Raw genomic sequence first — 144,179 nt, forward strand, 5'->3', positions numbered from 1 at the left:
TCTGTCTCTCCTCTCCTGCAATACATATATAACATAGTAACATAGTAGATGATGGCAGATAAAGACCCGAATGGTCCATCCAGTCTGCCCAACCTGATTCAATTGAAATTTTTTAAATTTTTTCTTCTTAGCTATTTCTGGGCAAGAATCCAAAGCTCTACCCGGTACTGTGCTTGGTTTCTACTGCTGAAATCTCCATTAAAACCTACTCTAGCCCATCCACACCCTCCCAGCCATTGAAGCCCTCCCCAGCCCATCCTCCACCAAATGGCCATATACACACATGTGCAAGTCTGTCCAGTACTGGCCTTAGTTCAATTTTTAATATTATTTTCTGATTCTAGATCCGACTTTTGGTGTAGACCAAAGATGTACAAGGCAACCATTTTCATTCTGTCTAGTTTTCCATATAAGAACATAAGAAATGCCATCTCCGGATCAGACCTTCGGTCCATCAAGTCCGGCGATCCGCACACGCGGAGGCCCTGGCAGGTGTACACCTGTCGTAATTTATAGTCCACCATATCCTTACATGCCTCTCTTAAGGAGATATGCATCTAGTTTGCTCTTGAAGCCTAGGACGGTCGATTCCGCAATAATCTCATCTGGGAGGGCATTCCTTTGTAGTACTTTTCATTTCATTTAGTTTAGATTTTTAAAATTTTCATTTATAGGGCGAACATAGTAATTTGTTCATACAAACAAAATAATCATGAAAAGTTGAAAAACATAAAAGGGATTGACCAACAAATGTGCAAAGATCCAGGCTGAGTTTCACCTGATTTATATAAAATCCAGAATTTTCTGCACTTTGTTATGTTATAACATTTTATTGAAGGAATCAAGTAAATATACAATAATATAATACAAAGAGATATTCATTACAAGTAGATTCACAATTGTGATATTTCCATACATATTTCTATCATTCCTTCAAAATAAATTTCCATATGACCTATTCCACCCCCCTACACCCCCGTTCCCTTCCCCCTTTCCCCTCATCCCCCCATTCTTTTTATATCCAATTTATAACATTGTATTGAAGGAATTAAGCAAATATACAATAATAGACAAAAGAATTCCATTACCAATATTTCACAATTCAGATATTTCCATACATATTACTATCATCCCTCCCAAAAAATATTTCCATTTGACCTATTCCATCCTACCCATCTACGAACCTCCTAAACCTCGAATAAAAGAAAACGATGGAGTTGGTTCCTCCAATGCCAAAAACTAGGAGGATCTCTCTGTAACCAATATTGCAAAATACATTTATAACCAATCATACATGCCTTTTGAAATAAAATGCATCTCTCTTGTCCATATATCCCACAAGCAGCAGCTTTACCAAATAACACCCCCCTTGGGGATTCCACTAATGAACTATCCCATAAAGAAACCAAATATAATAGGATGGCAGACCAGAATGACTTAATAAGAGGACATTGCCATAAAGCATGAGATAGCATATTAAGAGCTTTATTACATTTAATACAATTAAAAGAATTTACTAAACCTCCATGAAAGGCTTGCACTTGTGAAAAATATGCCCTATGTAAAATTCTATAGGTACATTTCCTCCAAACATAGCCCGTAATAATTTTAGGTAACCGATGAATAGTTTGACCAAAATCAGGAAGCGATATTTGGATCCCTAACTCATCACTCCAATTTTGCAAAATCCTATCATATGTTTGATTTGGAATTAAACTCCACTACCACTTATGCAACAAAGATAGAAAAATTGGAGCATTCGTATGTTGATTAATAAAATTGAGAAGCTTTTCACGAACTCCATAAGAAAGATCTGAACTTTGTTAAGTAGGTTGCCTCAGAAAAGATCTGTACTTGCTACTCGTCACCACAAGAGGTTGCTGTTTCATTAGACCTGGAAAAGGCAAGGAGTGTAGGGAGTGTAGACTCATCGCTTTTGTGAGAATTGGGAAGAAAAAAGCTTTTGCAAGGGAGAAAAAACTGGAAAGATGTAAAAAAAGACATGAGTACAATTATTGTAATCAATAAAATGGTATACGATGAAAAGATCATGCAACAGAGAAAGAATCAGATGAGGTCATTAAATTTGCTGATGACACCAAACTCTGCAACAGGGTCAAAACCATGGAGGATTGTGAGGACCTGCAAAGGGACCTGACGAGACTGGAGGAGTGGGCAAAAAAGTGGCAAATGAGTTTCAACATAGAGAAATGCAAGGTCATGCACGTAGGAAAAAAGAACCCAATGTTCAGCTACAAAATGGGGGGAATATTGCTAGGGGTGAGCAACCTTGAAAGAGACCTGGGGGTGATGGTGGACACAACTTTGAAACCATCAGCGCAGTGTGCGACAGCCTCAAAGAGAGCAAACAGAATGCTGGGCATCATCAAAAAGGGTATCACTACCAGGACAAAGGAAGTTATCATGCTGCTGTATCGTACAATGGTGCACCCGCACCTGGAGTACTGTGTCCAGTACTGGTCGCCGTACCTCAAGAAAGACATGGCAGTACTCAAAGGAGTCCAGAGAAGAGCGACTAAGCTGATAAGAGGTATGGAAAACTTTACATACGCCGACAGGTTGAAAATGCTGGGGCTGTTCTCCCTGGAGAAGAGGAGACTTAGAGGAGACATGATAGAAACCTTCAAGATCCTGAAGGGCATAGAGAAAGTGGATAAGGACAGATTCTTCGAACTGCGAGGGACCACGAGCACCAGGGGTCATTCAGAGAAATTGAAAGGGGACAGGTTTAGAACCAATGCTAGGAAGTTCTTTTTTACCCAGAGGGTGGTGGACGCATGGAATGCTCTTCCGGAGGTTGTAGTAGGCGAGAGCACAGTAAAGGGGTTTAAGGAAGGTTTGGATAGGTACCTAAAGGATAAAGGGATTGAGGGATACAGATAGCAGCAGAGGTAGGTTATAGAAGTAGAGGTAGATTATAAAGGTCAAAAATTCACTTCACAGGTCAAGGACCTGGTGGGCCGCCGCGGGAGCGGACCGCTGGGCGAGATGGACCTCCGGTCTGACCCAGTGGAGGCAACTTCTTATGTTCTTATGTTCTTATGAATTTGAAGAGCTTAGTTCTAAAACCTGTGTGGAAATCTATTTTCTGGATAAATGAATGTTTTTATTTTCAAACTTAAGAACTTTTCTCCACTTAATATCATATACCTTTTGAATGAATGCCTTTTAGTGCAAATTTCACACATACTTCCGACAAAGTGCTATGGGGGCAATTCTATAAGTGGGAGCCTCCATTTGGATGCCCCAATGCCCTGTGGTGAGAGCCTAGATTCTGTTATAGAACACTAATTTAACCCAGTATCTGTGTGCCTAGGGTTACCAGATTTGTCCATCTGATAAAAGAGGACGCGTGGTCCCACCCCGTTCCACCTCCCAAACCCAGCCCCACACAAACCTCATCTCTTTGGGCCAGGTCTGGAGTAGAGAGTTGCACGGGGACAGAAATCCCACCCATCCTCACCCGTCCCCGCCAGGATCCTCTCCATCCCCACCCGTCCCCGCCAGGATCCTCTCCTTCCCCACCCGTCCCCGCCAGGATCCTCTCCATCCCCACCCGTCCCCATCAGGATCCTCTCCTTCCCCACTTATCCCCGTCAGGATCTTCTCCGTCCCCACCCATCCCCACAAGGAATTATCTCCAACCCCGCCCGTCCCCATAAAAAGCAGCAATTACTTCTGACAGGATTATCAATTCCACAGTTTCTTTTGTGTTTGCGCTGCTGTTTTCCTTGTGGAATCTCTTTGGTGGAACCCTTTTTTTGTTTTCTGTTCAGGTAATTAACTTATAAACCCCCTCTTTTACTAAGGCTGACGTGTCCATTATATTATATGGATGAACCCTGCTTCCAAAGCCTTCCATCCCCGTGGGAGTCCCGTTGGTTAGAGAGAGGTCCCCGTGGGAGTCCCGTGGGCCAGAGGAGGGTCCCAGTGGGAGTCCCGTGGGTTAGGGGGGGATTCCCGTGGGACCCCTGTGGGAACCGCGGGATTCCTGCGATTCCCGTTCCCGTGCAGACCTCTAGTCTGGAGCAGGGTTACCATATGGCTCCAGAGCAGCGCTCAACTAGCTTTCCCTTACCCCTCTGTGTTATCCTTAACTGTTTTCTTTTCTAAAATATTGTATTTCACCCTCTACCCTCTTGTTTTCCATTTGTCTGTGGGTCTTATCTGTGTTTTGGTTCTTGTTGATTATTTTAATTTTGATCCCCTCAATTTAATTGTACTGTATATCGCCTAGAACGTTAATAGGCGAGGAATCAAATTTTTAATAAACCCTGAACCTTGAGAAAAAGGAGGATAGATTGAGACATTTGGTATCAATGGAAGTATCATCCGAATGTCTAAATCCGTCCTCCTTTTTCTGGAGCCATACGGTAACCCTAGTCTGGAGTGCATAAGCAAGTGCACAGCCATGATGCGATGATGTGTGTGATATCTCTGCGTCACATCCGCGCATGCACAGATTCACTACAGATTTGACCCCGATCTCACCAGCTTTTCAAAACCCGGACAAAGTGCTGGGTTTTGAAAAGCCGTCCGGATGCCTGGACAATGTCCAGGGAAATCCGGATGTCCGGTAACCCTAAGTGTGCCTTATGTTTACACCCTTATGGTTACACCAGCCATAGATATGTAAATACAGTAGAGACGTGCATAGGGTTTTCATATGGCTCCAGAAAAAGGAGAACAGATTAACACATCCGGGTTTTACTTTTATTGCTTCAAAGGAAGTAAAACCCAGATGTCTCAATCCGTCCTCCTTTTTCTGGAGCCATATAGTAACCCTAGACATGCATAACTTCTCGTAATAATCTGTAAGTTATGATATAAATGAAAGAAGCGCCTTTGTCTCACCCATACTCCAGCTGTGTGTATCTCCCTTGCATTTATACACTATACCCTGCTGGCATTTTTATGTACGTGCTAATGTTCTGTACATGGGGAGGGACATTTTAAAAAAAAACATTTTTATTGAAGGAACAAAGTGAAACAATTATATAATACATATAGATATTCATTACAAATAGTTTCACCAATTATGAAAATTCAAATCCATATATTCCATTAAATACTATCATTCCTCCAAATATTTTATAAGACAAATCCTTTTCCCTCCCTTTCACCCTTCCCCCTTCCCAATGCCCCCTCCCTTCCAGGATGGAAGGTGACTAAGACAGTCCAAACCAGTACGTTACAAATGAACATCCATCACACATGTAGTTTAGAACAGGATACAGCCTGTTCTAAAATAAATGTGAGATGGATGTCCATGTGCTGGAAACATCCAGCATGAACATCAAAATGAGGAACATAGATGGGTGTGTGGCAGCAGAAGAACATCAATATTGTAAATTGGCCATTTATAAGGAAGAATAGCCTAATAGTTAGAGGAGCCAGCTGAGAGCCAGAGCAGAGATACAGAGGTTGCTGGTTGAATTTCTACTACTGCTTTTTTGTTTCTTCTTCGTTTTTAAAATTTTTTTATAACATTTTATTGAAGGAATCAAATAAATATACAATAATATAATACAAAAAGATATTCATTACAATTAGATTCACAATTATAATTTTTCCATACATATTTCTATCATACCTCCAAAATATATTTCCATATGACCTATTTCATTCCTCTATACACTCCCCCCCTGTTCCCTTCTCCTTCCCTTCCCCCCATTCTTTTTATTTCCAATTATAACATTGTAATAAAGGAATTAAGCAAATATACAATTCAAGTATTTCCATACATATTACTGTCATCCCCCTTATTCCCTCCCCTCCCCCAGAATGGAAGGTGACACAAATTACCAGGTGTTGGAATGCAATGAATATTTCCAAAGCTTCAATGTAAAACATTAAGAATCATACTTCGTTCTCTAGAGGAAAGATTTTGAATATAGGGGTCCCAAATTCTCAAAAAGAGATGAATTTGTCTAGGAAATATACGAACCTCCCAAACCTCAAATAAAATTAAACTATGGAGTTGGTTCCTTCAATGCCAAAAACTAGGAGGATCTTTCTGTAATCAATATTGCAAAATGAATTTATTACCAATCATACATGCCTTTTGAAATAAAATGCATCTCCCTTGTCCATATACCCCACAAGCAGCAGCTTTACCAACTAACACCCCTTTTGGGGGAATAAAGTAAAAATACATTTATATAATACATATTCCTTTCAAATGATTTCACATATTTTAAAATTCTAATCCATATCCGCTATAATAAAACCCTTAGTGCGCAAGCGCACTTCAATCTCCAAGCTCCGTGATTCCGTGCCATGCATGCGCAGTGCCTGCCTCAGCTGATTTACTGCCCCGATTTTCGACGCCGGCTGAATTTCTGCCTTCTGATTACGCTGCTGCTGCCAGGACACCTCTTCTTCTCACCCCTGGGCCAGCAGCGGCAGCAGCCACGATTTCATCAAGCAGCTGTGGGGCATTTGCTAGGCAGGCCCACTTCGACAATGCAAGGTGGACCGGCCTAGCAAAAGGCCTGAGGCTGCCCAGCCTAGCGGATGCTGGACAGGGAGCAGGGAAGGGGTGCTGCTAGACAGGGGGAGGTAAAAGTAAGGGAGAAGGGCTACTGCTGAACAGGGGGAGCAGGGAAGGGGTGCTGCTGGACAGGGGGGAGAGACAGAAAGAAAGAAAGACAGACAGACAGACAGGGGGCCAAGGAGAGAAACAGAAAGAAAGACAGACAGGCAGGGAGCAGGGAGAGAGACAGAAAGACAGACAGACAGGCAGACAGGGGACCAGGGAGAGAGACAGAAAGATAGGCAGACAGAAAGAAAGAAAGAGAAAGAAAGAAAGAAAGAAAGAAATGCCTAAGTCTACACATCTATTCTAGCACCTGTTAATGTAACGGGCTAAAAAACTAGTCTATATAATAAAACCCTAGCAGCACAGGCACACTCCTAACTGCGTGCTTCCATGATCTGTAGGTCTGTGGCCACAGGAGTGCGCATGCGTGAGTCCCCAGCCTTCTTCCCAGCACCTACCTACACTGCCGACGGGACTGGCCACCAGCGCTGGACTCTGCACAATATTTGGCTCCTCTCATCAGCCGCACCAGCGTCGGAGAAGGCTTCCGACGCTGGCAGGGATTGAGAGGAGTGTGGCGACACCTCGCGGGGCGGGAAGGGAAGCGCCAAAAAACCACTCCAGTCGCTACGTTCTTCGCGGTTCCAACTCCAGCAGCGTGTGGAGCACTCTACACACGCTGCTTCGGGGCCTTCTATTGCCCTGATTTGCTCTGCCGCGTCTCTGATGATGTCATCAGGGACGTGCCAGAGTAAATACTAGTATTCTATAAAATACTATCATTCCTTCAAACATTTTATATAACAAACCATAGTCCCCCATTATCACCCTTCCATCCCTTCCCCCTCCCTCCTTCCTTCCCATTCCCCTCTCCCTCCCTGGATTGAAGGTGACATCTTTTTTAAAATTTAGTTTTAAGTTCTTCAGGGATGGAAAACTACCTACTGTGACTTCTTTTATTTCCATTCAGGTCTAAATATGGACGTTCACTTTTTTAGACTGGAGTTGGAACATCCATATTTTGGGACCTCCCTAGTCTCACCCAAAACATGCCCAGACCATTCCCCCATGGGAAATTGTTTAGTTTTCTAGGTTCAAACATTTTTATTGAAGGAATAAAGTAAAAATAAATTCTTATAATACATAAAGATATTCCTTACAAATGATTTCACATATTTTAATCCATATAATCTATAAAATACTATCATAAAATACTATCATTCCTCCAAACATTTTATATGACAAACCATAGTCCCCCATTATCACCCCCTTCCCTTATTCCCCTCCCTCCTTTCCTTTCCCCCCTCCCTTCTTCCCATTCCCCCTTCCCTCCCAGGATGAAAAGTGACAAAAACAGCCAGATTTTGGAATACAATGAAGGCAATCATAGCTTCAGTGTAATTCATTAAGAATTAAACTTCTTGCTCTAGGTGAAAGTTTTTGAATATATGGGTCCCAAGTTTTCAAAAAGAAACAAGTTCGTCTAGGAAATTGGCGAACATCCCAAACCTCAAATAATGCAGATAAAACTATGGTTCATTAGATCACAGATCATAAACCTTACCAACTTTGGCTCCTACTCTCTTTAGCATGCAGTTTCCCCCCAGTTGATTCATTCTGCTATTTGACTCACATTTAGGGTTACCATATGGTTCCAGAAAAAGGAGGTTGGATTGAGACATCTGGGTTTTACCTCCATTGAAAGCAATGGAAGTAAAACTTGAATGTCTCAATCTGTCCTCCTTTTTCTGGAGCCATATGGTAACCCTACTCACATTTAACCTTTTCTTTGCATCTCAACACTTCTAAAATATGTTTTTTTTTCCTTTGCTCTACATCAGCTACCTTCATTTTGTCTGTTCTTGGATACAGAAGCTCTGACTCCTTTCCTGTCTTGTTGTATCTTTGAAATGCTTCCGGATAAATTTTGACATGTTATTGCAATTTGAAAGTCGTTTTTGTCACATCACTGTCTGTATACAGTCTCTTCCGCTGTAAACCGCTCTGAACTACTTGTGGCATTGCGGTACACAAAAATAAAGTTGGTATTATTATTACAAAGGGTAAAACAAGGATCCCACAGACCTTGCGGATCTCTACTGCACGACCTTAAAAAGAAAGCAGCCGTGACATGGGGTCCTGCAGACATCATAGTAATATAGTAGATGACGGCAGATAAAGACCCGAATGGTCCATCCAGTCTGCCCAACCTGATTCAATTTACATTTTTTTTTTTTTCTTCTTAGCTATTTCTGGGCAAGAATCCAAAGCTTTACCCGGTACTGTGCTTGGGTTCCAACTGCCAAAATCTCTGTTAAGACTTACTCCAGCCCATCTACACCCTCCCAGCCATTGAAGTCCTCTCCTGCTCATCCTCCACCAAACGGCCATACACAGACACAGACCGTGCAAGTCTGCCCAGTAACTGGCCTAGTTCAATATTTAATATTATTTTCTGATTCTAAATCCTCTGTGTTCATCCCACGCTTCTTTGAACTCAGTCACAGTTTTACTTTCCACCACCTCTCTCGGGAGCGCATTCCAGGCATCCACTACCCTCTCCGTAAAGTAGAATTTCCTAACATTGCCCCTGAATCTACCACCCCTCAACCTCAAATTATGTCCTCTGGTTTTACCATTTTCCTTTCTCAGGAAAAGATTTTGTTCTACGTTAATACCCTTCAAGTATTTGAACGTCTGAATCATATCTCCCCTGTCTCTCCTTTCCTCTAGTCTAGGGTATACATATTCAGGGCTTCCAGTCTCTCCTCATACGTCTTCTGGCGCAAGCCTCCTATCATTTTCGTCACCCTCCGGATCTTGCTCACTGTACGGATTCGCATTTTAATTCCTGCCAACCTTACAGATCCCTCTGGAGGGGGTAAGGTGATGATCCGTGGGGGGGGGGGGGTGGGGGGGTAAAGGGATCCGTGAGGTCCGCGGGAGTTAAAACGAGGATCCCTGCAGACCCCATGCCACAGCCACTTTCTTTTTAAGGTCATGCAGTAGAGATCTGCAAGGTCCGTGGGGTCCACGGGATTCTTGTTTTACCCAGTTCCTAAAGAAGCAGAACAGTTTAATCACGGCACTGAGTTGGGTAAATAAGAGGCCAGTTGACATGGCACTAGTTCAGCCCAAAATACAGTCAATGAACCTAGTGCTACCCTGTTTGTTCTCTCTATATTTACATTTACCACCTTTCTAGAACATTTTATATAACACCCTGGACAATTAACTGCTGCTTTCTGCCACATAATAAAACCTGAGTGTTTTTCCCTTCTCCTCTCCAAACCAACTGATTTTATTTCAAGATATAATATCTTATAAGGCATTTTATTAAAAGTTAGAATGAGAACATCGCATGGCAGGCAGTAAAATTATCTTCTTTAACAAGATAGCAAGACATTTGACATTCCTTTACCTGGCGTGAGTGACTTTTCCAGCTTCCTCGTAGTTTTTTTTTTTTTTTAATGCTGTCTCATCCTGCTCAATTTTATTGTCACCAAAAAGAGATTTTTACATGTACGCTGTGATGTGCCTGCGTATTTGACTAGTGTTACCTGCGTAAGACATGGCTGTCCATGATCGCTCAATGTCAGCCTTATTATTGAAACCCCTTCTAATATAAATCTTTATTAATTTTCAAATGCTAACAGTGCCATACAATGAATTTAATAATAATAATAATAACTTTATTTTTGTATACTTCATTATCATGGAAGTTCTATGCGGTTAACAGATGAAGAGACTGTACATTACAGCGAAGTTACACATTTTTTTTTTTGGGCATAGCTACATTTACATTTTCGGCGACGCTACATTTACGGTGAAGTTATTTTTCAGGTCGGTTACAATTGCAGAGAAGTTACATTTGCTGTAAGTTGCATATATATAGCGGAGTTCATACAGTAGTGTTACATATGGCGGTGATATATACTACGGAGTTCGATAAAGCAGAGCAGAGGCATTTAGTAAGGGAGGTAACGAAGAAGGGGTGATTAGTTGGATAGGGTGATCCATTTTATTAAGCCATTTGGTGGCTGATAGGATTGGAGGAGTCGAGAATCTGAGGTAAGTCAAGGTCCGAGGAATTTAAACATAAACACTACACAGAACGCACTTTAAATACACAAATAATTAAAAAAACAATCATTTTCTCCCCCCCTCCTCCCCATAATTAATAGAAGAAGTACATATTTAATTTCAATAACATAGATAATTAAGTATAGCAAACAATAATACATTCCCCTCCCCCACCCACCCACCCTGGATGTGTAAGGAAGTCAAATAAAAGGAAAGGTACATGACAGTTATAAATGCAGTCAATGGGCTCCACACCATATCCCAAATATTCCCAAACATTGAAACCCCTTCTAATTTCTTTTCGATGTCTGAAGGAGAAGTAAAATTTCAAAGTATTATTATCTTCCATACCCTTTAATTAGCATATTGAGTGCCCCCACGGGGATGTGTTTCAAAACATTTCTCAATCAAGACTTTGGTTATAAGATGTCTTGTAGATAATTCAGTAGAGACAGGATATACTCAAATCAGAATTTTGTATTAAAAGACTTACTTGTTAATATTCACATGACAGAGTAAGGGCTTTAAACGCTAGCTGTGGCATTTATGTGTAAATATTTTTATTAAATTTTTTACAATAAAAAACAGCAAATATATGAGCAGCATAACAGTACCAACACTACCCCCCCTCCCCCCCCACCCCAAATCCCCAATACACAAATGCAAAGCAAAGCAAAACAACCGTCTTCCAGAGAAATAAATATCATGGGTTTAGCAAATTACTTCGAGCTCTGTGTAGTACCACTGACTATACATCGGCAATCTGCAGAAGCGGCAATGCTTGGCAAAAGTATTCAGTAGTGATCAGAGCTAGCTATAAAGATATTTTTTTATTTTATATTCTGCATATCCTACAATTCTATGTGGATTACAAATTATTCAGCTACTCAAGCATTTTCCCCTAACTGTCCCTGTGGGCTCCCACTCTATCTAATGTACCTGGGGCAATGGGGATGAAGTGATTTGCCCAGGATCACAAGGAGCAGTGCAGGATTTGAACCCACAACCTCAGTGTGCCAAGGCTGTAGCTCTAACCATTGCACCACACACTCCTATTATTTATTTATCTGAATATTTAGCCCGTCCTCCCAGAGAAGCCCAGACGGGTTACAATTTACATACCTATAAGGATTAGCAGTTCCAAGTTTACATATTTAGAAGGGTTAACAGTTTGATGGGGTGTTGGGGGGTAAATATAATGCAGGAGAGGCTCTGCGATTTCTTTCATTATTAGCAAATTTTTGTGAATACAGTATCCTGGTTGAGAGTTTCTCATGGGCAACATTGTTTTGGGAACTATTTACGTTAGCAGGCAGGTTCTGGCGGTTCCCGCAGTGAATGCAGTACGGTTCACAGGATAGGATATATGGATAGGACAGTAGTGATAATCAGCTACTGTCTGGACTTCTATACATTTACGTTAGAACAGCAACTTTATCCACATAGCTATCCAGATAGAAGTTGAATATTCATTGACTATCCATAGAGAGAGGCACGATGCCCACACTCTACCTCTGCTTTGCACTTATCCGAACAGTGGCTGCTAATATCTGGACAAGTGCTTTTCCAAATCTGCCCCTAGCACTGAAACCATCCTTCCAATAACCTCATACCACCACCCTATCAATATTCTCTAGCACTTCCCTGCTGTGTTCTTTCCACACCCCCTGCAATCATTCTGCTCCCTCCATTAATAAGTTTCTCTCTACTTATTCAATTCTCCTGTCACTCATAGCACTCCATTTAATCACCCTGCCCTGCTGCCACTCATTCTATCCACTAAATCACTCTGCTCCCACTGCCACTCAAAACAGCTCAGCCAATGATCAGTGCCACTGCACTCATTCCATTCACTCTGCTCTCCCCCCCCCCCCCCCCCTGCCACCCGTAACACCTCATCCAATGATTTTGCCCTGTGGGCACTCATAAATCTCAAGCATTTACTTACTCTATTCCCAGTGCTAGTCATAGCCTCCCCTTACACTCTCTGACTCATTCAATCACTCTACCACTCTTAAGGACCCCATCCACACTCACCAACACACAGACAACCCACATACTCCAGCAGTGAAACGCATGCCTAGGGTATGCACTTTTATTGTATCATTATCTACTATACTTCTGTCATTGCTATGCAAATATTGATTTCATTTCTTCTAGTTACACTTTTATCTTGGCTTTTCCATTCCAGAGAATCGCCCAGTGTTTGCAATTGAGCGTGGCAGGAGAGTGTGCTAAAGCTGTACAGTGTAGTTACTTACCTGTAACGTAGGTTCTCCGTGGACAGCAGGATAGTCAGCCACAGCATTTACTTGTAGAATGAAGAGCCCTGAAAGTTCCAGTGCAGACCACTGAAACTTTCCTGGCTGTCAGGAAATATGAAGATCAATAGGGGATCTGTAACCTAAGTAGTTTGCAAATGCATTTCTGTGCAGAAATGAGGGGGCTGATATTCAACGCAATTTAAACAGCTAGAAGATGCTTCTGGTCATTTATATCGCTTGTCTTGGGTTAATCATGGCTATTCAATGGCACTTAATTACTACTTTCCCCGAGCAGCAGTGGTAGTAAACTTAAACACAGTCATCGTGGTACTTTTAGGCACCTTCCGTGACTGCCAGTCCACCCTCCTCTGATGTCATTTCCTTCTTCTGAAGTAGAGCTGGCAGCCTTGGGAAGGTGCACGAAGATCCCACGATATCTGCCTTTAAGTTTACTACTGTTGTTGCTGCTGGTTTTGGGATGGCAGCAAAAGCAGTGGGGAGATGAGGGGGCAGGATACTGGGTGGAACTGGGGTAGAGGGAAGGGAGCAGGATGCTGTGTAGAAGGGTGGTGGAAGAAGAGGGAAGTCAGGTGGTGGGAGAGAGAGAAATGGGGGCAGGTAGTTAACAAATCCCAATAAATAAGTGTTCCATGAGGACAAAATATAAATGGTAGAAACAAGTGGAGAAAGGGAGAGAAGCTACATCATGACTCTGCATGGAAGACCTTGCTGGAGAAAAAAAAAATACCAGAAGGAACAATGGAACCAAAAGGAGGAAATTGACAAGAAAATGTGATGCTTGCCAGAAAGAATGGATCTGGGCTCTTCAGAACAAAGGCAAGGGGAACTAGATGAAGCCCGGTTATGTTACAACACCTGCTTTGAATTTAACATGGGAGGACACCACACTCAAGTTTGATGGCTTAGAATTCCAAAGGGAGGGTGCAAAAAAACTAAAGGCTGCACCATGTGCGGACTCAAAGTCTTCTCCTGGAAGTGCAGGTGATCACTAGGACTTCACTGACTAGGGCTATCGTTCTCCTGCCTGATATCATAGTTCACTAAGACCAAAAATATGCAATAGTGGAATTCTCGGTTGAGCAAATGCTGGGTGGCAAATGGCAAGTATGAAGCCGTTGCTATGGCCATATCGTTTTGTTTGTTATTATAAGGACTGGATTTTCATTTCACACACACCACTGAATCCATAAGGTATTATTATGTCTTTGAGTATTAATATTGCGTTCCCTTTCCTGTGTTAGTAATTCCACCCAGGTAATTAGGACATAGTAAATAATAAATGCCTGGTGTGTGTATTGCTGTGTAATTATAGACAGCTAAAGGGGTGGAGGCAAAAGACATAACAGGGTGCCATGGCTCACTGTATGATATGAAGTTTAATTTTCAATACATATATTTTAAAGATGCATTAAGGGGGGGGAGTTATCAATGTAAACTACTGTTAGTACGGTTATTTTACTACGGTTATTTTACTACACTCTTTGTGTTAAAATATCACAAAGAGTGCCACAGGAATGAGGGTTGTGAACCTGTGGGGGGTCTTGCAGGTATTGAAGAAGTTGGTACAGGATTTCCTTAGGGATATAAGAAGTTGCTGTGGGATTCCTGTGGGAATATAGTCAAAATCTCTGGTGACTCCAGAATGAGGCTTGAAATGCACTGAGAGAGGCAATTGGAGCACCAGAACGAGGCTTTTAACGTAAGGCGAGAGGCAGATGAAGTGCCAGGACAAGACTTGGAACATTCATTAGTTGAATAATGAATACCATCCCCCCCAAAAACACAGGAGACTGTTGGAGTTGGAAGGAAACAGAGGGCTACAAGCAAGTAAATAATAGCATTGACTCCTGTGGATATGGAGGAGATTGATTTTGGGGATGGAATGGACCTTTAAGGTATGGGTGGTTATGGGTTTGATTCCATTGGGGATCGGTGAAATTTCTGTCCCTGTGCAACTCAAGTGACAAATTTGTACAGACAGCTCTAACCCTATCATGATACTGCTTTTGCTAAGAATTAGAATTATCTTTGCTTAATGTCGGATTTGGTATTCCACTTTTAATAAATATCCCAGAGTGGTTTACAATGCAAACATATAAAAATAATACAATATAGACTGATATATCCTTTTTTGGTCTTCTTGTGGATCAGTGGTAGATTAACTTTTCGTGTTAGGTTTAAAATACTCTGCTTGACCTTTAAGGCTTACCACAGGGGTATTATGCCTTCTTATTTATCTGCTTTGGTGATTCCAAGGGTTCTGAAGGAATTAAAAGAGGAGATAGCAGAACTACTGCAGCAAATTTGCAATCTATCCCTGAAAACAGGCGTGATCCCGGAGGACTGGAAGATAGCCAATGTTACGCCCATCTTTAAAAAGGGATCAAAAGGTGACCCAGGAAATTACAGACCGGTGAGTCTGACCTCGGTACCGGGGAAAATGGCAGAAACACTGATAAAAGAAAAAATTGATGAACATTTTGAAAAAAACGAATTGCTGATGACCAGCCAACACGGGTTCTGCAAGGGAAGATCATGCCTAACTAACTTATTGCACTTCTTCGAAGGAATTAACAAACGGATGGACAACGGAGACCCCATAGACATCATATATCTTGATTTCCAAAAAGCCTTTGACAAGGTGCCCCATGAACGCCTACTCCGGAAACTGAAGAACCATGGGGTGGAAGGAGATGTACATAAATGGATCAGAAGCTGGTTGGCGGGTAGGAGACAGAGGGTGGGAGTGAAGGGCCACTACTCGGACTGGAAAAAGGTCACGAGTGGGGTCCCACAGGGCTCAGTACTAGGGCCGCTGCTATTTAATGTATTCATAAATGATCTAGAAACAGGGACGAAGTGTGAGATAATAAAATTTGCAGATGACACTAAACTATTTAGTAGAGCTCGGACTAAAGAAGACTGTGAAAAACTGCAAAGGGACTTGAACAAACTAGAGGAATGGGCAACGAGATGGCAGATGAAGTTCAATGTCGAGAAATGTAAAGTATTACATGTGGGAAACAGAAACCCGAGGTACAACTATACGATGGGAGGGATGTTTTTAAATGAGAGTACTCAAGAAAGGGACCTGGGGGTGATAGTGGACTTGACAATGAAGCCGTCGGCACAGTGCGCAGCGGCTGCTAAGAAGGCAAATAGAATGCTAGGCATCATCAAAAAGGGTATTACAACCAGAACGAAAGAAGTTATCTTGCCATTGTATCGAGCGATGGTGCGTCCGCATCTGGAGTACTGCGTCCAATATTGGTCGCCGTACCTTAGGAAGGATATGGCGATACTCGAAAGGGTTCAGAGGAGAGCGACACGTCTGATAAAAGGGATGGAAAACCTTTCATACGCTGAGAGATTGGAAAAACTGGGACTTTTTACCCTGGAGAAGAGAAGACTTAGAGGGGATATGATAGAGACTTACAAGATCATGAAGGGCATAGAGAGAGTAGAGAGGGACAGATTCTTCACACTTTCAAAAAATAAAAGAACAAGAGGGCATTCAGAAAAGTTGAAAGGGGACAGATTCAGAATGAATGCTAGGAAGTTCTTCTTTACCCAGCGTGTGGTGGACACCTGGAATGCGCTTCCAGAGGGCGTGATAGGGCAGAGTACGGTACTGGGGTTCAAGAGGGAATTGGACAACTTTCTCCTGGAAAAGGGAATAGAGGGGTATAGATAGAGGATTACTGCACAGGTCCTATACCTGTTGGGCCACCGCGTGAGCGGACTGCTGGGCACGATGGACCTCAGGTCTGACCCAGTAGAGGCATTTCTTATGTTCTTATGTTCTTATGTTCTTATGCCTCTATCCAGTTGTTGCATTCCAATGATAGCCATCGCCTAGTTTTACCTGCGATTAATAAAGCGCATTTTGCCTGTACCTGGAGCTTAGCCTTTTTCTTTCTGACTCCTCAGCTTTGGAATGAATTTGCTCCTATACATTAGGTCTGAATCGTCCTTCAAGACCTTTATGTCAGAGTTGAAGACTTACTGGTTTACTCTGGCCTATGAATTGATAGCTGTGTGATGGTTGCAGTTTTTAGGACCTGATTTGCTTGAGCTGCTCTCGCTTTGTTACCTGTGCGTTTCTTTGCCCTTTTGCTCTTTTTTTGTATGATTGTGATATCTTTGCTATTATTTTTATGGCGTTCTTTTCTACATCTCAAAATTGATTTTACTGTTAACCGCTTTGACCTGTTGTGCATTAAAAGGCGGTATATCAAGTGCCCGATACATGATAACATGAACACCATATTCTTAAAGCTAACTAAATGACAGTCACCCCGAGAGTGTCTGCTTGAAAATCATTGTCTTTAAAACCAGATACTGGCTTGAGTTCCATAGACTGCAGGACAACATACAGAACGTGTTTGCCTGGTTCATTGTACCACCAGTGATTATATACACACAATTTTGGGCAAATGAGGTTCAACATGGATAAGTGCAAGTTGATGCATGTCAATAACAAAAATCATATGCATGAATAAAGGATGTCTGGTGCTATATTCGGAGAGAGCTCCCAGGAAAGAGACTTGGGAGTACTTGTAGACAAGACAATGAAACCGTCCGCGCAAAGTGTGGCGGCGGTGGCAAAAAGGGCAAACAGAATGCTAGGAATGATTAAGATCTGAGAAGGTTATCATGCCGCTGTACTGGGCCATGATATGCCTCCACCTGGAATACTGCATCCAACACTGGTTGCTGTACATGAAAAAGAACATAGTACTACTCGAGAGGGACTGGAGGAGTTGCCGTACAATGAGAGGCTAGAGAAACTGGGCCTCTTCTCCCTTGAAAAGAAGAGACTGAAAGGGGACATAATCGAAACATTCAAGATATTGAAGGGAATAGAGAAAGAGAGATTGTTCACCCTCTCCAAGGTGAAGAGAACGAGAGGGCACTCACTAAAGTTAAAAGGGGATAGATTCCATACAAATATAAGGAAAGTCTTCTTCACCCAGAGAGTGGTAGAAATCTGTTATAGGTGAAAGCACCCTTCAGGGATTCAAGAAAAGGTTAAATAAGTTCCTGCTGGACCAGAACATATGCAGATAAGGCTAGACTCAAATAGGGCACTGGTCTTTGACCTAAGGACTGCGCGGGAGCGGACTGCTGGGCACGATGGACCACTGGTCTGACCCAGCAGCGGCATTTCTTATGTTCTTATGTAATTAAACATACTATCCTATTAGCTCTTGCAGAGGTTGAGCTATCACCAGAGATTAGAAAAGACAGAAACTCTTCTAGAGAACTTGGCACTTGCGTGCGATCCTCAGTCAGCATCTCTGGATTTGGAGGTCAGTCTTCCCACTGAAGCAGATGTACCTCATTACCTAGATGCAAAGCATGTTGCTGAAGAGGTAGGGATTGGAACTTTGCAGTCTGTAACTGAGATGCCGGTTTGATGTTCTCTTTGATTAACATTTTTTAATGTAGACTGCTGGGAACAACATCAGTCACTTGTTGTTTTCTGCTTTGGTCTCTATACTGTCTCCAAATTCTGCTATTTGTCCCCTCTCTATATTTTGATACCTTGTCACAAAATATACACACTTTGGGCTCCTTTTACTAAGCTGCAATAGCGTTTTTAGCGCACGCAGGATTCTAGCATGCGCTAAACCCACGCTACACGGCTAGAACTAATGCCAGCTCAATGCTGGCGTTAAGGTCTGGCGCATGCGGTAATTCAGCGTGCGCTTAGCGCGTGCTTAAACCGCTATCGCAGCTTAGTAAAAGGAGCCCTTTGTCATATGTCTTTGCATTAATGTGGATGCTAGATCTCTAGGAACTTTTCATGTTCTTTCTGTCCTTGTCTTCATCTTTTGCATCTGCAGTTTTGGCCTTTTCTTACCTTTCAAGCTTTTGCAGTGTTTTCTTGTGTCTAAATAACTTTCTGCATGATAGGTGATATGGTACATTTGGAATCTTTTCATCATTTTTCTATACGAACAGTTCTTTTTTGTTGTGCAAAGAGGCAGGGGATAGGCTTTTTCTATGAATTTAGGGGCTCCTTCTACGAAGCTGCGTCAGTGGCTTTATCGTGCACGACTTTCTATCATGCTCTAACCCCCGCGCTAGCTGAACAGCTACCGCCTGCTCAAGAGGAGGCGGTAGCGGCTAGCGCGGCCGGCAGTTTACCGCGCACTATTACTCGCGTTAAACCGCTAACGCGGCTTCGCAAAAGGAGCCCTAGGTCTTTTAGAACTGTAAGGACTTCTTCATCTCCTCGCCTGTTACACAGGATGCCTGTGCCTTCCACACTTCCAGCCTGTGAGCGTTTTACTGGTAAACAAGCCTCATACACTTCTCCCTCCGGATTCGCGGGGGATAGGGGCAGAGCCGGACCGTGAATGGCGAAAAACCGTGAATATCTGGCTCTCACCACCCCCGCCTCCCTCCCACCTTCACGGCCTTACCTGGTGGTCTAGCGGGCTTTCCGAGCAGGAGCGATCCTCCTACGCTCCTGCCCCGTGCAGATCGCCATTAGGAAATGGCTTCTGTGAGTTCCCGTAGTCTCTCGAGACTACGACGGGAACACCCTACAGCTATTTCCTAATGGCGATCTGCACAGGGCAGGAGCGTAGGAAGATCGTTCCTGCCCTGAAAGCCCGCTAGACCACCAGATAAGGCCGGGATGCCGGGGAGAAGACTTAACGATGGGTTGTTTTTTTCTTTTTTCCCTTTTTCCCCCTCCCCCAAAAATCGCGAATATGTGAAATCGCGATTACCGAAACCGCGAATGGGGAGGGGGAAGTGGTAGTCCTCATCTATTCTGACAGAAAAATACCCTATAAAACGGTCACTATAATATACAGATAATCCAAATTGTTCACTCTTACGGCCTCTTTTACAAAGCCGTGCTAGCGGCTGCCGCGCAAAAACAGCCCCGAAGCCCTTTAATTCTCTATGAGCTTCGGGGCCGCTAGCGCGGCTTTGTAAAAGAGGCCATTAGTTGACACTGCTATTTCAGACATTGAAATGATGAACTGGTGCAAAGAACTGTAATGCTAGAACAATCATTGTTATAAACTGAAACAATGCAAGAGATTTTATATAATGTACAAACACCAAAACTTGGTCACCTGGTGTATTATATAAATTAGTTATATAGTACAGTTACATATACAATATTTGATTACATGATCAGTGATTTCATATAAAGATGTACATGAACAACATGGAATTAGATTTAATGAACATAAATAAATATCTTTAGAACTGGTTGTACAATTATAACCAAAAAGACTTATAATCAGCACTATTATTGGCAAAAGCAATCAATCTTTATGAATAAATTGGGGTAAATTAGCACACAAAACCTATAATATTTAATATAATATATATTGTATATGATATTGTATATAATATTGATTTCATCATAGCTGCCAAAGGAAGAAATAAATATAAATAATAAAACCCTGCTTCATATATCCCAAATATAAGCCAAAATGCATAAGCATAATCCATGATTTCATACTTCAAGGTTTTTGACAATAGCTAAGTATTTATTATACTAAGGGCTCCTTTTTCTAAGCCGCGTTAGCGGTTTTAGCGCACGCTAAACCCATGCTATGCGACTAGAACTAACGCTCAATGCTGGCGTTAAGGTGTAGCATGGGCGGCAATTTAGCGCACGCTATTCCACGCGTTAAAGCAAAGGAGCCCTAAGCTGTGACTCCTGCAAATCCACCAGACATTTTTCTTCTACCTAGGTAGGTACCTTTCCAAAATACATACTTGGAATTTGCTCCCTGAGATGGTACTAAAAATGTCAGGCTTCCATAAACTGAGTGCCCTTGATATGGGCCTCAAAGAAAGAGATTGGGTTAGGAACAGTGTTCCCTCTAAGGATTGATGAGGTGTGTGCAAAAAAAAATATGCATGAGCGACAAATTACATACTCCACAAATTTATGAGCAGGCGCAGAGGACGCATTTTTAAACAAATGTAGTTTATCCTTGTACTCCTTATGTAATTTTAATCATCTATGGATATGTTTGTATGTTTATTGTTCAAATGGTTTTATTTATTTCCCAAAATTTATTTTTGTTATACACATTGAAAATATTTGATATTGCGTTTAAATCAAAATCTCAATAAACTTGAAACTTGAAACGAGTGCCCATGAGATTGTGGGAGGGTTAAATACTCAAAACTTAGAAGAATAACAATTTACTTAAAGTTTTTGCTTCGCCAGCTTTCTGGTATCTTTACATAATGCAGTGGTGTACCTAGCATATGTAACACCCGGGGCCCATCATTTTTTGGCACCCCCCCCCCCATCTGTACGAAAAACGTGATTTTTAGTAACAAGCCACACGTCACACATGAGTACCTAGGAAAAGGCAGCATCTTACATATTGCAGTGAACAGTACATCAATACACCCATTGTAAAACTAAACAAGCCAGACCAGCACAGATCAATCCTACACCGTCAATCCTAACAGAAAACCATGTCTTTCGAACACACAGAACACAGAAAACACCTTCGCCTAGTAAGGAATATGTAATCACAAACTAACCCCTCCCTCTTTTACAAAACTGTAGTGTGGATTTTAGCTACGGAGGTAACAGCTCTGATGCTCATAAAATTCTGAGCATCAGAGCTGCTACCACCAAGGCTGGTGCTAAAAACGCTTCACAGTTTTGTAAAAGGGGGGATAAAATAAAAATACATAGACAAAGGTTAAATTGAACCAGCAAGAAGCTGGACTCTGCATACAATGCTTCACAGAAACAGTGACACATGTCTCCTAAAGCAATAAATAAATAGAAATTTTTTTCTACCTTTGTCTTCTGTGGTTTCTCCTTTCCTCATCTTCTTGTAACTCTCTTCCTTCCATCCACTGTCTGCCGTCTCTCTTCCCCTATATGGCATCTTCTCTCCTTCTATGCCCCTTCCAGAAACTGTGTGCCTCCCCCGTCCATCTCTCCTTTCACCCCATTGGTCTGGCATCTCTCTCCTCGCCTTCCCTCTCCCACACCTCTCCTCATAGTCTGGTATCTCCCCTTCCCTGATTCTCTGGCATCTCTCTCCTTTCCTTTTCTTCCATCTTTCGCTCCCCCTCCATGCTCTCACATCTCCCCCTTCCTTTTCCCTTAGACTGGCATACCTTCCTCCTACGCTCCAAGCCCTGGCATCTCCTTTAATTCCCTCCCTCATCTTCCTTCTCCCTCCAGCTGGGTACCGCAACACTCTTCCCTGCAGCTCTGCACTTCCCCACAATTGCCATGCTTCGGTTCCTCTTCTTCCTTCCTTCCTCCCCCCCCCCCCGCGGGACCCTGCGGCACCATCAACTCTTACTCCCTCTAATGTCGGCCCTGCAGCTCCAGACTTCCTCGCACCTTCTCCCCTCCCCCTTTGGATCGCTATTATTTTAAATGTTATAGCCGCGGAGCTGTATCCATCAGTGGAGATGTCTAACCTCGGCCTGCCCCGGAACTCTTACTGCAGCAGCCGCCCGTCTAGGCAGGAACAGGAAGTCACTGTTGCAGTAAGAGTTCCGGGGCAGGCCGAGGTTAGACATCTCCACTGATGGATACAGCTCCGCGGCTATAACATTTAAAATAATAGCGATCCAAAGGGGGAGGGGAGAAGGTGCGAGGAAGTCTGGAGCTGCAGGGCCGACATTAGAGGGAGTAAGAGTTGATGGTGCCGCAGGGTCCCGCGGGGGGGGGGGGGGGAGGAAGGAAGGAAGAAGAGGAACCGAAGCATGGCAATTGTGGGGAAGTGCAATCCCCCCAATGCGTCCCCTTACCTTACCTCCCCTTACCTTTGCGACGCGTGTGTGCGCTGTGAAGAGAAACTTGTGCGCTGCGATGTAATATTTTGTGCGCGAGCGCAGGCCAGCGCAGCTTAGCGGGAACACTGTTAATAATGACAGAGGGTTATGGTAAATGGAGCTCCCTCTGAGGAAAGGGAAGTTACCAGTGGTGTGCCACAAGATTTGATTCTTGGGCCTGTTTTTTTTACCATTTTGGTAAGTGATATTGCTGAGAAACTGTCTGGCAAGGTTTACCTCTTTGGGCTCCTTTTATAAAGCCGCGTTAGCGGTTTAATGTGCGTAACAGCGCGCACTAATTTGCCGTCCGTGCTAGCCGCTACCGCCTCCTCTTGAGCAGGTGGCAGTTTTTCAGCTAGCGCGGGGGTTAGCTTGCAATAAAGCTGCGCGGCTTCGTAAAAAGAGCCCTTTGTGTATGATACCAAAATCTGCAATAGGGTAGACACCCCTGATGGTGTGGATAACATGAAGAAGGATCTAGTGAAACTTGAAGAATGATTTGGAATTTGGCAGCTATGATTTAAGCCTATGAAATGTAGGGTTGTTTATTTGGGCTTGAGAAAACCCAAGGAACTGAAGAGAGTGAAGAACTAAAGAGGAGTGTGACTTGTACTTGATCGTATTTGATGATCTTAAGGTGGCCAAAAAGATTGAAAAGGCAACATCAAAATCCAGAGGGATGTTTGGATGCATAGGGAAAGGATTGGTCAGTAGGAAAAAGGAGGTAATGATGCCTACAGAGCCGGATTAAGGCATATTTATTTTATTTAAAAATGTATATACTGTATATTACTTATACGGTTTTCATAGTAACAAGCATAAAATGTTAAACAAACATACATAATTCAGTTGTTAAAAAACAACACTCTTTAAAAATGGTCAATAACCATCAGAACTCTTCAAATCCAGTTTGACTATAAAATTTCAACTCGAAAAAAAGCCTTCACAAACAGTTGAGTTTTTAACATTTTTTTAAAAATTCATTCTAGTAGCACACAAACGCAGAATTCCTGGCAGGGTATTCCACAGCTTTACACCCGCTACAGATAACATAGACAACTAAGCACGTGCTTCGGGCCCAAAGGTTTAGGAGAACCTTGTCAGATGTGCTCAGGATTTAGGAGGCTAGGATTGACAACTGTCTGAATTTTTTCAGGATTCTAAAAGTTGTAAATTATCTGTCTCAAAACCAGAAGGATTAATTTTATTTTATTCTTATATACCGCTAATAACCGTGAGGATAGCTATATGTGTGGATTTTTTTCAAAGTTTAGCCCACTACAGCTCTCCATGCTCCCCCCCCCCCCTTCCAATGCAGAGGCTCTGTGGTAGGCCCCAGACAATGGGAAGGTTCCTTTACTCATAGGAGAAAGCTGAGCTGCAAGGGCTGTGGGGGAATCAGATCTCTGCATAGGGTCTTTGGAGAGAATCAGTGGGACTACTGAGTGGTCTGGGGGTGGGGGTTGTTGAAAAGGATTAGGACTGAAGAATAGAGCGAAAATATGAAGGGTCCGCTGGCAGCTGAGGAAAAGAACTAGCAGCAAATGTAGGAATTTACATGATGGTAGACAGACCTGTTTGGGGGTGGGGGCATTGCCTTAAGGAGAATCCACAGGACAGCATTAGAAAAAAAATGAACTAGAGAGTACATGGACTTCTTTATGTTTCTGTGTCTCTGGAGAATAAATAAGGCTTCCTTTTGAAAATCTGAGCTGGAATGGTGAGGTTCAATGGTACCTGTGCACATGCTAAGTGGAGGGAAGTTTTCAACTTAAGGAATTTAACCTACCTACCGCCTTGGTTGAATCTCTTCATAAAGGTAGTTAATAAATCCAAATAAATAATGTTAAATGACTTGGGCATATTCCTTGAACACTGACCAAATACTGCCTCCACTCTGCCTATATCCTTTCAGAAGCATTAATTTAAAAACCCCTAAATATTTTATTTTGCTTTTCCATTTCTGAATCTTTTGGAACTTGTAAAAAGTTTGTAAATTTATATTTCATATATTGCTCTTAAATCTCACTCTTTTAAGCAGTCCACTCTTGGAATCTCTGGTTTGTACCAGAAGCAATGGAGAGTGAAAATGACTTGTCCAGCTTCCCTGAATCTCAGCCCACTTCGGCAGAGCTGCCAAGTTACCCAGCTCCAAGAGGGGGACTTTTTGGTCAGACCTCTTGTTGAACTTCTATTCCAATTCAGTGCTCTATTTGCAGTTTCTGATATCACCATCTGAAATTGCCACTTCATGTCCTATAATGTACCAAGATAAGGTTGCAGAAATCAAGGACTGAGTTTCCCTTTTGAACTAGGTATATTGGCTGCTCTCCAGCTCTACCCATTAAGCTTCTCCATACAAAGTATGAGCTTCATAGTCCCCATGCTCACTCACAAACTATTACTGCTATCATACCCACATCTAGGCTCTACATCTTACCCTGCTATTTCTGAAGAGAAGAAATAATGGTGGGAGAAGGAGGTCCCTGGAAGGGAATCCTACAAATATGTTTGCCTAGGCCCAATACAATGTTAATCTGGCCCTGCCTGTAAAATACTCTGGAGAGTCCTCATTTGGGATGTTGTGTACAATTCTGGAGAAAGCATCTTCAAAAGGATATAATCAGGCTGGAATCGGTCCAGAAGAAGGCAACTAAAATGGTCAGTGGTCTTCGTCATAAGGCGTATGGGGATAGACTTAAATATCTCACAATGTATACTTTGGAGGAAAGATGGGAGAGGAGAGATATGATAGAGATGTTTAAATATCTATATGACGCAAATGCACATGAAGGTGTCTCTTTCAGTTGAAATGAAACTCTGGAATGAGGGGCATGGGATGGAGGTAAAAGGGGACAGACTTAGAAGTAACCCCAGAAAATACTTTCTCACAGAAAGGGTGGTGAATTCGTGGAACGGCCTTCTGGTGGAGGTGGTGGAGACAAAAAATATATCTGAATTCAAGAAAGCTTGGGACAAGTACATTGGATGCATAAGGGAGCGGAAGGGATAGTAGATGGCATGGATGGGCAGACTAGATAGGTCATATTTCTCTCTTTCTATAATTTGTAAACTGCTTTGATTGTAACCACAGAAAGGCAATATATTAAATCCTATCAGTGGTGTAGCGAGGGTGAGAGGCGCCCAGGATGGTGGTGCCCCTCCCCCGCCTTCCTCTTTGCCCTTCCCCCACTCCTTCCCTGATCCCGCCTGCCGCGCACATCCCCCTTTCCTTCCCCCGTACCTCTAGTTGAAGTTGTTGCTCAAGGCAGTCAACAACGTGGTCCTTGCGACCCCCGTCAGTTCTCTCTCTGAAGTCACTTCCTATGTGCAGCACCTGGAAGTGACATCAGTGGGAAAGACAACAGGGTTGCAAGAAGCATGTCGTTGACCACTGTGAGCAACAACTTCAACTAGAGGTACGGGGGGAAGGGAAGAGAGGAGCGTGTGCATTGTGAGGGGAGGAGTGCTGGTGCCCCCACCAACACAGCGCCCAGGGTGGACCACCCCCTGGCCCCCCCCTTACTACGCCACTGAATCCTATCCCCTTTCAAAACTGTTTCTATGGATAAAGCAATACTTTGCAAGAATAAATACACTTCCCCCTCCGTATTCACGGTGGTTAGGGGCAGAGCCGGTCTGCTAATATTTAAAAAACACGAATAATATTCGGGCTGGTTCTGCCCCTAACCATCGTTTCCCCTGGCTATTTTAAGCCTTGAAAGCCCCCCCTTAAGCCTTACCTGGTGGTCTAGCGGGTTATCAGGCAGGAGAGATCTTCCCATGCTCCTGCCCCGTGCAGATCGCTCACAGGAAATGGCTTGAGAGACTACTGGAGCTCAAGGCAGCCATTTCCTGTGAGCGATCTGCACTGGGCAGGAGCGTGGGAAGATTGTTCCTGCCCCACAAACCTGCTAGACCACCAGGTAAGGCTTAAGGGGGGGCTTATAGGGCTTTAAATAGCCCAAAAAACGAAAAAGCATTTTTTGTTTTAAAACCATGAATAATCGAATCCATAGATATGGAAACCGTAAATCCGGAGGGGGAAGTGTATATTTGTTTAGAACTGACTATCTGATATGCATGTAAAGATATGCACATACTCCTGTACGCAGGTAAGTTTATCCAGAGCAAATGGAGGTATTTTTCCGAGATGTGGTTGGGGAAAATCACAGTGTACATACCTACTAGAAAATAGACGTGCAGATTAGCCAGCAAATTCATGCATGATCAGGAGAAGATGTAAATGTCACCATACAAACAGATCTGAGAAGGTCATCATGCCCCTGTACCGGACTATGGTGCACCCCAACCTGGAATACTGCGTCCAACACAGTAGTGCCGTACATGAAAAAGGGTCCAGAGAAGAGCGACAAAAATGGTTAAGGGACTGGAGGAGTTACCTTACAATGAGAGGCTAGAGAAGCTGGGCTTCTTCTCCCTTGAAAAGAGAAGACTGAGAGGGGACATGATCGAAACGTTCAAGATATTGAAGGGAATTGACTTAGTAGAGAAAGAGAGATTGTTCACCCTCTCCAAGGTGCAGAGAAGAAGAGGGCACTCTCTAAAGTTAAAAGGGGATAGATTCCGTACAAACATAAGGAAATTCTTCTTCACCCAGAGAGTGGTAGAAATCTGGAATGCTCTTCCAGAGGCTGTTATTGGGGAAAACACCCTTCAGGGATTCAAGAAAAGGTTGGATAAGTTCCTACTGGAACAGAACGTACGCAGATAAGGCTAGACTCAAATAGGGCATTGATCTTTGACCTAAGGGACGCTGCGTGAGCAGACTGCTGGGCACGATGAACCGCTGGTCTTATCCAGCAGCGGCAATTCTTATGTTCTTATGTACAAAAGTCCAGGGGTCATTGTCAAAGCGGAAGTACACGTGTACTTTCTTTTTACAAGTTTGCCAGTGCCTGTATAGAGTATGCACGTATTATTTGTGTGTGCAGTCATAAAATGGTCTTCTGACCCTCTTGTCATAGAGCTATTGAAGCTTCCACTTCTTTCTTGTTTCATAAATGACTACTTACTAAATTGTGAGAGAAATCCAGTCGATCAGTACAACTCAAGAGAAAGCCGTTCATGCATCATTCCTGCTTGGCGTAGTTGTAATTGGAAAGGCTGACATGCTTCATCTTCTGTCAAGAACCTTTCACCTACTTTCTGGCTTACTACAAATACTCTTGGGTGCTTTAAAGTCTCAAATATACTTTGGATTGGCAACCAGAACCGGTCTAACAGCCAGCTGATGCCAAAACATGCTGAGTTGCAGCATGAAGGAAAAAAAAATAAGGTGTGATTTTTTCACCACGTGTGTAATACTCGCTTGGCCCTACTATAACCCAGTTTTTATTATTATTTATCTTTTAAGTTTATTTTTTTTGAAGGTTTTATGTTGTGTAACAATTTTAGCAAAACTTGAAATATATCTCTGAAATCCCCCCTCTCCCACCTTACCATGTGCTCAAATCTTTTTCAATCATTGGCTGAATGAAAAAAAAAAAAAAATAACCTTCCATAGCTTAACCTCTTCCTAAAAATTTATCAAGGAAGTTTTTGAAAAGTTTTAGGGCTGGTTTCAAATAACTTGCATACATTGCTGCCATTGCTGGTGATCTTCATGATTTATGAATGAGAGATGACGGAGAAAGCTCCGGTCTAGCAGAAAGACCTGATGTGGTAGTTTAATTACCATGAAACACTGGCCACCATTGGGAGGACCCGAGCAAACTTTAAAACTCTGACACAGCATTTATGACAAGTCTCCTTTGCAACTATGAAGCATCGGATATAAGGTGTATTGGCTTGGAAAACCTTTGGAATTCAAAAAAAAATTCCTTGATAAATTTGTTGGAAGAGGTTTAATTATGGAAGGAATTTTTAGTCAACGACTGAACAAGATTTGAGCACAGAATAGTGCCAGTGTAAGTTCTGAGGATTTTTCCTTCCATTTTGAATATCTTAGGAAGCACTATTTGAAATTGAAGGTAATTAAATAGATATTGAGTTTTAGTGGCAGTCCTTCACTTCCCTATGATAGTTTTAAAGGATGTTCACAATGAATTGATAGTTACAATAAAGGCAATCCATGCAAATTTATCTCATGCATATTTATTGCAGATATCTTGAACATCAGACTGACTTGACATATCTTGACAGGGTTGAGAACTCCTGGGCTAATTAAAGGCTGAGGGTAACGATATGCAGTGGCGTAGTAAGGGTGCGTGGCGCCCGGGGCAGTAGCACCCCTCCCCCGCCCCCTTCCCTTTCCCCTTCCATTTTTAACTTTCCCGGCATGAGCAGCATGCCCGCATAGGTGTCAGCTCGCCCTTTGATCTAAACTAAACTAAACCTTAAGTTTATATACCACATCCTCTCCATGATTATAGAGCCTCGGCACGGTTTATAAGAGCTTAATGAAGGAAGGTCACTCCCTAGGCGCAGGTCCTGGAAGTAACATCAAAAAGAACATCAATGCCAATGCGGGCATCAACCTTGTGCCGGTGGAACTAAAAAAGATACGAAGGAAGGCAAGGGGCGTGAGTGCGGCAAGGAGAGGGGGAAGGGGGGCGCGGAGGTGATTGGGGTTTCCCTTGACAGCTCTGGAGCCACGATTAGAAGTTAGTCTAGCTTTAGCTGAGCCTACCATATTAATCTCTGAAATCTCCACTGAAAGGCACGCAGGCAGACAGACAAAAGCTAAACTTATGCTCAGTTGTGAGTCTTTGAAAAAGAAATTTCTGTGTTGGGTTAAAAGGGAGGTGAGAGGCATTTGAGAATGCAATCTGTGCCCCTCAGCACTAAGCAAAATCTTTTGTGGGTAAAATGCAAGGAGAAAACAATGCTGTAATGAAGTTGTGGGATGTCTGACTTATAGATAAAATAGCTACTTGTTGTCACTCCTACAGAGGAAGAGCAGGCAGCCAGAACTTGTTCAGACCAGCCCAAGAAAAGACAATTCATAGCTTCTCTTTGACAAGAACAGTTTCATTGGTAAACCAGTCAATGACCTCAAGCGCTGCACCTAGCCCCGCTTGCTTGTGCCCCTGTCCTGGTTATTGATCACTAGCTGGGAAGGGAAAGGAAACATTTTTACCCAGGAGGAAAATCATACAGAAGTACAGAGCTCAAGTCACGTATTTCTTCCGGAGCAGAGCCAGAAGCCGCAGTCATCGTGGGACCGTCCTGCACTTCAGCGCGGCTACTGACTCTGCTCCAGAATAAGTTTAGCAGCCACACTGAGGTGCAGGTCCTGTTAAAGAGTAGGGCGGGAGGTTCCAGACCCAGCGGACTGTGCACCCCCAAAGGGCGTGCACCCGCGTCGGTCTACCTCCCTCACCTCCCCCTTGGTATGCCACTGCCTTTAGGGCTGGGGATTTTGCACCTTTCTTTGGGTTTTACCACCATTTTTTTTTTTCAGGAGTTTCTTTTTTTAAAATATCCTTGTCTAGTAAGTTTTTCTGTCTATCCCTTGGACATAGGATAGATATGGTTTTGGAAAACCTTTATAATCATGCAAAACTGAAATGCCCTGTAGAAGGTTATAATTAAGGGACAATTCTACAAGTTTCAAGTTTATTAATTCTTGATATCCCGCAAATTCTATAACAACTAAGCGGCTTATAATGAAAAGGATACAATAAAAAAAACTAGTATGATTAAAAATAAAACTAGAAGCAATAAAAAGGATAAAAACAGAGGGTCACAAACTGGTTCTGGCTTTTAGAATAGCTCGTATTTGTGAAAGATGTTTGCATTAGTGATAGGCAGCCAGAAAACATTCACTTTGTGTTGTTTCCTGTGTCATTTTTAGGACTTTTCATTTGCCAAATGGCCAGAAAACCCTTAATGAATTTCTGATGTGTGTGCACTATGTGGAAGGAGTGAGCATTCTTTTTCTGAGTTTGCACGAGCATAGTAGTTCCACTGTGGAGAAAGAGTGGATTCTTTGTGAAATAGTGCACCCTGTTTCCACGCAACTAACGAAACATTGAGTCGGTGGGAAAATAGAGGTTGGGTTCCAGCAGTACATGTTGTGCCTCGAAATCACGGAAATATTGAGGAAATAGGGTTAGATTCCTGCATGGGATAGCACTGTAGATGCTGGTAATTCATTTTCTGGACACTTGGAGGCCATATTTGGAAGCGAGCGCCAGACGTGAAGTGAAAATGAAAGGAAAGAAAAGCTGTATTTTTTAGAGCAAGTACGTGAACACATGGGTACACATGGGGAACGTTGGTCATAACAGATGCTACCACCCATATGCGAAATCACGTGAATAATGAGAACAGACTGAGCCCTCTATTGCAAGAAAGGGACCTGGGGGTACTGATAGACAGGACCCTGAAGCAGTCAGCACAATGCACAGCGGCAGCAAAGAAAGCAAACAGGATGTTGGGCATGATAAAGAAGGGAATCACGAGTAGATCGGAGGACATCATAATGCCGCTTTACAGAGCAATGGTCAGACCACACTTGGAATACTGTGTCCAACACTGGTCTCCCTACCTAAAAAAGGATATAACCCTGCTGGAGAGGGTGCAAAGATGAGCCATGAAGCTAGTTAAAGGTATCAAGAACTTGAGCTACAAAGAACGCCTCGGAAAACTGGGATTGTTCACCTTTGAGAAGAGAAGACTGCGAGGGGACATGATAGAGACTTTTAAAATACTAAAAGGATTCGACAAAATAGAGCAAGAAACATCGTTATTCACATTGTCCAATGTGACTCAGACAAGAGGTCATGGACTGAAGCTGAGGGGCACCAGGCCCAGGACAAATATTAGGAAATTCTGCTTCACACAACGAGTGGTGGACGCTTGGAACGCACTCCCGGAGGAGGTCGTGATGGAGACCACCATTCCGGGATTCAAGGGCAAGTTGGATGCACACCTTCTCGCAAATCACATTGAGGGATAAACAAGGTTTCTCAACAGGGAACACCTGGCTTGGCCTCCGCGAGTGCGGGTCGCCGGACTGGATGGACCTAGGGTCTGATCCGGTGAAGCCATTTCTTAAGTTCTTATGTTCTTAATAGAGTGCATCCTAAGTTAGGTGCCAATTTGACACATAACTTCCATGATAGAGCATCAAATGAGGCAAAATGGCAGATACATTATGTGCATAACGATATTTAAGCACTATTCTATAATTTCTGGCTAAGTATGTTGCAAAATCATTTCTGGTTAGATGTGGCTAGGAAGGCTGCTTCTGATATGGGGTTTGCAACAGGGTGTATACCAGTTTGAATAGTTGCTTGGTTGCCTCGTAACACTGACCATTATGTAATTGTTTAGACAGTGGCATACCTTGTATATGTGATACCCTGGGCCCATCATTTTTTGACCCCCCCATCTGTATGAAAAACATGATTGTACAAGAGTGTACCTAGGAAAAGGCAGCATCTTACATACTGCAGTGAGCAGTACAACATCAATGCACCCATTGTAAAACTAAACAAGCCAAACTAATACAGATCAATCCTACACAGTCAATCCTAACAGAAAACCATGTCTTTCGAACACACAGAACACAGAAAACACCTTCGCCTAGTATGGAATATGTAATCACAAACTAACCCCTTCCCCTTTTACAAACTAACCCCTCTCCCTCATATAATTCTGAACATCAGAGCTGTTACCACCATGGCCAGTGCTAAAAAACACTCTACAGTTTTGTAAAAGGGGGGATAAAATAGAAATATGCAGACAAAAGTTAAATTGAACCACCAAGATGCTGGACTCTGCATACAATGCAACACCACAGAAACAGTGATACATCTTCCCTAAAGGAAAAAAATAAGTAAATAGAAATGTTTTTCTATCTTTTCTTCTCTCGTTTCTGCTTTCCTCATCTTCTTATCACTCTTCCTTTCATCCACTGTCTGCCTTCTCTCTGCCCCATCTATATAGCATCTTCTCTCCTTCTATGCCTCTTCCAGAAACTGTATGCCTCCCCTTTCCATCTCTCCCTTCACCCCCATTGGTCTGGCATCCATCTTCTTCCCTTCTCTCCTTCAATGGTTTGGCATCTCTCCTCTTCTTTCCTTCCCTCTCCCACACCCCCATGGTCTAGAATTTCACTCTCTCCTCTCCCTTCCCCCCACTTCCATCAGCATCTGTCCCCTTTCTTTTCCTCCAACCCAATTCCATCCAGTATCCTTCCCCCTTATGTCTCTCTCCCCTTTCCCTGCACACCAATTCCATCAGCATCTGCCCCCTTTCTCTCCTTCCACACCACCCTGACCCCCTTTCTCTCCCTCCACCACCCTACCCCCTTTCTCTCCCTCCACCACCCTTCTATGCTCCTTTCTCTCTCCCTCCAAACCAACAAGGTCCCGCAATGACTGTGTCTGCTGGCTCTGCTCCGGTAGAAGTGGGTGGACCGGCAGACACAGAGAGTTGCGGCAAGGTCCCATGATGATTGCGGCTGCCGGTCCACCCCTCCGATGTCACATACTTCTTCCGGAGCAGAGCCGGCAGCCACAGTCATCGTGGGACCTTCCTGCACTTCAGTGCGGCTGCCGACTCTTCTCCAGAATAAGTTCAGCAGCCACACTGAGGTGCAGGTCCCGTTAAAGAGTAGGGCGGGAGGTTCCGGACCTAGCTGGCTGTGCACCCCCCTAGGGCATGCACCCGGGGCAGTCTGCCTCCCTCCTCACCCCACCCTTGGTACACCACTGCCTTTAGGGCTGGGAATTTTGCATCTTTCTTTGGGCTTTTCCACAATTTTTATTTGCAGGAATATTTTTCTTTACATATCCTTGTCTAGTAAGTTTTTCTGTCTATCCCTTGGCGTTGACTTCTTGGACACACTGTCACTTAGGCCAGAGTTTTCTTGGCATAAATAAGTGTGCCTAAGCCACACCATGCACAAATTTAGCCTGAATCTTCCTCTAACCATGCCTACTTGCTGGTAGGTACTTCAGTGTAGACTGCCTACAGCTAAAATAATTTTTAAATTTTGAGCTTCAATTTTGAGCGCAGATGAAGCCAATTAAATTAAGTTAGGCACCTAGATCGATTAGGCTCGCCAATCTAGGCACCTAATTTTAGGTGTCTTTTATAGAATCACAGCCAATGTGCACATGCTCACTTAAGTGCCAGTTAAGAGGCCATCCATGCACGCCTTCACATGCGCAGTTATAGAATTACCCTTCAGAAGGGTATAGAAAGTACATGGTTACTTGTCCTTATGCAGTTTACTGTGAGTTTTCAAAAAAAGACCTCTTTTTCAAGGCTGCTTTTAATTCCTAACTCTCCTGCCCTTGTAAAGTACCCATATCTGCTTTATCATTTCCCTCTGCAAGAAAGTCCCTAACCCCTATTTATTTTAATTAGATTGTAAGCTTTGTTGAGCAGGGATTGTCTTTTACGTGTTTAATGTACAGCACTGCATATGTACGTCTAGCAGTGCTATAGAAATGACAAACAGTAGTAGTAGTAGTAGTCAAACAAAACTAGGCACATACTTCTGCTTTGAAAATTGCCCCAGGAAATTGCCCTGCTTCCATTTCCACCAGCCCTTTCGCATGCAAAATATTTATAGGTTCATTTACATGTCTATGCATGTATTTTCAAACATCTGTGCAAAAGTGCAGACTCCTCAGTTCCACTCTTGGTACACACATAACCTTGTATATTGTTCAGGCAATTTATAAAAGCCTGTTTCTCTGGGTAAAGTATTGCTTCACTCCTAGAAATTCTTTGCAAATTACCCTCTAAGAATACGTGAGGGAAAGTAAAACAAAACAAATGTCTACAAACAACAAGCAACGAGAGGTTAATAAATGGGAAAGCAATAATGTAGAATCCACCTCTCTGCAGGCTTTAATTGTTTCTTCAGTTGGTTTAAAGATTTCAGTTTATTTTGATCTTACTTTTTTCTGAAAGCTGCTTTTCAACATAGTTCACACAAATCGTCAGACCTGAATGATTTTAAGCACAGACTACAAGTCCTTTGTATGTTTTTAAAAATATGCTCACTAGGGGGCAGTGTATGATTTTAGCAAGGGCTTTTCCACAGCTCCTGCTTAATTCTCAACCAGTCCTCAAGAAAGAATCAGAACCCTAGAGTGTCCGGCAGGAATAACCCACAAACATCCTTTATGTCCACCCTGAGTGTGTTTTATTAAAAATAAAAAATGGTGCTAGTGACTTGTGTAAAGTCCTAAAACAATACCCACAGTGCCAGGTGCATAGTTTTTGTGTGAGAATTTAAAAAATATTTAACAATGATGATAAATCACTTCAAAGAGTCCCCATATATCATGAGCAAAGTCGTATTCAAACACCCATCAAGCTCTGATCATTATCAAAAGGGGAACTTATCTTGATGAAGCCTGCAAAGTTGTGGCTGTTATGCAAATCCGTTAAAGTCCATTAAAGGGAGTGCCTCAGCTGAGCGCCCTACAGAGCCCCGTTTCGTATCCTTCATCAGGGGCACTTCACCATAATAAGAAGTAAGATGCTGCTCCTCTTGAATGCGGCATCAGTTTGACCCCTCTCTTTTGAGTAGGCTAGATCTTTCAGACATTAAAAAGTATTCCATGTGTCTCTACTGCTTGTGCTTATGAGCAGTCAACACCATTGTTTGTTCTGGCTCAGAGCCCCTGTCCCTTCCTACATGCATCGTTGCTGCTTTGTCTTACAGCTCCCCTCTGCCATCATATTGTTTGCCTTTCCGAGAGACCATAGTACCATTGTGCGCTGCCTGGAAGACCTCTGAAACCAGGGACTGCCTGGGACCTTTCCTCTATCTCTGTGACCCCTACCTGCCTAGCATCCCCCAACCACCACCACCACAGCCACTTGTTAGAAGCCTCTTATCCGCCTCCTTTGGAGTCCCCCTTCTTGACTGCTGTTGAAGCTGCTCTCTCTGGGAGTCCATGACACCACCTTGGCCTTCCAGGAAGCAATTCAGCTGGTGGTGCTGAGCGTTATTTCAGCTGTCAGCAGCATTATTCCTGGATATTCATGGGCCATATCTGGGCACTGGCATTGAAAATCAGGGTTTATGCAGCCCCTTATCAGTTAAGGGGTCCTTTTACTAAGGTACATTAATGGAATACAGTGTTAACCCCCTTTTCCTAAGAATCAGAATGTAAAAAGGAGTGATGTGACCAATTTTAGACATGTGGTTTCAATACCCCTTCTAGTTAAAGAGATGGAGGGCATAGTGGTGTATCAGCTAATGGAATTTCTATCTAACCATAATATCTTATAATACATAACTTGCAACTGGACTTTAGACCAAGTTATAGCACAAAGACTGTAATAACTACTCTTATATCAGAGCTCAGGAAGGAGGTTAGTTTTGGCAGAAAGATTATTCTATTGTAGTTTGATATGTCGAGCACTTTTGGGTTTCTGCCATGTGACCTGGATTGGCCGTTGTGGAAACAGGATACCGGACTAGATGGACCGTTGGTCTGACCCAGTATGCTTATTCTTATGTTATGATTTTTTGGGGGATCAGTGGGATGGTACTTAGTTGTTCCAGGGTTTTTTGCAAAGTTGATCATTCTATTTACTCTGGACCTTGGAATGTGATGTTCCTCAGGGCTCACCACTAGGGCTAAAACTGGTGACTGTAGGATTATACTCTTTCATTTATGCGGATGATATGATTGTCATCCCTTTTGATGATAATATTGGTGAAATTTTGACTGAAATAAAAAGAGCTTAGACACATTAGAATCATAGGCTACAACTTTCAAACTGAAACTCAGTAGAGAAATAAACTAAATTTTTGATAATAAACAGCCCTGTAAGGCGTACTACCACCAACCATTTTGTGATTGATAATGTTAATTATAAGCTTGAATCTAGTTTAAAAGTATTAGGGATGTTAATAGATAATTACCTCACATTTGAACAGCAAGTCCAGGTGGTAGTTATGCTATGGAAACTTAGATGGATTGGGGCCTATTTTCAAGCAGATGGATTATGCCTTATAGTTCAATGGCTAGTGATAGCCCACATTGACTACCTTAATATAGTCTTATGTGGGATGCAAAGGAAACTTCTGACAGTTCATAATACTGAAACTCGGTTGATTTTTAGAGTATCTAGATATGAGAGGGTGATCCCGTTGGAATCAATTGGACCTTAACATAGCTTCTGCGTTTTTTCTTAATGTAGTACATGCAGGAAACATTCCTATGCATAATTTTATATGTATTTAAAGTGGGTGTTTCTGGAAGTAGAGCTGGGTGGAACTTCAGTTTATGAATACATTTTACAAAATGTAAAATTATATAACTGACAGGTATGCATGTGTATATTTAAGCCTCCAAAATGAGTTTGAAAAAATGGTTTGATAGACTGCCAAATGATTTGGATTTGATAGACTGCCTTTCTGTGGTGCAGGTACCATCTCTGTCCCTTCTGGTTCCACAATCTAAGTTTTTTACCTGGAGATGCAGTAGGAATTAAACCCTGTTCCCCAGATTTTCAGTCTACTGCTACTCCTCTGCTTCTCCAATGTGAGGGAAGACTGCTGAATGTCAGACATGCAGTTAGCCCATAGACGGGGTACCAGAACAGAAAAGGCCCAAAACAAAGAGGAAGCCTGTCTAACATGAACCTCACAGAGAGAAGATTCAAGTTTGACAGTTCCACAAGGTACTCATATGAAGAAGCAATTTATGAGATTTTGAAAGCTATTGTACATTACTCAAAAATCGCTCCTGTTGGTTCTTCAAGGTATTTTAGCCTCCTCCTGTTTTTCACAGGACCAAGAAGTTTATGGTCCAACTACAACAAGAAGAAAGTGCAGTAGGCAAGGTGATGTAGGAGACAAAATTTATTTTCAAAGTAGAACCCAACGTGACCAGTATTTTGGCAAATGAATACCTACATCAGGGGTCTATGAACATAAACATACATTAAAAATATGAGGGATGTTCAATAATTTATCTACGTATGAAAGAAAGTAGCAAGCATGTTGAAACAAGACTGTGCTTGCTGTGACGTGTCTCAAGATTACTTATGCACAGTTGCAACTCAGTGTGAGTCTTACATTCCAAAAGACAGGATGTCAAGAGAGTTCTTGTGTGAATCAAGTAAGAAACTGCTAGATTTGGAGCACTGTTCAGTGATAACATTTATCATAAAAGAAGGAAAAAAGCCAAAGGAGATCCACAAATACATGACTGCAGTTTATGGTGAGTCTGTCCCATCATCCTACAAAGTAAAATTTTGGAGCAAGCAGTTTAAGTGGGGTAGAGGGGTAGAGTCCATTGAAAATGACCCTCACACTGGATGGCCTGTGGAAGCAAGTTCCACAGAAATGCCCAAGAAAGTTGAGGATTTAATTTTGTCAGACAGACAAATTAAGGTTTCCTGAACAGCTGAAGAAATGGGCATCTCGGCAGGTAAAGTTTTGAGAATAATTCATGAAACATTGGGCATGTCCAAGGTTAGTGCAAGATGGATTCCAAGAATGCTGATACTATGTCAGAAGGCCATGAGGCTCCAGTGCTGTCAGGAGAACTTGGAGATTCTCCATGAAGATCAAGTGAATTCTTTTCATTGTTTGGTGACTGGAGATGAGACTTGGGTCTATCACAGAGATCTGGAGTCCAAAATGGAGTCATTACAGTGGAAGCACAAGTCATCCCCCACCCCCAAAAAGTTTAAGACAGAGAAATCTGCAGGCAAAGTCATGGCAACTATCTTCTGAGATGATGAAGGACTTTTGCTTCATGCCACACAAGACAATCATAACTGGGGAGAGTTACACCAACACAATGATTGCTTTGCGGTAGTTAATCAAGGAAAAAAGATGAGGAAAACTTGCAGCAGGCGTGCTGCTTTTTCACAGCTATGCACTGGTGCACATGTCACGACAATCACAGGCTGCCATCCGAGAATGTGGTTTTCAGCAGCTGAACCGTCCACCCTACAGTCATGACTTGGCTCAGTCAGACGATTTCCTTTTCTGAGTTTTAAAGAAATTTCTTCGTGGACAGTGGTTTTCAAGTGATGAAGAAGTCAAGGAAGCTGTGACATCCTGGTATGAAGATCAAAAAGAAAAATTCTTTTCAAAGAGGTTAAAGTTATTGCAGGAAAAACGGATGAACTGTTTGGAGCTATCAGGGGACTGTATTGAAAAATAAAACAAAATTTTTTTTGAAAACTCTTTTCTGTCCTACTGAGGTAAATAAATTATTGAACGCCCATATAAAGAGTCTGACATTCAGCTGGTGGCGGCAAGAATTTTGCTCACCACCAATGGAGTTATTCCTGGATATTCAAAGCCAGGACCTGTGCGGACTTCGGATTTGAATTTCTGGTTATTTTTAAACTGGTTAAAACAGCCACTTAAGTCGATATTCTAAGAGGCCATGGACTAGCAATGCTTTCCCATTTATGTGCTAAACCTGGCCGCTTAAGGGTTGACTAGGCTGCCCCTCTAGGAATGCTGCCAGACAGAACTTCCTATGTCTTGTTTTTCTACATTCTTCCCTGGGATGGGTTATTTTTTCTTTCAAAAATGGTACTTAGAGATGAATGTTTTTAGCATAAAAATGTCTAGTCCAAAGCCATAATTGAACCAGAAATGCAGACATTTTTTCTGGTTCGATTCACACTGTGAGCTAGATGGGATTTTTTTAGACATTTTCAGCACAACATTTGTGCTAAGTTCAAATTCTATATCACCAATTATGCACATAATTGGTGCTATAGAATATTAATAGTAGGTCCTATTATCTGATTATGCCCACCTCTAATCCCAAGTTAAAAATAAAAAAAAATTATATATATTCTTTAGATGAAAACTCTATAAAATTGTCATAAAGAGAGATTTTTTGACATTCCTGATAAGAATTTGTATAAAATAGAATTTAAGGCAGTAGTAGATCTTTATTGGGTTAAAAATTGGTGGTCAATACGGATGGCGTGTACAAAAATAGGGACCCAGCCTTGAGAAAGCGTTTCATCGCGAAACATGTCGGCAAAAGAAGTCCCTACAATGACCACAAACTAAAGCTAAGTTTACTTTATAATGATTTCTTTAAAAAAATTAAACAATTGGGAATATATATATTTTTTTTCCATGAAAATTTATATGTTATGTTATTTAATATAAGAAGATATTTAAAGAATAATTGATGAAGATATAAAATTGATCCAGGGAAGATTCTGCACATCAAGCTAAACGTTATGATAAAGTTTGAACGTGGAGTGATGCATCTGAGGATCAATATAGCATTCTGTAAGGCTTGATTCGAAGTGTGGATCTGGCCTTGTAACATTTTGTGAATTGAATGCTCTATAGAGATATAGTGCTATTAATTGATTTGTAGTTATTTTTTAGCACTTTAAAATAAATCCTTAGAGTTAAAGTATACAATATAAACTTGACTGTAAACATGGTATTACCCACATTTCTTTACATGGACCTTAACTACTGGCAGTTAAGCATGTAATATAGTATTCTATAACCCATGTGAGTAAGTGCTGGGCCTGTCCTTGACTTACTACAAACTACTACAGCTAATCATTTCCATAGCGCTACTAGACATATGCAGCGCTATACACATTAGGCCTGATTCTATAAATGGTGCCTTAGTTAGGCACTGCTAGGTGCCATAGTCGAGGCTGCCCAGTGATGCCTAACTAAAATTTGCGCCTAACCTAAATTAAATCAATTAGCTTAAATAGCATATTAATTGATCGTGCTATTGAAGTGAATTGAATAATTCATAAAAATTTTTAAAATTTTGGAAGTCCATGCAGCATCTAGCAATGCCTAATTATGCCTGCATGAAAAGTAGGCGTGGTTAGGGGGGGCAGAGGATAGGCATCACCAGGTGTCCGAGTTATGCTCTGGTAAATTACGCCTGGTAAAACCTGGCCTAATGTACTGGCACCTACCGCCAGGATGCCTAGCAATGCCTAAGTATGCCTATGTGCTGCTAGGTGAGATTCTATAAATGGTGCCTAGTTGTTGATAACTGCAATGAGTGGCAGCTACAGTGTAGGCGCTGCTAGATGCTGTTTATAGAATCAGGCCCATTATGTGCAGGTTCTCTGTCCCAAATAGGCTCACAATCTACGACAAGAACATCTACGACAAGAACAATCTACGACAAGAACATCTACACAATCTACGACAAGAACATAAGAATTACCATACTGAGACAGACCGAAGGTCCATTCAAGCCCAGTATCCTGTTTCCAACAGTGGCCAACCCAGGCCCGAAGGACCTAGTAGAATCCCAAGTAGTAAAATAGATTTTAGGAATAAGCAGTGGATTTCCCCATCTCAATAATGGCCTATGCACTTCTCTTTTAGGAAATTATCCAAACCTTTTTTAAACCAATGAATTCCAGAGTTTAATTACACGTATGAAGAAATATTTTCTCCGGTTTGTTTCAAATATACTACTTAGTAGCTTCCTCGTAAGCCCCTAGTCCTAGTATTTTATACTCCACTCAACTCAGTCCTAGTATTTTATACTCCACTCCACTCAGTATTTTATAGACCTCTATCATATCACCCCTGAGCCTTCTCTTCTCCAAGCTGAAGAGCCCTAGCCACTTTAGCCTTTCCTCATAGGGAAGTCATCCAATCCCTTTTATCATTTTTGTCACCCTTCTCTGTACCTTTTCTAATTCTGCTATATCTTTTTTTAAATATTATGACCAGAACTGCACACAGTATTTGAAGTGTGGCCGTACCATACAGCGATACAAGGGCATTTTTTGACTTGCCCATATACCTTCCAAGTCATTTCCCCTTTAGAATTGCATGCTACGAAATTTAGGCATGAGTATTATAGGGCAGATGTATGGGTAACTCCTAACTAGAGCAAATTAAGTGCCAATTAACTCCAATTGAGGTTCACCAATTTATTTATTCAATTTTCTATACCGTTCTCCCATTGGCAGAATTTTCATCTCCATATTTAGGATTGCCAGAATTCCAGAATAAATAAAGAGGACACCTGGTTCCGCCCATTCCTTCCCCAGTCTTGCCCTGTTCCGCCTTGAGCTCCACCTCGTTCCACCCCCAGCCCTGCCCCCCACACAAACCTCCTCAAGCTTGGGACCATATCTGTGCAAGTGGGAACGCCAATGCAATGAAGTTGCGATCAGGCATGCACGTGTATGACATCAATGTGTTGACATTTGTGCATGCGCAGATGCCCTCCAGATGCGGCCCTGAGATCGGGGATTTCCAAAACCAGGACAAATTGCCGGGCACCCGAATAGTCCTCTAAATAGAGGACATGTCTGATTCTTCTGTCTCTTCTCTCACAAGCAGGACTTTTCATAGGGGATAGCACTGAACTTGCTCCAGGCACCACATCCCCTTAAGATCTGTCTTGTCCAAAAAGGAGAGATGTTATAAGAAACCCAATCCAATAGCCTTCCATTTGAATAGCTTCTGGTAAAGCATTGCAGAGAAAGATTCTGCATTGTCAGATAATAGAAGACATTGTTAGAAACAGGATTAAGACACTGAGGGCCAGTGCTCTAAACTTACCTTGCCTTTAACTTTCATCGCTAAAGCGTACAAACATTTTAACTTCCGATGCACATAATGGCTCTGTGCCCAGTAGCAGCCTCTGAAAATAAGATGGAAATGAAGTACAATGACCTTATGAGCACTCCAGGCAATGCCCAGACATTGCCAGGTGATGCACAAAATGAAGCGCCAAACTTTAAAGTTCCGAAATTACCAGCAGGTCTGGAGGCTCCGGTAGCGTTAAACTGTGTGTATTAAAAGTGTATACTAGTAGGTCTGGGGTTGCTGATTGCAACAAAAAAGCATATACATCTTGCTATATGCTAAGGGTGTATTAAAAGTGGTGGCGAGTCAGATACGCGTAAGACAAATGCGTGCAGACATTTGGGCACAGACAATCGCGCTCAGGAAAAATGAACGCTAGACAAATATGCACAACCCAATGACACGCAAGATAAATACGTGGCAAGACAAATGCATGCAACACAACTACACGCACGATAAATAAGCACAGACAATCGCACGTAGGAAAATTGTGCACAACACAACTACACGCACGATAAATCTCAGGCATATGTGTTAAAGGTGCATCTCAGGCGTGTTCGTTAAAATTGGGACTGGGGCTGCTGATTGCAAGATGTAAGTTAAAAAAATACATTTGCATGGTTTGCTTGTAGTTTTCTGCCGCGCCCCCCCCCCCCCCCACATGATGCTTATGACGTGCACCTAACTCCTAACGCCTCTCACACATTTAAGTCTCTTTCTGTGAACTATTCTGCGCATTTTTCAAGCGCTTTCTCCATTACTGATTGGTTGGTATCTACATGGACCTCATTTGCATGCAAAGTTTTTGGAGCATCGCTTGTCATCTAGACACTGGAAAATTTACTGCCACTAGAACGGCTCGCGGGATTTTAACGGCAGCTGTAGAGCATCGGGGCCCGAGGAACAGAGGGGCAGGAATGGACCTGCTCAAGACTTGCTGCTCATCTACCCAGAATGGTGGAGAATAAAGAGAGAAGACAATAAAACTAATTGAATAAGGAGTGAGACTTGAATAATTGACAACTGGGCAGATATCCTTAACAACTGGGCAGATTGGTTTTTATGTACTCACGCTAATATGTTTCTATGTTAGGTTTGTGGAGCTACTGTTCTTCTATGGCTCTTCACACCTCACAGTTCCCCACAGATGAGGAACACCATGCAGCAAAACTGGTTCGGCCAGCAGTTCTGGAAGGTACGGTGACTACAAATAATGAAGAGATTCTATACAGAATGTAAGTTCCATTCTCTATTTTTATATGCAGACAACTAAAGATAACATCTGCAGTTTCTCCTTCACTGCACATTAACATATTGGACATATTTTTTTTGTCTTGTGACCTTAGTTTCACCTAATGAATCTGCAAGATACTGTACGCAATTTTGGGGATCTCAAAATACTAAATATTAGCTGAAGATATGCAAATCAGCCAGTGGAGGGTCACTGGTTGCATGGGTCAAATGAGTCATGGGTCAGCTTGCATGATCCACTGCTTGATCTAATTGCTGTTAATACACATTGGCCTAGATTCTATATATGGCATGTATAAAAATCAGTGCTGAAACAAGAAAACACTGAGCGCTATTCTATAATGGGTTGTGGGTTCAAACCAATGCTGCTCCTTGTGACCCTGGATAAGTCACTTAATCTCCCCATTGCCCCAGGTACATTAGATAGATTGTGAGCCCACAGAGAAAAATGCTTGAGTACCTGAATAAATTCATATAAACCATTCTGAGCTCCCTGGGGAGAACAGTCTAGAAAACTGAATAAATAAATAACTTTAGACATGTCCATTTGCATCAACTGAAGTGTGGTGCAAATCCCCACACCCAAATCAGGTGCAGGTCTCCCTTATTCTATAACTATGTACATGCATAAATCCATGGAATGCCCCTGATGAGCCACTGACCCTCCCATTTCTTTGCGCCCTATTTTTGACTGATGTGTAAAATTTCATGCTTAAATTTACGCATGTAACTTTGAATTAAAATTAATTTGTACCAATAATTGCTCACGAAGAACCTAATTATTGGTGCTAATTGGCTCTTTATTCAACTGAATTGCATTTGCAAATTGGGTGTGTGCCCAGATTTGCGCATGCGGTTTTTAGAATTTTTAAAATAGAATTTGAGGGTTATTAACTAGAATCCATTCCATAAAATGGGACCTATGGTAAAATAACCTCTGATGATGGCTTTAACATGTGCTACTGTCAGAAGAGAAAGATCATTGGAGAAAGACATTATCACCCCGGTTCTATGAAACTGTGCTAGCAGTATCTAGCGCAGAGAGCCGCGCTGAATGTCCTGCGCTGCTCCTGACGCTCATAGAGTTCCTATGAGCGTCAGGAGCAGCACGGGCCATTCAGCGCGGCTCCCCGCTCTAGAAACTGCTAGCGCAGTTTCGTAGAAGAGGGGGTATGTTTGGGAGGGTCAATGGAATGAGGCGAAAGAGGGCGGCCTGCAATCAGATGGTTCAACATGTTGAAAACAACCTGGGGGATGACACTGGAGGACCTCACCGGACTAGCACAAAACCGATCTCTTTTTAGATCTGTAATTCATGAAGCCACTAGGACTCGAACACGAGTCGATGGCACATCACTAGCTACAGTATTAGTGCACAGTACTATATGTGCTGGTGTTGTGGAATATACATCATGTTGAGACTAAGGAGTCTGCTTTTTCAGTTGCTGGCTCCCCTTGCTGGAGTGGAGGAGAGGCCTAGTGGTTAGAGCAGGTGCCTCAGTCCCCTAAGGTTCTGAGTTCAATTCCCACACCAAGCTCCTTGGGTCTCTGGGCAAGTCTCTTAACACTTCATTACCTCAGGTCTAAAAATATGTAAGCTGCTTTGATTGTAACCACACAGAAAAAGTAGTACATCAAGTCCCATCCCCATTTATCCCCTAATATGGAAAGACTTGCCTGGGTATCTAAGAATGTGTGATAATGTATTTCAGTTTACAAAATATGTGAAGACCAGGGTCAGTTCAAGGGATGGTGGTGCCCTGGGCCAACTTTTGCACTGATGCCCCCTCCCTCCTCCTCCTCCTCCTCCTCCTGACATCCTGTAGCTCCTTCTCTCTCTGAAGTCTCCTCCTTCCGCCATTTATTTATATATTTAAAAAAACACTTTTATCCTGCATATCCAATCTATCCGGGTTACAAAAGTACACGGACAGATCAATAAACAAACATAGAACAGCACAATTTCTTTAAAAATTGCTAAAATCGTATTTGAAAGAGCAAAAAAACGAACAGCTCAACTGAACAGATCTCCATTTCCAAAAGCTTTCTGAAAAAAAAAAAAAGAAGCCTTCAATGACTTATGAAAGGATAATAGCACCAGAGTCTGACGAATATTCATAGGTAAAGCATTCCAGCAACACTAAAAATTCTCAAACGTATTTGGCGACAGACTTCAAAGAAGGAGTTCCCAACAAATAGTGCGACTCCGAGGGCGTGTATGTAGACACCAAAGCACTAATTGCCTTTGGCAGAACATCCTGAATAGCTTTCAACGCTAGCACCCGAATCTCGAACTGAATTCTCCCAACAAATACACACAGTGATAAAGGGTGCCAAAGTCTAGAATCCCAGTCTAGCATCTCTCCCGCCCCTCTCCCCTATCTTCAGAGAGAAGATGGGAAAAATGAGATTGGGATTTTGGCTCCTTTTATCACCTGTGCCCTGAGCCAGTGCCTCACAGGTCCATAAATTGAGCTGGCCCTGTTGAACACATTTTTTTTTGCACTCATTTGAGTGAGCCATATTACTTTAACATTTGGCAGTGCTAAAGTTTGAAGTTTTATAACTCAGGAAAGTGTTTTAGTTTTGTTGTTTAAAGGATATATAATTTTTTTATATTGTTGATTTTATGTTTGTTTTATTGTAACTCACCTAGGTATAAGCAGGCTATAAATGTGTAAATAAATAAAATTCTAGCCCTAAATCTGACTGAAAATTTTTTTCTTTTACTTTTACTGCTTCTTATAATTTCTATAGTGCTATAAGAAACACACAATGCTGCACACAAACACATAAGAGAGTCCCTGCTCTACAGAGCTTACAGTCTGCTCAAGACAGACAAACACAACAAAAGAGATTAGCAAGTTTGCCCTCCCCCCCTTTCTTTGTGCAAAGCCACACTAGCAGCTGCCATGTGGCAATGGCCCCAAAGCCCTTGTGGCCTACGCTAAAAAGCTATTTAAAAAGGCCCTTAAAACAACATGGGTATTAAACAGGGAGAAGCCACTGGCAAGAGTTTAAAAACAGCCTCAAAAAGATAGATTTGAATAGGGCTTGAGAGGGAACATGCCATACTGACTCAGAAAGTCAAAAGTATAAAGTCTGGAGATGGTGAAAAAATGCATGCTTTAAGAAGAGAGGTTCCTTAGACCCTGTTTGGTCAACAGAGAAGTGGTGCATATGTAGATGGCATTTTCAGATACAGGCAGTCCCCGGGTTAAGTACAAGGTATGTAACTCAGAACTTGTAGATTTTAAGATTCTTGCTGCTTCCCTCTGCTCCCAGCTGACAAAAGGGCCAACTGTTCCTGCTAGCGTTTCCTCTAAGGTACAGCATGCACAACCACACACTGTTCTTAAAGTGGCCACGCATCATTCCTGAATCTGCTGCAGGAGAAGTGTAGAAGTCTATGCCACTGCTCAGTGAAATCCGATGAAGCTGCAACTGCGTTCTTAAGTATGACTCATACTTAAGTCAGGTGCCTGGAACTCGGAGACTGCCTGTATATACACATAAGCCCTGTTTGCAGTTAGGTGTGTAACTCCTAGTATTCTGTAACCTGCACTGCCAAGCAGTGGCATAGTAAGGGTAGGAGGCGTCCTGGGCGGTGATGCCCCCTCGCCTTCCTCTCCATGCCCTCAACTCCTACCCGCCCCACACTCATGCTCTCCCTCCCCCCATACCTCTAAATCTTCTTCAGCGTGAGTGGCTTTTCTCCAGCATGTTCCTCGCACCTGTATCGGATTTCCCTTTGACGCACTTCCTGGCACCGTGACCCAGAAGTGATTCAGGGGGGAGCCAGGCCGGCGTGAGCAACAGGCAGAAGAAGTTGCTCGCGCTAGCAAAGATCTTTAGAGGTATGGGGTGGGGGGAGGGGTGGCGTGGTGTGGTGGAGCAGAGAGGTGTCGGCGCCCCCACTGACACAGTGCCTAGAACAGTCCATCCCCCACCCCCGCTCCCCCTAACTATGCCACTGCTGCCAACAGTTCGGTGCTAGCTCTTACGGCAACTTTTGACAGGGGTAAGTACTCATGACTGAAATTAGGCATAAAACTGTGGACCTTGCTAGTAGTGGAACTGCCATTATACAAGGGTGAATCAAAAATTAAATTACACGATAACCGGAACAGAGCTAGTGAAATGCAACATATGTACTCATGTGTTGCCTGTTGGATAGTTCATCCACATACAGTGTAGTGCTTAGCCTTTAGTCACGTGGCAGCCACGAGGTCAAAAACATGGACACTCCATTGCAAGATTACACCATCGAAGAATAACACGAAGGGGCCTATTCTGGCACATTTCCAAGCGTAAGAGCAAACAGTGAACAGTGAAAATTTCTGTGCATTGCTGTGGAGTGAACTTAAGCTTGTAATTTGCAGCAAAAGAAGAGGGATTTTGTCCAAAACAGTCTTGCCACACCACGATAACGCACGTCCTCATACAGCAGCAGCGAGAGAAGAGACAGTGCAAACAGCTTGGGTTTGAACGTCTTCCACATCCTCCTTACAGCCCAGATCTGCCGCCTAGCGATTATCAAATCTTCGGTCCACTGAAGGAGATGCTGCAAAGTCGCAAATTCACCTCTAAGCGGTGTTTGCCTGGCTTCGGGAGCAGCCAAAAAACTTCTCTGCAGGCATGCAGAAGCTAGTTGAACGATACAACAAATGTGTCATTTTGCATGGGGACTATGTGGAAAAGTGATATGCTCAAGTTACTTCTATTAAAACCGTTAAATGTAATTTCCCTTACTTTCTGATTTACCCTGGTAGAATTGGTGCTTAGCAGCTATATTTTGCATGCTCTTCCATGAATCTACCCCATACTTTCCAAGCAAAAATCTGCCTTCGCAAAGAGCAGGTGCGTCTGAGCACGAAGCGAAAACTTCAAAGCAAAATTGGGTGCCTAATTTTATTTTAACCTGCAAAACCTGCGGGCTGTTCCTCCCAACAAGGACAGTTTCAGCTGGCTCTAACTTTACTATTTCTTTGTTTTCCTAAGCTAGTCACATATTTTCTGCTTGACATTCAAAACATTTTACAAAATAATTACCCCTAGGTTAAAAAAAAAAAAGACAACTTTTATTGGCGTTCTGCAGATTGTTCAGAGAAACATTTCAGCGACGAGGTGCATCGTAGAAATCTTGAAAATGAAACAAGTTATGCCCTAAAGGCTCCTGGCAGCCAACCTCCCTTTGCTTCTACAGATAAATATATGTTTGGAAGAAACTTTTTAACGACGTAACGAGTGAAAGCTTGGCTCTTACTATGCCGGGCGTGTAATTATGTTGAGGAACAGCCTGCACTTGTGTTTATTATATTACGATTAGGTTCTATGCATTATTTATGTGCAGTTTTATGACCTTTACCGTTTATTTGTGTGTTAATTTTATACTGTACTTCCTATACTGTTTATGGGTGATTCTTTTAAATCAGTGGTGCGGTTGTGCATCACCTGAAAAGAAAAAAAAAGCAAAACTTCATCCGAGCCAGCCACTAAAAAGTGAGTCCAAGGTTATCCAACACCAAATCTTTCTCTGTCGATATAATTCCTTTAGATGCCCTGCAGGACTCCTACAAATCATTTTGCTCTGTTTTCTCTTCCCTCTTGTGACTATAGGGTCCCAAGAACTGCTTATCTGCTATAAGGAGCCAAGCAGGGTGGTTGATTTCCCGGGACTGGGTACTGTAATTACATCCTCATTTCTTTGGTATTTTTCTACCTGCCCAGATGGAGAAATGGGCTGGACTTTCAAGGTATTTCAGCAGAGGGAGGAGTAGCCCTGGACTACTTATAGGGCCAGGGAGCAAAGCTGTCTGCACAAGGCTCAGGGGAGGCTGACCTGTCCTGCCTGAAGATGTCCAAGTGTGGGGAAGACTGCAGCTAACATTGGCTTTCCTGTTGGGACACAGCCACAATCTCTGCGAGCTCTTGCATTCGTAAAAATCAAACGGTGACGTTTCTCTAACCCGGTACAATATTCTCCAAGGTCTGCATCTCGGAAGTCTTCCGTAGAGGGGCGCTCTTAGGATCTGCTTGAGAGCATAAGAAACTTGCACCCATGGGACTCGAGGTAAACTATTCCCTCCTGAACATTAGGAGATTTCCCACTGCCACTCATTCTGTGATTAACAGAATAACAGTAGAGCTTTTTTGGTTGTCTGTTATCAGGTCGGTTGGGTGTTTGGCTACCTTAGCACTTAAAAAAGAGATGCTCAGTGATATCTGATGCTTCAATTCTGTACCTACCTGTCTAGAGGTTATATTATAGTGTTACAGATGAGCCATGACACAAAGTACGGTATCCACTCATGTGATTTTCATGGTGGAAAATATTCTCTATTGAAGACGAAAAACTCTGTGGAGAAAGTGATGTTCAAGATGCAGGCTATATTAAAAATACAGTTTAATAATCCACATAAAAATATATCGAGGACCCAAAACTCAAAATATTTTCCATTGGAAATTTTTTCCAAAGGTACCTGTAATATCTATTAAATACATCAGGTGCAGAATTGCATATAGACTGTTCTTTTTCTAACAGTTTATAGGGCTGTGTTTCTGTCTGGACAAAAATATTGAAGTGTTCATACTTAGGCCTTCTTAGCTGCCTAACAGAGTTTTCTTTTGAAATTTGCTATTGTGCTTTATGTTTTAACAATCGCTACCTTTTTTTTTTATTAACCTAATTCCCTCCTTTTCCCCTTTTATGTGTCTAAAATTGCTTACTATTGATGTTTTCAGTGCTTACAATTTAATTTATGATCCCTTGGCAGACTAAAACATTTTCCATTAATGTTTGATAATTGGCGTCTGCTGGATAGCCATTAACAAGGAAGATTTGTGGAAAACAAGATTAAAGCCATTATGGATCTGCATAGCCTTCTATGTGGTTATGATCCTTCACTTACGAAATGCAATAATTTTGGCCCATTAAAGGCTGTGATGTCCTAAGCAGAGGATTTTAGCCTCCCTTTGCAGAATGGCAACTTGCAACATCATTGTGTTCAGGTACAAAAAGCCCCTTCCCCAAAGAGCTTACAAAATGAAGTAGATGGATACCTGAGGCAACAAAGAGAGAAAGTAATGTGCTTAAGGTCATATGGAGTATCAGCGGGAGAAATAGGATTTGCACCCCTGGTTTTCTTGCTTCTCAGCCCATTGCTTCAGTCATGAAGCCACTAAGTTATGTGAATGACGAATGTTCTTAATAAAAAAAAAAAAAACAAAACCAAAATTCTCCATGCATAGAGACCAGAATGGAGATCACTGGTCAAGACATATGTACTTGAATTTTCCTTTTGCTTTCGTTAGCATTATAACACCAAGAAAGTGTGCTAGGGTCCTCCTCAGTATTTGTTGGGCCAGTGTGTTGGCATGGCAGGGGAAGAAAGATATGTTTCAAGTTTATTATAAATTTGATTAATCGCTTATTCATAATTCTAAGCAATGTGCAAAACAATAAAATTACAAATTTCTGAGGGAAACAAAACAAACGAATACGACTAACCTGACAAAACATATTAAACAAAAGGAAAAGATGGGGAAAGAAATACAAGTCGTTGATAGTAAATAAGACAAGTAAGGGAAAAAAACAATAAGAGGAGTGAGAGCAGCGGGCTTCAAATAAGTTGGGAAATAGGATTCAATTAAGGCTCCTAATCAAGCTTTCTAGCTATCAAATGCATCTTTAAAAAGAAAGCATTTTAACTTGCTCTTGATTCTGTCTAGATTGCGTTCTTCCCTTAAATAAATAGGGAGGAAATTCCATGTTTGGGGGACTGAGAAAAAAGATGAATTGCCGCCTTGTGTTAATGTTTTTGAGTGAGGGGACAATTAATAGTTGTTGGTCGTTTGACCTAAGTAACCTTGTTGAGGTGTAGGGAATCAATAATTTATGAATGAAGGCGGGAGTTTTATAAAGAAGAGATTTGAGAGTTAGCAGACTTCATTTATATGTTATGCGGTGAACAACTGGGAGCCAATGCGCTTTCTTAAGGAGAAATGTCACATGGTCAAATTTCTTAGCTTTCATTATGAGTTTAATTGAGTGGGGGGGAGGGGGGGACTCTGTCCATCGTAGTGATTTAAAATAGTGGGGAAAGGAGGAGGCGGAGGTTCAAAGTATCTAGAGTTGTGGCAGATTGGCAAGTCAGGGCTGGCACCATAGCTCAGGCCCACCCACAAACCATGCACATTCTTATTTGGGGTCAGTTGAGGTCAGGTGTGACATGGAAGCTGTATGTGTCCTCTGCTGAAGAGAACAAGAGCAGTAGCTGTTGTGACAACCCCTGCAGGTCAAATGGAGTGGTGCAAAGTCCTGAGCGATAATATATTCATTTTTGTGTATTTGAATACTTATATTCGTATTTGGGGAGTGAGTGGACTGTTTGTTTCTGCCTTGTAGAAACATTTATATTGGTTTTTCATATGCTTTTTAAATGAATGCTTATTATATTGCTGTCGTATTCCACTTTGCACAATAATTATTGACAGTAAATAAATAAAATTTGTGAAATGTCTGTATGTTTCATTTGTCATTGTGTGATATAAATGTTTCTGAATAAATAAATTCATTTATTTATCAGAAGTCATCAGCACTGTCTCCTGCTTTTCTGTCACCCTGTCCAGCATCTCCCCTTTTTGTTCCCTCTCTCCTAAGCATCTGTCCTTCACTTTATTCCTCAGTATCCTCTCTTCTCTCTGTTCTCTTCTTCACCCCTTATCTCTTCCTCATCCTCTTTCCTTCTTCTCCACTCAACATCTCCCTTCTCCACCCCCCAGTGTGGTGGCTCCAAGCCAGTCTTGTCTCTTCATTCTGCTGGAAGTGTTTTATCCTGGGCCTTTCTGTATACAGGGCCATCTTCATACTGTCTTTATTTATTTAATTTTCTATACCTTTCTCCCAGGAGAGCTCAGAACAGTTTACATGAATTTATTCAGGTACTCAAGCATTTTTCCCTATCTGTCCCGGTGGGCTCACAATCTCTCTAGTGTACCTGGGGGGATTAAGTGACTTGCCCAGGATCACAAGGTGCAGCGTGGGTTTGAACCCACAACCCCAGGGTGCTGAGGCTGTAGCTTTAACTACTGTGCCACACTCTGAAGGCCAGAGAGAACATCCTAGAAGCTGCAGTTTAAGCATCTCTGAGTCAGTCAATTAGTGCGTGTGAACCAAACCTATGTGCAAAATAGCAAAATGTATTTGTGGCAAGACAAAAAGTAAACTTGGAAGGGAAAGAGAAAGAAAGCACATTTAAAAGGGGGTGGGGGAGGGGAGGAGGACCATGACAATATTTTTTAAACTGAAGGCTTCCATCCTTTGGTACAGTGATAATATTGTTGTCTGCACACAGGCATCTTCTCAGTACATTATCCCCTGGATTCTATATTTGGTGCTCAAAATTGTGCATACAAATTTGGGTACATGTCCAATTTAAGTGTGTAACAAGCCAATTAGCGCCAGTAATTGGATACTAACAATTGTCATTGCAGCTCTTTGTAAATATGGGGGGGTCAGATTTTTAGGATAAATTGGTTCTTTGCTTTAAAAAGGTTGCCGACCCCTGTCCTAGACCCTGCTGAAACAGTGTTTCCCATTTCCACTTAATAAACTGCATCCTATGCGCATGCCTTGTTTGTTCCTATTTTGTTTGACATTTTATTGGTACCATAATTTGGTAACAATTTTGAAAATAGACCCTCCTGTTTGTTTGTAGTTTAAGTACACCAACCCTTTATGTCTGTCTGTCCAACTTAGACTGTAAGCTCTTCCAAGAAGGGATCATCTATTAAATGTCAAAATGCACAGCGCTGCAGCACTATAGAAGTGATAAATAGTAATAGTTGTAATACCGTACACGGGACAAGCCTATCTTTTAACTAGATTGCTCCAATGGGTGCCTTGCTGGTTAGAAAGGGTGCATCTGATAGGTTACTGTTTGTGTGACAGCATAAGGCAGCTCATGATGAAACAACTACAGTATTGGAAGTGTTATTTTATGTAACTTTTTTTTTTTTTAACCTGACTTTTCAAAGGAGGATGTAGACATGTTAAACTGCAGCTTCCTGTCTTATCGGTACTGACGAAGAAAAACTATGACAGAGTTATGCAAACATGAATGTCTGCAGTGAGGGACCAAAGCCATTTCACTGCTTAGTTACTGCATTTAGGCCCCCTTTTATGAAGCTGCGTTAGGGGTTTTTATTATCGCGAATCGCTGCGGTAAAAGCCCCGACACTCATAGGAATTCTATAACCGTCTGAGCTTTTACCGCAGTGGTCTGCGATAAAACAAACCCCTAATACATGCTACAGAATCTCTCCTAGTTTCTGACTGTGGTAAAAATGTTTATCGTAGTTATTCTGCTCCGTTGTCGTCCCCCACCCTCAAAGCAGCAACCAGACTGCAATACATGCCCACAGCCTTGGGGTTTTTTTTTTTTACCAAACAAATGCCAATCTCTGCCTTGCTTCTTTACTAGACAAACCCTGACATATACTCTATAGAGATGAATGGGACGCAGGATCCACAGAAGCCGGAGAAAGGAAATGATGACCCAGGCGATTATAAGGACCTCAAAAAGAAATCACCAAAGAAGAAGAAAAAAGGCAAGAAAGTGGATGCTCTTAAACAGGAACTTGAACTGGTGAGTACTGGCTCTGATGGAGGGAGAAATCCACCCTGATCTAGACCAGTGATCCCCAGACCTGAATATGCATGAGAGAAACACATGTAAATCTCTCTCATAAATATTCATTTGTGGATGTCCTGGAAACCTGTTTGCCTGGATATACCCTGGAAAGGTTGGGGGAATCTCCTATGGTCCCATTATATTTCTCCTCAGGTTTGCTAATGTGATAACAAAATTTTGTCTCTAATGATGGTCAGGTGACAGGCTTTAAATGCTATTCCCCAGCCCCCTCTGAGGGCTTCAATCAGTCCAGAAGCAACTATCCCCAGTTCATAGCTCACACCTTGTGCTAGGACCTTAGTTAACAAGATATGGACAAGTCATTCTCTTGACAAAAAGTCCTTTTTCACTCTTTCTCTAGTCGGGGTGTAGTCCCTGATGGCTTTTTCATTCATTCCACTGCAAACTTAAGGACACTCATTTACTTTTCTATAGGCTATACAAAGCATCACTGCAGTAGCTGCCTTTGTCATTCAGGTTTGGTAACTCCATAGCTAGAGGCAAATCTCCATCTATTATACAATGGGCGGGACTAAAAGCCTATCTTTAATTCCATGGCCAGATAAAACTGGTGTAAACTTCTTCCTAGCTGCTGCATCTAGACAAGGTCTAAAGCCAGAATGCCCACTTTGTACAACAATTAAAAAAAAAGAGCACTGACAGCATAAGCAGCAACGGAAGGAAAAGCAAGAAAAAAAACCTTAAAACATATATGGTCAATATTCAAAGTGATTTAACCAGTTGGAAATGGCTCCTGACTGGTTCAGGGCTAACCTCTCATTTTTAGCAGCACTTAACCGGTTAGTGCTACTGAAAATAATTGGCATTTCTGGGTTTAATGCTGGTGGCCGTCAGCAAAACACAGATTGCAACTGACTGAATATCAGGACCACAACTATTAGTGTAAGAATAAAATTTACAAATAAATTAATAGGTATGTTATATGTAATATGTACAATATTTATTTCCAATCTTTGATAATATGCACATAAAAGCATTTGTTCTTTAATCTCAGAAGGCTTACATAATTGTTCATCTTAACTTGTGCAACAATATACATAGGAGCCCTTGTACTAAAACTCAGTAAAATTAGTATTTACCATGGCTTAAAGCAAGAATATACCGCATGGTAGCTGCAAATTTTATTAACACAGAACAAAACTTGCTCATTTATAATCAAGTCAAACCAACAGTCTGAAGCAAGTATGGTGAAACCAGTCAACTGATACCACTGATAAGTAAACCTGGAACTTCAAACACCCCAACACCCCAATTGGTCAGTGCTTAATGGGGTATGAACATCATCATGTGATCCCAGGCATACTCCTAAAGGGATATTTTTATTTTTGCTGGAGATTTTTATACATTCAGATTTAAAACTTTGCAAAGGCACTTAGCTTGTCCCAACGGGAGCTCTGCCGTTTCACTGATACAGCTTCCTCAGAGGTTAGAAACTTTTGCAATCGATTTTTCATTCAGCGTTCTGCATGCCCTTACCTAACTGTCTGCTCATGTTCTCTAAGCTTCCAACATTGTAGGCTCACAGCTGCAAATTTTACACAGCAACCAGTGAAAGTGGAAGCAGGCCAGAATTTTCATATTCTGGTCCCATATAAATGTGCAAATTAGCATATGGTACCTGGTTGTAATTAATGCAGGAGTACTTAGTGCCTCTTATTTAGAACATAAGAATAGCCTTACTGGGTCAGACCAATGGTCCATCAAGCCCAGTAGCCCGTTCTCACGGTGGCCAATCCAGGTCACTAATACCTGACCAAAACCCAAGGTGTAGCAATATTCCATGTTACCGATATAGGGCAAGCAGTGGCTTCCCCCGAGTCTTTCTCCGTATCAGACTATGGACTTTTCCTCCAGGAACTTGTCCAAATCTTTCTTAAAACCAGCTACGCTATTTAGAAGGCAGGAAGTGCTTCTGCATTAGCTGTACGCTAGCCACTTAGGGGGGAATTCATCAATGTGTGCTATTATTAAGATGGGTTATTTTAGCACAGGGCCCCCTTTTATCCAATGAGACCTTGTGCTAAAATAGCACAACTTGTGGTACAATAACCCATCTTATCAGTAGCACACATTGATGAATTCCCCCCTTAGTGTCTACTAAGTGGTGTTAAGTCCTAATGTGAAAACGCTTAGCACAAGATTCATTTAAGTGTGTTGTGGTAGGTAACCACTTAGCATGCACTAGGTAGTGTTGACAGCTTCACAAAGAGGATGTGTAACTATGCGATTTTCAAAGTTAACATAGGCATGGGCTTTTATTTTCAAAATTGCTGCAAAGTCTCTGGCTTAACAGGCTTTCTCTTGGTTTTCAGGAGGACCACAAACTGAGTATAGAAGAAGTGGAAGAAAAGTTCTCCACCAGCATCCTCAAAGTGAGTCAGAGAAAAGGGCTAATTGTGTACTCTGGCAAGTCGAAGTAGTTGGGACGTGCTGCAATGCTGTGGGAGTCAGAACAATTTGTGCAGTGATGTGGGGGAGTTGTGGAAAATTATTTCTGTCCCCTGTCTAATGCTAATGGAAGCTTGTGTACTTCAAACACCTGCTATTGGGAACCTTTGTAGGCATTCATTTACTACACTTTTGGCAGGACTTCCTGGTGAGATCATATACATGTTACAGCACTGGGAATAGTTAAACCTGGTCCATGGAGTCTGTTCTGTTTTCATGGGGACACATTTATTCTGCAAACAAGCAAAATTTTAATTACACCAGATTTTCCCATACTGATTCAGGAAGTGGAAAATGCAAGATGGAGTTACTTGAAGTGTAAAAGCTCAATTGTTTCTGGAATAATTTGGGTATGCAAGACTCAAAACACTCAACAAAGTACTTTAAAGTATCAGGGGTAGTCAAGTTTGGGTAATGAAAGCTTGTAAATTGTGGAAAAAAGAGTATACTACAATATTGGGCACAAGGGATGTTTCTTCTCACTGGCATTGGTGCAACAGTTTACATGACCTGCTCTTAATGGAGCTTTGAGAGACATGCCTTACTTTTAAGTGCCAGAAGTAGTTCTACTCTGTATGGGGGTCTTACATTCAGTCTTTAGCTCTGAAGGTAAGAAGTCATATACTCAATCAATTAGGTGATTTCCCTTTTCATACTACATAACATGTTACTTCAGGATTGCACCAATTATTAGGCAATTGTCTTGCACCACCTTTCCATCTTGAAATAAAGGGGGAAGAGTTGTGGGGGGAAAGGGAAATTGTGTAGGAAATTAGTGCAGAAGAGCTGATCTTTGTCAGCCTAGGGAGTTAAAAGAGACAGAGGGCCATTTTTGATAGTGCATCTAAGTCCAACTTGATGTTTTCAGCAAGATGTCCAAATCAGAAGCGGAGAAACAGCCATTTTTTAAATTGGCAACACTATAAGACATTTTTTTTTTTTTTGGGGGGGGAGGGGAATCACCTACATAGATGTTATGGCCACCGGGATGTCCAACCTTGGTATGTCCAACTTTGCTATTTTTGATCACAAAAATCTCCAAGTTCAAAATGTCCAAATCCAGACCATTTGGATGTGGGAGGGGCCAGCATTGTAATAGACCAATAGAGCAGCGGGACATCTTAGAGGGCACTACTTTGAACTTCATATAAAGGGTGCCTGAAGTAAATATCATGATAACTCCCTTCTAACGTATGGTGGAGTCCTCCAAAATTCTCACAAAACTTAATATACCCAACTATCTACCACCCCAATAGCCCTTATGGCTTCAGATGGTACCTATATAGCAGTATAGTAGGGTTTTGGTGGCCTCAACACTTTCCACCATAAATGTACTGGTTAGAGTGGCTTATGGATCTGGGTCCTCCTCTCTATGATTCACTAGCCCACTCACCAGGCCACTTAAGACTGTGTGATGTTCTACTAGGATTTCCCACACCAGTTGATGATGTTCTAGAGACAGATATATACCATTTCATTCAGTTTTAGGGGTGATGACAGGGGTTAGTGACTAGTGGGGGACTTTGGGGAGTCCTTACATAATCCCTCCAGTGGTCATCTGATCAGTTTGGGTGCCCTTTTGGCACTTAGATGCTTTTTAAACAGGTCTAGCTCAAAATGTCTAAGTTCCATCCAGGACATCTTGGGAAAGTTTCAATTATTACCTCAAGATGTCCAACTCTAAGCACACCCATAACACACCTTCTACACATCCTCTTTAGTTTTGAATGCACAGCAGCTAGGACGCCTCACAAAACATTCCGAAAAACGGTTTCAAAAATCTGAACTTGGCCTTTTAGGTGAGAAAAACATCCAAGTGTCAATTTATGCTATTTTTGGGATGTTTTATGTTATGAAAGTGCTCCTAATAGCTTCTTAGTAATACTGAAGTTTGTACAGCAATTATTTTATTCGAGCAATTGTCTAACTTGTTGATGATCTTGAAGTCCATGGGGGTTGGAATTTGGAGGGGAGGAGGTAGAAGAAGAGGTTGATTAAAATGGAACTGGTAATGAGGTGCAATCTTCATTGACCTTGTTGATATGTTTCCATTGGCCTTGTTGTTATTGCCATAATTGTTGTACTGGATGTACTGTGATCACCGATAAAAATGTTTGAAACTAAAAATAAATAACACTTATTAATGAGGACAGAAAATGATATGGAACCAACCCAGCAATGGCAGTCAAAACAAAGGATCACGCACACCCCTGCAACCCCAAACCCACACCTACAATTACATTTCAAGCAACTAACTCTTTAGTCAGAGCTGACTGGTTTGTAACCAAACATAATTTAAATATTGTTCTTTTAAAATCATAGTTCATTGAAGAAAGCTCAGATAAACACTGAAAGCTTAGAATTAAAGCAAGGAACTAACATGCATAGATCATTCATTTTTACATGCCATGATGTCACAATTCAGCATATTATACAGAATTCTACCTTCTATCAAAATATTCTTTTTTTAGTACTGCACACAGATGCCTCTGGGATATAAACGCTTACATGTTGCCACTTAAGTATATTGCATGAAGTTTATATAATCTTCTTGTCTTTATTCCTCCTGACACTTAATCCCTCTTTTACGAATGCATAGTGCGGGTTTTGGCAGCAGCAGTAACTGCTCCGACGCTGATAGCAATCCTATAAGCATCGGAGCAGTCACCGCTGTTGCCGGTGCTAAAACCCACGCTCTGCGTTCGTAAAAGAGGGGGTTAGTCATTTTGGCATGCAAGTAATTCTCTCAATGTTCATAAAGTGAAAACTGTCCATCCTCTTTTCCCAAGCATCCAAGATAATCTCAAAACTTCCATGTGGTAAATCTGTAATCCTTTCATTTTGCATTAAATAAAAACAAACAGCCTTTCAGTTCATGTTGGACTTGAGCATTTGAGTCACACAAATATGAAATGCTGTCTTAAAACCTGTATTGTGTTCCTTTACACAGGGTCTCACCAGTGCAAGAGCCGCAGAGATTTTGGCTCGAGATGGTCCCAACGCTCTTACACCTCCTAAAGGCACACCTGAAATTATCAAGTTCCTCAAGCAGATGGTGGGGGGCTTCTCCATCCTCCTGTGGGCTGGTGCTATCCTCTGCTGGATCGCATACGGGATTCAGTATGCTCAGGACCACACGGTCGCAAGGGATAACGTAAGCATCACATCACATCACATCAAATTACAAATGGAACAGCCATTAAGCCATTGGTCAGTGGGTCCTGTGAACTATTTGTAGGAATCAAGACTGAATTCAGTAAATGGTGTCCAAATTTTGGCGCCCTCCCAAAAAAAATGCAAGCTGAGTGCTCAGAGTTGGATGCTGTTTATATAATAGTGTATAGCCCCAGAATCCCCCCGCCCAACTTTGGCAATGAGGATTTACCCCAATCGAAACCTGATGGAACTCCTCATCCTCCTGACCTGCCGGTATCCCTCCCATGGCCACACCCACTTTTCAGCTGTCTGCTAAAAAATTTGCACTTGTACTTAGCAAGATGTGCACATCAATCCAAATTGTTGCCTATTAATGCTAATTCTTAGCATCCAATTATCGGTGCCCAAATTTGCATGCACTAATGGGAATGGACCAAATATGCATGTGCATTTTTGGGAGCCATTTATAGAATGCAATATGTAAACTTCTTTGATTTTGCCACAGAAAAGTGGTATATAAAATAATCTAATAATAGAAAACATAGGCCTGATACAATGACATATGAGGGTAGGAGGCACCTGGGGCGGTGCCCCCCCCCCCCGCTCCAAATGCCACACTTGCACCCTCATTTCCTCCTGTAGCTCTTTAAATCTTCACCAGCACAAGCAGCTACTCTGGCCTGCCGTCACGCCGGTGTTGGCTTTCCCTCTGATGTCACTTCCTACACCACTAGTGACACACCCATGCTATGCCCATATTTTCCCTCTGTCAATCTCGATGTAATATGCTGTCCTTTTATCTATGCCTTATGTAATAAGTTGTACCCTCACTTCATGCATTCTGTAATTCGCTGATTGTCCAGCCTTCTTCGATGTGAACCACCTAGAAGTCTTTCGACTGTGGCGGTATAGAAGAATAAAGTTATTATTATTATTATTTTAATAAGATGCACTAATAGATTTAGTGCAAAATAATGAATTTTGTGTACGTTAAAGAGCCGTTGCAGTCCATAGGTCTCAGTTAGGGCAATGGAGTTTAACCTGGGGGGCCGCCGCGGGAGCGGACTGCTGGGCGCGATGGACCACTGGTCTGACCCAGCAGCGGCAATTCTTATGTTCTTGTGTTCTTATGAGCTGTGTGGCATGTAGCATATGGTAAATCCATTAGCGCACCTTCGTGAAAGGACCCCCTAAGCAATTTAAGTGCATTGTTTATAGAATAGCACCTATCACTTAAGCATGTAATGGCCAATTATTGACACCATTGGCACTTAAATTTAGGCACCGGCTTATAGAATTTCCTTTTAGATGTGTATATTTAATTATCTCCTTCTTTTACTAAGGTGCGCTAACTAGTGCGTGCTAATTGAATTAGTGCATGCTAACTGCTAACGCATCCATAGACTAACATGCACGCGTTAGCGTTTAGCGTGCGCTAATTCGATTAACGCACGCTAATCAGTTAGTGCACCTTAGTAAAAGAGGGCCTATGTGTTGCTTTGTACTCTGCTTAGGTTTGTATAGATGTATTAGAAATAAATAAAATGAAATACACTTCTCCCTCGATATTTGCAGGGGATACATTCAAAGATGACCCATGAATACAAAACAAAACCCCGCAAATAACTTTTTCCTATCATATGCGTGGGTTTGGGTATAGCCCCTGCAGATACCACGAAATCTCTCTGCACGCTTTTTTCCAATACTGCCGTTTGGCCCATCACGCTGAAGGAAGTGCTAAAAATTTCTCTCTGTACACTTTCCTTCGAAGCTGCCATTTGTTCGATCATGCTGACCCCCCCCCCCCCCCCTCCCACTGAACTTTCTTGGCACTCCAGGATGATGTCATTTGGGGGTGAAACCATGAAGACAAAACCCACAAATAACCAAAGTTGCAAGGAAGAAATGTATACACCTACATTGCTTTATAGAGTAGGCTCCTAATCTGTGCCTGAGTCAAGGCAACCTGTTACAGAATTACCCCCATAATACATCATGTTTGCATAATCAAAATACATAACTAAATATAAATATTCAGTATTAATGCTTTTTTTCCCCTTGTCCTTTTCCAGTCCCACAGACTTTTCTTGGTTTCTTCTCCTGAACTAAGGAGGCTTTTCTGAATTGCATTACTACTTTTGCTTTTGCTGCCTAGGTTAGAAGTGCATTCCAGGCTGTCGCCTACTTTGAATTGCAATGTAGGAATGTGCATTCATTTGAAAGGACAAAGGAAATGTCAACATTTTCCCATGCCTTTAGAAAATCCACCACAAATTTTGGCTGTTATCCCTATGTCGTAACTAGTGTGCACTCTTTGGAAAGACTGTTCACCATTTGTGAAGAGGGTTCACTATTGGGGAATAGTATGTGCTTTGGTCCTGATTTTATAAAAGGCACCTACAGTTAGGTGTCTAGATCGGCGCACCTAACTTAACCTCCCCCTTTTGCAAAGCTGCACCAGTGGCTGCCGCATGCAACGGCACTGAAACCCATTGACTCCCAATGGGCTTCAGTGTGATTACTGAGGGCTGCAGCGGTAATCAGCTTTGTTGAAGGGGCCTTAATTTTTTTCAATTGGCTTAATCAGCACTGATAATTGACAGTGTCAAAAATGATTAAAAAAAACATTAGCCAGTAGGCACATACCAGTGCCTAAACAGCAAGTAGGCATGGTTAGGGGCTGTTAAGTATGAACATAAGAACATATGAATAGCCTTACTGGGTCAGACCAATGGTCCATCAAGCCCATAGCCCGTTTTCAAGGTGGCCAATCCAGGTCACTAGCACCTGGCCAAGCCCAAAGAGTAGCAACATTCCATGCTACCGATCCAAGGCAAGCAGTGGCACCCTGTAAATGTTGACATAAATGGGTGACATATTCATGGGCAGTAGCAGCACTAGAAAGATTTACATCATTAGTTCTATACAACAAATGAATCGGTAATGTCACTTCTCTACCTGTCATCATTTTAAAAGGCATCACCCCCATAGACCAGTGAGGTGTGGCACGAATAGCCATCAGTACCAAAGGTAACTTCATGTCCCAATCCTTACCAGAGGTAGACACGTACTTCTTCAGGATTGTGATGATGGTACGATTCGCTCTTTCCACTTGTCCCAATGATTGTGGGTGGTAAGCTATGTGCAACTTACTTTTCACTCCGAGCATCTTCCACATGTGTCGCATCACATGACACCTAGGAGTTAGACACCATTTATAGAATCAGTGTATGTTAATTATGATATCGAATCCCAGAATGACAGAAAAGTACCAAAATGAAACTGACTGGAAATGATATGAGAAACCAAACAATGGGACTATTTTGGCTGCACATTCCTGTTGTAATGGGTTGTTGAATGAACAAAATATTTTCTTATTTCAGTTGTACCTCGGTGTGGTTCTGGCAGTGGTCGTCATCCTCACTGGCTGCTTTGCTTATTTCCAAGAAGCCAAAAGTACAAACATCATGGCCAGCTTCAGGAACATGGTCCCCCAGGTGGGCATTTCAGATTATTTCAATTTAACTTCATTTAAGCCCCGCCCCCTCCACACAAGCTGTACACCTTCCGCAGGAAAAGAGATATTGTCAGAAGGTTGAACCATTCATCAATTGCATGATCAGGGCTCTGAAAAAGGCACCAGATTGGGTTCCCTTTACTTTATTTATTTATTCACTTTTCTATACCGTTCTCCCAGGGGAGCTCAGAATGGTTTACATGAATTTATTCAGGTACTAAACCATTTTTTTCCCTGTCTGTCCCAGCGGGTTCACAATCTATCTAATGTATCTGGGGCAATGGGGGGATTAAGTGACTTGCCCAGGGTGCTGAGGCTGTAGCTTTAACCACTGTACCACACACTCCCCTTGCAATGAGAAAATTTCTCTTCTGGTATCTCTTTGTATCTGGGGCTTCTCAATATTTGACGACCCACCAATGCTATATATGAATGATTTGAAGGTAGCACATATCCTCTAGCAAGTCCCACATGTATTGCCTAGAGCTTTTTGTTCTTTCCTTTTCTGTGTGAAAAATGAATTTTTAAGACATCATACAAAAACAAAACAACCCGAGGAAAATATAGAATTGCACTTGTGTTAAAACTGCTGGAAAATTAGCTTCAAAAGTGGTTAGAAAGAAACTCAACCATTGAAAAGCTTCAAGTCACTCAAGAACAAATGCTAACAACTGTGATTCTGAAAGGAAGCTAAATTCAAATTAAAAAAACAAAAAAACCCGAACATCTGCTATTGCATTTTCTCCAGATTGCCCTTGTAACTCGAGATGGGGAGAAAACGGAGATCCCAGCAACAGAACTAGTGGTAGGAGACCTGGTAGAGGTTAAAGGAGGAGATCGCATTCCAGCTGATCTTCGAATTTTCTTTGCACAGGGGTGCAAGGTAAGAACAAGCTTATGAAATCTGTCTTCATAGATACCAAACACAGAATACTGCTTGGTCTTTCAAAGCAGATTGTATGTGGTAGATACGGAACAATATGATAGCAATCAAAGCCTTAGGGTCATGAGGACAAAACCCCCCAACACAAAACATTAGAAATGTAATATCTTGTTGTCCTTTCCCAGGTAGAAACAATTTCTTACTGTGTAGAGGGACATAGAAAATATTCAGCTTGGAGTGCTTCTTTTTGTAAAATACTTCCTTCTCTGGAAAGTCTTCCACAAAAGGAATCTTGCACATAATCTCTACAAGTGGCAGCCTAGGGTGACTCAAGGGCCTTCCCTCTGTAGTCCAGCATCTCCCTTCTCTTCCCTGATCCTTCTGCCCATAGTCCAGCATCCCATTTCCCCTAAGTACCTGCCATTTCAGGTGACCAGCATCACCCCTTCTGTTCCTTATCATCCCAGATGGCCAGTGCATCCCCATTTCTTTTCCCAGCTACCCATGTTCAGCATCTTCTTTCCCTTTTCCTACCCCTCATTTCATGTCTAGCATCTCCACCTATTCCCTCTCCCTGCCCTACCTTTTCCCAGACCTGGAACATTGCCAAAAGCAAACTCAGCACTGGCATGGGGGCCTTTAAACACAAACCCATTCTTAAGCGTTGTCACCAGAATGCCTTAGCGGTTGTGGGGCCCTGTGTGGACCAGTTTATTGCCCAACCCACATCATAACTAATGATCTGCCTCATCATGCCAAACTCCTTCCCTCTGCTCGTACTCAGTTTTCATTAACCTAAACATGAGCTGGGGAGGCCTGCCCTACTGCACATGCTCAGTTTTTATGCACGGGGACAGTGGGGCTGGCCTGCCAATGGTACAAGGAAGGCACCACTGAATACCAGGTTGTGGGTGCAGACATGGGGCCCCTTGGTGTGTAGGGCCCTGTGCACCTGCACCTGCCTAAGACCTGCCCTGATTATTGCATCCTACATCCACCCCTTCCCATCAAAGGAGTTCTGTCAGGGGGATAGCAGGATGTGTATTTAAAGGCTCTGCACTGGCACAGAGTCTGCTTTTTTAAGTTCAGACTGAATCTAGGAAGAGGTGTGACAGAATCAGGGATGAGAGGTTGATGCTAGACATGGGAAGCGAGAAGAGATACTGCTCGCCTACTGTTCCTCCCCACTCCCAAAAGGCCGCCATCCTAGGCAGACACTTAGTCTGCCTAGTGCAGGGCTGGCCCTGTATTGCAGATTCTCTCAAGCACTCCTTTTTTGTGATAGGGATACTTCCCCAGACCATACAAAGTGACAATCCTTTCTATTATTCGCTTAAAATATATTCTATATGTGTGGAATTAAGCAGGGCTCACTGCAAACACATGTTGTGTCTTTATGCCAGGTGGACAATTCCTCCCTTACAGGGGAATCGGAAGCTCAGCCTCGATCACATGAGTTCACACATGAAAATCCCCTTGAAACAAAAAACATTGCTTTTTATTCCACAACCTGCTTGGAAGGTACGTTTGCATTATGTTTATCCTTCATTTGGCTATTTATTTCTTGAAGACACTTGATAACCAAGAGAAAGGTGGGTAGTAGAAAAGTTCCCCTATGGGCTTTGCATCATGTTTCAAAGGGAAAATATATACATGCATAAAAGGCTTTAAAATTGTTTGTAAAGATCTTTCAGCATTCATTGAATCCTGACTCTCAGAACAACTCACTATGAATACAGAGATAAATACACTGAGACTGATATTGAAAAAATTTCTCCAGTTAACTGTGGGACTTACCAGGACAAATATTTGGGGTTCAAATTCTCCTCCTCCCCTATACACACTCAGTAGGATATAGGATTTATACTGAAGCTGTCTTGTAAATGTAACACAGACACCTATTAGCCCTTGGGGTTCATTTTCAAAGCAGAAAAATGTTCAAAAAAGGGCATAAGAATGGCACATTGGATATTTTTTCTTGCCAAAACGTCTGTCACCATTTTCAAAACCAACTTTTTTTATGTTTTGCTAGGCTTTTTGTCTGTAGAGTAGGGGTGTCAAAGTCCCTCCTCGAGGGCTGCAATCCAGTCGGGTTTTCAGGATTTCCCCAATGAATATGCATGAGATCTATTTGCATGCACTGGTTTCATTTGTATGCTAATAGATCTCACGCATATTCATTGGGGAAATCCTGAAAACCTGACTGGATTGCAGCCCTCAAGGAGGGGCTTTGACAACCCTGCTGTAGAGTGTCTAAATATCAAGGGTGTGTGTTGGAGAGTTGTTACGGATGGGATTTGGGCGGGCTTAGCACTTGGATGTTTGCAGCAGGAATCAAACTTTTTACAAAATGTCCAGGGCACAATTTGGATATTTGGGACTAGACCTGTTTTAAAAATGAATAAGGGCCAAAAAAGTGCTCAAACCAACCAGATGACCACTAGAGGGATGAAAGCATGCCTCCCCACACATTCCCCCAGTGGTCACTGGCTTTCTCCCACTCCACAAAGATCTGAATGAAATAGTACATATCTGACTCCATGACAGCTGCAGATAGCATGGCAAGTCTTAGTACAATAGCAAACAAGTATCTGGAGTAGCCTAGTGGCTAGTGCAATGGACTCCAGCAAAGGGGACACAGGCCCATATCCTATCCTGACTAATACATAATTGTGGGGGAAAAGTGTGAGCCCATCAAAACTGGCCAAAAACATACTATACCTACATATAGGTGATACCTGCAGCCATAAGGGCTATTGGGGTGTTAGACAGGTAAGTCCAGTAGGTTTTGAAGTTGTTTTGGAGGGCACAGCATACAATGTAAGGTGTTCTGGTAAGATGTGTACCTGGCACCCTTTATGTAAAGTTCACAGCAGTGCCCCACTTCTCTGCTGGCATATCTGTGTGGCCAGTTTAGTACAGATGGTGGCCCTTCCTACATACATAATGACTTGGTTTTGGATAGTTTGCATTTGGACGTTTTTGTATTCAAAAATAGCCCAAAAAGATAGATGCACTAAGGGCTAAAATGCTTAGATAGCTCATTAAAAAAAAAAAAGATAAGACATCTTGCGGTTTTGAAAATAGTTATTTTCTCCACCAGATTCTACTTGCTTGACGTGTGCAGTTTTCGTCTGCGCTTTCAAGGGTGGTAAGATTTTCCTAGTGTTTGTGAACCACCATTTTCTTATTCATAGAAAAAATTACGGTGGTGTTTCACAAAGACTCTTAAGGAAGGCCATAGAGGCCAAAACACGTGCTTGTCGAGACACCGCACTATATTGTGATTTGACCAATAAAACTGCACGCCAACTGTTGTGGGCCTCCACTGTGATTTGTTGGTTCTAGATGTGTGTGGAGGTTTTTCTCCTGTGTTTTGGTTTGTTTTTTTTACCTTTGGAAGAATGACAGGAGAGGAGAGATTTGATAGAAATTTGAATACCTCTGAGGCATAAATACACAGGAGGCAAGTCTCTTTCACCTGAAAGGAAGCTCTGGAATGAGTTAGTAGGACGAATAAGACACAAACTTAAGATGGACGGGAACAGGAGGAAAAAAGGCGAGAACTGCAATAATCAAAGAAAAGTGGATATAAAAAGGAAAAAAATGATAGGGAGGGGGGTCTGTGTAAATATTGATGGGAAGAGTTTATATCCCGCTACTCTTTCTGGATATTCAACATTGTAATCCGGATTGTGGTGCTACCTGCCACTGTGGCTGTCCCATGCCCTGATTCATGCCTCCTAAAACCTTTCTCAGCTTTCTCTCTCCATTCTCTATTACCAGTACACTAGATTGCTCACCTTAGGCTTTTCTTTTCAGGAACTGCAAGAGGCATTGTAATTAACACAGGTGACAACACCATCATTGGTCGGATCGCATCACTGGCATCTGGCGTAGGAAATGAGAAAACACCCATTGCCGTTGAAATTGAGCACTTTGTCCACATTGTAGCAGGAGTGGCTGTTTCCGTTGGAATTATTTTCTTCATAATTGCTGTCAGCTTGGGGTATAAGATCCTGGACTCAATTATCTTCCTCATTGGAATTATTGTTGCCAATGTGCCTGAAGGACTCCTAGCCACAGTCACTGTAAGTCCACACACCTTCTATAATGCACCAGATATCCATGTTGACTTATTGATCTATGTATCACCATTTCCATAGGCCATCTAAGACATCAGAAAAGGGATGTCTAAGAAAGGATATTAAAGATATTTTAGAAACAGCTTGCTGAACACAGGGTCTTTTGTAAAATATACTGTATATAGGACTGAATTCAGTAAATGTTGTCCAAATTTGAGCACTGGGGACCCTCCTCCCCCCTCCCTGTGTGCTATTTTAGAATGTGAGCTCCGAGTTGAGTGCTGTTTAAAGAATAAAGCTTAGAGTCCATTCCCACACACAAATTTGGGCCCTGGTATTTACGCTAACTGAAACCTGGCATAAATATCAGTGTACAACTCTTGGTATTTGGGCACAGGAATGGCACAACTATAATTCTGTACATAATCTTGAGGAACGCCTTTCCCTGCCTAAGTGGGCATTTCTATGGGCGGAGTGTGACTTAGGCGCTGCTAAGCGTGATTCTCCAAAAACTTAGGCACCTGGCATGTAGGCCTTTAAAACCCTCGCCTACATTTCAGGCGCCTCCGTTTTTGCATAGGTGCCTCTAGCTGCGATTCTGTAAATGGCGCCTAAGTGTGATTGACACGCAGCTGGCACCATTTTTTTAGGCACCATTTATAGAATCGTCCCCTTAGTTGCAATTCCCACACCTAACTTTGGGGCCACCTGTTGAAACCTGGTGTTAATGCTGGCGTCCAAGTTAGGTGCGCTTACCCAGTGTTTTATAACTAAACGCATACATTTTGGAAACATTCCTGACATACCTGTGCCCGTCCCATGGCCATGTCCCCTTCTGGGATATGCACTGCACCCTAAGTTAAGTGCAAAACGCAGTTGAAAAGCAGTCATAATTCAAAATTCAAGGTGCCTACCAGTGCCTAAAAATGGGCGCTGGAATCACACCTATGGAGGCGCTTTACAACACCTAATGCCACTGTAGGTGTGGCTAACACCAAAATTGGCTTTAGGCGTCATAAAGCGCCTCCGTAGACGTGATTCAGGTAAAAGGTAGGCACAGGAAATGTAGGCCTTGAGAACCCTGATTTCAGGCACTTGCCTGTTCCAAAGCCATGATTCTATAAACGGCGTTGTTGCGTAATTGACACGCGATTGTTAGCCGCTTTTAAGGTAGCTATGTATAGAATCCGTGCCAGTGGGAATGAGGTGTTCCGCCTTATAGAATAGCGTGTAGCTAGATGTGTGCACAAATATTAATGAGTGAAAATTGGTGGTTGACACCCAATTATTGATGGTTAAGCGCTTGTTAATCAATTAATTTCTGTGCACATCTTAGCAGCACCCTTAACGGTGGGTGCCATATACAGGATACTGTAAGTTACATGCCCTTACCATTTTTAAGCGACCATATTTATGCCAAATCTTTAGCTGGTGTAACTACAGGTGCCTAAATGTTAGGCATGCCAAGACCCAGTTATGTTGTATCTGAATCAGCTGCTATAGAACAGTGTGTGGCATTAATGTGTCTAAAAGGAGGTACCCACTTAAATAATTTCCCCCTTAGAATTTTTCACTTCTTTTAGTGGTTTTAAGACCATAGGGAGAGGCAGAATTTGCCTCTGTATTATGTTCCCCTTGTTCAATAAAAACCCACACTACACCAAGTCCTCTTCCCCTTGAAATGCTTCAATGCTGCAGATTTGCAGGTTTAAGTGGCAGCTTTGTTAAAATCAACTCTTACATGTCTGTCCATTTATTTATTTTTTAAAAATTTATTCATATACCACTTATTTCCTAAGTGGTTTTACATTCAGGTACTTTATCATATTTCCCTCTCAGTCCTGGCGGGCTCAAACTCTTATCTAGTGTACTTGGGACAATGGGTGGATTAAGTGACTCACCCAGGGTCACAAGGAGCAGCGAGGGATTTGAACCCACAACCCAGGGTGCTGAGGCTGTAGCTTTAACTAGGGCGCCACACACTCCCCTGGAACTTAGCTTTGTGCACATGTAGATATTGTTTAGCCCTTCTAAAATTACCTCTTTATTAGAGAATGACACGGGGACAATTCCCGTCCCCGCAGGAACTTAATTTTCCCATCCCCATGAGTTTTGTCACTACCCCTGTCCCTGCCCCATTCCTGTAAGCTCTGTCTTAAGCGCACAAGCCTCAAACACTTATGATTTTAAAGTGTTTAAGGCTTATGCAGATGTGAATGGAGCTCCAAGGAATGGGGGAGGGACAGGAAAAGAACTCACGGGGATAGGACAGGAAAATGAGTTCCCGCGGGGATGGGGAAAATTTTGGCCCCGTGTCATTCTCTACTCCTTATCTCATGGATTTTATACTGAATTTACTTTATTCACTGGAATATTAAGATAACACCTAACATTTCATTATAAGAAACATTATTAATGGCTTCTTACATATGCTGAAGCCAAGAAAATGCAGGAAGTGATTCAAGGATTCTCATTCTGTACTTTTCCATTTCAATGAGGCAGAGGGATCATGAGAGCAATTCTCAAGAGATTTAGCCAGAGTTGATTTATTTTCCCCTCTTCCCAGTGGTGTAGTGAAGGGGGAGGTCCACCCCTGATGCCATGTTGGCGGGGGCGTCAACACCCCTCTTCCGCTCTGCCCCATCCCATTCCTTCCCTCCACGCGCGCTCCCCCTCCCCCATACCTCTAGTTGAAGTTGCTGTTTGCGGCTGTCAACAACGTGTCCCGTCGGCTCTCCCGCTGATGTCACTTCTGGGGGCCGCACATAGGAAGTGACAGAGGGAGAACGGACGGGGTCACGAGGAGCACGTTGACTGCCATGAGGAACAGGGAAGAGGGGAGCGTGCGGCAGGTGGGATCAGGGAAGGAGTGGGGTAGGGGGCGCTTGCGGCAGGCAGGATCAGGGAAGGAGTGGGGAGTGGAGACGAGGGCAGAGGAGGGGTGCCACTTCCCCAGGAACCTCTCCTCCTCGCTATGCCACTGCCTCTCCCCCGCCCTCCCCCAAATATTGAGCCTTCAGCAGTCAGTGGTTTTTTTTTTAAGGCAGGCAAAAAATCCAAGTAGAGAAATGAATTGGAAGCAGCATCCAGATAGAAGTGATATTCAGCCATTACCCATATAGCTTATCTGCATAGCACTTAGGAGCACTGAAGGCTTTCCTGTTTCATAATGTTGGTTTATCTACAGATTAATTAATTAATAATGTGGAATGTTATATTTTCATTATTCCTAGATGAATTGGTTCAGACTGTCTTTTGCAATTTGTCCGTGTATATAGGATATAGGCTCAATCCACGAACCACCTATGGACCTCTAAATCACTATCCTGGTAATGTCACGATGGTCAGTGGAATATTCAGTGGCACTGTCCAGTTAGTGGCGCTGAACATTCCTCTCAATTATCCGACTAGAAACTGCGATAAATATTGACTTTGAATACTGACACAATTTATTTCCACCTTTTTATGTCATTCCAAACATGCCAGCTCTGGGTAACTAGACTGCCCTTGCTGGAGAGTTGTTATAGCTGCTGGAAGTGTATTTGGGCTTTTATGATATGCATACTTTTAGAAAGAAACATTTTCAGGGAGGTGTTTCGGTTGCAGGAGTAAACAACACATGCGTGATTGAGTTTTTTAAACATATGCGCACTCTTTCCCCCCCCATTCCTTCCCTTTCAGTAGTAGCAACTGCAAAAGGTGCTTTGAACAACTTGTTGCCGCTGGATTTTACTACTCTGGGGCGCACTAGAAACGCACAAGTGTTATCTGGCTAACAGTGGGTGTATATGTCCACTGTTCTAGGTAACCCTCTCTCTGACAGCAAAACGAATGGCAAAGAAGAACTGCCTGGTGAAGAACCTAGAAGCAGTGGAGACACTTGGTTCCACCTCCATTATCTGCTCTGACAAGACAGGAACTCTCACCCAAAACAGGATGACTGTAGCCCATCTTTGGTTTGACAACCAGATACATTCAGCTGACACCAGTGAAGATCAAGCATGTAAATATAATAGCATTGACATAACCCTAGATAACCAGAGATGGGCAGCATAGCTTCATAGCTGATTTCTGTGTTCACCTCTTCCCTTCTGCATTTTCTCCAGAGTTAAAATGTTTGTTATCACAACACTAATATTCCATTGTTTTAATTTTTTTCCAGCTCATTCATTTGACCAACAGTCTGAAACCTGGAAGGCCTTAATAAATATTGTAACCCTTTGTAACCGAGCTGAATTCAGACCTGGACAAGAAGATACCCCAATAATGAAGGTACACAGAGATAATCAAATCCTCTTTCCTCTGAGAAAGTTTTGCAGCCCAGGTTTTTTTTTTTTTTTTTTTTTTTTTAATTTGCTTTCTTTGTTCTGAAGGCATCTCCAGGGTCTTTCCAGTCCCTTTCTTTCATGCTTTATTCAGATTTCTAGGAAATGCAGCTGCTCCTACAGATCCAAAGAATTCATGGTACTGAAAGGTCACTTTGGGCAGCCAAAAAACCTAGAGACTTGAAGAAGGCACAGATAGTTTATTAGCATACGTATGCGACTCCCGAGCTCCAAGCGGGCTTCAGAAGTGCCGAAAACAGGACGTTACAGAGATATTTATACATTCTTCTGGCTATACAACTGAATTCTAGAAAAAACTTTTCACGTGTTACTTTTCTTAACAATCATTGGTCCTCAGCTCACACTAGCAGGTCACTAACAAGTCACTTATCTAGGCCCTGCAGTCTTTCTGTTGCATGTCGTTTATGCTGAGATAGCCATAAGAAGTTAGAATGTCCAAGCTAACACCCAGTACAGGCAGGCTAGAACAAGAGATAAGTTAGGTCTGCAGCTAAACATAATTCAGCATTTTATTAAAGAGAAAACTTAGTTCAACACTTAGGAAAACCAGTCCCAGACTCCTTCAGTACCCTCACTGCAGTCTGTCTGTCCCTGCCTTTCACTGGTTCTTGTCGACTGTTTACTGGAACCACAGTTTCCCTTTGTTTGCAGAGAGTCGTGGTGGGAGATGCCTCCGAAACGGCCCTGTTGAAGTTTTCTGAAGTCATCACAGGAAATGTAATAGGCATTAGGGAGCAGAACAGAAAAGTAACTGAAGTGCCTTTCAACTCCACAAACAAATTTCAGGTATGTATTTTTCCTTTTGTCCTGAAAACAAATCGTGCATACCCTACCAGATCCATATCTTTCTGAGTTCAAGGGCAGATTGATACGAGATAAAGCCATTAATGTATTTTTCAATTTTATGGCCCCATTTCCACCTGCCCCTCTTGGTTTTCAGCTTAATAGGACTAGTCTCTCTTGGACCTGTGGCACCAAATGGCCTTGTCTACAACTATCCAGGAAGTACAACAGCAGTCCTTGGCCATGAGGACTCTTGTGCCAAGAGGTGGCGCTGAAACGTAGGGCTTGCTTTTTTGCTCATCTCTAGCCCTTAGCTGACTGAGAAGCAGCAGCTGAGTTTTGCAAACTAACCCAAGTGCCCTGCACAGCAGCATTTAACAGTCTTCAAGCTATTAATCTAAATGCTTCATTTTTAATTCAGGCCTAGATTAGTTGCAGAAAAGTTCTTGTTCTGTAGCATTTCATGTCCTATTGTATTTTAAATTTCCAAAAGCTGAAAACAAAAATCTGTGCTGCCAAATTTAGAAGGAGATTTATTTATCTTTAAAATTTATATACCCTATATCTAGATATAGAGCAGGGATCTCAAAGTCCCTCCGTGAGGGCCGCAATCCAGTCGGGTTTTCAGGATTTCCTCAATGAATATACATGAGATCTATGTGCATGTACTGCTTTCAGTGCATATTCATTGGGGAAATCCTGAAAACCCGACTGGATTGCGGCCCTCAAGGAGGGACTTTGAGATCCCTGCTCTATATCTAGACCAGTGTATCACAAACTGTGTGCTGCAGCAGATTCCAGGTGTGCCCCGAGACGCCGGCAAGGAGGAGAGGTGCCGGTGCCGGCTGACTGCTTACACAACATGCCTCTCGTGACAAGAAGCATGTCCTTTAGGTCAGTGTTCTTCAACCTTTTTACACCTATGGACCGGCAGAAATAAAATAATTATTTGGTGGACCGGCATTGGTCTGCGGACCGGCGGTTGAAGAACACTGAGCTAAGTTGTGGGCCATCTGGAAGCCTTCCCTCTGATGTTGCGACATCAGAGAGAAGGCTTCCAATTCAGGCGCAGGACGTGCGTAGGAGCCACTGCCCGTGGATTTGTGCACTGAGTCAGTGAGGAAGAGGGAGCCGGCCTGAAGATAATGCTGCATCAGTCGCACTGCGAACCAGCGGTTGAAGAACACTGTTTTGGGCCTGATGCACAAAATTTCTGTGGACCGGCAGGAAATTTCTGTGGACCGGCACTGCTCCATGGACCGGTGGTTGAAGAACACTGTTTTGGGCCTGATGCACATGCCGGCCCTGTGTACCGGCAGGAAATTTCTGTGGACCGGCAGGAAATTTCTGTGGACCGGCACTGGTCCATGGACCGGTGGTTGAAGAACACTGCTGTAGGTAGTCAGCTAGCGCTGATGACTCTCCTCATAGCCCGCGGCTCTCTTCCTCTGCCCGCACCTCTCCTCCTCCAGGATCTCCCACTGGTGAAGTGACAGGTTCAGGGTTGCGGCCGGAGGGCCTCTGCGCATGCATGGACATCTATTTGAGCATAGGAATTTTATCACCCAAACACCTAAGTGTAGGACCTTTTACTAAGCTGAGGTAAAAAGTGGCCTTACCTAGGTCATTCCTTTGCGCTAGGGCCGTTTTACCTGCAGCTATAAAAATGCCTTTTGTCTATTTTTATCATTAAAGGCCATTGCACTAATGCTGCCATTAGACTGTAAAAGATACAAAAAAAAGCAGCAAAGCCAATCAGGACCGGCAGGACACTTTCACATTGAATACCAAACAGCTCCGGTGGTTAAAGCACTACATGTAAACAGAATATAAATATAATGTGTGTGGACGTATCCTCAGTGTGTCAAGCCGAGCATTAGGGGCGGTGAGAAACCACCGTTCCAGTGCTGGTTAGAAGGCTTAATAAAACAAGACAAAAAGCCTCATTTAAGCCCGCACACCATCACGGGATACGTCGTGTGTGCCGTGAATAACATTGTGAGTGAAACGATATAAATCTTGAAAAGTGCAAACAAATAAACACAGGAGCAGTAAGTTAATCAACAATAGGCTTTAACAATGTGAAGCTCCATACAAGTCTTGGCCTCCTCCGTAAATGAAATAGTAACAGTGAGCAAACACTTAGCTGAATCGTGTGGCAGATTTCAACAAAGCAGCGTAGGAGATAACTGAGGTTACTTATCACAGTCCAAAACTTCAAGGGGTTCGGCCAAGCTGGTTTCAGGGCAGGAAAGCCTTTTCTTCAGAAACCAACGCTGTTCAAAAAAACCTCTGAGCATTCAACACAGCTGCCTGGAGCGAGAAGGAGGCAAAGGGGAGGGGCTGAAGTTACTTATCACAGTCCAAAACCTCAAGGGGTTCGGCCAAGCTGGTTTCAGGGCAGGAAAGCCCTTTCTTCAGAAACCAACGCTGTTCAGAAAAAACCCTGAGCAGCTGCCAAATTCAACACACCTCCTTCTCGCTCCAGACAGCTGTGTTGAATTTGGCAGCTGCTCAGGGTTGTTTTTTTTGTGTTTTTTTTACAGCGTTGGTTTCTGAAGAAAAGGCTTTCCTGCCCTGAAACCAGATTGGCTGAACCCCTTAAGGTTTTGGACTGTGATAAGTAACCTCAGTTATCTCCTACGCTGCTCTGTTGGAATTTGCCACTTGATTCAGCTAAGTGTTTGCCGATTGTTACCATTGCTGAATAAAGTTCTTAGCTCTTCTGTGTATTCTGCAATAGAATTAAGGCACTAACTTGTATATCCTCTGTTCTATTACTCTAGTCCAGTGTATCGCAAACTGTGTGCCTCCTGAGATTTCTAGTGTGCCGCGGTACACTGGGGAAGAGGAGAGGTGCCGGAGCTGGATGACTGTTTACAGGATGAGCTTTTCGCGAAGAGAGGCACGAGCTGTAAGCAATCTCCCGACGCCGGCACCTCTTCGCTTTGCCGGCGCTTCACTCGGCACAAGGCCCGTTTGAAGGGCCTTTGCGCATGCGCTGATGTCGGCGCGCTGACATCACACATGCACGTGATGTCAACACGCCGACACCAGCGTACTTCTGGGTGTCTCGAGCCGGGGACAGTAGGCTTAGTGTGCTTTGGTTCGCAAAAGTTTGTGAGACACTGCTCTAGTCAATACTAATCTTCTGAGAGGGCTTCTCTCCTCTTCACCTGATTTCATTGGGTAACGAGTAACGCAGTATGACATATAATATTATTTTCTACTGAAATAGTCATCTACATATGATAATAATCTAGTAGTTAATGATGAATCATAAGCCTTTTGCCCTTGTCATTCACAGCTATCAATACATGAAACAGATGACCCCAATGATAAGAGGTTCCTGTTGGTGATGAAAGGCGCACCAGAAAGGATACTGGATCGATGTAGTACTATCATGATTGCAGGCAAAGAGCAGACACTGGATGAAGAGATGAAGGAAGCCTTTCAAACTGCATACATGGAGCTAGGGGGACTGGGAGAGAGAGTACTGGGTAAGTAACTTGGAGAGATTCAGTGGTTTTGGAGCATTTGAGGGTAGCCAGGCCACCAGATACTGTAGAGTTTGCTGGGAGACACTGAGCATGGTTCAAGAAAATGAAATGAGATGAGAGATGAAGAAATGTTTGGCGTCATTGCTATGGAAGTAGGACAAACGGACGTATTTCAACATGTGGTTACAATACAATGTTTTTGCCATTAGTCACAAGTGAGTTTGAAAATCCCCTGTTCTTTTTACAGCAGCTCAGATTTCATAGCAATGCATAAGAAATCCTGAAACTAAAATCAAGGTGTTTGGCAATCTATCTTTGCATTTAGAAAATACCACACTTTTTTAACCTTCAGTGAGCAAAATACCACTACCACAGTGGCATAGCTAGGGAGATTGGTGACACCTGACATTTCTTCACCATGCACCCTCTGCTCTTTCCCACTCTTTGAGTGCCCCCTGCCTCTCACCGCTTGGGTGCCCCCTGCCCCCCACCCTGTACCTCTTGAAGCATTTGTTGGGACAAGCAGCATTTTCCAAGGTCGTGCCGACCTTGACTCCCTTCTGACATTACTCCTGGTCCCACGACCAAGAAGTGATGTTAGAAGGGAGCTGAAGCTGGTGCGAGCAGCAGGTGGAAGATGCTGCTCATGACAGTGATTGTTTCAAGAGATACGCGGGGGTTGGAGAGGAAGAGAGGTGTCGATGCCCCCGCCAAGACAACGCCCGGGGTGGTTCAACCCCCCCCCTTACTATTCCACTGTGCTGCCATTCACAGCAAGGTCTTTCTCTTCTTGATCAGATATTGCAGGCTGTGCCTGCATGAGTAAAGAATGAGAACCTCAGTGGCGTTCCTTATCTTTGTCATGGTAGAGTTTCTTATTTAACATAAACACTTTTAAATTCCCAGTGGCCCAATAGCCTGAGGCCACCATTCTACCAGTCAAGCCACCAAAATTAGATTCAATATCTACTTTGCTTTTCCAGTGATGGGAAATGCTGGTTCCCATATTGTCATTAAGGTATAGTGCAGAGGAAGAAAAGGCTGTGCTGGGTATAGCATTACATTAGTGATTTTTATTCTGCCATTACCTTGCGGTTCAAGGCGGATTACAGAAGAGGATTTCTGAACATGTTCAGAGGTGTTACAGAGTAGAGGATTGAAATGTTTCATATGGTGTTAGTTAGTCTTCATGGATTTGGGAAGCCTGGGCGAGTGCATCTTTATTTTAAGTTGGCTATTGTTATCTAGCTCATGTTTTTGCAGGTGAAGATGGCCTTATAGTGGGATGTTAATTTGGGCAACGTTTTACCCCCGTTTGACCTTATGTATTCTAAGGCTTCACATCTTTTCAAGATCCTTCTTTCAGAGACCAGAAGTGTTAACATTTTTTTAATGTTAGTTAAGTACTTACCGTGGATATATACAAGAACATAAGATATGCCCATGCTAAGTCAGACCAAAGATCCATCAAGCCCAGCATTGTGTGTCTGTCAGTGACAGGTCCAGGTTGCGAGGGAGTACCCACTAGATCCCTTAAATCCTTTCCAGCGTTTCTTTCCCAGTGGTAGCATTCCAAGTTCTATTTGGCTAATAATTATTTATGGACTTTTGCTGTAGAAATTGGTCCAAATTACCTCATGCGTATTCATGATGGTTACTCTGACATTCTGAGTGATAGTGAGGTCACCAGGATAGATTTGGAAAGCCTTGGCTACTGTTTTTCTATCTATCTATCCATCTATCTATCTAACTAGATTTTAATTGGTTTTAAATGACGCGGTCAATTACCGCATCGTTTATCACCAATTAAAGCAATTAAGTTAGACAGTGGTATGTCACCTCCTAGTGTTGCCTAACTTATGGCACTCTGTAGAGAATTTGGGCCTTCATCTTTTTCAGTATACAGTATACGTTTATACATACATTTGCCCAATTTTATAAAAACCTTTTTCCACATGTAAAACAGCTTTATAAAATTACTTTTTTATAGTGTTGCTCGACACATGGAAATGGGTTCAACAATTGCCCTTCCTGAGTATAGAATGTAGTTGTGGGGAAAAAGCCAGAAGACTCAGACAGTGTGCTAGTGGCCTAAACTAGATTAAGGTAGTCAGCCAAAGAAACCCCAAGCTCCAGGGTAGGTTATGAGGGCTCCATGTGACGCCTAGCTTGCAATGCTAGGGCAATAAGGGCCTCTTTTATCAAGCACGATAGCAAGTTCCAGCATGGTAAATGCCCCGAAGCATATAGGAATTGAATGGACTTTGGGGTACTTGCCGCGCGGCACTCTCTACCACGGCTTGATAAAAGAGGCTCTACATGATTACTTTTCAATGCCTTCTCCTTCCCTTTGTTCTCTGTGTTTCTGACTGGGCTTTTTGTGTTTCGTTAAAGGTTTTTGTCATCTATACCTGCCGGAGGATGAGTTTTCTGAATCCTATCCATTTGATACTGAATCCATGAACTTCCCTACCTCAAATCTTTGCTTTGTGGGGCTCATGTCTATGATTGACCCACCTCGTTCCACCGTGCCAGATGCAGTCACCAAATGCCGCAGCGCTGGAATCAAGGTACGCTTTCCATCATCTGACTGCTATAATATCAGAGTGCTCATGGTAGCCAATGTAGAGGACTATTTGGAAAGGCATTACCATGCATAAAAAAAAGCACAGGGGAAAAAAAGGTTAGAGCTCATTGCCAACAGGTTCTGCTACCTGCAAATGAGATGCTGATCAGTGGAGTCCTCTGGGCACATCCCTGAGTGCTCATTCCTAGGAAGTCCCTGGGTGCTACCCCCAAATTGTGCCACCCTGAGCAATTGCTTAATTCACTGAATGGAAAGAGATGATGTGGTAAATAGTCGAGGTAGCACAGGCAGATATAACGAACAGGCAAAAATAAAAATGATGTCCAGTTATTTGAGCTGACTGCTAGTTATACTTGGGTTATGAATAGGAATAAAGAGAATTGGGCCAATTTTCAGCCATCGCGATTAGCATTATTTTAAAAATTCTGACCACAGTGGTTAAAAAAAGCCTAAATACCGTAAGTTATGTGCACTCTTGCCCCATTTAGGTGTGATCACTTATGCCAGCTCTAAGGCTAGTGAATCTGGGGGTGCCTGAATGCAAAGTGTACTGGTACTTGGTTTTGTTAGCGTTCTATCATGGCACCTAGTTGCTGAGAAGCCAATATAGAAAAGATGCTGCCTGGGCAGCATCAAGGCACCTACACAGAGGCAACCATTTATAGAACTGCTACCAATATAGTTAGGAACTCTGATCCATCCCAGGGGGTAATTTTGTAAACCATATTTGCACATAAATGGGTTCTTATAAAACTAGGTCATGCCTAAAATTATGCAAAGTGCAAACGCGCATGGTGTCAGGTCAAAAGCGCCCTGGGACAAAAGCGCGAGCAGACAATTGAGCGCAGTGCGGAGGCGCGCACTGAAGAAAATTACTGTTTTTAGGGCTCCGACAGGGGGGCGTGGGGGGGAACCCCCCCCCACTTTACTTAATACAGATCTCACCGCGTTGTGGGGGCATTGTGGGGGGTTTGGGGGGTTGTAACCCCCCACATTTTACTGAAAACTTCACTTTTTCCCTGTTTTTAGGGAAAAAGTTAAGTTTACAGTAAAATGTGGGGGGTTACAACCCCCCAAACCCCCCACAACGCCGGCGCGATTTGTATTAAGTAAACTGAGGGTGCTCCCCAACAAAATCCCCCGTCGGAGCCCCTAAAAACAGTAATTTTCTTTGGCGTGTGCCTCCGTCTTGCGCTCAGTTGTCAGCGCGCGCCTTTGTCTTTCGCGTTGTTGTCTATGAACCAACGCGCATACTTGTACGATAGGGGTACCATTCAGTAAAGAGCACCCAAAGTTGGGCACTGGTATAAGCCACGTTAAACTAGTATTTCATAAAGGACACCTCTCGCAGAGCGCCCTTCATAGAATGCTAACTTAGCATGCATTTCACACCTAACTTTGCATGCCAGAATTTATGTCCACTAAAACCTGTGTAAATGCTGGTGCCAATTTATGACAGTTGGGCATGCAGTTGGTAGGATTCTATAACATCACGCCTATCTTCTGGGAATACCCCCTGATCTGCCTATGCCCATCCCATGGAGTTGTACGCTATGAAATTTAGGCACGCATTTTATAGAATGACGCATAGGGCTGATGTATGTGTCACTCCAAATTGCTACCAATTAATATCAGTTATTGATAGTCGATGCTTCATTAGCTAATTACTTTGCATTCTGATCTACAATTGGTGCTGAAATTTGCCCGCTCAACTTTGCGCAACTTATGTAGAATATAAGTAAGTGTGTAGAAGGGTAAAGTCTGGGAGGAGCATGGGCAAAGTTGAAATCTACACATATATTCTACACTTGTACATTTATACCTGCTCTTGAAACAGGCATGATGTCTGTGCACTTTGAATGTATGTGCTGTTGCTGATTAATTTACAGTGATCATATCAGCATCTGTGTGTCATTAAAAAAATCACCAAATTAGGTACCTTCCTGCTTACTTAATCTACTTGCCTTGTTTTAAAATTGCCTCTCAGTTGTATGAGAGAACCATATCTACTGGAGTATCACGCCTGATGTGAAGAGTTTGTAGGTTCAAGTTCCTAATCTCAGTTGGTTTCCTTCCACTCCATAAGGTGGTTATGGTCACTGGAGATCATCCTATCACAGCAAAAGCAATTGCCCATGGTGTTGGTATCATCTCAGCTGGCAGCGAGACCATCGATGACATTGCCAAGCGCCTGAACATTCCCGTTGAGCAGGTCAATAAGCGGTAAGAGAAACTAGAATGTTATTCATGTTTTGGCTTCTTTTTTTTGTAACCTGGCTGTCTGGCTTTCTTTCCCAGACTTCTTTTGCACTCCATCCACATCTGGTTAGGGCTAAGCCAATCCCCTGTAGTTCCTGCTGTTTTTCAAAGTGGCACTCGCTGACCTGAGACCAGCTTCATTTTCTTGCCGGGCAAATTCTGCTCAAATTTTTGCAATTTGCACATTTCTTTTTACATGTTGTGAACTTCTACAACTACAAAGATGATGCATTTTGTACTGTCCATGTAATACATTTTTGCATACGAAAACTGATCTTGCATAAATTGCTAAATTGGAAAAGGGGCTTCCAAGTCAGGACATGCAAAATTTCCTGAGTATATTACAAAAGGCTCATAGAACACAGAATTTTTTTCTGATTACTTATTAAGATACCCATAATGCATATGTAGTTTGCAGCACATACAGTCAAAATAGCCATTTTGTAAAATATGGTCAGAAACTGAGGGGGGTCATTTAGGGTTTTGAATGTGTAAATCTCAGCACTTAGGTATGTCAGCAGCAATTGCGCAACCCATATCTGTAATTGTTGGCCCATAAATTTACAAAACTAGACATTGAAGGGAAACCAATTACAGATCTAAGCTCAAACTCTAGGCCCCGATTTTTAGTGGGATGTATCCAGGTTGGAGTGGCTCTTATCTGAATAAGTCCTGCTCACCAGTTATCCAGATCTTAAGCAGCACTTACCTGGATTTTTTCAAGTTGCCTTGCCACTATTCAAGGCAGTGCTGGGTGGTTAGGGGTAAAATCTGGTTAGAACTGGGAGTTACTGAGTTAGATATAGAGTTAGCAGACTGAACATCACTGCTGTCTGGATAGCTAGGATATCATAAAGCTAAAACTGTTTTTTGATTTGCCAATGACCAGAAGCTGCTTGTTACCTCATGATGCAACCAAGGCTGATATTCAGCCTGTCATGTAGTTAGCTAATGCATGGCAGGTTGAATAGCAGCTTTGGGTGCATTAGCACCATTGCTGTGATCCAGAGAAACCCCAAGCTCAAAATACTACCCTAACATTAAGGACCACCTTCCCAGAGCTGAAAATCTCCATCCCCCATATCCTTACCCCAAGCCCTACCTGAATATCACTGGTAGTCTAGTGAGGTCTGTTGGAGCAGGAGCGATACCCATTCACTCCTGGCCATTGCTGCACCAAATTCAATATGGCAGCCATGACCTCTTGCTATTGTCTCACAATCAAGATTCATCTTTTTATTATGTTTGGGGTCAGGGTTGATGTACATGTATGATGGGCTGCTGGAATAACTTTTCTCTTTGGGTTTAGTGTGAGTGTTAGTTGTGTTCTTGTTGGAGTGTGTGTGTTTTTTGTTTCCTATTATTGATGGTGTTCTTTCTGATTGCAATTTTTATGTTCTTTTATACTGCTGTGATCTGGTTTGTGGTATATCCAAAACCCACTGGTAAATATGGTATATTCAAAGCCCAATAAACTATAAACCATTTGGCCATGTCAGAGCAATTTTTTTTGAAAGTTTTCTACCCAACTCATTTTCCTGGACATCAAACTTTAGTGTAGAGGCTAGCGCACAAAAACTCCCACAGCCTCTTAGTCCACGAGAGTTGTGATGTAACAAGGTATTTCTTTGTATGATGTCTGTAGGGATGCAAAGGCAATAGTCGTAAATGGAGGAGAACTGAAGGATCTGAATCAGGAAGATTTGGATGAAATCTTGATCCATCACTCTGAGATTGTGTTTGCTCGTACCTCCCCACAACAAAAACTGATTATAGTGGAAGGCTGTCAGAGACAAGTGAGTTGAATACCAGTTTACATAACTTTTTTTTATTTATGAAATTCTTTTAATTCTGCATGTATTACATATAGAGAATCTACACTGGATGTCAGAAGGCATTTCCTTCTCTATATATTGTATTTCTTCTTTCCAATTAAAGCAGCATTATTGTGATCTCTTTCCCTCTCTCTCTCCCCTGGGAAGATTGCCAGTTGATATCTATCATCTAGATCAGTGGTTCCCAACCCTGTCCTGGAGGACCACCAGGCCAGTCGGGTTTTCAGGATAGCCCTAATGAATATGCACCTCCATTATATGCAGATTTCTCTCATGCATATTCATTAGGGCTATCCTGAAAACCTGACTGGCCTGGTGATCCTCCAAGACAGGATTTGGAACCACTGATCTAGATTATTGTTCTTTCATAACTCAGCTCACCCAAACAATTCAGGATTGCTTCTGCAAATCTCTGCTCATTAATCATTTCATCTTTCCTTGTCCATATTGAAACATTTTGCTTAAATATCTTGATGACAAAATGCATATGACAAACCTCCTAATCAGATCTGTCACTTGAAAAAAAAAAAAAGAGTATATCTCGTCAGTCTCTTGATTCTTCCCTTTTTAGATTGGTTAGGCCATTCTGTCTTCTCAGTTTACTTTGTCTTTAATGTACTTCCTTCATTCTGCTTACATTATTGATTTTAATTTTCCCTGTTTCACAAAGACTGTTGTGTAGAGCTCCATGAGTATCTCGGTTCCCCAATTTTGAAAGCAGGTGTTTATTTGCCTCTCCTTGCTTTAGTTGGTCCCTGAGGTAGGTGCATATTTGTCTTCCTTGTGTCATGTGTATTCCTTTGCATGTCACCCCCCAGAATGCAGTTGTTGCTGTGACTGGTGATGGAGTCAATGACTCTCCGGCGCTGAAGAAAGCAGATATTGGAATTGCAATGGGTATTGCAGGATCTGACGCAGCTAAAAATGCAGCCGATATGATCTTACTTGATGATAATTTTGCCTCCATAGTCACCGGAGTGGAAGAAGGTAATATATTAACTAACACTGGTTGCAAATACTTGCAAATCTGGTTCTACTCTAGCTGGGATCATTTCCATGCACCTTTTCTGACTCCACATACAATTTTTCCTTGTTAGTCACCTTATTTTCTTTCTAATTCATGTTATTCTATCTTATCTATTTGTTCCATTTCTGCTTACACCGTATGCTATTAAAATGTTGTAATGGCTGTTGTGTTGACATTGGAAGTAGAAGACTATTGCCACAGCTATATTTGTTTCCAAATTTTTTGGGCGGGTAAGAAATCGAAACTCCATCTTCCATTTTTATCTGGGTCTTGGGATTTGGGAGGCCTAGGTCTCCCCGATATCTGGACTTACAATGATGCCTGTCTCTTGTGTCACGTACATGATTGGTTGTGCGGTAGTCACTATTGCAACCCTCTTTTGATGGAGCATGCCTTTGTAGCTCCTTATCATTTTAACTCAATTCTGCAAGCACCTACACAATTTGTATCCATTGGTTTAAAACATAGTTGGGTGATTAAACAGTTTCAAGAGGCTTGGAGATTTTTAGTGTCCCATTCAGGGGGGTAATCCACGTGTGTTTGGTTTGTTGCCCATCTGGGGGAATCTAGCTTTTTTACCAGGACTGGAGAATAGGGCAATTCTTCATTGGGAAGAGGCAGGGTTTTCTCTTCTAGAGCATCTTCTTGATCCTAATGGGGTATAATAACTTATACAGAGTTTTCTCGCAAAGTGACCCCAAGATGGGGCAATTGTTATGCCTTTTGTCAACTTAAACATTATTATCTTTCATTAGATAAGGCTGCTATAGGTTTTCATCTGGGAGACAACCATGGCAATTCTTTGATTCTGTTTCCCCGGATAAAGTTTCCATTTTGGGAACTCATAAAACCTTAAATATATCTGGTCCTTTTAAAGATTTTTGCCTATTGCAACAGTGATGGGAGCAAGACCTGGGAATCTCGGTGTCCGCTTGGGACATTTGGGCAAGCATCAAAAGAAACCCCACTGAGGCCTATAGTGCTCTATTAAGATAATGTGCTTTTCGAGTTTTTACATCATGCCTTCCCAGATGCATAAGATGGGCTTCTTACAGACATTCTTATACTTGAAGTGTAATTTGGAGGAGGCTAGGTTTTTTCATGTCATTTGGCTATGTCCGGCTGTTCAAGCCTTCTGGTAACGAGTTGGGGCTTATATCAGGCAGACATTGGGACAAAGATTGGCTAACTCCCCAGAGGTTTTCTTGTTAGGACTGCCGAGTTCGGGTGGGATTCAGTGGAGGGGACTTAGATTCTGGGACAGGAAGCTGAGTTTATTGGGGCAAAAGGCCATCTTATTGGAGGTGAAGAATAAAGATTCATGAGTTGATGGGATGGAAGGCCAGGAATGCTAAGGTTACCTATAAACAAAACACTTTGAGCATCTGGGACCCCTATTTTAAATCCCTCTCATATAGAATGTGCAGCCAAATACTGAATGTGTTATAATTGTAACCACTGGTAGCTTGATTATTTTTCTTTCATCCATATACCTCAAAAGACTACATTTTAGGTGGGGGTTAGAAGGGAGTGAAGGGAATTGGGTTATTTGGGGACAGTTATTTAGCTGTAGGTTTTTCTTAGATAGAAGGGGCTCGGTATATGGGAGTGACGGGAGGGGTGATAATAGGGAGTTTAGTCATTGATTTTTATGCAAAATGATACTGCATCTTTGACTTATTTTTTATTTCTCTTGGTATTTGGATAAGAATTATATTTGTGTATGCTTTTCAAGCACAGCTCCAGCTACATGTTATACTAGAGTTGGTTTTCTTCTTTTGTCTTGATTCATTCTTTGCTTGTGTAACAGTGCAGTTAATTGTAACCAAGTCCAGGCAATGGAAGGAACCTAGAGAGTATCTAGCAGTCACAAATATGTGGTGAAAAAAGCCTCAAACTTAAGTAGCAGCATAAATATAGAAACTTCTAGCTGCCTTCAATCTTTACACTGACATAAAAAAGCTCCACAGAGAACTTGCTACATATCTCAAAAAAGGTCCAAATCACTGTCTGCACAGAAAAGTTAGAAAAACACTTATCTTTAGCTGGAGAATCAAACACTCAGTTCATAGTCCCCAGTTGAACACAAAATCTTCAAACACTCCAGTAGTTCCAGAAGTTTCAGTGCTCCAGTAGAAGAATTTGTGATTGCTAGATACTCTGTAGGTTCCTTCTACTGCCGGGCTTAGTAACCATTAAATATAGCTGTAACATTAGTTTTTGTTACCTTTTTATATTGATTGATTGTGCCATGCTATGGATTATTTGAAAATTTTTACTGTTGTACGGATATTGCTGAGGGGCTGTCAGGTAAGATTTGCCTCTTTGTGGATGATACCAAAATCTGCATTAGAGTAGACGCCCAGGATGGTGTGAATAACATGAAGAAAGACCTAGCGAAGCTTGAAGAATGGTCTGAAATTTGGCAGCTAAAATTTAATGCTAAGAAATGCAAGGTCATGCATTTGGGCTGCAAAACCTGAGGGAACGGTACAGTTTAGGGGGTTAAGAACTTATGTCCATGGCAGAAGAGCAGGACTTGGGTGTGATTGTATGTGATGATCATAGGGTGGCCAAACAGGTTGAAAAGTTGACGGCAAAAGCTAGAAGGATGCATAGGAAGCGGTAAGGCCAATAGGAAAAAGGAGATATTGTTGCCCCTGAATATGACTTTGGTGAGACCTCATTTAGAATATTGTGTACAATTCTGGAGGCCACACCTTAAAAAAGATATAGAAAGGATGGAGTTGGTCTAGACCAGATGTGTCAAAGTCCCTCCTCGAGGGCCGCAATCCAGTTGGGTTTTCAGGATTTCCCCAATGAATATGCATGCACTGCTTTCATTGTATGCTAATAGATCTCATGCATATTCATTGGGGAAAACCCGACTAGATTGCGACCCTTGAGGAGGGACTTTGACACCCCTGGTCTAGAGGAAGGCTACTAAAATGGTGTGTGGTCTTCGTCATAATATGTATGGGGGACAGACTTAAAAATCTCAATCTGTAAACTGTGGAGGAAAGGTGGGAGAAGGGAGATATGATAGAGACGTTTAAATATCTAAGTGGCTTATATGTGCATGAGTCGAGTCTCTTTCATTTGAAAGGAAGCTCTTCAATGAGAGGGCATAGGATGAAGTTTAGAGGTGATAGGCTCAGGAGTGATCTAAGGAAATACTTTTTTACAGAAAGGATGGTAGATGCATGGAACAGTCTCCCAGAAGAGGTGGTGGAGACAGACTATCTGAATTTATGAAAGCATGGGATAGGCACGTGGAATTTCTTAGAGAGTGGAAAAGATAATAGTTACTGTAGATGGGCAGACTGGATGGGCCATTTGGCCTTTATCTGCCATCATGTTTCTCTGTTTCTCTATCTGTTGCCTATGTCTAGCTTATTCTTGCTGTAACAGTGTCTTTGAATTAGTTTCTTCAAAATGCCGTAAACAAATCCTAATAAATAAGTAAATGAATTAAGTAATTGAAAAATATATTACATTTTCTAAACACCCTAAGTACACTAAGTACACAAGAACTTAATGGGAAAAGCCAAGCTGAAAATAGACCCACAAACATTTTCAAGGATAATTCACTTTAGAATATTCTAATATATTATAATTATCAGTAAAGATCTATGCATGTCCCAGATTTCTCTATAATATAGTTGTTATCTATTTCAATCTATTTCCTTTCCAGTTCAGACATAAAAAAGGGAGGGGGAGGAATTCATCAAGTAGCGTTAAGGTTTAGCGCATCTTAATGCATGTTAAGAGAATTAAGTGTGCATTAAATACTAAAAGCCCATAGGCATAAAATGGGTTTCCAAATTTAACGCTTCTTGATGAATTCCCCCTATATTAAGAATCACCAGACTTCAGTTAATAGTTACAGTTATTTTATTGGAGCAGAACGTTATTCTGCAGTATTTTGGACATCACAGAAGGGGAGGGAGGGAAGTTTTATAAGAGTGCCACTTCTCCAGTAGGCACCAAGTTTAAGCCCATTTACTAAAAACATTTATAGCTGTTCTAGGATGTGTAAGTGTGTGTACTCTTTGCATATGCTCGTGTACCTGTGTATATTGCAGTTCCACCCCTGTTGTACCTAGTCTACACCCCGGGAACATCTATATGCATATTACATAAGAGTACATGTTCTCTGGTCGAAATACATTGTTTTACACATCTATACACTTAAGAGCCTTTTCCTGCATGCAGAAAATGCTTTACAAAGTTACCTCACATGGGTCAATTTTCAAAAGATCTACTTAAGTACTCTGTACCTGCAGATCATGTACCTAATGTGAAAGATGACATGCATGTAATTTCCCTTTGAAAACTGCCACAAGTACAAGATACCCAAAGGTTTTGCACCTATTTATTCCATGGTAAAAACCTCCTGTGTAAAATAGCATACATAGATTTGAAAATATACAGTATAAGCATTGTTTTATAATCTGCCTATAACACGGCCTCTGCGTGAGCCAACATAGAGTGCCCATAGCGTTGGACTCCAACATTTACTTCTGTCTGAGTGAGGACAATTATAAAGCTGCCAGTTTACCCATATATTTAGTTTTTCTTTGGTTGGTGACACTGAAAATTGTTGTGTTCTAGAAAGTTCCATTTAACCAGCAGATCACTCCAAGGTAGGTTCCAATCATTTAACAATTAAAATGTCACGATATAAGCAACACCAGGAGGCATTTCCTCCCTTACTGAGAAAAAATATTTTCTGAGGTTACTTCCGAATCTATCCCCTTTCACCTTCATCTTATGCCCCCTCATTCCAGAGCTTCCTCTCAGTTGGAAGAGACTTGCCTCATGCGTATTTGTGCCACCTAGGTATTTAAATGTCTCTATCTTATCTCCCCTCTTTTGCCTTTCCTACAAAGTATATAGAGTGGGGAAAATTCTTTAAATGGCATCTAAAAAGTTAGGTGCATATAATAAGGTGCCTATCTCTTGTCAATCACGCTTAGGTGCCTATTACAAAATTGTGTTTAACTCAAAACATAGATGCCTGTACTGTAGGCCAAGGTCTTAAAAGTCTACATTAAAGGCACATAAGTACTTTAGAATCGTGCCTAATGGTGCCTAAGTCCTTCTCCGTCCCTAAACATGCCTAATGTGGAGTTAGGCACCGGGTCAGACCAGGGGTCCATCTCGCCCAACAGTCCGCTCCTGCGGCGGCCCATCAAGTCCATGACCTGTAAGTGATTCTTTGTCTAAAACCCTTTAATCCCCATCTTTCTTCTATCTATACCCTTTCATGATCCTATCTCTACCTCTGCCTATATCCCTCAATCCCCGTATCCTTCAGGAACTTGTCCAATCCCTCTTTAAATCTCCTTAATGTACCGTATTTTCACGTAGATAACGCGCACCCGTGTAAAACGCACACACGGGTATAGTGCGCGGAGAACACAAATTTATATAATAAAATGTTAATATAGCACGCACACGCTTATACCGCGCATGCTAAAACTTCCTCCCGCCTACTCCGAACCGGCATCCTCCCCCCCGCTCACGTCACCCCCCCCTCCCCCTCTGATCCGAGATAATCTGATCCGGCATTCCCCCTGCGAACCGGCATCCCCCCCCCCCCACTCGCGTCACCCCCGCGATCCTACATCCCCCCCCAGCACCGCAAATACAACTCTTACCCGATTGGGCACCGGCACCAGCACCAATGCACAGCATGTGCCAGTGCCAGTGCCTGAAGATCCTCCCTCGTTGGTTTGGGCTGGGCTGGGCTGGGCCAGGTGGTGCGAGAGAGATCCTCCTTCTTCCTCTGCCAGGCTGGACTAGGATTTGAGCATTTGTGCATGCTCAAAGCCTTCTGGTCTCGCTCAAAGCCTAGTCCAGCCCGGCAGAGGAAGAAGGAGGATCTCTCTCGCACCGCCCGGCCCAGCCCAGCCCAGCCCAAACCAACGAGGGAGGATCTTCGGGCACTGGCACTGGCACATGCTGTGCATTGGTGCTGGTGCTGGTGCCGGTGCCCAATCGGGTAAGAGTTGTATTTGCGGTGCTGGGGGAGATGTAGGATCGTGGGGGAGGGGGGGGTGACGTGAGCCGGGGGGGGAGGATGCTGGTTCGCAGGGGGAATGCCGGATCAGATTGTAAAAAAAAAAATTGTAAAACGGCTCACACATATAACGCGCATGGTTATGCACGGTTTGTAAAATCGTGTATAACGCGTGCGTTATATGCGTGAAAATACTGTACTCTGTCCTATCACATCCTCCGGTAGCGCATTCCAGGTGCCTATCTTATGTTGGATCATGCCTCTCACCCAATTCATTTTTATTTTTTTTCCAATTATGAGCTTGTTAAGGCTCATAATTGAAGCCAATTTACTAATTAAGTTAGGTGCCTAACTTCTTTAGGTGCCTCTTATAGAATTTCCCCCATTGAGATCTGTAGGTCTGTCTCTGTACGTTTTATGCGGAAGACCAACAACCATTTTGGTAGTCTTCCTCTGGACTGACTCCATCCTGTTTATATCTCTTTGAATGTGAGGTCTCCAAAATTGTATACAATATTCTAAATTAAGAGCTCCTTTTACAAAGGTGGGTTAGGGCCTTAACGTGGAATAGCGCGTGCTAAAATGCCACGCGCACTAGCCGCTACCGCCTCCTCTTGAGCAGGCAGTAGTTTTTCGGGTATCGCACGCATTAGAGCACGTTAATCCGGTGCGTGCGATAAAAACGCTAGCGCACCTTTGTAAAAGGAGCCCTAAGTCTCACCAGAGTCTTATACAGGTATATCATTATAGAAGCACTATCTGGATGCTTCTGTTAAATATCAGCAGATGGTTGTGGCTACGGGAAATATCCGGATCACTGCAGGAGTTATCTGGTTATTTCTCTTTGAATAATGGGCACCCAGTTACGAAAACAATACACTTGTTAAATGTTTTGAAGCATATTTGGCTCAAACATAACAACTGAATTTTTACCCCCAAAATTGTTTTCCCCTCTCCCTTCTTTGCAGGTCGCTTGATTTTTGATAACATTAAGAAATCCATTGGCTACACCCTGACCAAGAATATTGCCGAGCTGTGTCCTTTCCTGATCTACATTATTGCCAGTATTCCCCTGCCAATTGGTACCATAACCATCCTCTTCATAGATCTGGGAACTGATATTGTAAGTAGTTCATTTAGTGACTGGTTGATCTATAGAAGTGTTGGATATGTGCTTCCAGATTTTGGTCCATTTCTAATCAGCAAACAGTAAGGGGTCTAGTTATCAAGGTGCAGTAGGGTGATCAATGCGCCAGTAACATAAGTAGGACGATTGATTATGGCATAATCATACCTGTATAAATAACTCTGTATTGTAACACCACCACAGAGCTCCGTGTGTTTCAGTATAGAGTCCATGTATTGTAACATCTCTACAGAAGCTCATGTAAACTGCTCTGAATTGACTCCCCAGTCATTATCAGCGGTATAGAAGCTCTCAATAAACATAAACATAAACTTTCATGTACCACAGGATTCAACAACCTGCAGTGTCTCAGTCCTGCAGATTGATGAATCCCAGGGTAAAAGAATAATGTTGTTTGTGAGCCACCCTGGAGCATTGGACCAAAGATCCATAGCCCAATGCTTACTGCCCAACCCTAAAGGCCTTACCCCTGGCTCCAGACCCACATCCAGGTTCAAGCCTCACACTCTACCTCCGTAGCCCCTGTAAAAGGCCTACCATCTTAAACACTGGTGGTACAATGGGGTCTTTGAATAGAAGCAATGCCCAGTTGCTCCTGTCCAGTCTGTCACCATCCGCAGAAAGACAACTTTAGTGTTAGTTGCACAAATAAGATAAAGTTCAGGTGGCCTTTTTATGGTGGTATAATTTTATCCAGTTATCAGTTTGAATATGGCCAGTAGCTGGATAACCTCTGGCTCCAATCAGACTCTGCCCACAGAGTGCCCTAGATCAGGGGTGTCCAACCTGCGGCCCCATGAAGTATTTTGTGCGGCCCCGGTCGAGGGTGATGCAGTGTTTTCCTCTGCTGCCCCTGGATGTTTACCATCTTGCAGGCTCCCTCCTCTGTCTTGCTGCAGCATTTGCGTGTTTGTGGGGCCCCAGAAACATTTTTTTCAGCCAATGTGGCCCAGGGAAGCCAAAAGGTTGAACACCCCTGCCCTAGATAGTGCTGCGGTGGTCAGAGGACATGTTTAATTTTAGACTCTACTTTTGAGAAATACTGCTTTGACAAAGAAAATACTAACTACTTGGAGCCTTTTTGAGATAGTCTCCAAAGCCACCCTGCACACCCACCCAGACCCTCCCACCCTTCCCTCAACCCACCCACATTACATTACTAGGCTCACATTGCATATATAGACCCACACACCAATCTTCCATAGCAAAGCAGCAGATGAATCCAGAGACTAGTGGGTATAGCTCACATCGACCAGCAGGTGGAGATAGAGAACTGATTAACAGTTGGCCTTAAAGCCTGGTGTTCCTTCTGTTGATTCAGTTTTGCTCTATCTCCCAGCAAGGTGGGAGCTATTCTTCTAGCTCCTGGTCTCTGCCTGCTGCAGGATAGATTGAAGGGTGTTCCGTTAGGATTCCTCTGTTGAGACTAGTTCTCTTCAGTAGGTGGGGGTGCCTGGCTGATTGGTGCCGGCTTTGGGAGGTACACCTGGGCCCTCCCAGGTCCCTGCTCCACCCTCCCCTCCGTTGGATAGAGGGGTTCCTTTTCAGGTGCAGGATATTGGCTGGCTTCTTCATTCCAGTATAATAAAAAAAAAAAAAAAAAATGGAGCCTTCCTGCTAGTACTGAGCCGGGCAGTGGTTAACTCGGCTTCCAGTACATTTACCAACGATTGCCTGGCTTCGGGGGTAAGCGGCGGACCGGGTGAGTGTTTTCTTTGCCTACCTCGAGTGTGGTCGCGTTTCCCGGGTGCCGGGCGTCTTGGGGGGCGGAGTCGTCTTTCGGCGGCGTTCGCCGCGTGTGTGAAAAAAAAAAAAAAAAAAAACCGCGTCGGAGCTTTTTGGTCAGGCCGAGGGGGGATGGCTGCAGTGGCTGGTCAGATGTGTTCGCGCTGCGGGAAGCGCCGAACACGGTCGGGTCCTTGCTCTGCCGGATGCTTGGAAGCACCGGCAGACGACCCGTTTTTGGCGGCTTGTGAGGCGGCCATGTCCCGGGTACGGGAGTCTTGCGCAATGTCCCCGCCGCTCGGAGTTGATGCAGGGTTACTGCAGGACTCGGCCACGGATGGCAAGTGTGAGGCGGCGGGGGCAGAGGAGAGAGCGCTGGAGGCCGGCGCGGCCCATCCCCTCGGCGCGGAGCAGGGCGGGGGAGTGCCTCTTAGCTGGGGGGCATTTTCGCCCGAATTTGTGATGTTGCTCCATCAGGCATTTAAATTACAGAGCTCGCAGCCTACCCAGCCGGGGCTGGGGGCCGGGCGGTCCCTTGCGGTACCCTCTACCTCTACGGGGGGGGAGGGGAAAGAGGCTAGGCCCACTGCAGGGGCAGTAGGATCCCCGGGGCAGTCGCAGGGGGCTAAGAAGCGCAGGCTAGTGTCTGCGGAGGAGGTGGATATTTTGCCCAGGTCACCTTTCTCCCTGCCTGAGTCGTTGGAGGAAGGGGAGCTATTGGATTGGGACACGGAGAGTATCCTGGGTAGGGAGGGGGATGACCCGACGGCTATCCGGTTGTTCCATAGAGAGGAGCTTTCTTCTTTTATTTCAAAGGCTTTGCAGAGTTTGAACATTGCTCAGGAAGATGCCAAGGGGTCCGGTAACCCACTGATGGCAGGTACCCGTAGGCCGCCTAAGGCCTTTCCGGTCCATGAGGCCATGCAGGAGCTGATATCGGCGCAATGGGAGGCGCCGGAGGCCAGTTTGCGAGTGGCAAGGGCCATGAGGCTCTTGTATCCGGTCGATCCGACCGAACTGGACAAGTTTAGGTTGCCTAAGGTGGACGCTCTGGTAGCAGCGGTGACTAAGAGAACTACCTTACCGGTAGAAGGGGGCGTGACACTTAAGGATGCTCAGGATAGAAAGATTGAAGCATCCCTTAAGATGTCCTTTGAAGTGGCTGCAGTTACCTTACAGGCCGCAATCTGCAGTTCTTACGCGGCGCGGGCTTGTCTGCAGTGGTCACAAGGAATGACAGATAATTTGCTGGAGTCGGGGGGTTCTATCCCTTCGGAACTGGCTGATTTGGAGTCAGGCTTGGCTTATTTGGTGGACTCATTGTATGATATTATTCGGGCGTCTGCGAAACAGATGTCTCTGTCTGTGGTGTCACGCAGGTCCTTGTGGCTCCGTCATTGGGCGGCCGATGCAGCGTCCAAGCTCCGGCTGGTGAGACTCCCATTTAAAGGGGGTTTATTGTTTGGAACGGAGTTGGATAAACTGGTAAAGGATTTTGGAGATACCAAAACGCAGCGTTTACCCGAGGACAGGGCTAGGCCCCCGGTAAGGGCCGCATCGTCTAGACCGCGTTTCCGGGATGTTAGGCGGGCCAGGGCTGGTAGACCTTTTTCCAGGTCTGCATCTGGCCCGTTCTCTGCTTCGAGACCTCGGTTTCAGCAGAGAAGTTCCTTTCGTACGGCGAGACCCTCTTCAGGGCAGTCAGCCCGTACCCCAGCCAGTCGCCCTCCACAATGACGGGGGCTTGGCTCCCTCCGCCCTGCCCTTAGGGGGTCGGCTTTCGGCATTCCGGGCGGAGTGGGCCAATGTCACGTCCGACCAATGGGTGTTGGACCTTGTTCACGAAGGGTACAAATTTGAATTCGCCGCTCCCGTCGTAGATTCTTTCTTGGTATCCCCGTGCCGTGGCGCGGCAAAAGGATCCGAGGTCCGCAGGACACTTCAGGGGCTGCTCGATCTGGGGGCGGTGGTACCAGTACCCCCGGAAGAGGTAGGCCGCGGTATCTATTCCCTATACTTCATTGTACCAAAGAAGGGGGGGTCCTTCAGACCTGTGCTGGATCTCAAAGGGGTCAACAGATTCCTCAGCGTGCGCCATTTCAGGATGGAAACGGTGCGCTCGGTTATTGCGGCGGTGAGACCAGGAGAGTTCCTCACGTCTCTCGATCTCAAGGAGGCGTACCTCCATATTCCGATATGGCCTCCGCACCAGCGGTATCTGCGGTTTGCGATTCTGGGCCAACATTTTCAGTTTCAGGCAATGCCCTTTGGCCTGGCGACGGCTCCCCGCACATTTTCCAAAGTCATGGTGGTGGTAGCCGCTTTTCTACGCAAGGAAGGGATTCGCGTACACCCGTACTTGGACGATTGGTTGATACGCGCCTCATCCCGGCAGGAGAGTGTGTCGGTGACGCAGAGAGTGATCTCTCTCCTTCAGTCGTTGGGGTGGATTGTCAACTTTCCCAAGAGTGTTTTGTCCCCATCGCAATCTTTGGTGCATCTGGGGGTACGGTTCGATACGGCTCTGGGGAAGGTGTTTCTACCCCGAGATCGGGGGGAGAAATTGCAGGCTCAAATTCGCCTCCTTCTCGGGTCGCTCAGGCCTCGAGTTTGGAATTATGTACAGGTGCTGGGCTCCATGGTGGTGACTCTGGAGGTGGTTCCCTGGGCCCGGAGCCACATGAGACCCTTACAGCAGTCTCTGCTCTCTCGCTGGTCCCCAGCTTCTCTGAACTACAATGTGCGTCTCCAGTGGAGTCCTCGAGCAGCTCACAGCATGCGCTGGTGGCTCCAGGACTTGCATCTTTGGAGGGGCATGCCGTTGGCCACACCGGATTGGGTGGTAGTTACGACGGATGCCAGCCTGCAGGGCTGGGGAGCCCACTGCATGCAGACATCGGTGCAGGGAATTTGGTCTTCCCAGGAGGCTCAATGGCCCATAAACTTGCTGGAGTTGAGAGCGATCCTGTTAGCGTTGCGGGCATTTCAGGCCCTAGTTCACGACAGACCGACCAGGATCTTTTCGGACAATGTCACGGCGGTCGCGTATGTCAATCGGCAGGGGGGTACCCGGAGCCCGCAGTTAGCCGAAGAGGCAAGACATTTGTTTCGATGGGCAGAGGTGCATGTTCCGCTTCTGTCGGCGGCACACATTGCAGGGCACGAAAACGTGCAGGCGGACTTCCTCAGCAGAACTCTTCTCGATCCGGGAGAATGGGAGTTGTCGGCTCGAGCGTTCGGCCTGCTAGTCCGTCGTTGGGGGTTGCCAGAGATGGATCTCATGGCCTCTTCCCGCAATGCGAAGGTGCCTCGGTTCTTCAGCAGACGCAAGGAACCGGGATCGGAGGGGGTGGACGCATTAGCTCTCCCGTGGCCTCCGAATTCCCTTCTTTATGTATTCCCACCTTGGCCCATGATAGGGCGGGTGTTGCAACGCATCTCTCGCTTTCGAGGCAGAGTAATCCTGGTGGCTCCGGATTGGCCAAGGCGGCCGTGGTACGCAGATCTGATGCTGCTGTCGGTAGGCGAGCAGGTAGCGTTCCAGGTAACTCCGGACTTGCTAACTCAGGGTCCAATATTAATGGAAGATCCGGGCCGCTTTGGTCTTACGGCCTGGCTATTGAAAGGTCAAGGCTGAAAAAGAAGGGCTATTCAGAACGGGTGATTTCCACCCTGCTTAAGGCTAAGAGGATTTCATCGTCAGCCTCCTATGCGAGGGTCTGGAGAATCTTTGAGGCATGGTGCGGAAGACACGGAATTGCGCCTTTCCATGCTTCTCTGCCGGCTATTCTTGCGTTCCTGCAGGAGGGCGTAGAGAAGGGGTTAGCATATAACTCTTTAAAGGTTCAAGTATCGGCCATTGCCTGTTACAGGGGCCGGGTGGCTCGCTCGGCTCTCGCATCGCAGCCGGACGTGGTGCGTTTCCTCAAGGGGGTTCAACATATCCGGCCGCCGGTTAAGCAAATTTGTCCTACTTGGAACCTTAAGCTCGTCCTTGGGAAATTGCAGGGGGCACCTTTTGAGCCCCTGTCAGCGGCCACGTTGAAAGATGTCACACTAAAGACAGTTTTTTTGGTGGCGATGGCTTCTGCAAGGCGAGTATCGGAGCTGCAAGCGCTTTCTTGCAGGGAACCCTTTTTGCGTTTCTCGGAGACTGGGGTGACGGTGCGTACGGTGCCGTCCTTCCTGCCTAAGGTTATTTCGTCCTTTCATGTGAACCAGTGTTTGTTCCTGCCATCCTTCAGGAAGGATGATTGGGGGAAGCGTTTTTTGTCGGTACGGCTACTGGATGTACGCCGTATGCTTCTCCATTATTTGGAGGTGACGAATGATTTTCGCCGGTCGGACCATCTCTTTGTCGCGTTCGCGGGTAAAAACAAAGGGATGGCGGCGTCTAAAGCGTCCATTGCGCGTTGGGTCAAGGACACTATTGCTTCGGCGTATGTGTTGTCAGGGAAGAAGGTACCGGAGCACCTTCATGCTCATTCCACTCGGGCTTTGGCTACATCTTGGGCGGAGTCCGGGGGGATGTCATTAGAGGAGATTTGCCGGGCGGCCACTTGGTCGTCAGGGAATACTTTTTCAAAGCATTATCGGTTAGATGTAGCGGCCCGTTCAGAGGCGAGTTTTGGCGCAGCAGTGCTGGCAGAGGCGGCATTGGCGTCCCACCCAGTTTGAGTTTGCTTTGCTACATCCCACTAGTCTCTGGATTCATCTGCTGCTTTGCTATGGAAGGTAAAATTATGGTCATACCTGTTAATTTTCTTTCCTTTAGAAGCAGCAGATGAATCCAGAGCCCCTCCCCAAGTGCACGGGCTGTGTGTAGGGTGGTTATGTCATTAGGGTAGCCGGGGCTATAGTTGGTAAGTGTATTCGTTCATGACTGAAAAAAAAAAAAAAAAAGAAAAATCAAATCAATTAAAATAAAAAAAGAGAGAAAATATCACTGGTATTCAGAAGCGAAAGACACATTTTTTACTGGAATGGAGTTTGTGGCTGCTCATTCTCCTTTCGGGATGCTTGGGCAAAGTGCATAACTGAATCAACAGAAGGAACACCAGGCTTTAAGGCCAACTGTTAATCAGTTCTCTATCTCCACCTGCTGGTCGATGTGAGCTATACCCACTAGTCTCTGGATTCATCTGCTGCTTCTAAAGGAAATAAAATTAACAGGTATGACCATAATTTTACCATCCCCAACACACTCTACCTGTTACCCAACCAAATCCTACCAAAGCTTTGTATCCCAAACCTTGCCACCACAATCATTCAAAATTACTCTACCTTCATAATCCCAATGCCACAATCTGTGTTCTCTTATCTCATGTCAATTACTCTCATTGCCAACATGTATTCCCCCATCTCAGTCATCACAGGCCTGGGTAGATATGGTGACCTCTATCACCTTCCCCACAGGAAATCCTTACCAAACAGACCCTGATAACTTAGGCCTATCACCATTAAACCCCCCCCCCCCCCTCACCCACACCCAATAACCTCAAAATGGAATTGGCAAATGCAAGGTCTGTAAACAACAAAGAAACCACTAAATGACCTCCTCACAGACAATAACTGAGACATCTTCCTAATTACCGAAACATGGCTCAAAGACAATGATGGAGTTACCTTGGGTATACTTTGCTCACCAGGGTACCAAGCAATAGCTTGCTCATGCACCAAAACTAGAGGTGAAGGTGTAGCCGCCATCATTAAGTCCAACCTCAACACAAGACTGATAGACACCAACACACTAGACACGCTAGAGTGCCTCACCTTCTCGGTGGGTCACAACAGAGACCTAACCTTCGCCTTGGTATACAGAACACCATACTCTTCAATGACTGTCTTAGATGACCTTCTCTCCGTTCTTAGCAAACTGATCATCACATACAACCAAGCTGTGGAACAATGTATAAATGTAAGGCTGCACATTTGTTATCATGCATACAGTTTGGGCGCCTTAAACATTTTAGTGCATGCAAAATCAATTGCATGCACACTAAACTTCAAATTAACACTTGTACAATCAATTTGCATGCATATAAAGTTCTAATACACATAAAGTTATTAATATGTGTATGAAAATTTTTTAAAAAACATCAAATAACCAGTAAAAAAAAAAAGCAAAATGAACCTATAATATTTTGCCCATGCACAACTCTAATACAATGCCTTTTTCTTGTAGATTCCATCTGTTGCATTTGCATATGAGAAAGCTGAACGTGACATCATGAACAGGAAGCCTCGGCGTAAGAATATAGACCGCCTGGTCAATCAGCAGCTTGCCTTGTATTGCTATCTACAGATTGGTGAGTTGGATAACTTACTGGGGGATTCTATAAATGGTGCTCCAGTTTTGGTGCAGAAATGCATTCTAACAGATGCAGTGCACCAAAACAGGACTAAAATGGTAGATTGGAAATACACTTATGTACCCCATTATAGAACAGTGCCTAGTAGCCTAATGGTTAGTACAGTGGCCTGAGAACCTGGGGAAAAAGGTTCAAACTCTCACTAGAGAGTGACATAGAGCCACAGATTTATCCCTACATTTTTGTCGCCACAGTGAAGTGCATTTTTCATCCCTGTTTCCTCACTATCCCTGCAGTCTTAATTTTCTTCACTGTTTCTCCCCTGGTGAGCTTGGAGTCTCTTTAATGTACCTGGAACAGTAGAAGATGGCTTGCCTAGGTTCACAAGGAGCAAGTATGGGATTTGAACCCACAACCTCAGGGTGCTGAGGCTGTAGCTCTAACCACTACACCGCACTCTCCTCCAAGGACACCATTACTATACCATACCATACATACCACACCATACCATTGCACTGATGGTTAGACCCCCCCTATTGGGAAAACTTGCCAGATAAATTTAGGAGAAAAAAATTGCTCTCCTAACTTTATTCAATTAACAATTTGGCTAGTGGATTCAATGTGGCCGAATATCCATGAATAAACACCAAAGCCAGCATAAAAAAAGAAGCAATTTACAGCCCCTCTGTGTATTTTTAATAATCGCCAGACTGATCATGTTATGTTGAACATTATGTTAAAACATGAGCCCTGATTACAGTATTTTTCCTCTTCTAGGGATAATGCAGTCTATTGGAGCATTCCTGAATTATTTTACTGTCATGGCACAACAAGGTTTTCTGCCATACACGCTACTAGGTATTCGTGTCCCCTGGGAAAATATTAATGATCAAGAACTCGAAGACAGCTATGGACAGGAATGGGTATGGAAAGAGCTCTGAAGAAATTTTGAAATTAAGGACATGCATTCGTCAGTACAAATTCAGTTTGTCAATGTGCCTTAAAAAAAAAAAAAACAACAACCCAAAAGGTCCAATATTCAACACACTCGCATCTATCCACATAGGAATGGCTCCCACCCATTTAAATAACACAGGCTGAGACATTGCTGCTGAAAATCCAGGCAGACCTACTCAGATCGCCTGAACTTGGACAACTTCCAGTGGCCAGGCATGATCTGAATATTCAGTGCCATGCCTGAATTATGCTCAGTATTGAATATCAAAGTCAAATTCATTGAAACATGACAGCAGATAAAGGCCAAATGGCCCATCTAGTCTGCCCATCCACAGTAACCATTATCTCTTTTCTCTCTCTCTCTGAGAAATCCCATGTGCTTATCCCAGGCCCTCTTGAATTCAGGCACAGTCTCTGTTTCCACCACCTCTTCCGGGAGACTATTCTACGCATCTACCACCCTTTCTGTAAAAAAGTATTTCCTCAGATTACTCTGGAGTCTATCACCTCTTAACTTCATCCTATGCCCTCTCATTGCAGAGTTTCAGCCTGCATTGGTCAACACCTTAAAAGTTCAGAGGGGCATTTTCGAAAGGACACCTAAATAGGGACGTCCAAGTCAGAATATCTCAAAAAGATGTTGATCTCGTGTATTTTTGAACAGGACACACAGCCTGTTTGAAAATACATGAGATAGATGTCCAGGCAATGGGAACATCCAACAAACACATCCAACTTACATACTGAAATGTCCAAATTTTGAATGAGGGGAAACAAGAGACCTGGATGTCTATATAACAGCATTCTAAGAAAATGGTTGCACAGACATCCTCACAGAGCAGATGGTCAACCTAGTGTTTAGTGCAATGGACTGTAAACCAAGGGACCCAGGTTCAAATCCCACTTTAACTCTTTGCTTTTATAATTGTGAGCTCCCCAGGAACAGAAAAATACCTTCTTATATATGTAGGTATGGTAGTTATTTCTCTGTTTCTGGACAGTTCACAATTATAAAAACAAAGAGTTGAAGTAGTATTTTAACCTGGGCCCCTTGGTTGATAACTTCCTGCCTAAATGATTCTTCTCAAATTGTGTGTGGTCCTGGTCAGCATAAAAATACTAGCTCAGCTTGTTAGTGCTAATTTTCAGTGCCGGTCAGTTAGCTATCCCCACGTGCAAGGACGGCTAGCCTAAATTTATCTGCATGTTTAATCCAGTCGGATTAATGTGTTGCAACTGGAGGAGTAGTCTAATAGTTAGAGCAATGAGCTGGGACCTAGAAAATTCAAGTTTCAAAGCCCACTGCTGCTCCTTGCCATTTTGGGCAAGTCGCCTAACCTTCCATTGCCTTGGATGCAAACACAGCTCTCTGGTGATATGAAAATACCTAGGTCCTGATATTCAGCCAGTGGCAATCGGCATTTTGCTTACCATCACCAGTGTTAAATCTGGAAATTCAATGCTCGGCCATGTACAGGCACCAGCATTGAGTTTTGGGTTTCTGGAGCTGGCTAATGCATAGCCAGTTAAATGGACTGGCATTTTTATGCAATGTACCTGGCCGGTTAAGTGCTGAATATTGACACTTAAGTGTTACGTTATAACTAGGGTTTGGATTTGACCTTGTAAGCTTTCATTTGCAACTTCCCAGGAATTTTTCCTCTCCTGACCTGCAGTGGCAATTCTCAGTTGAGCATCATGCACCAGGGACCCTGCAAACATGTCCTCTTAATCCAAATATTAGCTGTTGCCATGACACACTTGCCACAACACCCTCTGCCCCCTTCACCTCGGACACTGTGGTCCTGATTCTATAAAAGATGCCCAAAGTTAGGTGCCTAGATTGGCATACCAAACTTAGCCCCTCCGCCCCCCCTTTTTACAAAACCATGTGGCAATGGCCCTGAAGCCCTTTAAATCCCTATGAGCTTCGGGGCAGTTACTGCAGTGGCTCATTCAAAACGACTTCGTAAAAGAGGCCTTAGTTATTTAACAAGCTTAAATTAATTAAAATTAATTGGGTGGTAGGCTTATACCAGAAAGTAGGTGTGGATGGGGGGGGGGGGGGCAGATTGTGGGTGTGTTTTGTGCTTAGGTGCCTAAAGTGGACTTAGGTGCTGATATGTAGGCCAAGAAAACTTAATAAATAGGGTGCCTAAGTCTAGTTTACATTTGAGCCATCTTCCAATAATGCTTTTATCCAATAGAAACAAACATAAAAAATCTGCACAAAAATATCATTGTGCTAAACTGTTTTTCTTTTCTTCTTTTACTACACCATGCATAGTACTATAGGGGAGTTCAGATCTCCACCTGGGTTTATAAACTCAAGGTGGTATAGTACTTCATCATTCCCAATACAGCATTTCAGGCGTTTTTCATAAATTAATTTAATGGTGATTACAAAAAAAGTTAAGTTTCACCTATTTCATAATAAGATTTTCACTATTTAATTTTTAGAAAACTTTTATAATAAATAAGTTCATAACTTAGCTTTATAATAGATGATTCCCCGTCTCTTGATCGAGGATGCCTAATTAGCTAATTTGCTGCATATCTGTGATCGATGCCCAAATTTGTGCGCCCAACTTTGGGTGACCTACATAAAATTTAAGGGAGAGAGTGTTGCCTCTGTAGGATTCCCAGCTAACCTGAAAAATGTAAAACCTGAATTGGGAGCTGAGCACAAGTCCCTCCACAAGGCAATGCACAGCTTTACCACAGAGTCTCCAGACCAAGCAGCATTGTGGGGTAAAGACCTAGATCAACTGCTTTCGCCCACTACTTATGAGGAATTCAGAAAACGTCTAAAAACTCAACTGTTCCTAAAGTATCTAGACAACTGACCCACTCATCTTCTTTCTTCTCCATAGTGATTCCTCTGTCCTATTAATCTCTTTCTCCTCAACAACGCATTTCCGGCCCTATTAACTCTCCTCTTCCCCCCTCTTAAATTCAATCAATTTGTACCTCGCTTAATCTATTGTAAACCGCATAGAACTTAACGGTATTGCGGTATATAAACTTTTATTATTATTATTATTAAATCTGACTTCTAAAGAATGCATTCCAGAGATGATTGATTAGTCTCTAATTCTTCACAGACATATTTTCAACGCCAGTATTTAGAATGGACTGGTTACACAGCCTTTTTCATCAGTATTGTGGTAGAACAAATGGCAGATCTGATCATGAGAAGAACTCGTAGGAACTCCGTCTTCCAACAAGGGTTTTTCAAGTGAGTACAGTTAGTTAAGTTGTGCATTTCAGCAAAGCTGTCTTTCAAATGTTATCAAGGTTATTTAAAATTTGTTTAATCGCCCTATCATATATTCAGGGCGATGTACAATTCTAAAAATATTTTATAACAGTACACAGGGGAATAAAAAGTTCATATAACAAATACATGACTTTCAAAACAGACGGGACTAGTAGGGTAAATAGGATAGAAATACAATAATTGGAGGCAGATGAGACAATCAAGGAAAATTACAAGAGGCGGGATTTTTGTTTTGTTTTTTAAAAAAAGGATGGATTTTGCTTTAGTTTTGTTGTTTTTACGATGTCTAGCAGTCAAATGCATCTTTAAAAAGAAAACATTTTAACTGACTCTTAAATCTACCAACGTTTCTTTCCTCCCTTAAGTAGATTGGCAAGGAATTCCACAATTGGGGGGCCATGACGGAAAAAAATGTATTGTCTTCGTGTATTAATGGTTTTAAGTGATGGAACAGTTAGCAAATGTTGATCATTAGATCGAAGAGTTCTAGTGGAAGCGTAGGGAATTATAATCCTGTCGATAAAAGCTGGAGATTTATGGAGTTGGGCCTTAAATGATAACAGACATATTTTGTAAATTATTCTATGCGATACTGGAAGCCAATGAGATTTTTTAAGAAGTGACGAGACATGGTCAAACTTTTTTGCGTTCATGATAATTTTAATAGAGGTGTTTTGAATTAGCTGTAAACGCCTGATCTTTTTTTTTGAGTAATACCCTTGATTAAGGTGTTACAGTAATCGATTTTAGAAATGATCAGTGAATGGATTAATATGTTTAAAGATTTTGGTTCTAACCATTTAGAAATTGAGCGAATTAGCCGTAGCCTGAAAAATGTTGATTTGACTATACTGCTAATATGATTATGATAGGACAGTTTCTGATTGAATATGATCCCTAGAATTTTGATGGTAGTGACTGTCTGAAGAGTAGCGCCTGTAAGTGTAGTGGGGTGGTTGAATTTTAGGCCTTCTTTCCATGGAAAAAGCATTACATTTGATTTGGGAATGTTAAGAGCAAGTCTATTAGTAGCGAGCCATTGATGTATTTGCTCAAGTTTCTTGGCAATTGATATTGATTTTGAAGGATTCTCAGTATCTATTGGATATAGAAGTTGAATATCGTCTGCTTAAGCAAACGCATTGAATCCAATAGATTGACAAAGAGTCATTAAAGATACGAGAAAAATATTAAACAGGAGTGGAGAAAGAATAGACCCTTGAGGAATTCCATAGCTTGAGGAAATTTTATTTGAAATTATGTTATTAAATGAGACAGTGGCAGAACGATTCTCAAAATATGAGCGAAACCATGCAAGAACATGGTCAGTGATGCCAATAGCTTCTAGGCATCTGAGTCTCTGTTCACATGGCCTCTTTTCAGATGTCTTTGCTGTGGCAAACCAGTTAGACCTTTTATTTTCTCCTTAAACTATTTATTTGTTTAAAACATTTCTAACCCAGCTAGACCTAAGCAGTTTACAAAAATACAAACATAATCATCATATAACCAATATACAAATAAGCAAACAAACATATCTAAAACATCTTCAGTCAAGAGTATTTATTTATTTAAAAATATCTGCCTAGCTTTTCCTCGCTAAGGGGTACTTTTTCTAAAATGCAGTAAAATCTGGGCTTAATGTGTGAGAATGCATGGGATTTTTTTGACAACTAAACCCAGATTTACAGCAGCATCCTTTTAGAACTTTTGCCTTTTTGTTATTTGCAGGTCATGCACTAATGCTTCCAGAACATTACGCTAGCAGGGTAACACTTCCACATCCACTATGCCCAAATTGGTAACGTGTGGATTAGCATGCATAAACAGTCTACAGTTTAATGCATTTGTGCGGCAGCCTGTTTGGACATGCTAACTATGTGTTAAAGGCTTAAAGCTTTTAGTAAAAAAAAAAAAGCTCCTAAATTTTTCCTTAAGTGAAGGTTATCATTGGCTGTGAATGATTCAATATAATCATCTTCTTTCTGTTTTCCTCCAGGAACAAGGTCATTTTATTTGGTCTACTATCACAATTGGCTATTGCTGCATTTCTGTCTTACTGTCCCGGAATGCCCTACGCCTTAAAGTTTACACCACTTCGGTGAGTTCAGCTTTTTGCTCAGGGAATAGGTGCTCTGAATTTTTGAAATAACAGGCATAAAATGAACTTGATTGACCAATTTTTATTTTTATTTTCTAATTAACTGGTTCTTGTTTTCATTGTTCAGTTTTCAGTATTGGTTTGTTTCTGCACCTTATGCCATTTTGATCCTGTTTTATGATGAAATGCGGAAGCTGTTCATCAGACGATACCCAGGAAGTAAGTAGTTCATGCCTGCAAAGTATTCAATAAAAACAAAAACACTATGGTATTCAAAGAAAATAAAAAATGCATGGTATAATGGGACACTTGCAATGGAGTCTTGGGCCTGCTATCTGCTCCTCAGGTTGGAAGGGGATCAAGGAATGAAGGGGATCAAGCATTATGTTCAAGTGGAGTACTGTGTCCAGTACTGGTCGCCGTACCTCAAGAAGGACATGGCAGTACTTGAGGGAGTACAGAGAAGAGCAACTAAACTGATAAAGGGAATGGAAAATCTCCCATATACCGACAGGTTGAAGCGGTTGGGACTTTTCTCACTGGAAAAGCGGAGACTTAGAGGAGACATGATAGAAACCTTCAAGATCCTGAAGGGCATAGAAAAAGTAGACAGGGACAGATTTTTCAAATTGTGGGGCACCACAAGTACAAGGGGGCACTTGGAGAAATTGAAAGGGGACAGGTTTAGAACAAACGCTAGGAAGTTCTTTTTCACTCAGAGGGTGGTGGATACATGGAACGCTCTTCCAGAGGCTGTTGTAGACAAGAAAACATTAAATGGTTGCAAAGAAGGATTGGATAGATTCCTAGAAGAAAAAGGGATTGAAGGGTATAGATAGGTATAGACCACTACTCAGGCAATGGGCTTGATGGGCCGCCGCGGGAGCGGACCGCTGGGCAGGATGGACCTATGGTCTGCCTCAGCAGAGGCAACTTCTTATGTTCTTATGTTCTTAAGTGATAGCTTACTGAAGCAAAAATATATCTAAGTGATTTACAATGTTATAAGGAGATACAAATGAAAAGGTATGGGTAAGTCAAAAGGGGATCTGTGTTACAACCATCAGTCCAAATCGTGATACCTACTGATCAGGGTCAAGTTGCATGTCTAGTATGATCTGGTCAGAGCCATGATCTGCTGCCCCAAGGCCAAAGGACCCCTATGTGTACTGACTGGCTGTAAACAAAAGCAGATACATTATAGCAACGTTGGGCCAATACAGGATTGATATGCACCTGAACTTTAAACATCATACATTAATGCAAAATTTGAAATTATTCCACTTTAAAACTGTGTCATATATCAATTACTCACTGATATTTTCAGAAGTATTCCACATTCTTAATGTATCAAACTAGGAGGGGTGTTTATTATAGAGCTGGACAGGCTCAGATCAACAGACCTCATATAACCTATATGTTATTTTAGGTCCCCTTCCTGGAAATGTAGCTTTAATCATCTATACCAGGGGTGGGCAACTCCGGTCCTTGAGGGCCGGAATCCAGTCGGGTTTTCAGGATTCCCCCAATGAATATGCATGAGATCTATTTGCATGCACTGCTTTCAATGCATATTCATTGGAGAAATCCTGAAAACCCTACTGGATTCCGGTCCTCGAGGACCAGAGTTGCCTACCCCTGATTTATACACACCTCCATCCCTCCCCCTCGAGATCTACTGGTAGGCCAGGTTTTCAGGATATCCACAATGAACATGCATGAGAAAGATTTGCATACCAAGAAAGCAGTGCAGGCAAATCTCTCTCATGCATATTCATTGTGGATATCCTGAAAACCTGGCCTGCCAGTAGATCTCGAGGACTGGACTTGGGCAGCTCTGGTGTAAAGAATAACCCAAAATATGTAATTTAATTAGCACTTGCTACTACTTTGTAACCCTGATGAGTGTGACGCGTTGTATCTAAAAGGTGTAACACAGGGCTGCCCAAGTCCGGTCCTCGAGATCTACTGGCAGGCTAGGTTTTCAGGATATCCACAATGAACATGCATGAGAGAGATTTGCATACAAGAAGGCAGTGCAGGCAAATCTCTCTCATGCATATTCATTGTGGATATCCTGAAAACCTGGTCTACCAGTAAATCTCAAGGACCGGAATTGGGCAGCCCTGGTGTAACATATGTAAGGGCGTTTAGCAACACTTGTTTTTTGTAGTGATTACCAGCGCAGAAAAAATAACAACTATTTCCCTGTTTCTCTAGGTATAAACAAAAGCAGGGCAGGATTAAGGCATAGGCAAACTAGTTATGTGCTTAGGGCCCAAATGTTTAGGTTAGTTTTGGTATATCAGGGCAGCAGTAAACCCTTTTGCTACAAGTAAGTCAGGGTAGGTGGAGTATGATTTCAGTCTCTCAATTTGCTGCTAATGCTTGTTGTCGGACTTGCATTATACCAAGGGCAGCTTCCTTCTGGAGATCGTAGGACGTAATGGGAGCAATTCTTTAAATTCATACCTAGAGTTACAAGCCACTTATGTACACCAAAGCTTGCAATTGCCAGTTTTGTGCACAAGTGAACTAGGCAGTAGGCATTTTTCTAGAAAGTAGTACCTTAATGCTTTGGGGGAAATTCTATATAAAGTACCAGGGGGTCCCCAAAGTCCCTCCTTGAGGGCCGAATCCAGTCGGGTTTTCAGGATTTCCCCAATGAATATGCATGAGATCTCTGTGCATGCACTGCTTTCAATGCATATTCATTGGGGAAATCCTGAAAACCCGACTGGATTCGGCCCTCAAGGAGGGATTTTGGGGACCCCTGGAAAAGACCAATGCTGAGCTCTGATTTTATAAAGGGTGCCTGACCTATTGGAACACCAGCACAGAGCGTAGGTCATGCTTGTCTTTGGGTGCCAGACTTATCCTGATAGAAACAGGTGTAAGTTAGGCACAGATTGGCACTGTTCTATAACTTGGCACCTAACTTTTGGGAATGCTCGTGATCTGCCTGAGCCCCTCCCGCGGCCACCTCCTCTTAGATGTCAAGTTATAGAATAATGCACAGGGGAGATCCATGCGCAATAATTAAGTATCAATTAGCACCAATTAAGTGGTGAATTTTGTCCTACATAGGTGTACCATATTTTACAAAGGAAAACTCTGGAACATAATCCTTCCCCATTCCACCTCTAGCCTTGTGCCATTTTGCTCCAGCCACACCCGGTTATGCCTCTGGCCCCACCCAGTTCTGCCCCTAGCCCCGCCCCCAGCAAGCCTTCTCTCTTCTGCAACAAGCTCCGGTTGCATCTGGAGGGCCTGGAGCATGCGCAGATGTGTGTGACGTCTTCTGCGCAAGTTCAGAGGCCCTCCATATGCGGCCAGAGTTCATCGGTGCATTCCAAAACCCAAACAAATGCCGGGTTTTGAAAAGTCTATCCAGGAGCCCAGACAGTTCTCTAAAGAGAGGACATGTCCAGGTTTTCCCGGACATCTGGTAACCCTAGACCAGGGGTGTCAAATGTAGGTCCTCAAAGGCCGCAATCCAATCAGGTTTTCAGGATTTCCACAATGAATATGCATGAGATCTATTAGCATACAATGAAACCAGTGCATACAAATATTAATTGGGGAAATCCTGAATACCCGACTGGATTGCGGCCCTCGAAGATCAACATTTGACGTCCTTGCCCTAGATCTACAGCTTGTCCATGCTGACTAGGCCCGCTCTTGCTATCAGAAGCTAAGCAGGGTCAGGGCCAGCTAGTACCTGGATGGGAGACCACCTGAGAATACCAGGTGCTGTAAGCAGAGGGGCCCCATGTTAGGCAGTACAAGAGAAGGCACTGGCACAAGAGAAGGCAATGGCAAATTACTCCTGTAGGTGACCCATCAAAAGAGCAAGGTACGTAGGTGCGCTGACAATCCCGCCCCAACATTTGCACGAAGGACAAATGCGTGCTTTCCTATTGCCTTCTTGTTTACGCTCTGAGAGGGGGTTGGGGAGAACCCCCCAGTACACTCCTACTCTCGTTGAGAGTGCGTGTGTGTGTGGATCCCCACACTACACTTAGAATTCGCGCTTTTCTTGCTCAAAGTCAAAATTTTCCATTTTCCACTCTGAGGGGGTGTGTGGCGGCGAATCCCCCCACTATATTCAGGGGGAGGCCAACGCAAAACATTGCCGCAAACACCCCCAAATCCACTTACCGTTTTGCCCTGAACGGAGAGAAATAGGGTGGTGCTGCTTTTGTTCTGTGCGCAAATGTCAGAGTGTGATTGTTGGCGTGCCAATGTCCCTCATGTATACCCTCCTGTACTCCGCAGTGAAACATCACAGGGTGGATTCCTCACTGCGCATGTTTCCTTGAGTCTTTGGCTAACTCAGTGGCATGATCCATCCATCCAAATGGTCAGTTGCTACCCATTTCTTCAATAAACTGTGTGCAGATCACAGATCCCCACTCAAATTCCAGCACTCAGCTTTGGATAACCTGCATAGAATCCAGGAGATAAAGTATAACTCCAGAGTGGGTGGATATATGGGAGGACCATGAGTGGGCCATGGGAGTGGAGACAGGTAATATGCATACATTTTAGAATATTGTCAGTTTCTCACATCACTTGGTGCATGCAAACAACACCAACCATTGATATGGCTTGAGTGGTCACACCTAAGATAAAGCACACCAATGCCAGCTTACACTAGTGTTCTATAATGACTTAAATGTCCTGCTATAGAATTAGCACTCAGCGCTCGGCACTAGGACACCTAAAATTACCTCCAATATGTATATGCAACCTATCTACAGAGAGAACCATCCATGGTCTCATTTATGGGAATTTTACAAAGATTTCTCTGTTGTGATGGCAGGGTCTGATAAATTTGTATGTCTAGGGCCCATGAAAGGGTTAGTCCTTCTCTGACCAGAAAGGGAGATCTTTAAGATAGCCTTATTCCCTTCTTCTTCTTTTTTTTTTAAAAATAATTATTTTGAAAAGATTTAATTTCAGTCCCTAATGTTGCCTTTTCCCTGCATATACGTTTCAGGTTGGTGGGATAAGAACATGTATTACTGAAGCAAGAATTTCCTCCGTGTGTCTTCCATGTTGGCTGAACATTTTCACCCTCGCTGCTTTCAGAAGCTTCTCCTTTCTGTTTCTACAAAATTTGAACCAAGACCAATGGGAAGTCTGTGAAAGTTCTACTTATAACAACTTAGAACTAGAGGAACACGACTGTAAATTTATTTAAAATGTGCCTTTAGAAAACTATCATCCTTTGCTTGGTGTACAGTTTAACTTCAAAGGAATTACTGTTTCTTTTTCTTTTTTCCTGTAGTTTGAAACATGTGTGAATAATGTAAAGCAATGACATGCACTAATTTTTGTTAAAACTATTCTGGTAGTTTTGAACTGTGTACACAGCTGTAAATTATATAATTACTGGCATGGTTATATATGCTAACTGTAATTGTTCAGAACTTTTTTATATTCAGTAAACTATTGCTGGTCATTTTCCTATTACATTGTTTTACTTGTGCTAATTGATTGTAGGGTTATGAAATCTAGAAAGCTAAACATCTGAATAGTGTTTATGTGGTGGCTCAATATGTTAATTTATCTGTCTCCCCAGAGGTAGGAAAACTTTTGTTGAAATGGGCCAATTGCGTATGAACTTTGGGTGAAACTCAGACATGATCCTGGAGTTTTTTTTTGTTTTTTTTTTTAAATACCGTATTTTTTTCTCCATAAGATGCACTTTTTCCACCCCCAAAAAGTGGGTGGAAAAGTGGGTGCATCTTATGGAGCGAATACACCTCCCCCCGGTACCTTTTTTAAACTGCTTGACAGCTGCCTTTCGCCTTGCAGAGCAGCACACAACACAGGAACGTTACTTTGCACTTCCTGCCTGGTCCCGCGCTGCTCCTGGTTTTTCTTCCTCTATTCGTAGATGCGTCTTATGGTCAGGTGTGTCTTATAGACCAAAAAATACGGTAATTTTTTAAAATTGAATTTTCAGTTTATACCAAGCAAAAAAACTTGTACAGAAAGAAAATATGCATAAGTCACAATAGCAGGTAATATTATATAAGAAACTATTAAGTATATATTCCTCAAGTCCACAATCAAAGATCCAAGATTACAATAAGTGATATCAAAGACAGGAAATCAAATATAAGAAAAAAACTGTTGTCTGCGTCTCAGGGTATCTCGAGAAACAGCCGGGAAAATTTGAATCTTACAACCCAGAAACATTCCATTCAAATTCAGTTGAATGGTGATTAGTGTTAAAATGAAAAGTACTTGCAAGGTTCAGCACTAGGGATCGTTAGGAGAACACTGTGGGTTTTTGTTTTTTTTAAATTCAGCATGTAGAACAAAGGGCATTTAGGATTTTCAGAAAGTGGAGTAGCTACAATAGATCTAAAGATGAACTACCATGAACATCAACAATTAATGGCCACATATTTAAACAAAAAAAAAGACCCATATATGTATTAGATGCTCTAGCGCAGTGTTTCTCAACTCGGTCCTGGAGTACCCCCCATGCCAGTCAGGTTTTCAGAATATCCACAATGAATATGCCATGAAAGAAATTTGCATATAATAGAGGCACTGTATGCAAATCAAGTTTATGCGTAATCATTGTGGATATCCTGAAAACCTGACTGGCAAGGGGGTACTCCAGGACCGAGTTGAGAAACACTGCTCTAGCGCACACTCCACACAATCAACGTCAGAAACTCATGAGCAGGAGTGCCCATTCACGCATCCCATTAACATCTTATTACAATTAAAGATGCAAAAATAATCTTGTCAAAAGTTAAAATAAATCTCTTATTCACTCATCTTTTACTTGGGTTAGTTAGCAGAGTTGACATACAGATTCTGAGCTCTTTGAGGGCTCCCTTTAGGAAAATTTAAATTGCAGGTAAAGGATTTAGAAGAGAAATGTGATTGTCTTTAATAAAGGTAAGGTTTCTTTAACAAAATAAACTCCAGCAATATGCACTCCATATCATCTCAATATTTCATATTTAAATTGATATGACTGAAGTTCTTCAGTCTCTCCACAATGGTTGCATGCACCCACTCCATTATATGTTCATTTTTCTCGTGCATGTTCATTCTGGACTCCTGAAAATCAGACTGGTGTGTTCCAAGGATTGGGTTGGGAACCACTGGTCAAGAGTTGGGACACTACATTGTCCCAACCATCCAACTTTCCGGAGTTTCAAGCTCAAATGTTAGCGTAGACCCTCACCCCATACGCTCTATACCCGTTGGCCCCTTTACACCATTCCTCATGCACAAACCTGCTACATCCATTGTGATAGCCATCAAATTCCTTTTCACTGAAAATTTAGAAAAATGCATTTAAAACAAGCAAGAAATGAACTTTATTGGCTGAATACATCTCTACACCATTTTGATTGCCCTTCTCTAGACTGCTTCTGTCCTCTTTTTATTCTTTTGGTGGTAAATCTTTCAAAATTAAGCAACAGATCATAAATGATTAATGTTTATTGCAAATTAACATCAAGGTTGTGTCAACAATACAGCATGTTGGTGTTGACTAAACTGTAAAGTGTCTTCTTATCTGTTTAGTAGTACCAGTAGTAGTAGAGTAATAGTAGACAGATTGACAGAATACTGGGTGCAGTATAATATGACGACTATGGTGGTTATTTTAGACATTCATACTGGCACTAGAAGTCCAAATTGCATGAGCCTTCAATTCCTGATTTTACAAAGCCTAGATATCGACATAAAAAAATGCGAACATGCATCTGGCAAGGGATGTGTTCTGGGGCAGGACTACTGGGCATATGGACAATCATTCCCCATTACAAAAGGGGAAGAAATACCTGAGTCCATAAAGATAGATGTCAGGAGTTAAAACGGCTTCCTGGAATGTCCAGAGAACCCTTGTTGGAAGGGTCAGTTACTGTTTGCACTTACCCTGTGTTGACTGTAAAAGCTAACACAGAGTACGTGCAAAGCCTGGGTGATTTATGCAGGGAGTATGCCCAGCAACTGCTCTGCATGTACTGTATAAGCATATAATGCACCCATAACCCCACACACTATTGTGGTGCACCCACAAACCCATATTCCTCCTTCTCCCACCCCCACCCCCAGTCCAAAGCCCATCCACTCTCCATCAACAGTTATGATCCCCTTCTATCCCTCCCCCATTGCATCCAAATCCCCTACACAAAATCCCACACCAGACAAAAGAAGCATGGCATCCTGAGTCCTACCAACTCAGAAGGTAGAATGCAGATGACAGTAGTCTCAGACCAAAGTGGTCTCCTTCTGTTGCTGCTTGGAACAGCATCAGGATCAAAGATGGCCCTTCTGCTAGCACTATCTTGGATTCTGGTGCTTCTAGCAGGAAGGCAGAGGTGCCATCTTTCATTGTAATGCCAGCCTGTGCAGCAGCAGAGGGGGATCACTGCAGCTCAGGTCCATTTTCATGCACAATCTACATCCTGGGTAGGTTCCAGGATACTGTGGGATTTTATGTAGGGGATCTGAATTCAATGAGGGAGGGGAGCGAGAAGGGGATCAGATCTGGAGGAGGGGAGGGAATCAAGAGGGGGATTACAACATATGGCATGATTGGAAGGGGATTAGAACTGTTAGGTGGGTCAGGAGGGGGATAAGGTAGTTTTTGTGGGGGTGGGGAGTCAGGAGATAGCTTGTGCTGTTATGGAGGTATATATTACTATTTCACAATGTGGATGCTTGTGCTGTGTATTTGCCTTCTTTTTTGGCTGTTTATATTTTGGATTGGTTTTTCCTACCATGGACAAACCTGCCACATGCAACTAGCATAGACATATATTTACATAGAAACATGATGGCAGATAAAGGCCATATGGTCCATCTAGTCTGCCCATCAACAGTAACCATTATCTCTTTCTTTCTCTAAGAGATCCCACGTGCCTATCCCACGCCTTCATGAATTCAGACACAGTCTCTGTCTCCACCACCTCTTCCGGGAGACTGTTCCACGCATCTACCACCCTTTCTGTAAAAAAAATATTTCCTTAGATTATTCCTGAGCCTATCACATCTTAACTTCATCCTATGCCCTCTCATTTCAGAGCTTCATGTCAAATGAAAGAGACTCGACTCATGCACATTTACATCATGTAGGTATTTAAACATCTCTATCACATCTCTTGCCTTTCCTCTAAAGTATACTTATTGAGATCTTTAAGTCTGTCCCCATTCACCTTATGATGAAAACCATGCATTTTTGAAACAGGCTAGAAGTTGGCAGACCCTTTTCTAAAATACTAGTGGACCTGGAGGTCTGATTTCCAATTTAAACATCCTTTCTAAAATGCTGCTCCACATCATCTATTTATAGGAATCTTCTGGGTATTCATTCCCACTTACTATGACCAAGTACAAAGACTGTTCATGAAACTGAAAGAATGGGTGTATAATTGATAGCATGTACTCTGAATCCAATATAGAGTTTAGTACTCCAGGAGTTAAATCCATAACTAGGAAACCCAACACCTTTAAGGAAAAAAAAAACTTTAAAGGATGTTGCCTTGCTCAGGTCACAGCCAAACCTGTTCTTTCCTGATGCACAAACTGAACTGCAAAGATGACATTCTCGTGTTCTCTCTGCCACCTATTTTCCACCATTCTTTTTATAATTTTGTTCTTCACATTACTGTTTCTAGTTTGAACCAGTCTTATCTCACTACTTTTATGTACAATTCTTCTTTTAGGATCTTGGAATAGTAAGGGTAACACAGAAGCGCATGCGGGGCTTACCTCGGTACTATTCCATGTCCTTTGGCTGATCAGTAAGTTTCAAGGCTGCTAGGAAAGGTTCAGCACGCGAGTTTCAGCATGTTTTTTACCCAGTTTCAAAGGTAGAAGGTGTGTCCTGGCACTGCAGTTTGCCACCATCCAGACTGGGAGTGTGAATCTTGGCACAATACTAGGCCCATGAGGTCTTCATTCCATCTCACTTTTAGGGTCATTCTCTAACCGTGTCCCTATATTTATGTGCCTAGACAGTGTCTAGTATAATATGTATGCTCTAGAGGAGAGGAGGAAAAGGGAGATATAATACAGACATTTCAGTACTTGAAATGTATGAATATAGAAACAAATCTTTTCCAGAGAAGGGAAAATAGTAAAACTATGGGACATGAATTGAGGTTGCAGGGTGGTAGGTGTAGAAGTAATGCCAGGAAATTTTTTTTCATGGAGAGGGTGGTAGATGCCTGGAATTCACTCCCAAGGGAAGTGATGGAGGTGAAAACAATGACGGAATTCAAAAAAACGTGGGAAGAACACAGAAGATCTCTAATTAGAAAATGAATGATATTAAAAAAAAAACCCTAAACTTAAATAAACATAAGAATAGCTTTACTGGGTCAGACCAATGGTCCATCAAGCCCAGTAGCCCGTTCTCACTGTGGCCAATCCAGGTCCCTAGTATCTGGCCGAAACCCAAAGAGCAGCAAAGTTCCATGCTACTGATCCAGGGCAAGCAGTGGCTTCTCCCATGTCTTTATCAATAACAGACTATGGACCTTTTCTCCAGGAAATTGTCCAAACCTTTTTTAAAAACCAGCTACACTATCTGCCTTTACCACAACCTCTGGCAATGCGTTCCAGAGCTTAACTATTCTCTGAGTGAAAAAAATATTTCCTCCTATTGGTTTTAAAAGTATTTCTCTGCATTTTCATCGAGTGTCCCCTAGTCTTTGTAATTTTTGACAGAGTGAAAAATCGATCCACTTGTACCCGTTCTACTCCCACTCAGAATTTGTGCCCTTCAATCATATCTCCCCTCAGCCATCTCTTTTCCAGCTGAAGAGCCCTAACCTTTTTAGTCTTTCCTCATAGGAAAGGAGTTCCATCCCCTTTATCATTTTGGTCGCTCTTCTTTGAACCTTTTCTAGTGTTGTGTGTGTGCTTGATGTGTTGGGTTGTATTTTAGATGGCAACTCCAGCTGTAAAGAACTAAGGCCAATACTGAGCAGACGAGCAGTTTTTGTCCCAAAAATGGCAATTTGATTTATGATGGGCTGGAGAGGGCTTCAATGGTTGGAATATGAGGACAGTGCTGGGCAGACTATTTGAATCTATGTCCCGCAAATGACAAGATGGTGGACAGGCTGAAGTGGGCTTTGATGGCAACTCCAGTAGTTGGAACCTAAGGACAGTTCTGGGTGGACATCTATGGTCAATGGCCCAGAAATGCCAAAGAAAGACAATTTCATAACATAACATAACAAAACCTAAAAACTTACTTCTATACCGCAATATTCTTAAGTTGTATTGAGAAAGACATTGGGGAAGACACTGCTTGCCCTGGTACTGACCATGGAATATTGCTACTCTTTAGGTTTTGGCCAGGTACTAGTGACCTGGATTGGCTACCGTGAGAATGGGCTACTGGGCTTGATGGACCATTGGTCTGACCCAATAAGGTTATTCTTATGTTCTTATTTTTATAAAAGTAAGATGAATTTCAATTAGATGAAATACTTCAGTTACCTAAAAATCTAGTAAACAAATTTGTTTTTAAATGTTGCCTAAATTGTTGATAAGAACTGGAAGTCGCAATTAAACAATTCAGATCCTTAGACCAAGATGCTGCTTGATAAGACAAGAGACAATGATGATATCTTTTAAACTTACACCCTTTAACTGATGGAAAAGCAAATAGAGCATGTGAATGTCTAGAGTGTTTTGAATTAACAAATATAAACAAATCCAAAAGATAATTGGGTATGAGGCCAGATGATACCTTGTAGCAGAAACAACCAAACTCAAACTTCACACAGGTCTCAACCTCAACCTCAAGTTTGCGGAGAAAAGTCATAATATGATCAAACTTTTCCAGATTGAAAAACAGTCGAATAGCTGCATCAATAATAATAAAACCCTTACCGCACATACACAGTTGACACACCATGATCCCTGTCTCTATGATCCGTAGCTCCGTGGCAGAGACATGGTACTACAGCATGCAGCACATGCGCCGCGTGCACATATGTGGCCCGTGGCAGTTTGCAGTGCGTGCGGCACTTTCCTCAATTTCCTCCAGGCTGCCGGGATGCCTCTTCTTCCATCTCCAATGCCAGCTGACTTCCTGCCGCTGCCAGGACACCTCTTCTTCTCACTCCTTGACCAGCAGCTGCAGCAGCCATGGTCTCCTCAAGCAGTCGCGGTACATTTACTAGACCGGTTCACTGCGATATTGTGAGTCAGGCTGGCCTAGCAAAAGGCCTGAGGCTGCACGGCCTAGAAGATGCTGGACAGGGGGAGCAGGTAAGGAAAAAAATTTACTACAAGGCTGCTGCTGGACAGGGGAGGAGGGAAGGGGTGCTGCTGGACAGTGGGAGGTAAAAGGAAACTAGAAGGGCTACTGCAGTACAGGGGGAGCAGGGAAGGGGTGCTGGTGGACAGTGGGGAGGTAAAAGGAAGGGAGAAGGGCTGCCGCTGGACAGGGGAGCAGGGAAGGGGTGCTGCTGGACAGTGGGAGGTAAAAGGAAGGTAGAAGGGCTACTGCAGTACAGGGGGAGCAGGGAAGGGGTGCTGCTGGACACGGGGGAGGTAAAAGGAAGGGAGAAGGGCTACTGCTGGACAGGAGGAGCAGGCAAGGGCTGGTGGTATACAGCTGAGAAGAGAAACAGACAGAAAGAAAGAAAGACAGATAGCGGCCAAGGAGAGAGAGAGAAAGAAAGAATGACAGACAGACACATCTATTCTAGTACCCGTTAATGTAGCGGGCTTAAAGACTAGTTCTGAATAATGTGCCATCTGTAAAGAATTTTGGGGCATGAATTAATAATGAGTGTGACTGTTGGGCCCCTTTTTGTTTCAATGATATGAAATGAAATGAAAAGTGTCAAGAGAAGTGTGAAATAACTTGTAAGTTTCATGGCTCCGCATCATTCTCTTCTTGGTTGGGCTGAGATCTTTTCAGCAGCACCTCATATTGTGATGTCATAATGTCTCATTCCACCAATACCTAAGAGCCTACCTTATCGGTGATGTCACAATGGCTTGGTTTCCCTATAATTGTGCCCATTTGATAGATGCATTTGCCTCACTGAAATGAAAAGTGTCAAGAGAAGTGTGGAATAACTTGTAAGTTTCATCGCTCCACATCATTCTCTTCTTGGTTGGGCTGAGATTTTTCAGCGGCCCCTCGTAGAAGCCACTTCAGAAATGTTTAGTAGTCATTATATGTATTTGGGGATAGAGAAGGTTATGCATGGATGTAGGGGGAAACTGCCCTGCCTTTTCTTCTTCTCTACATAGCTAATATGCCTTCTTTTCATAATAAGGGAAGTGGAGGGAATGGGGACTTGTATATTAGCTTTTTGTGGCTTTGGCATTTCAAAGCTTACATTCAAAGCAGAGGGCACTTGAGGATTAAAGGGCAAATTCTATAAGAATCGCCCAAATGTTAAGCACCAATGTAGGCACTGTTCAATGTGATTCAAGTACAATTGGGTGCTGTTTAGTGGATTGGAAAAATGGGGTGACAACTGTATGGGGTGGAGAGTGCTAACGGCTGTTTGGCAACTCCTAGTGTCGAACACAGGGGCTCCCAGGCGTTCGCCGCCAGCCAGCAGTAGCAGAAAGGAGCTGGGATGGATCCAAGTACACATATACCAGTCTGGTGAGCAGGCAGCCAAGGGTAAGCAAACAGGCCACAGAGCCAATATCAACCATCAGGAGCTGGCCATCGGGCATAGGAAGTTCCATGGAGCAGGTGCTGAAGAGGAGGTCCTGGTAAATTGAAGATGCAATAATGGAAGTCCGCAAGGCCCACAATGTTCATAATAGGACAGGGTGATAAGTTGGTGTGGATTACGCACAACTAGTAAGGCATTCAAGAGAGTCCATAAGGATATACTCAGTGTAGGGCACAAAAAACCCCACACCAAGTGGCACCTATTTTGGAGCCACCAATTAAATGGGCCAGCTCTAGGCACAACTAAAAGGAAGGTGCCCATGCAAGCGCTTAAGCACGCTTAAGCGCAGTGATTCTGTAAGAGGGCGCCTAACATGTAACCACACCTACACCTAACATGCATAGCGCCTATTTTTTCAAAGGCCGCCTAAATTTTTAGAGACGCCTTGTTACAGAATCACACTTTTCTTGATAGGCGCCTAGGTTTCAATCAGTGCTGATTAAAAAGCGTAATCGAGCTTGTTCTTCAATTTAGCTAGGCGCCTCAGAAATAGGTGCCTAACTTTAGGCGCCGGTCACAGAATTTGGGCCTAAGTGACTTGCCCAGGGTCACAAGAGCCAATGGCTTAGTAAGGGGGGGCGGCACCTGTCTTCCTTTCCAACCTCCCTGCTTCTTCCCGACTCCCCCCTGCTGCATGCATGCGCCTCTTCCCTTCCCTTGTATCTCTTTCATTTTCCCTGTGCGAGCAGATATAAGAAATATGTAATGATTGTATTCTGTGCCCTCTTTCCCTTCCCCCACACCGTTTTAATTTTCCAGGCACAAGCAACAGCATGAACTCACTGCCCACGTCTGTGTCACCTCTCCCTCTGATGTCACTTCTGAGCCCTGCGCCTAGGAAGTGACGTCAGAGGGATAGCTGACAAGACGTGGGCAGTGAGTTCATGCTGTTGCTTGTGCCTGGAAAATTAAAACGGTGTGGGGGAAGGGAAAGAGGGCACAGAATACAATCATTACATATTTCTTATATCTCTAATCATAATTTTTCCTAAAAATAGTCTGCATAAAGTCTGTAATATAATATCAGATTGTAAAATGTCTGATTTTTAAATATTGTGTGCTTGGAGATTCCTTCTCATTATAAAACGTTCTCTTTGCCGGTTTGTAATGAATGTCTATTGCATGTGGTTTGTAATGAATGTCAACTTCCATGAGAAGAACCTCTTCTGTTGCCCTAATTTCCCATGGAACCTATACATAAGAACATAAGAATTGCCGCTGCTGGGTCAGACCAGTGGTCCATCGTGCCCAGCAGTCCGCTCATGCGGCGGCCCCCAAGGTCAAAGACCAGTGCCCTAACCAAGACCAACCCTACCTGCGTTCGTTCTGATTCAGCAGGAACTTGTCCAACCTTGTCTTGAATCCCTGGAGGGTGTTTTCCCTTATGATAGACTCTGGAAGAGTGTTCCAGTTTTCTACCACTCTCTGGGTGAAGAAGAACTTCCTTACGTTTGTACGGAATCTATCCCCTTTTAACTTTAGAGAGTGCCCTCTCGTTCTCTCCAGCTTGGAGAGGGTGAACAATCTGTCTTTATCTACTAAGCCTATTCCCTTCATTATCCTGAATGTTTCGATCATGTCCCCTCTCAGTCTCCTCCTTTCAAAGGAGAAGAGGCACAGTTTCTCTAATCTCTCATTGTACGGCAACTCCTCCAGGGCCTTAACCATTTTTGTTGCTCTCGTCCGGACCCTTTTGAGTAGTATTGTGTCCTTCTTCATGTACGGCGACCAGTGCTGGACGTAGTATTCCAGGTGAGGGCATGCCATGGCAAGGTACAGTGGCATGATAACCTTCTCTGATCTGTTCGTGATCCCCTTCTTAATCATTCCTATCATTCTGTTTGCCTTTTTCTCCGCCACTACACATTGCGCGGACAGCTTCATCGACTTGTCGACTGGTATTCCCAAGTCTCTTTCCTGGGGGGTCTCTCCAAGTTCCGCACAGGACATCCTGTATTCGTGTATAAGATTTTTGTTAGCGAAATGCATCACCTTACACTTATCCACGTTAAACCTCATTTGCCATGTCGTGGCCCATTTCTCAAGTGTGTTCATGTCACGTTGCAGGTCATCGCCTGTCCTCACTATTACCAGATTTTAACCATTTCTTCCCAAGTTTCCATCCTGCTTGTTTAAGAATTCTTTTGTATACCTTAAAGAAAATGTCTTAAATAGCATAGTTTTATCTTTTTCCACAGCAATAGTTACCACAGCCTGGTTCCATTTCTCATCCTGTTCACTCATAGCAATTTTACTGAAACAATACTGCTATTTATTAATTCCTTTAAATCTATGACAATTTTTGCAGATAGCTGGATATGGAAAAAAAATATATATAACAGACCTACCAATAAGAGAACAAAAAATTGAACATATCTGATGATCTTAAAAGTGGCTAAACAGGTTGAAAAGGTGACGGCGAAAGCTAGAAGGATGCTAGGGTGCATAAGAAGAGTGATGACCAGTAGGAAAAAGGAGGTATTGATACTCCTGTATTAGACTCTGGTGAGACCTCATACAATTCGGGAGACTGCACCTTCAAAACGATATAAAAAGGACGGAGTCAGTCCAGAGGAAGGCTACTAAAATGGTGTGTGATCTCATCATAAGGTGTATGGGGACGGACTTAAAGATCTCATTATGTATACTTTGGAGGAAAGTCGGGAGAGGGGAGATATGATAGAGACGTTTAAATATCTACATGACGTAAAAGCGCATGAGTCAAGTCTCTTTCATTTGAAAGGAAACTGGAATGAGAGAGTATAGCATGAAGTTAAGAGGTGACAGGTTCAGGAGTAATCTAAGAAAATACTTTTTTACAGAAAGGGTGGTAGATGTGTGGAACAGTCTCCCGGAAGAGGTGGTGGTGACAGAGACTGTGTCTGAATTCAAGAAAGCATGAGATAAGCATGTGGGATCTTTTAGGGAGTGGAAGAGATAATAATTACTGTGGGTAGGCAGACTGGATGGGCTATTTGGTCTTTATCTACCATCATGTTTCTATGTTTTCATGTTAGTTGACTTGATAAGTATCTTTTCAATAGAGAGGCACAATAAAAACACTGAAGCTGAAATTCAAAAGATCCAATTGGGGAATTTCAGAATACTATTACTACGGTATCTTCTTAATAAGGGAATCAACAAATTCCCTCTCCATAGTGAATATGGGGGAGGAATATAGGTGAAGACACTTTCCAAGGGAAGGTTTGGAGGTGGGGAGAGAGAGTTTAAAAAACCACAAGATTGTGTGTGTTTTCTTGTGCTTTTCTTCTCCAGAAGGATTTAGGGCTTGGCAGAAGGGACCATCAAGGACCTAATGGAGAAGTCCATAGTGCTGAAATTGTTTACAAAAATTCTATGTTCTAGTGGGAAGAGGAAAAGGCAGAAGGAGGAGTTGGGTTAGCCTTCTGGAGACTGGCCTGAAATCTGAGAGAAGCAAGTGGGATATTCTATGATCTGCGCCAACAGTGGATTGGGGTTTTTTCAGAGAAGAAAAAAATAGAGGATCCAGCATCTCATTTGCTATCTGAGCTGTTTCCCTCAGTCTCAAGAGTTCAAACTGGAACAGTAACCAGACCAATAAGGACTGAATGTGGTTGATATGTGGGCTACAAGTAATTTAAATAAATGAATTGTAGTCTTATATTAGAATTTGTCATCTCCCTAATTCTTCAGCAAAGTCAATTTTGCTTTGAATCCCCAAGCCAAGCCTATGTCTGTCTGGATGCTTTCTGCTCTCTGGTCAACTATTCAGGGATCAGCATTGGCAGCTCCACAGGCCTGTCCTATTCAGCAATGGCCACATATACCTATAGATGTGGTGTCTTAGAAAGAGCTGTTCCAGAGATTCAATAATACAATTAATGACAAAAGACCTTTGAAAAATAGCTAACACTGTACAGATAAGTAGCTACTCAAGACACATTCTTCCTTTGTAGAAGAAAAGATTGACAAACAAGGTGCAGGTGATACTTGTCTACTGGCTTAACTTAATAACTAAAATGTAATGGTTGGTTATAGCATTCTCAACATAAAACAGTTGAATGAGGCCCTAAAGTGATGCACTGCGTTCATCTTGGTTAACAGAATTATACTTTTGCCATTCTAAAATCAATGGGGCCGACATTCCACAATCTGGCCACCACATACAGATAAGATGACAAGTTATCTGTTTATCTTTATTGTCAATGTTCAAGAGTCCTAAACTCAAATGGATAGGCTTACCCAGGTGAGCTAGGGCTGCCATTTTGTGCAGTTCTACTAAACAGATAAAGTTGTTAATTATTGCTTATATCTGCACTACTTGTAGCTCTGCCTCTGGAATGTTCCAGTCCTCTCTTTTCTGATACAGATAACCTCTGGTAGGACATTGAAATGTACAGCCAAAATTTATCCATTAGTTGGCAAAGAATAAGAAAAAAAAGGAGTGTCACAGTTACACCTGAAACTAACTGCATAAGTTCTTTTGAATATTGTTTCCAGCTGGCTATAAAAAATAATGGTGGCATGTACCAGACACATACCTACATCTTGTCTGCTACATCTGCAGAATGTTTATCAGCAGGTTACTTCCTTGCATTGATTTAGTCAGTTTACAGCCTAGTCACTGTTCAGTAACTCTGGCAGACTCTCTATTAATCAGTTTATTAATCTAAAAACTCAATCACAGTACCACAGGATACAATATAATTTGCATCTTAATGAAACCTGGTTTAATTTTTAAATGGTAAGTGAATTCCACTTCAGTAGCCTGCAGGCTGTACTGTCACATAGTGGAGGAAACTTCCAGAACAAGCTTGGAGACTACAATCTCAGCATTCTAATGCTCTTCTCTCTTAGGTCTCTTAGATGATTATTCAGAGTAGTTATTCAATTCAACTGTCTTTTTTTTCTGTTGGAGGGCCTGCCTCCCTGTTGTACATTCAGTGGTGCCACTCTCCCCAGGAGCCCACCAGAGATATTCAGGTCTGTCTCACTGAATCCACTTGAGGCATATTCTGTAGAAACTGTCTACTGTTTTTCTGGATGCGAGCCCTTGAAGGACATGACAGATTCACGGTATAGTGGCAATTTCTCCCAAGTACAGTATATGAAGGACATACAGTATCTAGTATCATGTTGATTGTACCACATTCATGAATGGCATGCAAAAGAAACTATCAGTAGCATGGACATTTAAAAAGAGAAACAAGCACAGCATTTAAAGCCTGCCCTTTTCTGATTACAGTATATTCATATTAGCACTATATTATGATACATTGGCAAAATACTAGTTTTTCTTTTCTTATGGCATCTAACGTTCAAATCCCACACACCTCTCACCAACAACTCTTTTGATCTTTGAAACTCCAGTCTAGGAGAAGATGATGTGGACAAATGAGAGAGAGAGAGAAAAAAAAAAAAAATGAATAAATTCCCATAAACAACAAGAGAAATAAACCATACAATTTGAGCTTCACTCTCCTAATAGCTACAGAGAAGGCCAGAGCTAGGGATATCTTGAATCAGCTTCAAGGGCTTCTTTAGTACGGTAGATGTAATCTTTTGTGTTTTGGTTTTGCCTAGTCTTTTGGGGTCCTGGATTCAGGCCTCAGAGATAGTGGGAAGTAAAATAATGAGACAATAGCCAGGTGGTATATAATATAGAAAAAGTTTTTTATTACCAATATAAAGCATAACTTGGTTACAAAGCAGCTTCTGTGGGTGTAAAAGGAAAATGTACCTGTCCTGTAAATGGCTGAGGAGGGGTATGTGTGAGAGAGAGCAGGAAGGGTATGTCCTGCCCTAATGAATGATGTGTGTGTCTGAATGGGTGAGTGTGTAGGTGTGAAGAGGCTGAAGGAGGAAGAGAGGTAGGGGGATGAAGTCCATCTTTTATAGATTTGAATTCACTGCTCAGTATTTTCCAGTATCTTTCTGTGACACAATTGGGTATTTGTTTGAAACAATGGCCATTAGGTGTGACCCTTTTGAAGAAATGGTTCTCAGAGTCAGGCTACTTCGTTTCTTTGTTCTACTCAAGCACCTGTCTTTACCATATCTTTTTAAAATCCAGGGCTTGAAGGATACTCCCAAACGTTGGACTTAAGACATGCAAAATATGGGCAAGGGATCACTCAGCCTATCCGCAGACTTTCCCAAGAGTCAGATTGTTTAATATAATATGCCATAAGCCTTTGCTGACATACAGTGTAGGCCAGCACATATGCTGAAAGCAGACAGTAGGTATCTCTTTAAGAGCATTGTTTTCAGCTTCAACTGGCTCAGGAAGCAGAAGCCAGCAGTGCTGATATAAACTAACTAAGGAGTACAAAACTGAAGAAAACAGGTAAAATACACGCAAACAATGACATAATGAACTGAGAGGATAATGAAAGAATTCATCCCTTCTCAGACTGCTCAAATCAGGGCCATTCCAAAGTTGAGATGCACTGGGAAGGGGAAGGCCCACCATTTTGGAAGATGCACTGGAAGTGGCCTAAGACTCTGATTGGCCAAATACCAAAGACCACTCCCATGGGAAGTGTCGGGTCAGATTCCCTTGCCGTGATCAGCTGATGGAAAGGATCAGACGTGATTCTCTAACCGGCGCCTGTGACATGGGTGCCAGTTAGAGAATCTAGCCGGTTAGGCGGGGTTGAGTGTCTGTCCCTCACAGCAGACATGATTCTGTATAGGACACCAGCATACAATTCTCAGCCGCTTCTACAGAATTTCCCCCTTTATGTCAACATGTTTCAGAGAGCTTTGCTACAGATGAGTTCCAGGAATGTTTTAAGTTGGTGGAGAGTCTGCAGAACTTCCTTCTCTGTTCAGTTTTTAATGGATTTTTTTATTCTTCTGCCTAGTGAAATAAGTCATAAAAATTTACTGCACCATGTTGCTGGGTTTATTATTATTTTTTTTTCTTTCTGCCTCTGACCCAGTTTGTTCTGCATTGCCTGAGAAAGAAGAGACAGAGGAGTGGCGGCTGGGAAGCTTGAGAATGTGCTGGCACCAGTAGCACCTAGAGTCCAACAAGTACATAAATCCATCACAGATCATTCTGTCCCCTCAATGCTGGTACCAGTGCATTCCCTTGTCTCTGGGGTCAGAGGTGAGCTTCTTGACAGCAAAATGGTCATAGAGTTTATCACAAACTTGAAACAGGGCTCAGCCTAAGCAGAAAATACTTTTCCTCCCTCTTGTACTTTCCAACCTCTAATAAAAAGGCGATTGATTAGGAGGCGCAGGGAGGAAAAAAAAAAGTTAAAAAATTTCCTCCTACTTACAGAGGACACTTTTCAAAGAGCTTTTTACTCAGGTAATTAGGCATTGTCCTGTTTGGAAACTCTCCCCCTGAGTGGATAAAAGTCAGTGTAGGCTTTCACAGTCTGCTCATGTTTAACTGGATTAAATAAAGAGGCATTCATGACTGTGTGTTTAGATCAGGGGGGAAAAAAAAACAGTCAGTGTTGTTCAAAGTACAGGGTCATAATACTTAACAGTAAGTAAAAGTAAATATATTTTTTACAAAACCATAACGCAGGATTTAGCATCGGCCACGGCGGTAACAGCTGCAATGCTCATAAGAATTCTATAAGTGGTGGAGTTGTTACCACCATAGCCGGCGCTAAAAACTGCGCTACGGTTTTGTAAAAGGGGGCAAGTAAAAGTATGGTGAAGAACACATTAAAAAATTTACTTAAGTGAAAGTGAAAAAGTTTATTGCCTAATATATAATCGTAGTGAAAATGAACCATCCTGTTCTCTCTCCTGCACAGTCCAGTAAAATACTGCTGATGCCAATGAAGTTGCTGCTAGGGGAATTGGGAATGGGAACAACAGCTTTCCTGGTTAATAGAGGGATGCATCCACTCTCGGTGCTCCTCTCTTTGATCAGACTGTGGTGTTACTGTCCTAATTCGAGCCCTGCCAAGTGCAGTTCATATTTAGAGAACAAACTTAATCTGAGCAGATTTAAGGCTACCACATTTTTTTCACTCATGAATTCTCCCCACCCCGCACCACGGGGTGTCTTAAGAAACCTAAGGCTTCTTCTATTAAACTGCGCTAGCAGTTTTCTAGCGTGGGGAGCCGTGCTGAATGGCCCACACAGCTCCTGACGCTCATACAGTTCCTATGAGCATCGGAAGCAGCGCGGCTCTCTGCGCTAAAAACTGCTAGTGTAGTTTAATAGAAGAGGGGGCTAATCCTATGTGAGTTAAATAAAAACTAAGCTTTCAATTTTCAGCAAATGTGAAGGTGGAACTCATGAAAGCAAAAATCCAAAAGCAGATTTCCCTTAATCCTTTAGGACTTTTCTTTAAAAAAAAAAAAAAGTGATGAGCTCCGAAAAAAAAATTCAAAGTTATCAACCACTGTGAACATTCCTACTTATTAAATTGTTTATAAAAAGTACTTTAAAAAAATACTAAAAGGGAACAACTTGAAAGATCAATGTTACCAGATAGATAGGGTTATCAGATTTCCTCTGTAAAAAAAGAGGGTATGTGGCCCTACCACATTTTGCCCCCATCCCCATCCCACTCTTCTGTCCCAGCTCCACCCTATTCCACTCCAGCCCTGCCCCTACATGAACCTCATCTCTTTTTCCCTGAGCTCGGGGCCACATCTGGAGGGCCTCCGAGCATGCACAGATGTGACATGATTTGCGTATGCTTGGAAGTAGAGAATGACTCCGGGACAAATTTGTCCCCATCCCTGCAGGAGCTCAATTTCCCTGTCCCATCCCTGTGAGTTTTGTCACTGTCGCTGTCCCTGCTCCATTCCTGTAAACTCTGCCTTAACTGCACAAGCCTCAAACACTTATGATTTTAAAGTGTTTGAGGCTTGTGCAGATGAAGACAGAGCTTAGGCATTGGTGGAATGAGGCATTATGACATCACAATCTGAGCTCTAGAATGTTGCTACTTATGATTTTAAAGTGTTTGAGACTTGTGCAGATGAGGATGGAGCTTGCAGGAACAGGAAAAGAACTCACAGGGATGGGACAGGAAAATGAGTTCCCACACGAACGGGGGAAAATTTGTCCCCATGTCATTCTCTACTCGGAAGCCCTCCAGACACAGTCCTGAGCTTGGGGCCTTCCAAATCCCGGACAAACTGCTAGGTTTTGGAAATTCCCCTGGACACCAAGACAGTCTTCTGAAAAGAGGACATGTTCGGGTTCCCCTGGATATCTGGTAATCCTAACCTGGGGTTAGGAAAGCTGTAGAAACACTATCCATAGCTCCTGGTACAGGAGAGAGCTAAGATGTTAATTGCCAGATCAAAAAACACAGTCCCACATGAAAGCCTTAAGACAAGGCCTAAGAAAGTAAGAGCACAGTCTGGCCTATCACTGGGATTACAATGAACAGGGATACAGTTTTGTGTACAGAAAGTAAATATTGTCTTTATTATGAAGTGATACATTTTATTACAAGTATGTGTACACTGCCAGTTTTATAAGAGATCATTATACTGTCTGAAAGAATATACTGGTCTGGATTTACATTTCCCATGAACTTTGATATCAAAAGCCCTACAAGAATGCGGAAAGTGCTTTTAAAGTGAGTCACTTGGTTTCTACTACTATAGGCAGTCCCCGAGTTAAAGACACCCTACTTAAGTATGACTCATACTTACGTACGCTTCATTTGATTTCACTGAGCAGTATTTCCAGTGGCATAGACTCTTCCACTTCTCCTGCAGCATATTCAGGAATGATGTATGGCCATATGCGTGCGCATGGCTTCCTGCCCAACAAGAGCAGGCAGTGGGGGGCAGGGCTGATGCGGGGCTGGGGCAGGACAGGGGCGTAATGGGGCAGGAATGGGTGGAACTGGGTAGGCCTGGGGGCGGGTCTAGGGGTAAAATCTGGTATACCTATTCAAATCCCACTTAAGAACAGCTTAAAAAATGTTACTCATTCTTAACCCGGGGACTTCCTGTACTACTAATCACTTCTTTAGTACTACTAGAAGTATTTAAAGCAGCGTGGCACAATTTGAGTCCTTGTAGTAACTACTGAATCCTTTTTTCTCCACCTAATGAAATCATGCACCTTGATAGCAAGAAAAACTATAGATTGCCGAAAGCGGAAATAGAAGCCAATTTGGTAGAAGATCCAGCTCTGTAGATGGGAGCTTGCCTCTCTGTGTCATGTTCTTTCTGCATGTTTTCGAGTGGGTGAGTTCAAAGTCTTCCTATCTGCTAATAAGGAAGACAGCATTTACTCAGTATGGAAGGGAGGGTGAATAGAAGATAAAAATGAAACTACATTGCTTCAAGTTTTTTTTTTGCGCAGATACACAATGAAAGACAATGGTAAGAGAACTGAGAAATCAAACTACTGGCATATATTTGATATATATATTTGAGCTACATCTTCATGCCCACAAAATGACTGTCAAGAGTCATTTTACTTGCCAGCCATTACACAACTCATGATTTATCCCAGTGTAAGCTCAATGAAATAGTAAAACTTTTGCATCTTCTTTTGAATACTACTGGCATATTTTAGCCCTGAGCAACGTGTGGGCCTAATTGTGCTAAAAACAGAAATCCTCCCTTAGCTCACAAAACAGCTACAGCATGAGAAGTGGAACAGCAAGCTTCCTAAAAGTTTGGAAAATGTACCTCAGCCCTGTTTTGGCTATGCCATCTGCACTAGGTAGAAGACATCGCCTTCTTGATGCTCCTTCAGCCTTTTGCCGCCTTCCTGAAGCTACCAACTACAGAATGGCACGGTGACAGAATTCATCACCACTCCCATCCCCACGGATAACCACCCCCATGTCATTCGTTAAGGAGAGAGGGAAGAATCAGAGTATGAATGGGCACAATCATTGACCCTCAAGCCTTGCATTAAATAATACTGGTGTAGAAGGACTGAGGTTGAGATAAGACACTAAAGAATGACACGGAATGGTTTCCTGTGGTTATTTGTGGGGACAAAAATGGTGATGAATTCTGTTATTGTGTCATTCTCTACTAACAACAAAGGTGTCAATCAGTGCCAATTGTGGCAGTAATTAAGGTGACCATGTCTCATGTTTGTTATCTTAGATTTCCTTACACATCCAGGGTGGGTGGGTGTGGGGAGGGAAATGCATTTTGAGGATTTAAATTACTTAATTATAATATTGTAATCATATCATATGTCTTATTGTATTAATAATTGGGAGGAGGATGGGAGAAAATGATTGTTTTATGTATTACTTGTGTAGTTAATAGTGCGTTTTATGCAGTATTTTGTGTTCAATTAATTTTATTGCACTGTCAAAGTTTGAAAATCAATAAAGATTTATAAAAAAAAAAGTGACCATGTCTCTATTGCTGACTGATCTTAGGCAAACACTCAATTAGCATACACTACAAAATGGCCATTAGATGGCAAAAACTCTTGCTTACTACTGACACTAGCTCAGATTAAAATGGAGGGAACCTGAGGTGAAACGCTTTGTATTGTTCGACCAGTTCACTTCATGATCTGCTTCCTGACTCTTGGGCCCTTCTGCATATCGATGCAATCAAAAGAGGCAAAATAAGCACAAATCTAAAATAAACAGCTACGGTATTTTGATGGAGCTTATGTGCAATACAGTATACTGAACTATAATTGGACCCTGTGCGATTTGCCATCTGGTGCCCCTCCTCTGCCAGCAGCACCAGCACAAAAGAGAGGAGATGGTGGATTGGGAGAAAGTTCTGCATTCCCTCCATAATTGCCCTTTCTGTGGCTGCACTGGTCACACAGCCCTTGGCTCATTGATGAACCAAAGGAGTAGAGCTCAAAAAGAGAGCCAGATATGGATCTCAACAACGGCGAAGGCAAATCCAGAAAAGGGGAAGTTGTGAGGCAAAGGATGTCAAACACTTAGCAATGGGTTATTCCAAAGTGTAATTTATTGGAGAACAGCACTGTATCAAACAAGTGGATTTGACACTGGCAGTGTTTTGGCAATCCTGCCTTTGTCAAAAGTTTATAATAGCTGTTCTGTCTTATAAATGCTTGTGTGCACACAAACAGAAAACGCGTGAATCAAACATGCCTACGGCAAGCTTCCGAGTCACAAGTAGTAGAGAGCACATGGTCAGCGAAAATCACTTTTAACAAAAGATGTCTCTGCATCAGGTAGATTGACTAACACAGGTCGCATCGGCCCGGGCTCCCCTTTGAGAGAAAGGGAGCCAACGGCGCCCAGCCGTTCGGCGCGCAGCGAAGGCGCGCGGTAAAGGCGCTCGCCTTAGCGAGAGCGCCTTCGCGAAGGGCCTTGCAAGGGACGAGCGCTACACACTCAAGAACACCAGAGGAGAACAGACCGGTAAGGAATCGACAAGCACAAAAGATAAGGAAGAGACAGACACAAAAAGAAACCAACCTGCACATACAATCAAGGTGAGGTAGAGCAGAGACAGCACACACGAGAGAGACAACAAGGCAAGCAACACAAGGAAGCAGCAGGCAAGGGACACAAGCACACAAAGGCACAGGCACTGTAACACAAACAGACTCACTCAAATAGGAAGCAAGAAATGGAAGCTCAAGGAAGTCAGAAGATGAGCTTTCCTGTCTTCTGTATCGACTGCAATATGTATGACTACCTCCCTTCGGGGATCCAGGCATACATTTGCGATCGATGCATGGAGAGGGATAGCTTGAAATGTCAGGTAAGACTATTGGAGGGAACAGTGATGGAACTCGAAGACAGAATCCGAGCACAGGAGAAGATTCTAGTGGAGTACAGCCCAAACGACGAGGTCAAGGATCTAGAAATGTTCATAGAGGAAGCCCATCAGCACCACGTAGAGATCCCAGGGCTGGAAAACTGTACTCAGGAAACCCATGTGAGTAGAGAAGACACCCATGCAAACACAGAAGAAAGCGAAGACGAGGTAGGAGACAACCGCACACCAGGAGGAATAGTGAGAGCACAGGAAGATGTCCCCTCGCTCAAAGAACAGGGAACAATTTCAAGAGTATCATTGGAGGAAGAGGACTGGCACTACTCCAAGGACGTAGACCTACGCACCCCAAGGAACTCCCGAATAAAGAAGATGGGGATCATCGTAGGAGACTCCATTATACGACACGTGGACAGCCACACCGCAGGAGGAAGAGAGGACAGAGTCGTCACCTGTCTGCCTGGAGCAAGAGTAAAGGATGTGACCAACAGGATCTCCAGGATCATAGATGGCGCAGGGGGAGTGGACACCGCTGTGCTTATCCACGTGGGAACAAATGATGTGAGCGGGCGGAAGTATGACAGGGAAGAGATGAAGGGTCAGTTCCGCTCACTCGGAAGAAAACTGAAGATCAGGGAGGTGAAGGTGGCCTTCTCTGAAATCCTCCCTGTACCAAGAGCAGATGGAAAGAGACAAGGGGAATTGCAAGCAATCAACGCCTGGATGAGACGATGGTGCGAAGACGAAGGCTTCGACTTCGTGCGAAACTGGACGGCGTTCTGGGGAAAAAGCAAGTACTACAGAAGGGATGGACTACACCTCAACAAGGAAGGAGCAAGAGTTTTGGCAGGCAACATGAAGAAAGCAATAGAGAAGGCTTTAAACTGAAGGACAGGGGAAAGCCGACAGTCGACCACCGGTCGATGGTATGGACAACAGGATGCCCCGACGTAGGAACAAAGGACTACTACTCATACATAAGAGAGGTCGACCTCACAGCTAACAAAGGAGAACAAGCAGGAAGGGACAACTCAGACACAGGAGGGGAAGACCACACAGCAAACATGGAAGATAACACAGGAGCAGTAAAGGATACCGTAAATAAAACTGTAAGGACAGCCAAGAGTAGAAGGTCCAAAAAGGTAACACGAAGGGAACTTAGATGCATATATACAAATGCTAGAAGTATAGGAAACAAAATGGGAGAACTAGAGATGATAGCAAGACATGAGAACATGGATATCATTGGCATAACAGAAACATGGTGGAATGAAGAAAACAAATGGGACACAGTACTACAGGGATACAAACTATATAGAAGGGATCGAGAAGGGCAGAAAGGTGGAGGTATTGCCCTATATGTTAAGGAAGAAATAGATTCTGTTGGAATGATTACAACAGACAGGAAAGAGAAGCTGGAGTCCCTCTGGATCAAAATTCCTGGTCAAAATGGCGCAGATACAAAAATTGGCCTTTACTATCGTCCCCCAGGACAGGCGGTAGACACTGACTCAGAAATGATGGAGGAAATCAAACAAGTATGCAGGACAGGCAATGTAGTTATATTGGGAGACTTCAATCTCCCAGGAATAGACTGGAAACTAGGATCCTCCAACTGCGGCAAGGAGGCCAAGTTCCTGGAGGTGCTAGGGGATTGCTTCCTGGAGCAAATGGTAAAAGAGCCGACAAGAGGCGACGCCATCTTGGACTTAGTCTTAAATGGTCTCAAGGGACCGATAACAGAAGTAGAAGTCAGGGCTCCATTGGGAATGAGTGATCACAATGTAATCAACTTTAAACTGGACATCGGGAAAAGGAAACATGCCAAAACCTTAACCACCACCTTAAACTTTAAAAAGGGTAAATACGATTGCATGAGAGCCATGGTAACAAAACGACTCGAGAAGATGGTGGACAAACTTGAAACAGTAGATCAGGCATGGTGCCTATTGAAAAATACTATTGCAGAAGCACAAGATCTCTACATTCCGAGGATTTCTAAAGATCGGAGAACTAAAGGCAAAGGAGAACCGGCATGGCTTACCATACAGGTGAAGGAAGCCATAAAAGAAAAGAAGGACTCTTTCAAAATATGGAAATGCACGAAGACAACCGAAGCCTGGAACAAACATAAAGATGAGCAGAAGAAATGTCACAAAGCGGTGAGGGATGCAAAACAGGACTATGAGGAAAAAATAGCCCGGGAGGCCAAAAACTTCAAGCCCTTTTTTAGATACGTGAAGGGGAAAAAAACCTGCAAAAGAGGCAGTGGGACCCCTGGACGACAAGGGAATAAAAGGGTACATCAAGGAAGATAAACAAATCGCAGACAAACTAAATTCCTTCTTTGCCTCCGTCTTTACGAAGGAGGACACCTCAACAATACCTGAAGCGGAGAAACTGTTTACAGGAGAAATAGAGGACAGCCTCACCACAGTTGAAGTGAACTTGGATCAGATATACTACCAGATCGACAAACTTAAAAGTGACAAATCCCCTGGACCGGATGAAATTCACCCGAGAGTCTTGAAGGAATTGAAGGTTGAAATCGGAGAGTTATTGCAAAAACTTGCAAACCTGTCAATCAGAACTGGACAGATACCAGACGACTGGAAGAAAGCAAACGTCACACCAATTTTCAAAAAAGGATCGAGAGGAGAACCGGGCAACTATAGACCTGTGAGTCTTACGTCTGTCCCCGGCAAGATGATTGAATCACTGATCAAGGATAGCATAGTTCAGCACTTGGACACACACGACTTGATGAAACCCAGTCAACATGGATTCAGGAAAGGGAAATCGTGTTTGACGAATTTACTCCAATTCTTTGAGACCGTGAACGAGCAAATTGATAGTGGAAAGCCGGTGGACATAATATACTTGGATTTCCAGAAAGCGTTCGACAAAGTTCCACACGAAAGACTTCTCAGGAAACTACAAAGCCATGGCATAGAGGGAGATATACAAAGATGGATAGGCAAATGGCTGGAAAACCGAAAGCAGAGAGTGGGCATAAATGGGAAGTTCTCTGACTGGGAGAAAGTGACTAGTGGTGTACCCCAGGGCTCGGTACTTGGGCCGATCCTTTTTAATATTTATGTCAATGACTTGGAAAACGGAACATCCAGTGAGATCATCAAGTTTGCAGACGACACAAAACTCTGCCGGGCAATCAGATCGCAGGAGGATAGTGAGGAACTCCAGAGCGATTTGTGTCGGTTAGAAAAATGGGCGGAGAAATGGCAAATGAGGTTCAACGTGGAGAAATGCAAGGTAATGCATTTAGGCAGTAAGAATAAGGAATACGAGTACAAAATGACAGGTGCAACTCTGGGAAAAAGTGAACAAGAAAGAGACCTGGGTGTACTGATAGATAGGACCCTGAAGCCGTCGGCACAATGCGCGGCAGCGGCAAAGAAGGCAAATAGAATGTTGGGCATGATAAAGAAAGGAATCTCGAGTAGATCGGAGAAAGTAATAATGCCGCTTTATAGGGCAATGGTCAGACCTCACTTGGAATACTGCGTCCAACATTGGTCTCCCTACCTAAAGAAGGATATAAAACTGCTGGAGAGGGTGCAGAGACGAGCAACTAAACTAGTGAAGGGTATGGAGAAACTGGTATATGAGGATCGACTTAAAACACTGGGATTGTTCTCCCTTGAGAAAAGGAGACTGCGGGGGAATATGATCGAGACCTTCAAAATACTGAAAGGAATCGACAAAATAGAGCAGAGAAGATTATTTACATTGTCCAATTTGACACGGACAAGAGGACATGAAATGAAGCTAAGGGGGGACAAGTTCAGGACTAATGTCAGGAAGTTCTGCTTCACACAGAGAGTGGTGGACATCTGGAATACTCTCCCAGGGGAGATTATTGCGGAATCGACAGTCCCAGGCTTCAAAAGCAAACTAGATGCATATCTCCTTGAGAAAGGCATATAAAGATATGGTGGCTATAAATAAACCAGGTGTATACCTGGCGGGGCCTCCGCGTGTGCGGATCGCCGGACTTGATGGACCGAAGGTCTGATCCGGAGATGGCGCTTCTTATGTTCTTATGTTCTTAAATTATAATTTGATAGTACAACTATTTGGGGGCTTACAAAAAAAATACTCAAAAAACTGAGACTGATTCAGAACATTGTGGTTCGCCTCATTTTCGGATTAAAAAAATGGGAGCACATCACCCCTTTTTATCAAAAACTTCATTGGTTGCAAGTAGAGTCCAGAGTTCTGTTGAAGTTTTCTTGTATCTGTTACAAAGCAGTCTTTGGGATGCTACCAGATTATCTTGCTTCTCAGCTTTCTTTGAACTACTCCAATAAGAGTACACGTAGAATAAATCTATTTAACTATCCTGCTTTAAAATCATGTCAATATAAGAAGTTTTTTGACAGAATTCTATCATTCCAGGCCGCTAAACTGAATACATGGCTTGGAAAACCTATATTAGAGGCTACTTCTTACTTTGAATTTAGAAAATCACTAAAGACATGTCAGTTCGACATGCTTATATCTTAGTTGTGGTCATTGTTTAACTTATCCATGCTCTTACCTGATGTATTCTTTTATTGATTGTTTTATTATGTATTTTATATTTACCGATTTTATGTATTTTTCATTTGTTGTGAACCGCTTTGAACTTTTGGTATAGCAGTATAAAAAAAATAAATAATAATAATTATTATTATTAATAATATTGTGATTGCCTGAGACTACATTCCTTGTTATAGCACAGATAGGATCAGGGCTGACTCAGCCTATAGTCCAAGAGAGGCACTGGTGATAAAGAGTGCCAAAATCATAGCCTGGCATCTTCCCTCTAGGAGTTTGAAGGTAGACTGCACTGGGGATTTTGGTGTCCTCTATCATCAGTCTCCTGAGCCAGTGCCTTACCTTGTCCAGAAGGAGGGATGGGGTAGAACATATTGGATCACACATAAGGTGGGGAGAGTGGAGGGAGATATATCAAATTTGGGGTGAGGGTGGAGACACCAAATGCAAAAGTTGGCTCAAGGTTCCACAGTCTCTTGAGCTAACCCTGGGTACAAGATAAGTTTTCTTTTACGCATCTCACCTTCTGGAGTGGGGGCCATTATGGGTACAGGTGATTTTTTCTTTGTCCTTTTGGATTTCAGCCTTTGGCTGGAGGCTTTGGAATCAGCCCAGTTTCCCAGCTTGGCTACAGAAAGAAGAAAAGAAAAAAAAGGGGGGGGGGGACGAAGAGGGGGAAGTCCTTGTAAGTAATGTGTGAAAATTGAGAATGGGCAAGAATATGACTATTAGATTGCATACAGATTTCTTGTTAACTAGCAATGAAACCAATTGGCATCTGACTTCTAATAATGTAAGGAAGAACTTTGATTTGCAAGCACATGTTTGCTACTGTGCATCACGTGCGTTTAGGTCAGTGTATCTCAAACTGTGTGCCGAGGCGCACTAGTGTGCCTCCTGAGATTCCACGTGTGCTGTGGCACACTGAGAAGGTAGAGAGGCGCCTGCCAGCTGACTTCCCTACGCGGTACAGCACCAGCGCAGCCCGATTCACCGAAGGCCTGCGTGTTCCCCTCTTCTCTCTAGCGTCCTTCGGCTTCCCCCCCGGCCTCCCGGTCTCACCTTTAAAGCTAATTACAGCAGCCTGCAGAGGATCGCCGATAGGTAAAATGATTTTATTTTCAATATAGTGATTGAAATGTGTCAGTTTTGAGAATTTATATCCGCTGTGTATATGAAAAATGAATGGAAAAAATTGCATTACAATTAGTAAAGGGGATGGGATCTGGGGCAGAGCTTGGGTGGGCCTAGAGAGGTCTGTGGTTGGGGTACTCAGTTGATATTTGTTAGACTTAGGGGATTCTTAGCGTGAAGTAGTTGAGAAACACTGCTGTAGGCAATCAGCTGGTGCCAGTGCCTCTTCTTCTCTCTGGCACTCTTCTCTGCTGGCACCCCGTACTGGCATCTCAGGGCCCATCTGGAGGGCCTCTGCTCATGCGCGGATGTCGATGTGATGATGTCACACATATGTGTGATGTCATCACAGCGACATCCGCGCACTTCTGGGTGCCTCAAGCAGTGGCCACTACCTTTAGTGTGCCCTGGCTCGAGAAAGTTTGAGAGACACTGGTTTAGGTACCGTTGCAATTAGCAAATGATCATAGAATTAAAATTGTATGGATTACAGCTCAGCAATTTCATTGCAGTTAATGATCCTCGTAGCAGCCACAGAGAACCCTATACAAATGCATTCCAAGGAGCTCATTAGTATTTTAATAAGACTTCCTCGTGACGCACTAAAGGGAATGCCCTCCTTTTTACGAATAAAATTTTCCAACAGCTCTGGAGCTGCTGGAAGCTGTTGTATGTGTGTTATGCACTCACAGAACACATGCACAACAGCTGCAACCTCCCCCCCAAAAAAACACACACAAAAAAAGACTTCACCCACCGTTCTCCCCCTCTACCCAGCTGATGGTGGCTCTGGAGCAGTGATCAACTGAGAGCTGGCAGAGGCTGCTGGCTTAGATGATTCTTGGCTTTTCCTGCTGGCTGCAAAGTCTCAGCTGATTAGGGCTTCCCCTGCTGGCTAGTCATGATCGACTGATTGGGGCTTCTCCAGCTGGCTAGCCAAGATTGGCTGATTGAGGCTTCCCCTGCCAGATCCGGAGCCCCGATCAGCTGACTACTTCTCTGAAGCACAGATCAGCTGGGGCTCTGGAGCCAAAAAAGGAATCCCCGAATCAGCAAGCCCCCTTAGGCTGTGTCCATAGCAGGCGTAAATGCGTGTTTCTAAAGGCAGCACTTTTGCATATAACTTACAGTATTTTGTAAGTTACCTGCATTAATATGGTACCCATGCATGTCCTACTCAAGCCAAGCCCAAATGTATACCCTCATGCCTTTTTGCCCTATGTGAGTTAAGCGCTTATGTTATAGAATTCTGCTGAGCATGCTAACACATTATGGGCCACTGACAGGGTTACCAAATGGCTCCAGAAAAAAGAAGGACAGATTGAGACATCCGGGTTTTACTTATACTGAAAGCAATAGAAGTAAGGAGGACAGATAGAGACATCTGGGTTTTACTTCCATTGACATCAATGGAAGTAAAACCCAGATGTCTCAATCCGTCCTCCATTTTCTAGAGAGCTTGGCAACAATAAAATTCAGCACCCAGAGGAGGAAGGAGTGGCCTAGTGGTTAGAGCTACAGCCTCAGGACCTAAGGTTGTGGGTTCAAGCCCAACACTGCTCCTTATGACCCTGAGCAAGTCATTCAATCCTCCCATTGCCCCAGGTACATTAGAAAGATTATAAGCCCATCAGGACAGACAAGGAAAAATGCTTAAGTACCTGAATAAATTCATGTAAGCCATTCTGAGCTCCCCCTGGGGAACAGTATAGAAAATCAAATAAATGGCTAAAGGACTTTCATAGCAGAAGTGTGTACAATCCAATTTTTTTCATTTCCACATATTCTTACCGCCAAAATAGCATTTAGGGGCACATTTAATAATGCAGGCTACCGTTAAGACATGCTATTTTACTGTTAACTCCTAATAATGAGGTTTAATTGCATAAAATGGGGCCTGTGCTAAAATATCACAAGTTAGTGGTTACAGTGATTAATAGTAGTCTATGTAGTAACTTTGGGGCCCTTTTTACAAAGCCGCAGTAGCGATTCCCATGCTGCAAATGCATCAAAGTTCATTCAGTTCCCATGAGCTGCGTCGCATTTGCCATGCTGGAACTCGCTACTGCAGCTTTGTAAAAGGGGCTCTTGTTTTAGGTGCCAACGACTCATGTTCGAGTCCTAGCCACTTGATAATGATATCAAGCTTTTGTGGCACAGTATAAATATGATGTTGTCGCTGTTGTTGCATCAAACGTGGTCCTCCGTTTCCAACATCGTTAGTCTGACACCTCCGCTGAAACCTATCCGCCTTGAGAGGCCTTGCTGGTAGTGAAACTACCGATGGCATAGCTTTCAGCTTCACAGATGTGGGCAAGCCCCAGTGGTACGACAAACCCATGGACCGTGACTGGAGAAAGGGGCCCTAAATTTGTTAATATCCATGCACTCCAGCAAGCTTCATTGTACCTACCTAAAAATTTTTGGTTGACAATGTTGTCATTGTTTAAAAGTGGTGTGAACACAACTTCAGAAGTATCAGGAAGTCCTAGATAAGAGAAAAGAAAAACAAAGCGTATCAGTTTTATGGCTTTCGTTGCAATATGCAAAAAACAAAAGGAATTGACCCCAAAATATCCACAAAGAAGAAAATCCAGAGAAAACCAAAAAAACTCTGTGGAGTGACGATGTTCCTAAATGGACTTTATTTGAAAGTGTCAAAGTTCCAAAGGTACACTGAAATCATCCACATAAAATAATTTCATCCACATAATAATAAATCATCCACATAAAAGCCTTAAAGGACCTAGTCCGCTAGGGATACAGGACCCAATACGGTCCGCGTTTCGACAAAAAGTCTTCTTCAGGGGTCCCTGGGGGTCCTATAAAGGTGAATACATGGGAAACAATTGTGTGGTGAGCCGGAAGTGAGACACTGCTTGCATTCGGAATAGGCAGGCCTGCCGGCCAGAGGGAGTGGGCATCCCTCCAGCTGACCTCCAAGAAAAAGGTTTGGGTGAGTTTTGGGGGGGTGTTCGGGGCGGGGGGGGGGGGTTGTACACAGGAGGAAGTGGGCATCCCTCCTGCCACGGCAGGGGAATTCCCCTCTCCCATCAGTTGAGTAGCAGGGACTCCCCAAAGCTGTGATTCTGTAACCGGTGCCCTAAAATAATTGACAGGCGATCAGCGTCCACTTTTACGGTGGCTACCAACTTAGACGCCAGTTACAGAATCTGTTGCTTATTCGTTTTAAAAACAGGTCTAGGCCCAATCATCCAAATCGTGCTCTGGATGTTTTCTAAAATGTTTGGTTATGGCAGAAAAACATCCAAGTCATAAGCCCGCCCTTGTCCCACCCAAAACATGATACCTTGAGATTTAGGCGAATTGCAGACAAACAGCATAGAAATCCACCTAGAAAATAGGTTTTGAAAATAGTGATTTGGATGGCTTGGCGAGAAAAACTTCCATCCGATACTCTATGTCACTTTTTGGACATTTTTCTCTTTTGAAAATGAGCCCTATGATGTTCCACAATAGATATATTGCAACGAAAGCCATAAAACTGATACACTTTGTTTTTCTTTTCTTTTATCTAGGACTTCCTGATACTTCTGAAGTTGTGTTCACACAACTTTTAAACAATGACAACATTGTCAACCAAAACTTTTTAGGTAGGTACAATGTGTAGCAGTAGCCAAAAAAGCAAAAAGATGCTAGGAATTATTAGAAAAGGGATGGTAAATCAGACTAAAAATGTTATAATGGCTCCGTATTGCTCCATGGTGTGATCTCACTTTGAGTACTGCATTCGATTCTGGTCGCTTTATCTTGAAAAAGATATAGTGGAGCTAGAAAAGGTTCAAAGAAAAATGATCAAGATGATAAAGGGGATGGAACTCCTTTTGTATGAGGAAAGACTAATGAGGTTAGGACTCTTCAGCTTGGAAAAGAGATGGCTGAGAGGAGATAAGATTGAAGTCTACAAAATCCTGACTGGTGTAGAATGGGTACAAGTGGATTAAATTTTTACTCCATCAAAAATTACAAAGACTAGGGGACACTCAATGAAGTTACAGGGAAATACTTTTAAGAGGAAATATTTTATTCACTCAGAAAATAGTTAAACTCTGGAACACATTGCCAGAGGATATGGTAAGAGCAGTTAACATAACTAGTTTAAAAAAAGGTTTGGACAAGTTCCTGGTGGAAAGGTCTACAGTCTGCTCTTGAGACAGACATGGGGGAAGCTGCTGCTTGCCCTGGGATTGGTAGAATGGAATATTGCTACTATCTGGGTTTTTTTACAAGGTACTTGTGACCTGGATTAGCCACTGTGAAGACTGGATATTGAGCTAGATGGATCATTGATATGACCCAGTAAGGTTATTCTTATGTTCTTATCCCTATTTACTTCTTTACTTTCCTCATCTGCTAGTGCAGCAGTGGTCTAGCCACTGGTTTGCCTGGTCTGGCCTGTGTCCCTCTACTTTTTCCTCAAGCCTACTCAGCAGCCAGCACACCATTCATGTAGCTGGCAAGAATCCCTGAGCCCTACCAGATGCAGACATCCGGATACTGCTGACCTCAGTCAGTAAAACATAGAAGTCAGCAGCAGGATATTTCACCATTGATGTCAGCAGAATGGGGTAAACACACACGAACTGAGCATGCCCCATGGTGCCAGCATTAGTGGCACAAAGTATTGCCATTGACTACCACACTTTTCTGAGTGGCATGGCAGATTCCAGATGTCTTTAGCTTCTTGTCATGAAAAACCATAATAGCTACGGTACTGAAATTGTTAAGTTTGGTAGCAAAGTCGGGGAGAGAGAACGAGAAGAGGAGATGGGTGCTAACCTAGGTTACCCATTGCCTCCCCCCCAACAAAAAAGAACCTTTTTGGCAATGCTACTGACATGAGAGGAATTCCATCCCCTTTATCATTTTGGTCAATCTTCTTTGAACTTTTTCTAATTCTGCTATATCTTTTTTTGAGTTATGATGATCAGAATTGAAATACTCGTGGTGAGGTTGCACCATGGAGCTATACAGAGGCATTATAATAATCTTGGTCTTATTTACCATCCCTTTCCTAATAAGCCCTAGCATCCTGATTGCTTTTTTGGTGTTGACGCACATTGAAGGAAAGTTTCAGCGTATTGTGTACGATGACACCTAGATCTTTTTCTTGGGTGCTGATCCCTAAGGTGGATCCTAGTATCTGGTAACTATGATGTGGATTATTGTTCCCAATATGCATCACTTTGCATTTGTCCACATTAAATAGTAATCAAGTTGCAGTTCACATATGGTGAAAGGAAATTGCAGCTTAAAAAGCTTTTGTTTAAAAAGTTCAAATAAATTGCAACTTAGCTTTTACCGTAAGCTGAAAAAATGTCTATAAATTGGCAAACATTTTGATAATGACTGAAAAGCAAATGGAAACTTTCTCTGCACACCTCTAGTAGGTTGCAATGTACATACGGTTCACAGCGAGGAGGACAAGAATCTCCCTCTCACTCAGAAACTCTGATGCATAGCACTGCTGGTTTCTGAGAAGGTCCTTCACGTGGCCATTTTCATCTGCCAGCTCAATCTCACCTGTAAAACAAAAAAATATTCTGGATTACCTGTCAAAGGAATTGGAGATGCTTTTCTCAATCTTACAGATAAAACTTTATAGGTTTTATTTCTATAGGTGAAGTTAGGGAAAGAGCACTACTTTATGTTTCCCTATGAGGCTTGAAGATGTTCCAGCAAAGTCCAAGCCTGAAATAAAAGGAAGTGCTATGCATTGCACAGGCCAACAACAATAAAAAAAATTCTTGGTGCCTTGTTTTTTTTTTTACCTGTTCCTGGGGTTATATGGGGCACTGATTCAGAAAATTGCATTGGATAGACTGCATCAGCACTAGTTTCTTAGATACAGTTGAATTTATTATTTTTTAATGCTATTTAAAAGTG

General features: G+C 42.9%; 1 protein-coding gene and 1 long non-coding RNA gene across 5 annotated transcripts; one reads left to right on the top strand and one right to left on the bottom strand.

Moving 5' to 3' along the window:
• Positions 1–14,652: 14,652 nt before the first annotated feature.
• ATP12A (ATPase H+/K+ transporting non-gastric alpha2 subunit) lies at positions 14,653–111,675 on the top strand. 3 transcript variants are annotated; one of them, XM_033917342.1, is made up of 23 exons: positions 14,653–14,757; positions 53,995–54,159; positions 56,538–56,597; positions 59,624–59,827; positions 63,213–63,326; positions 64,095–64,229; positions 65,633–65,750; positions 68,052–68,320; positions 72,119–72,317; positions 72,477–72,586; positions 73,312–73,446; positions 76,751–76,943; positions 79,338–79,513; positions 81,617–81,753; positions 83,435–83,585; positions 84,443–84,611; positions 91,645–91,799; positions 99,733–99,856; positions 100,637–100,782; positions 103,921–104,054; positions 106,096–106,197; positions 106,325–106,416; positions 111,200–111,675. In XM_033917342.1, the coding sequence occupies exons 1-23, from the start codon at positions 14,689–14,691 to the stop codon at positions 111,226–111,228; spliced, it is 3,186 nt and encodes a 1,061-aa protein (XP_033773233.1). In that variant the 5' UTR covers positions 14,653–14,688; the 3' UTR covers positions 111,229–111,675. The 3 variants fall into 3 exon arrangements, with proteins under 3 accessions (XP_033773233.1, XP_033773234.1, XP_033773235.1); XM_033917343.1 differs by lacking the exon at positions 14,653–14,757 and adding an exon at positions 49,344–49,583; XM_033917344.1 differs by lacking the exons at positions 14,653–14,757; positions 53,995–54,159; positions 56,538–56,597; ... (6 more) ...; positions 72,477–72,586; positions 73,312–73,446 and adding an exon at positions 76,043–76,647.
• Positions 55,140–68,167, bottom strand: LOC117347038. Of its 2 annotated transcripts, none has more exons than XR_004536706.1 (3): positions 68,033–68,167; positions 62,884–63,026; positions 55,140–58,793 (listed from the first exon to the last, which is right to left on the bottom strand). It is a non-coding gene; the product is annotated as an uncharacterized LOC117347038 (long non-coding RNA). The 2 variants fall into 2 exon arrangements; XR_004536707.1 differs by having other exon boundaries at positions 55,140–59,901.
• Positions 111,676–144,179: the final 32,504 nt, after the last annotated feature.

The sequence above is a fragment of the Geotrypetes seraphini genome, chromosome 13 (genome assembly GCF_902459505.1).
Source record: "Geotrypetes seraphini chromosome 13, aGeoSer1.1, whole genome shotgun sequence".
Lineage (NCBI taxonomy): Eukaryota > Metazoa > Chordata > Amphibia > Gymnophiona > Dermophiidae > Geotrypetes > Geotrypetes seraphini.

Excerpts from the sequence above, each read along its gene's own strand:
- ATP12A (XM_033917342.1), top strand. The coding sequence starts at position 14,689 with ATGAATACCATCCCCCCCAAAAACACAGGAGACTGTTGGAGTTGGAAG. Across the intron at positions 54,160-56,537 it reads TTAAACAGGAACTTGAACTG|GAGGACCACAAACTGAGTAT; the intron begins GTGAGTACTGGC and ends CTTGGTTTTCAG. Across the intron at positions 100,783-103,920 it reads ACAGCTATGGACAGGAATGG|ACATATTTTCAACGCCAGTA; the intron begins GTATGGAAAGAG and ends AATTCTTCACAG.